The sequence below is a fragment of the Chenopodium quinoa genome, unplaced genomic scaffold (genome assembly GCF_001683475.1).
Source record: "Chenopodium quinoa cultivar QQ74 unplaced genomic scaffold, ASM168347v1, whole genome shotgun sequence".
Lineage (NCBI taxonomy): Eukaryota > Viridiplantae > Streptophyta > Magnoliopsida > Caryophyllales > Amaranthaceae > Chenopodium > Chenopodium quinoa.
The window spans coordinates 600,430-719,355 of NW_018743136.1; the positions used below are offsets into that span (position 1 = coordinate 600,430).

At 38.2% G+C, this 118,926-nt stretch overlaps 5 protein-coding genes and 1 long non-coding RNA gene across 8 annotated transcripts; 1 reads left to right on the forward strand and 5 right to left on the reverse strand.

Annotated features, from left to right (window-relative positions):
- Positions 1 to 25,138: 25,138 nt before the first annotated feature.
- On the reverse strand, positions 25,139 to 26,005 carry LOC110732077 (protein FAR1-RELATED SEQUENCE 5-like). Its single transcript, XM_021911990.1, has 3 exons — positions 25,571 to 26,005; positions 25,181 to 25,247; positions 25,139 to 25,146 (listed from the first exon to the last, which is right to left on the reverse strand). Exons 1-3 carry the CDS (start codon positions 25,994 to 25,996, stop codon positions 25,139 to 25,141), a joined length of 501 nt encoding a protein of 166 aa, XP_021767682.1. The 5' UTR covers positions 25,997 to 26,005.
- A 15,861-nt stretch (positions 26,006 to 41,866) lies between these two features.
- Positions 41,867 to 43,222, reverse strand: LOC110732017. The gene is made up of 2 exons (XR_002513412.1): positions 42,633 to 43,222; positions 41,867 to 42,218 (listed from the first exon to the last, which is right to left on the reverse strand). It is a non-coding gene; the product is annotated as an uncharacterized LOC110732017 (long non-coding RNA).
- Positions 43,223 to 50,043: 6,821 nt separating this feature from the next.
- LOC110732047 (nodulation protein H-like) lies at positions 50,044 to 52,728 on the forward strand. 2 transcript variants are annotated; one of them, XM_021911958.1, is made up of 6 exons: positions 50,044 to 50,118; positions 50,301 to 50,551; positions 51,131 to 51,389; positions 51,565 to 51,744; positions 52,138 to 52,293; positions 52,390 to 52,728. In XM_021911958.1, exons 1-6 carry the CDS (start codon positions 50,083 to 50,085, stop codon positions 52,561 to 52,563), a joined length of 1,056 nt encoding a protein of 351 aa, XP_021767650.1. In that variant the 5' UTR covers positions 50,044 to 50,082; the 3' UTR covers positions 52,564 to 52,728. The 2 variants fall into 2 exon arrangements, with proteins under 2 accessions (XP_021767650.1, XP_021767651.1); XM_021911959.1 differs by having other exon boundaries at positions 52,393 to 52,728.
- Positions 52,729 to 52,767: 39 nt separating this feature from the next.
- Positions 52,768 to 67,363, reverse strand: LOC110732045. Its single transcript, XM_021911957.1, has 17 exons — positions 66,796 to 67,363; positions 66,338 to 66,501; positions 64,668 to 65,040; positions 64,350 to 64,575; positions 64,047 to 64,280; positions 63,851 to 63,966; positions 62,782 to 62,880; positions 62,585 to 62,672; positions 59,032 to 59,258; positions 57,760 to 57,944; positions 57,397 to 57,596; positions 56,236 to 56,568; positions 56,049 to 56,150; positions 54,632 to 54,929; positions 54,246 to 54,394; positions 53,859 to 54,143; positions 52,768 to 53,226 (listed from the first exon to the last, which is right to left on the reverse strand). The coding sequence occupies exons 3-17, from the start codon at positions 64,964 to 64,966 to the stop codon at positions 53,011 to 53,013; spliced, it is 3,057 nt and encodes a 1,018-aa protein (XP_021767649.1). The 5' UTR covers positions 64,967 to 65,040; positions 66,338 to 66,501; positions 66,796 to 67,363; the 3' UTR covers positions 52,768 to 53,010.
- Positions 67,364 to 70,348: 2,985 nt separating this feature from the next.
- On the reverse strand, positions 70,349 to 88,569 carry LOC110732048 (ARF guanine-nucleotide exchange factor GNOM-like). Of its 2 annotated transcripts, none has more exons than XM_021911962.1 (3): positions 88,069 to 88,569; positions 86,389 to 87,176; positions 70,349 to 74,461 (listed from the first exon to the last, which is right to left on the reverse strand). In XM_021911962.1, the coding sequence occupies exons 2-3, from the start codon at positions 87,118 to 87,120 to the stop codon at positions 70,904 to 70,906; spliced, it is 4,290 nt and encodes a 1,429-aa protein (XP_021767654.1). In that variant the 5' UTR covers positions 87,121 to 87,176; positions 88,069 to 88,569; the 3' UTR covers positions 70,349 to 70,903. The 2 variants fall into 2 exon arrangements, with proteins under 2 accessions (XP_021767654.1, XP_021767652.1); XM_021911960.1 differs by having other exon boundaries at positions 70,349 to 74,503.
- Positions 88,570 to 90,761: 2,192 nt separating this feature from the next.
- LOC110732078 lies at positions 90,762 to 91,932 on the reverse strand. Its single transcript, XM_021911991.1, has 2 exons — positions 91,525 to 91,932; positions 90,762 to 91,343 (listed from the first exon to the last, which is right to left on the reverse strand). Exons 1-2 carry the CDS (start codon positions 91,930 to 91,932, stop codon positions 90,762 to 90,764), a joined length of 990 nt encoding a protein of 329 aa, XP_021767683.1.
- Positions 91,933 to 118,926: the final 26,994 nt, after the last annotated feature.

Genomic DNA, 118,926 nt, shown 5'->3' on the forward strand with positions numbered 1-118,926 from the left:
CATCACAGTTAGGAGTTGTTGGTGGTGACGAAGATGCAGCAGGGCCAGCACAATTAGGAGTTGTTGGTCGTTCTACACAGCCACAATATAAAGGAATGAGTTTCAAGACAGGATCTTCTAATGACAAAGGAAAAATGGTTTTAAAGGACACATTAAAGAAAGAAAAACAGATGATTAAGGTAGTGGAGATGAAATCCAGCAATGAATTGCAAGGTTTGAAGTCAGGAAATGAAGTGGAAGGTTTGAAGTCTCACATTCATGGGACATTGCATAGTCGGATGTCACCCTCATCCATTGTTCAAGTTATGGAATCAGTTTTACTTTCACAAAATCAGTTGAAAGCAGTTAGAGATATAGGATTTGGGTCGATGGAGTTTTTGAAGGTGACCCAACTGCCTTTGCGGTTGGGTTTATGGTTGGTGCATCACTTTGATGCTAAGACGTGCTCATTAAATATTCCTGATTCTGATCCTTTTCGTATTACTGAAGACCATGTGCATGAAGTTCTTGGGTTGCCAATAGGGGGCATAGAGATTGATAAAAATAATTTTTCCAGAAATAAAAAAGTCATTCAGCAATGGAAAAAGCAATTCCAAAGCAACTCACTCTTTATCAAAATAGGGGAGCTTAAAGAGTTTTTGAAGGAGCATAAATAAGCTGGTGCTATGTTCAAACGGAACTTTGTAGTTCTTTGTGTGTCTACACTGATGGATGATAGTCTTCTTATTTTTGTTATGCTCATTTTACTTTCAATTTGCTCATTTTCAATTTAGTTTGCTCATTTCTATTTTATTTTGCTCACTTAAATTTCTATTTGCTCATTGCTCTTTTGTTTTGCTCATTTTTTTGTCAGGGAAACAAAACATGAATATTAATTATGATATTCTTACATTTCTTTCTGATGTTGATAAAATCAAGGACTTGAATTGGTCAAAGTATATCCTTGATTCTCTCGTGAAGGGCAAGCTTTTATGGGAAGAACGTCCAACTCGTTCTTCTCCTGGATCTTTATTGTTTCTTATGGTATTACTATAATTTTTGTTTATTTTTAATGTAGTATTTCTTACTTATTTGTTGATTTTTAATTTACTAATTTTTCTTTTCTTACTTGTTTGTAGTTATTATATGTTGATCAATTTGTACTTGAGGAAGTTCGAGCTGCACGTGAAATTCCAATCTTGAAAGGGTGGACAACAACTATGTTGTCAACACGTGAGAAATTGGAACTCTTTAAAGGGAGGCTTGGAAATATTCGTGCTAAAAAGCTTGATGCTGGTTCTTCTAGCATGACACAGCCTAAAATGGTGTTTAACTATAATTTTCTGTTTTATTCTTTTCCTTTTTATCCTACTTTTTTAACTTTTTTTTTTATTTAGGAAAAATTCATTCCTTTTGAAGTGGAAACTCAAGTAGTTGCCAATAAGGTAACCATATATACTGTAATATTCTTTGTTCTTTTTGGAAATGACCAACTAATTTTTGCTCATTTGTCTAATGAGTAAGCAATTACTTGCTCATATTTGAAATGAGCAAATAATTTTTTGCTCATTTGACAGATGAGCAAATTATGCAATTGGTTATGTGTTATAAGTAAGCTTGGTTTATATTTGTTAGGATATTTGCTTTCAACTTGTTCTAACTTTCTTTTTCTTTTTTTTGTTTTGTTTTTGTTTGACTTTAGGAACAATCTGATCTAATTCGTACAAAAAATGAAGAAAGTGAACAAGATCCAAAGAAGGTATTTATATGAGTTTTCTGGAAACCAATATTAATTTTTTGTTCATTTTTAGACATTGTTTGAACAAGAGTATTGATCCCTTCTAATTCTGCACTCCCCCCCTCCTCCATCCCTTAAACACACACACAAACACACACAATTATTCTTGTTTATTTGTCATTTTTCAATCATAATCTGAATCAATTTTTTGCTCATTTGTGAAATGAGCAATTAATTTTTTGCTCTAGAACCGGCCGTGGAATGTGAAGAGCACATAAAGCCTGAGAATAAAAAAATAGAATTGAAAAATTAAATTTTAAAGAAAAAAAGAAGCCAGATCTAATAAAAAGGGAACATATTATATTCTTGAAATTACCATCAACAACAGAACGAAGCAAGTGAGAAAAAAAAAAATGAAAAAGTGGAAGGATTAATACTTTTTTTTGCTCTAGTACTATTGCTTCTAGTTATTTTGTATCAGATTTACTGTCTTCTTAGATCTTAGTGCATGGTCATCAGTTTGCAAGACTCATTAATTGAAGTGGAGTTGTAGTATGTTGAGAAGATCTTTGTTTCAAGTTTTGGGAAAAGGAATGGGGTGACCTGGCATTGTAGTTTGTAGAGTTCTTCTCAGTATGATGCATAGAGGCAAGTGGCCATATGTGTGCTTTTTCATTACTCATATGCATCTCATGAATATAGAAAAAGTATTTTATGTAAATGTTGGTCTTTGGTTACTGCAATCTTGTGAAACTCATATATGATAAATATGTGGATATTTCTTGTGAGCAGGAGCATTATAGTTCTTAATTTTTTGCTCATTTGTCAAATGATCAATTAATTTTTTGCTCATTTGTCAAATGAGCAAAAACTTCAATGCTCATATAAAGTTCAATTTGCTCAGTTTTATATGACTTTGCTCATTCCATATCCACTTTGCTCATTTCATATCCACTTTGCTCATTTCATATTTACTCTTCTCATTTATATTTATCTTATTTATGTATTTTTTTTTTTTTTACAGAAATTCCTTATGGAGCTTGCAACAACATCTACAAACCTGGTCTTGGCATACATGTATTTCAGTAAAAAACATGAAACTGCCATCAAGTATTTTCCAAACAACGAGAAGATACAAAAGTTGAAGGAAGATGCCATGGGCATTTATGATGAGCATAAGATGAGCTCCAAAACTTTGACTGAAGATAATACTCTTTCATTTAGCCAAGATGAAGAGTATTGACTAGATCCAGCAGTAATTGAAGCTTGGGATAGGTTTTCTGAGATTTCAAGCAACAAAAAGCATGTTGAATCTTCAATCAATGCAATGGTTGTTCATCCAAATAAATCGGAACCCATTGATGTTACTAAGATTGCTTCCGAAAGTATTCAGATAGCAAGTTGTATCCCTGATGTTGGATGTTCAGATAGGGCTGCTAAAAATGTGTTCAAAAAAATTGGAGATTCAAGTTTCAAATCTGCTTCAGGACGTTCACTTGCCAAAGGATCTGGAACTCCTACATTCAGTTTAAGAGTCTTTTTTCAAGAAACTGATTCTCCCCCTAGCAATGCGCCTACTGAACCTATAGTTGTGCACAAGTTGGTGCTTCTGTTGCTGATGCATCTCAAGCTGTTGGTGATGCTCTGAATGCTAATCCTCAAGATCTCATTTCTGATGCTCAAGAAGCTTTAATTGTGCATAAGAGAAAAGGTGATACTGAAAAGAAGAGTTCTATTCCAAAGAAACGCAAACCTCAGCCATCAGTGCTTCTTAGATCACCTTTTAAGTCCCACATTATGATAATTTACAATCCATTATCACCAGTTCAGATGAGCGTCTTGAGAGCAATGTTTGCTGATGATAAAAATTGTTTGTAAGTATTTTTTTTATCTATAGAATTTATTATCTTGTACATTAACTTCCATTTGTTTTAGTCATACTAACTTTATTTATTCATTTTATGCAGTGAACCAGTATTTAATGGAGAGAATGGTCTTGAAATTTTGAGATTACATCTTGAGAAGCTTTATAATAAATATAACGTTGATACAAAGATCATTAATGCTTGGAATAAGATGTTTAACATGTAGGACTGTCTTATTCACTATGAGATAGATTCTATTTCCCATCGGAATAAGATGTTTTTTGAGGTTGTTGAGAATTTGTACATGAAATCAGTTGTACCACACAAGGACATTCAACTATTTTTCTTCCCAGTTTATGAAGAAGATAATTACTATTTGGCATGTTTTAACACTACCACATTGAATGGTAATATCGAGCTTTTTTATTATAACGAAGATGCTGGAGATCATAAACAGCTTTTAAAACATTTGGCATGGCTTAAAAGTTAATCTCTATTCACATTATTGACAGGGTAAAGTCGTACCCCCTAATCAAAAATAATTCCTAAGTCCTCTAACTAAAGTAAATAGGGAAGTAGGGTCGATCTCCACAGGGAAACAAGTCTTTTTACTCCTAATTAATTATTATAATCTAAATTATCTAAGTAACCAATATTTATATTCGAATAAGAAACTAAACTACTAAGATTGGGAATAGAGAGGAAACAATATATGAAAGGATCTAGGGTATAGGTTCACCAATAAATAATACTCCAGGGTAAAACATAGTAATCAATCATTGACATTGCATAAATAACACGATTAACAGGCTCTCGCAATTTATTAACTGCCCCAAGCCAAACCTTTGCTAGTCCCTAAGCAAAGATCTCATCAATGAATCAATAAATATGCTGCACCCCAAAAAGTGAAAATCAAGCACAAACGATTCAGGGTAAATCAAATAAACATGCTTCAAAGTCAACCAATCAAATCCATCCAATTACCTTTCTTCCCTAACAATTGTCAAATAGAGCAAACCACAAGAGCATATAGAATTCGATACTAGTGCTCACACACTCAACTCTCATTTATGTGGCGAGTAAAAGATGTACTCGATTGCTCTCCATCCAACCCCCTTTATGTGAACAATGCCCTCCCAACTCACACTCTCGTGTGTATAAAACAATGAACGCTCAATCCTACTAGTCGACTCGAAATATGCCAAATCATAACTTGCATTGATAAACTACACTTTCACATTCATACAATTCTATGCACAAAAGTCAGAAGGTCTTTAAAGCTTGTAATGTAAGGCTAGGGTAAAGGGTAGGATAAATTTGGGAATAAGTGAGAGAAAAGCTATGCTTAAAGGAGCCATATCCTAATAAAACCCATGATCAAAATAACTAATGATCATACATCTCCTACATAACCAATTCCAACATCAACCAAATATACTCCAATCATAATAAATAATCCCAACTCTTACAATTTCACTCATAAAAATATAATAATGAAGAAGTAGAGTGAATAAACAAACTTTATTTTCCAAACTTGAATATTTTTTCATTGAAGCTCTATTATTTTTCTTTTGATCAACCTCCAACTAAAACATTTGAACACTTTTTTCTTTCGAAGTTCACTTATTTTTTCACACATTTTTTTTCTTGAACTTCTCTTTTTTTTTCATAATATCATGCTTAATTTTTCAAGAAAATATAACTCTCAAACTCATCAAAAATAAACATGAATAACAACAAAACAACTTCTCAAAGTCCCACCCAAATCGTGCAAATAATAAGCACACTACAAACTCCCTCACCTCACTCACTAATAGCTCCCCCAAGCCAAGCTTGGGACTAGTAACCAATGGGGCAAAATAGGCTTGTAATGCGGTTAATAAACAACAAAAGGTCAAGGCAACAACATGGGTAGCAAGAAGGGAACAAATGTATCTACAATTTCTGGAGGCTACCTAAAAGAATAAATGCCTTCGTCCTCCTCAATGTGCATAATAATGAATCATATAAACATTACTTATATTGCAAACCAATACTCAAATTCATTGACATACCAGGAATTATGGAACTATCACACATACCTTACCAAGTCAACTAGTCAAACACTATATTCACAAGTAGTTGGACAAAATTGACGCATGTAAAGGTTTCAAGGCAATCAAACATCAAATCATGATCAACTAATCCACAATGCCTATCATCAAATACCAAGAATCAAAACAATTTTCTCAAGTAAGGGGCACAGGGAAGCATAATTTACAATTCATTGGAACGTATTTTTGAATTTTTTTTATTTTTTAATTTTTTTTGTATTTTTATATATATAAGAAAGCAATAAAACTAACCTAGAAAGCAAGAAATCTAACCTAAGAAAACACACCAAAAATAAAAGAAAGGAGAAAAAGAAAAATACCAAACCAAAATCTCCCCCAAGCCAGAATCAGACAATGTCCTCATTGGCTCGGGAAACTAGCCCAGCATAGCTAGTCCTGATCATCCTCATCCATCGAGCCGAAACCTGCATCTCCACTGCCACCTGCACCACCTGCACCAGAAGAGCTACCACTAAAATAATCAGCGTGAAAACTCCCTCCCCCCGCCGGTCCCCCGAAAGGAATGTCCTGGCCGTACCCGAAGAAAGAAGAATAGTCAGTGTAAATACCTCGGGAAGTGGGATCCTTATCGTATCCCTGGGGTGGAGGCTGAAACCAGTCAGGGTGAATAGCGTCGTCGGGAATATTGCCCCGATGAGCATAATCATCGTACATAGGGTCGAGAGCTCTACCCTGGTTCCTCTCTAGGTACCCTAACCTCTGGTCTAAGGAGCCTACCATCCTCCTAAGGTCAGTATGGGAATGCTCGATACGTCCTAGTTACTGACCTATACTCTAAAGATCCCAAACTGGGTCAGATTCATCATGAGGGACGGAGTGAGACATACGAGGTGGAGAGAATGCCACCTCGGGCTGAGGCTGGGGTGGTGAAACTGGTGGTGGTGGTGCCTGCCCCCTAGCATTGGCAACTAAAACATCATAAGTGTAAGAAGGTTTCCCTGGGGGAAAGGCGGTCAAGTCAGGACTGAGTAGGGGGAAATGGGCAAAGGTTGCTCGCTCCCAGTCCGAATACACCAAAATGGTGTCTGCTCGCTATCCGGTCTAACCCACCCCAACTCCTCAAAATACCTAGCAGTCATATAGGTATCTGATCCACAGTTGTTCAGCTAGTGGGGTCTGTCCACTACAAAACCGGCCTTTTTCACTGATATTCGAGTGATAAGGCCACCTAAACGGATAGGGGTCTTGGATGTGGTGCTGGCCGTGGCATGCCTACTCAAATGGTGAACTATAAACCTACCTATGTTCAATTTCCCATACCCGTACACATAGTGTCCTATGACAGCTAGTTCGTTAGATTGGGCATTATGGGGCTCGGCCCTACCTAAAAAACACAAACCCGTAAATCTTTGCCAGATTTTTGGGACAGGGTGGTGAATAGGTTTGGTACTAGCATGTTGGGGGTCGGGGGTAGGAAAACCAGTCAAAGCATTATATATGTCACCCATTTTATAGTCCGCATGCCATTGGTGAGATAGTTCAGAATTTAATTCAAAAATTTTACAAAATTCTACAAAAGTTAAACTAATATTTTTATTGTTTAACCTGAAAAATAAATTTGGCCCATTTCTACTACTAACAACATGGAAAGTGGATAGGAATTCACAAGTAAGTTCTCGGTATGTAGGATAGTGCATATCAATAAATTTTCTCATGCCAATGTCATTCAAAAATCGTTTTACAAAATCATACAAACCAAATGATTCTAGGGTAGGGCGGTGTAACCACCGAGAAGGAATTACCTCACGACCGATTAAGTGCTCTAGCCGTTCCTTTTGCTCTCGGCTCACAATCCGGATCGTCGGCCAGTACGGGAGTTGCAAGTCCGGGTCGTATTCCTCCCTCGAACTGGAGCTCCTACAAAAAATGGACCTAGCCCTCTTTGAAGCCATGTTAGGAAATGGGTTTGAAAATTTATTGAATTAAATCTGAAGAATTTATATATGAAAGTGTAGAGGATGAAGAGAGGATCACAAATATGTAAAGAGTTTTGAATTTGGGTAAGAAATGGAGAAGAAATCTTAGAGAGAAGGTAGAGAGAATTTGAGTTTTAGAGAGAGAAAGTTATGAAAGTAAGAAGAAATGAAGGAAGAAAGAAGGAAGAGAGGAAGAAAATGACGCGGACGCCACTCGCGCCCGATTGGGCGGTATCTGGGGTATTTTTACATGCTGATTCTCGCGCCCGGTCGGGCGATCTAATTTACCCAGAATTTGTATCCTTTCGTGCCTAGTCGGGCGAGGCTTGCCCGATCGGGCGGACATTCAAGTCCATAAACGACAAGTTTCGCGCCCGATCGGGCTCCACTCGCCCGGTCGGGCGAAATTGCTCTATTTTTAGACCTTGCTCTCGCGCCCGATCAGGCGAGCTTCGCTCGGTCGGGCCCGAGACTAAATCGGCGAAATATTATTTTTCCTCTTTTCTCCAAAATTTGGCTAACTTTTTTTTTTTCTTCAAACCTGTACAAACACTCATAAAACTCGTTAAATTCCCTCATCTCTCCTCTCATAAGAAAAAGAAAAGAAAAACTAGTCTAAAAAGCATTAAAAATACGGGTTGCCTCTCGCAAAGCGCTGGTTTATCTAGGTCCCGCACGACCTTCTTACCAAGTACAATATCTAGGACCCTTAACCTAACGCTTGATCGGGTGGTTTCTCACCCGGTCTAGCGGTGTTCAGGCTGCGATGCGGCTTCCTGACATACCCTGTGGGACGCCAAATCACCTTATCTGGTGGATCCTCCTTGACTTGGAATGGGGGATTCTTCAATGCTACGCACTAAAAATCCTCTTTCGATCAAAGGTTGCTTCAAATTGTCATTGCGTTCAACACTTGCAACTCGATCTGGCGGAACACTTACCGTAGGCTCGATTTGCACAACTTGCTCGATCGGTTCCACTTGTTCATCCTCGAAACCAAGACCAACATTGTAGAGTGATCTTTCTATTGCATCGACTTCCTTCTGCCATTTGCCTATCTCATCTGAAAAGGATGCAACACAAGATACCGCCTCCAAGGGATCTTTTTCAAGAGATTGGGGCTTGTTATAATAATTTACAACCACATTAACACTGAAACATTTCTCCTCAGTCATGGAGCTTTTAGGGGCATTATTCAAATTAAAAACAACTTGGTCATCCCCTACTGATAATGTTAACTTACCACTTCTTACATCTATGACTGCTCCTGCAGTGTTAAGAAATGGTCTACCCAAAATAATTGGGGTTTGCATATCCTCAGTCATATCAAGAACAACAAAATCTACAGGTATGTAAAATTTACCTACTCTAACGGGGACATCCTCTAAAACACCTAAGGGGTATTTGAAAGAACGGTCGGCCATTTGTAGAGTTATGTTGGTAGCTTTTAATTTACCCATATTAAACTTAGAACACACAATAATGGCATGACGCTAACACTAGCACCAAATCACATAATGCATTGTCAATAAAGAGATTGTCAATATGACAAGGGATAGAAAAACTACCCGGATCTTTTAATTTAGGTGGAGACTTATTTTGAAGTATGACACTACACTCTACATTGAAAGCTACCGTCTCTACCTCACTAATAGACCTTTTCCTCGTCAATATTTCTTTCATAAATTTTGCATACGAGGGAATTTGTGTGATCAATTCAGTAAAGGAAACTGTTACCTTCAAATCTTTTACCACCTCCAGGAACTTACCAAACTGCTTATCCAAATTTGTCTTCAATTGACGATTGGGGAATGGGAGTTTGATAATTGGCTTTGGAGCATTATTACTCTTGTCTGGAGTAGCCACCTTCTCTGGAGTTGTACCCTGCAATGTAGAATTAGATATGTTAGTACTATCCTTTAGCCCTGCAGGGCTATCAACTACATTGTTTGGTTTAACGGAATTAAGATTAGCGTTATTTAACAAAACAGGTTCATCAATTCTGGGCATAGAGGGCCCTTCGTAGTTTGAACCACTCCTTAGAGTAATTGCAAATGCTTGATCTGTAGGCCTAGTCGGCTGTGCCGGCAGAGCTCCCTGTTGGCGGGCTTGTAGGGTAGCGGAGAGTTGCGCAATTTGATTATCTACAATTTTATTATGTGCTAGAATTTGATCAATTGTCGCATCTCTACTCTCCATGTGCTTTTGCATATTAACCAACATTGCTTTAATTTCCACCAGAGAAGGGTCAGAAGATGAGGAGGTTTGTTGTGGTTGGTTCTTCTGGCTAGCATTGGGATGATAATATTTCTGCTGCTGTTGCTGCGGCGCCTGTGGTTCTTGTGGTGGTGGATTTTGAACATTAGTGCTTCGGTAGGAAAGGTACGGATGATTCCGATACCCAGGATTGTAGGTGTTGGAGTATGGGTTATTCTGCCTATAAGCTTGGAAGGCATTAACTTGCTCCACGGAACTCCTGTAATCTTACTCCCAATGACCTACAATACCACAATTTTCATAGAAAGCCTCATTAGAATTATTATTAATCGCATACATTAGCAGTGCTCAGATTATCTAATTTTTGGCAAATAGAGGTCAGTTGAGCTTGCAAAAAGGATACAGAGTCAGCACTAAGTTTCCCTCTGTTCGCAAATCCTCTAGGATTCCCATATTGGGAATTGTGTATCGTCATGTCTTCAATAACCTGACCTGCATCATCGACATCAAGATTTATAAACCTCCCACTAGCCGCAGAGTCTAAAATTATTCAAGAAGAATTTCCAAGGCCATTATAAAAGGCTTGGATTAACTGCCATTGCGCTAAATTATGGTGGGGGCAATCTCTTTGTAAATCCTTGAACCTCTCCCAAGCCTCATATAAAGATTCATCGGCTTCTTGGGAAAAGTTCTGGATCGCACTCCGTAGTACTGTTGTTCTCTCTGCAGGATAATACTTGTTACAGAAATTCAAAACAAGAGTTTCCCAGTCAGTTATACCAAGTGTAGTTCTATTTAAGCCATTAAACCACAATTTAGCTTTTCCAGTTAAAGAGAAGAGAAAAAGAATCTCCCTGATTTGGTCTTGAGTGACCTCGGCTTGCCTGATGGTGTTACAATATTGACAATAGTCGGCAATGTGAAGATTCGGGTCTTCACCCATGGCTCCACTGAATTGCTTCCTCTCTATCATCGTAATAAATTGAGGTTTAATTTCAAATTGAACCCCATCAAGAGCCGGAGTAGGGGTGAGATGTGGAAAATCCGTAAGCTTTAGCTGTGAATAATCACTAAGCTTCTTAGGAGCCGTCTGAAGGAGTTTATAGGTACTACGCAGCGGAAAAACATGAATCATATTCAATCTAGTACCAATCCCAAGAATCACATGCATAACACACAAGACACATAATCATACCTTTGACGCGTGAATTCCACGAAGCTATTCGACAGGCAAGTCAGGGAGAGAATAGAGCCCCAAGCGTTGCTCCTCTACTTAGTCCACGAGATTCGAACGAGCCGTCCACCAATACTAGATTGGTCGAGTGATTGAGGAAAACCGCGATCACCACCTTTACGGACAACCGACCACCGCACGAACCACCACCACCACGACACACCACCAGCGCCTAGGAGGAGGAGAGAGCCGTGAGAGAGAGAGGACTATGAGAGGGGTTGGGTTTCGTGTTTGCTAATTAGGGTTTGATCACACTGATCAGTCAATTGCTTACTTGCTGCAAACCTAGGCACCTAGTCTATTTATAATCTCATTATAATTAGACTAGGGCACGAAGCCCAAAACTCCCTTGTCCACTCCATATGGCCGGCCACCTAGAGTGATGAGGCCCATGATGGGCCTCATCCTCTAATGCTCGATCTAGCCCCTTTGTGTGACCTTATAGGATCCGTCCAATTGGGCTTTGGGCTATTTTACTAGTCCAAAGATCGTTAGTACCTCTAGCTATGGAAAAACGACGACCCAAAAGTACGAACTTAATTATCTCCATAATTTGATCCAATTATATATCTAGTAATTGCACACGACGAAGACATAACTCCTTCAATCTCCCACTTGTCTGAGACAAGGGTGCAATAATCAAATTCCTTAAGTCAATATATATGTCGATTTGATAATATGATTGCATCACATGTCGAGATAATATTAATCTACAAATCGTTTCTTGAAATCTGAGTTAGAATTACAAAACCAAATGATTACTGTGTAATACATTTGAACGCGGCCACGTATTTTCTGAATTCTCCCTCTTCAAGCGGCCATGACACATTTCCTAATTTAATAGGTAGACTACATCCAATCTTGTGGTAACATGACTCCCACTCAACTTCTGAAATAACTGGGAAACACCCTTTATAATCTCCAGTTACGGCTAGACATTTGAGTGTACCACAGTCACAACATCCATTGAATGAAATCAATGTTCCACTCATGTCAAAGGAATCCACTAATATATATACAGAAGCTCTATACTTGAACTTCAAAGTAGGTCAATAGTTCGATCATGCATCATTCATGCATATCCAAGTGATTGACCGAGCATCACTATGCCCCTATAGCCTATGAAACTGCGCTATCCAATCAATCTTACATGCTAGTCCATTTATTGAAATCATTTATGTCCACTTTAATGATCTCGAACTAGGAACTTTAAATAATATATGAATTTTGTTCACCTGTGGGGTTTCAATTCACCAGGTCATCAACCTGATGAGCCCATCAATTCATAATTATTTTGGACATTTTATTTAATTTCCAAAACCATAATTAAATAAGAGAAATAGTAATTTCTATTTTAAACATAATTCTGCAAATTGATGCATTTCTCATGTAATATGTTTTCTCAAAACATATACAACTTAAATTACACAACTTGCTTCAATCCTAGGACTTTAATATGACTCTCATATCTTAGTCCATGAAAGGGGTTTAGTGATTTCTCACTCATAATAAAACTTTGCAGAACACAACCTTCCGCTGGTCAATGATCTCATAATTGAGGTGATATCTCATATCCTTTTGTTTAGATTTGTGATGTGACTCTGGCTCCTTTGTTTTTGGGCAAAGGTGACCTGTTAGTCACATGACATTCTAATCCGAACTTCCTCTGTAACTATCTGACTATAGTTTAATACACATATTCTGACATTGAGTATGCAACAGTGCTCTGCTTTGAACTCTTCAAGCTCAATGTCCTTTTCCATCCAGACATAAATATGCATTTAGATCACCATCTAGAATCATCTTGCCTGTTTGAAAAAAATAGCATTTGTGTAACCTTTTGAAAATTTGCTTAAATTACCATTTAACACAATAGCTAGAAAAAATTCCTTTTAGTGCTTCTCAAGTACTCAAGGACTTTTCTTGGTAATTCTCCGTATGCTTATTCTGAATTTGCTTGAAACCTGCTACATATGTACAAGTCATATGCAACATCTTTCTTTGTACATTTAATGGCACATATAATGAACCTTTTGCAAAAGCATAAGGTACACTATCCATAAAACTCAACTCTGCTAGCTTTTGAAGGCACTGAGTCTTACTGAGTGTATTACCATGAAACATGGGAAGACATCCTCTCTTAGAGTCTTGCTTCATGAACTTGTCAAGATCCTTATCAACATAAGTATCTCGATTCATTCCAATCATTCTCCAAGATTCACTTCATGGATTTTAATTCCCAATATGTACTCAGCATCTTCTAAGTCTATCATATTGAAACAATCTTTCTAATCATTGCTTGACTCATTCAAGCATTGATATATCATTTCATATGAACTGTATGTCAACTACATACTAGACTAAAAAGACCAATTGCTCCCACTAAACTTCTTGTCTCTACAAGAATTCTTTCGTTCTACTAAGGAAATCAAACTGTTTGATTGCCTAATCAAAACGAATGTTCCAACTCCCTGATGCTTACTTCAATCCATAAATGAATTTCTGAAGTTTGCAAAACTTTCTAGGAATTTCTGGATTTCAAAACTCTTAGGATGTATCATATACATTCTCACCATCAAGAAAATTTCATGAAAGTGATTTTGATATCCATAACTAGAATAATCCAAATAGGCTTACCCAAATAATAGGTTTGACCCTATTTGTAAGACTATTATGGACTAACACATTTTTACAAACATGGAGTCCATACTTGATTTCATGGCTTTAAGCCATTTCCTGAGTTGGCACTTATCCAAAGCTTGCTTGTAGGCCATGGATTCTAACCATTCTAATAAGAAAATTTTAGAATCCACCTTTTCTCAGAATTTTAACAAACTGTTTGTTTTGATCCTAAGTCACCTACGATAGGTATGAGCGACAATAGAATTATTCTCTTCAACTCTTTGAAGTCTTTCATTCTAGTGGGACGATAGAAGCCTTGCTAGTTGAATTAGCTTGCTTCGACACATGTTTTATCAAATTAGCTGATTTCATATGCCTTCGTCTCTGATGTAGTGTTATCCACATCCATTTGTTGCTCGTCTCGAATCTCATCGAGATCTAACTTTACGCCCACTTGGCTTTGTAGGAAGAAATTCTTTCTATAAAGACACTATCGTGAGCAACAAAAATTTGTTTCTACGCGATTTGTAGGAATAATACCTCTTAGTTTCCATGAGAAAACCCATGAAGAACTACTTTTCTGATTTAGGGTGCATTATGTCATCTTAGTAAACATTTTACATTGATTTCATAACCTTAATCCTATTTAGAAAAGATAACTTTTGGAACATTTCCAAATCATAACTCTTATGCCATCTTTTCTACTGCTTTGGTTAAGTTTCTTGTTTAATATATTCGCAATTGTTGTTACTCTAATGCATATCCTCAAAACGATATTTGTAAATCATTAAATCTTGGATTGAACAATGGCAAGCAAAGTTTGATTCCTTCTTCATAAACATACAATTTAATTGTAATGTTTCTGGATTGTGAATTAATTCAAAAATTTTCTTTAGATGATCATTTCTTTTGAGTTAAATATTTATCACAACAATCATATTGTGGTGTTAAATTGTATTATCTCAAACTGATTTTACATTTCATTTTTGGAATTTTGAACTTTTCAATGTTTCCAAGCTTTACTTCATTAAGTAATTATCAATATATTTACTTAAATCGTTAGTAAAAGCAATGAAATATTGAAATCTCTTTGCTAATTTTAAACTTCTTGGTTCACATACATCATATGTATGAGTTCCAAAAGGTCATTTTTTCTTCTTTTACCCTTTCTACTAAAAGGCAACTTGGTCATCTTAACTTATCAAGCATGACTTCTAATTCTCAAGTGATTCATAATCATATAAGAATATGAGTCCATCCAAAACTTTGGATGTGCAAATGGTTAATGTGACCTAACTTTACTTGTTATAAGTAAGTGTACTTTGAATCATCTAAATTTACTTTTGTGATCTACTTATATCAATGTCATAAAACAAAATTAACTCATATCTAGCAAAATGAAAACAATTTATTACCTTGGTCATGGATCAACACTTGTCCAAACCAAGTAAACCAAATTCAGTATTCAAAACAAGAAAACCGAAATATTGTCTCATCAAAATTGGAAATTGTTCTAAAATCATGATAAACTTATCAAAATTTAAAATTTTGAAGCTATCTCTGGCCACTAAAATACTTCTAGTGCACCTTCAAGCTCCATTTCCATGCTAGCTTCACTTATTTGCAGTTCCTGCGCAACATCACTATGTTAAGCACTGCAACTTGGTATCATATACCTAAGTGAAAGTTAAAAAGTTTATAACATTATACCTGAGGTTGATGCTCCGTTCTTCTTGAGGAAGTCATGGTATTTCTGGCAATTTCGCTTCCAATGCCCCTTCTTCTTGCAGTAAAAGCATTCACTTTCACTTGCAGCCTTGGGCTTTGGAGTTGTCTTAGGCTTCTAAGGAGCCTTGGCAACTTGCTTGCCCTTGCTCTTGGCACTAGCCTTTTGCCCCTTCTTCTTGAACCCCTTTCCCTTTTGAATCATAAGAACTTCCTTCTTAGGTTCCTTAGGGATTTTTTTCTCAGCACTAACCAGCATTGCATGCAATTGATTCATAGTCTTTGCAGTGGCAGTCATGTTAAAATTCATGATAAACTGGTTAAAACTTTCTGGTAGTGAATGGAGAATGATGTATGTTGCCAAATCATCACTATATGGGTGCCCCAGTTTTTCCATACTTTGAATTAGGCCGATCATTTTAAAAACATGATCATGAACTGTGGCTCCCTTCTCCATCTTACAATCCAGAATCTCACGATGGAGCTCATACCTTTCAACTCTAGCTTGTTTCTTAAACAAAGCTTTGAATTCTTGCATTATTGAATAGGCATCCTTGTCCTCAAAACGCTTTTGAAGACTAGGCTCCATGGTAGCAATCATTAAGCAAGTGATAGGTATAGCTCTGTCATGAGCTTCCTGGTGCTTCTTGATCTCTGCCACAGTTGGATTTTCTGGCAGAGGTCCTGGTAATGGGGTATCAATGATATCCTCTTTACCCTCAAATTTCAAAACAAGTCTTAGCATTCTTTCCCAAGTGGAAAAGTTCTCCCCTGTGAACCTATCCTTCTCAAGGAATGGTCGAAGGTTGTAAACGTTGTTGTCATTGTGATTACGGCTACCCATCTATGTCAAAATAAGGCAAAGTTCAATAATTATGTTTAATTTAAAATTAAAGTACCATAAACGCATTCATTTGGTAACTTTAAAACACTTTATTCAATAATTAATTGATCCCAATTGAATTTAAGTGACTCCAAGATCCTTTATTTGTGCAATAATTGACCGGACTTTGGCCCTACCATCAACCATTACATTTTCAAGGTGAGTAAATTCTTTACTGATTACAACTCTTGTAACTCTTGGTTGAATAATTAATCATCACATGCTTAATTATTTCCCTTTGCTTCAAGGTTCTACACTCTTTAGGTAACCTTGTTGAGCATAACAAATTAAAAGTGTAAAATTTGTTTTACCCTCACTCCCCTAAGATATAATATGACACCCAACTTTGGCATGACCCATCATAAATATCAAAGGTTTCATCGGGTTTTTAATTGGAAAAACAATCTCAATATTATTGGGACCTAGATTTATTATGTTGTGATAATTTAGTGAACTTTAGCGCATCATCAATCAACATAAATAAAATCTAACATGCATAATCTACTAATGCAATAAATCATGACATAGTATGGCCCCTTAGTCCTAAGAAAACTAGAAATGAAAAAGCTCCCACTTGAATCATCATGGATCTCCATTAACCTTGCTCCTTTGGGCCTTCACTTCATGGGCTTCTTTGGACTAACACTATTTAAATAACTATTCTATTTACTTTAAATAAAAGTTACAAAAATACTTAACGGTACGCAGACCGTATTTAGATTACAAAAATACTTCACGATGCGCATATCATATTTAAGAATCTATGGGCCATACTAGTCTATATATAGCAACATAATATCATATATTATAAAAGTGCCATATAATAAATCACTCAACATGCTTGTCTAAACTACAACATCGAATGTTCATAATAAAGTCAATGCATTTCCTAAAATATCTCATATTTTAATCAAAATTAGATAATATCATATATTATTCATGACCGTTTATAAAATATCATATATTTAATTTAGTCATGAGATAAAATCAAATCATATTTTAATCTAGAAAGATAAATCATATTTAATCTTTCATGATTATCCTAACATATTTAGGAGATTCTATCCTAATTACTAGCCAATCAAATAATTTTAAAATCAATTATATCCTAATCTAATTATGGGATAATCACATTATTTAAATTAATTATTATCCTTTTGGAATATGCTCAGAATATCCTAATCAATCTTATCCAAAATTAACCACTTTAACTAGGATAATTACCAATTTAACAACTTTAAATATGGATAATATCAAATATAACAACTTTTGAATATTAGATTTTATCCTAAAATAAAAGATTTTATCCAAATAAAACCAACTTTATCTTTTAAAATAAAAGATCATATTTTCAAAATATTTTATCTTATCCAAAATAAAACTGATTTTATCCCAAAATAATTCATAATTATCTTGAAATAATTTTTAAAATAAGTTTTTTTTTTTTTTTGAAAAAACCCGTGACTGCACGGTTGCTGGCCACCGTGGTTGGCTAGCCGGGGCTAGCCACGGTGGCTGGCTGCTTTGCAGCAGCCACTGCCGCAAGGCAGCAGCAGTGGCAGCCACGGCAGCAACGTGCAACGCTTGCATAGCTGCTGCCTCAGCCACCAAGACCGTCGCCCTCCCCTTCTCCTCCCTCTTGGACCGCCACCTAGTCGGCAGCCGCCGTGGCTGCGTCACCCAGTCGCGGTTGCCGGCCACCAAAACAGAATTTTTTTTTGTGTTTTAATTTAATTAAAATAACACTTATCATAATTAAATTAAATCAGTCCATAAGATTAAAATTAAATCACATTCAACTTTAAAATTAGGGTTCTTCATAAAATTAATCCCAATTTAATTCTAACTTTTAAAATTAAATTGATGATCATACACAAAACACTTTTATGCATAAATCAATCCGATTAAAATTATGAATCATAAAATAAATCGAATTAAATCAAAATCAAGCACAAAAATCATATTTAAGGGCTAGGATTTTTGAAAAATTCGAAATTTAGGGTGAGGGGGTTCGAAAATTTCGAACAATTTAGGGCTTAAATTCGGTCTCTTCATGGCTATTTTGAGCATAATTAATTCACATTTAATCAATTCCAAAAGTTTAATCGCATTAAATATAATAATTGAACCATAATTAAATTAATTTCTCCCTCTTAATTGATTATAAAATTAACGTGGACATCAAATAATCGTATTATTATGATCTAGCGCGTTCATGCAAGAGGCTAACTGATACCACTGAAGGAGTTTATAGGTACTACGCAGCGGAAAAACATGAATCATATTCAATCTAGTACCAATCCCAAGAATCACATGCATAACACACAAGACACATAATCATACCTTTGACGCGTGAATTCCACGAAGCTATTCGACAGGCAAATCAGGGAGAGAATAGAGCCCCAAGCGTTGCTCCTCTACTTAGTCCACGAGATTCGAACGAGCCGTCCACCAATACTAGATTGGTCTAGTGATTGAGGAAAACCGCGATCACCACCTTTACGGACAACCGACCACCGCACGAACCACCACCACCACGACACACCACCGGCGCCTAGGAGGAGGAGAGAGTCGTGAGAGAGAGAGGACTATGAGAGGGGTTGGGTTTCGTGTTTGCTAATTAGGGTTTGATCACACTGATCAGTCAATTGCTTACTTGCTGCAAACCTAGGCACCTAGTCTATTTATAATCTCATTATAATTAGACTAGGGCACGAAGCCCAAAACTCCCTTGTCCACTCCATATGGCCGGCCACCTAGAGTGATGAGGCCCATGATGGGCCTCATCCTCTAATGCTCGATCTAGCCCCTTTGTGTGACCTTATAGGATCCGTCCAATTGGGCTTTGGGCTATTTTACTAGTCCAAAGATCGTTAGTACCTCTAGCTATGGCAAAACGACGACCCAAAAGTACGAACTTAATTATCTCCATAATTTGATCCAATTATATATCTAGTAATTGCACATGACGAAGACATAACTCCTTCACCGTCATCTCTGATTCTGCGTCTGATGATGTCTCTGAATCGCTAGAACCAGTTGGAGGATCGCGGTGATTATTGTTATTATCACCAGAATCCGCCAGGATTTGCTTGTAGAAATTTTTCTGTCTATGGAAGGAACGTTCGATCTCAGGATCGAAAGGGATGTACCCCGATCTGGAACACCTGGGCATAAACAAAAACTAGAAGAAAATATGAGATTTGTCTCAGAGAACTAACGCTCTTCGAGACAAAAGGGGAATAATCTAGACTACAAAATTAAACAGAAATAAAAATAAAATCGTTTCCCCGGCAACGGCACCAAATTTTGACAGGGTAAAGTCGTATCCCCTAATCAAAAATAATTCCTAAGTCCTCTAACTAAAGTAGATAGGGAAGTAGGGTCGATCTCCACAGGGAAACAAGTCTTTTTACTCCTAATTAATTATTATAATCTAAATTATCTAAGAAACCAATATTTATATTCGAATAAGAAACTAAACTACTAAGATTTAGAATAGAGAGGAAACAATATATGAAAGGATCTGGGGTATAGGTTCACCAATAAATAATACTCTAGGGTAAAACATAGTAATTAATCATTGACATTGCATAAATAACACGATTAACAGGCTCTCGCAATTTATTAACCAACATAGATCTAACAGGCTCTCGCATTTACTAGATCTAAGTTCCTATTGAAAATAGCCTTTAATATCAAATTAACATCTGCTCGATTCATTAATTCAATATTGCTATACTTTTACAAGCCGCAATTGTAAAGCGTTAAAACAATTCAATAAGAAATTATCATGCAATACCAATAATCAATAATAGTCAATCATCAATGCATCAATTAACCAGATTGTAAAGGGCTTTCGCTACGTATTACAATCACAGAATTAATCTACCGGTATTAAATCTCATCTCTCGAATCTCGACTTAACCATTTATAAATTAACCTGCCTATTGAAACTAGACCTAAACATCAACTCTCATCTCTCGAATCTCGAATCAATGTTGTCAAACTCATGCATAAAAGATAGGCCTAATCTAGTCACAGATCATTAAATCAATCAATAGGAAATTAATCTAGCATTGACAATCAACAACAACAAATTACCCCTTCATATTATTTATGGATCCCCTTAAACCCTAGAATTAAAACTACTCACACATATTAAAAACTAAACTAATCAAAGCAATAAAGCAAGACATGATAAAAAGAATAAAGTAAATTAACTGAGATTAAGAGAAGAGAAATCGTTACCAAAATAAATCTGGAATTAAGAGTAGAATCAAGAACAAAGGTTCAAGAGAAAAGAAATCTAAGAGAATAATTAAGAGAGTAAAGAAAGTGTAAAAGGGAAAAAGAAGAGATCCTAAAATCGTATTACGGAGGAGTATTTATACTCCGTACAAAAATCCTAAACTAAAACAAATTAAAACGACGTCAAGCGTCCACTAATAAATACACGCGCCCGATCAGGCTCGCCTTTTTTGCTCATAATAATAATCTCGCACCCGGCCGGGCGCGTCACCGGGCGCCAGCCTCTTTGGCCGGGCGGCTCCTTTGGGCCACTTTTTGGACTACGATTGGGCTCAAATTCTTCAAGCCAATCTGGGTTTCCTCTTCCGCTCTTAAATACTCGGTCCAAATGCCTCGGTATCACCTATACCGAGCCCTTAATCTCCGGTTCGATGGCTCTAACCGACCTTGAGCTATAAAATCTGGTCGTGCTTCTCCAATGTTCGTGATTGCTCCAAAATATCTTGGGAAAATACTCCAAAAGCATAAATCCCTGCAAAAGTCAACCAAATCTACGAAAACACTAGAAAACACCAATTAGTAATAAAAGTGGCTCTAAAGAGCCAAAAACACTAATAATTATGACCAAGGGACGGGGGTAAAATACTATATAAAATAGACAAATCAATTATGTTTGTTTCTTTTACTTGAATGATCAAATTTTATTATGTTTGCTTATTTGATGTTTTTATTTTCAGAGAACTTCTTTTTCAAACTTTATTCAATGCGAAGGAAATGTACAGAGTTCTATTTTGGCAAATGATATCAAGCAGATGGAAATTTCTGTGATTAATGGTTCATGAAAGTTTTTGGATAAAAATCATTTGCATTGTGGAGTTGCAGTGATGAGACTCATGGAAACATACATGGGTTGTGCAAAGTGGGATCCTGGTTTGAAAAAAAATAATGTAAGTCTTTTAGATTAGTCTCATTAACAATAAGATGTTTTGGTCTATTTGCTTACTTGTTCATTTCATAAATGAACAAAGAAATGTTTGCTCATTTCACAAATGAGCAACTAATTCTTTGCTCATTTAAGAAATGAGCAATTAACTTTTTGATTATTTGCTAAATGAGCAAGAAATTACTTGCTCATTTATCAAATGAGCAAAGAAATGTTTGCTCATTTGACAAATGAGCAAGGATTTACTTGTTCATTTCATAAATGAGCAAGGATTCCTATCAAATGTTTACTTTAATTTTGAGGTCTATGGTCCATTAATCTAGCAATACCGTAGGCCATTGCCTTACAAGTTACAACTGCAACTTGTGGTGTTACTTTTACATGTTTGCTCATGTTATTGAAATCTCCTTAATTATATAGGGTTTGATTATGTTATTTGTTTTGCAGCTGATAATCTTGACTAAACTTCGTGAAAAGTACACCCTAGGAATAATTACAAGTAAAGTGAACACTATTCAATCTGTTAAAGAAATTGATCAGAAGAAGAAAAAGCAAAGTAAAGTTTTTGTTGCTGACAAAGAAGAAAATGCTGAAAAAGAAGAGCCTGAAGAAGAAAAAGTTCAAGGAAGAAAGAGCAAAAGACTGAAGAAAGTTGAATGTTAGGGAATTAAATAGTTAGTAGTGATGTTTTGTCTTTTTTGGTTTAGGGAATTGGGTAAATTAATATTTTATCTACTTTTAAGTAGTCTTTGAATGACGTAAAACTGATTTATAAACAGATTTTACCAATAGAAGCCTACCCTTTTTTTACTATAGTGATGATTATATTTGAATTAAAATTCAATATTTTATTTGTTTTTACTTCACATACCTTGTTATATATAGCCAGTGTTCATTTGAAATATTCGTTCATTTGTTAAATGAGCAAACAGATGTTTGCTCATTAAATGATAGATCAATGAATTCTTCCTCATTTGATAAATGTTCAAAGAATTTCTTGCTTATTTGATAAATGAATAAAGAAATGTTTGCTCATTTCACAAATGAGCAACTATTTTTGCTCATTTAAGAAATGAGCTTTTACCTTTTTGATTATTTGCTAAGTGAGCAAGGAATTACTTGCTCATTTGATGATTGAGAAAAGATATGTTTGCTCATTTGACCCGAGGAGAGCTGATTTTAGACTGGGAGATGAAACAAGAGTGCAATTGTTCCAAGTTCATATAATAGCTAATTTGCTCACTTGCCAAATGAGCAAATAATTATTTGCTCATTTGACAAAATGAGTAGTTAATTATTTGCTCATTTGATTAATGAGCAAGGAATTATTGCTCATTTGAGAAATGAACAAATATTTAGTCACTCATTTGAATATGTTCTATTTTCAATTCAACAATATTGCAAAGCATTAAACTATGATTAGTACAAAATTAATAATATATTATTAAATATAAAAATTCAACAAAATCTTATATGTATATAAAAGTACCATTACACTTTTTTTGGACAATTTCTAATATCATGATGACTCAATTCACCACAACCTCTACATAATCTCTTCTTTTTTTGGTTTTGTTCTACAACCTTTTCTTTTTCTCCCTTAAGCCTTTTTGCACTTCTACCTCTTGTTTCAACATTTGACACATCAATCTCAGTCGCTTTCTTTTTTGAAGTCTCTTCATTTGATACATGAACTCCATTCCCTTTATTCTTTGAAACTTTTGGAGGTTTGACAATTATTTCAGTTGGCACACTAGCTCTAATCAATAGCTCAATGTCTTGCTCTTTGTTTTTTGCACTTCCAGCTGTTGTTTCATTATTTCTTGCAATCCTCTTTGCTTCCAAATCCTTTCTTATTCCTTGAAGATTTATCACAAGGTCTTGAATATCTTCATCTTTGCTTTCTGCCAAACTTACACAAGTGTGTATCTCTGACCATAAATCATTATTTAACAATTTTTTCTTGTCTATTATATTAGCACATTGCTCCAACAGGTTTCCTCCCAAGTCAAAAATTGGTTTCTTTAATGCCATAGTAGTCCACCTGTGTAGCTTATACTGCTTGGGAATGGTTTCAAACCTTTTTTCTTTCCAAACCCAAATCATATGTCTACATGGAATTCCTTGCCTATAAAATAGCTTGCAAGAACATGTGGTGTCATAGTTAGTTGGATTAAACACAACATCAAATGTTCTAGTCCGATTTCCTTCACTTACTGTTGCAACTTCCAATTCATTTTCTCTCTTCAATTCATCAATACCACAAGAAAAACAAGCAATTTCAACCTCGTATTGAAATTCCATAAAAGACAGAATTAGTATATAAATGTGAGGCATGCTTTTCTATCCCTAGTGGTGTTTTGCACTCAGCATATTTGTGCTTTGAATCATTATCATTCTGACCTTGAGTGTGTCTCTGGGCATCAATTGCAGCTTCATATCTCAAGTAAAACTTAACAAGTGACACATGAGGATTGATAAAGGAGCAGAAAAAGTTGTTTTCACTTTCGGATCTTGATGTTGTACGCATTATTCCTCCAAGGAACACATCTCTGAAATAGGCCGGAATCCACTTGTCTCTTATCTTGTACATATAACCTAACCACTCATGTTGTTCCAAGTGGTATTCAATAATCACCTTGTTCCACCTTTCTTCAAACTCAGCGGGTTCAATTTCAAGGTGCCAAACGCAAGCACATAAATTTTTTAGGAAACCAGTTTCTTCTTGCATGATTGATTTCTCCACCTTATCTGGTAACTTTTTCATTATGTGCCACATACAGAACCGATGTTTAGTCTTCTTAAACACACTTCTAACAACAATTTTCATTGCTGGATCCTGATCTGTGATCATAGAATTAGGTTCATTCCCACCCATTGCCTTGAGGAATGATCTGAACAGCCATTCAAATGACACGATATCTTCCTTCGCTATGAAACCAGCAGCAAAATTAATGCAATTCTTATGATGGTCAACACCTGTAAATGGAGTAAACACCATGTTGTACCTGTTTACACATACAAAATAAAGTTTAAATGAGCAAATAATTTAATACTCATTTGAAAAATTATCAAATAATCGATTGTCATTTGTCAAATGAGCAAATAACTCAATGCTTATTTGTGAAATAAGCAAACAATTCTTTGCTCTTTTGTCAAATGTGCAAATAATTGAATGCTCATTTGTCATATGAGCAAATAACTCAATGCTCATTTGTGAAATGAGCAAACAATTCAATGCTCATTTGTCAAATGAGCAAATAATTCAATGCTCATTTGTCAAATGAACATGCAATTCAATGCCCATATACGTACTCTTATCAAAGAATATTAGACTTATGGGGATATTCAATTTTCACATATAAGTAATGAGCAATTAAACTAATTTTATTTAAAACAAAGTCATTAACTTCAGCCATAGCTAGTAATAACACATAAATGAATTACCTATTGGTTTGGTATGTGGTATCAAAGGATACCATATCACCAAATAGAGCATAACTCTTTTTACAAAGGGGGTCTGCCCACAATGCTCTACAAAAGCAATAATCTTCATCCATCTCAAATCAAAGAAAAAAGCGCTCCACATTAGCTTTTTGTTGGTAAAGTTATCCACGAACATTTGAGCATCACTTCCTTGAATGTATGCTTTTAAATATCTATGAAATTTTTTGAAATCTTCCTTAGATGTACCAATGTTTTCATATCCTCCAACAATTTCCTTCATCATTAGAAAAGTTGTAACGGGACCAATATTCACCTATTTAAAGAGCAAAACAGTTTGTCACATGAGCAAATAAATCAATGCTCATTTTTAAAATGAGCAAACAATTCAATGATCATTTGTCAAATGAGAAAAAAAATTATTTGCCCATTTGTCAAATGAGCAAACATCTTTTATTAGAACATACAGAGAATTCATGAAACATAAGAGAATTTGGAACATAAGAGAATTCATGAAACAATTCAATGCTCATTTGGCAAATGAGCAAAAAATTTTTTGCTCATTTGTCAAATGAGCAAAAAACTTTTATTAGAACATACATAGAATTCATGAAACATAAGAGAATTTGAAAGTGTTACCTTAGAATTATTCACAATTATTTTTTTGTGTAAAATGTTCATTTTCCTTCCTTCTTTTTGGAATAGATTGCAGCTAGGTGTATAAAGTGCATGAGTATGTCCCTCATGAAATTTTGTCACTATGAATATGTTATCATCACAATGCTTTAGGACAATATGTGCCTTGCACCCAACACGAGTAACGAGTCTCTTCCTTTTGATTGAAGCTTTTTCTTCATTGTTTTCCCCTTCCTTGTTATTTAAATCTTTTTCTACAGTAGTCTTTCTTTTCTCTTTGTATCCTTCCTTATTGCACAAGATATACTGATATTTTAATTCTTTGCTTCTTCTTTGTCTTTTAGTTGTAGACTTCCTTGTATTGAAACCAGAAGCAAATGCATAGCCTTTATAAAATTCAAGGCCCTCTTCAAGATTATTAAACTTCATCCCTATAGCTGGTTTTAACTCATTGGGGCATATTGGATGCCATTCTTTTGATCCTCCAGGAGTGATCAAAGGTGCTACTTTAGGAGAAACTACTATTGTAGGAGTTGATTAGGGGATTTTTATCCACCAATCACCGTCTGACAAGTGGACCAACCAGGTTCCGCCACGTGTCCTTCACGCAGGCCAATAGGAGCCTGCCACGTGTCAATCACAGATACGTCCTCTACGGACCAATCGAGACACGCCACGTGTCCACCCATGCCAAATGGGAAAACCGGCCAACAAGGCCCAATCCTGTCTAGAGGCCCGGTCAGCCCTAGGTTTACCCTAAACCTAGAGAGTGGCACGCTTCTCAAGACTATAAATACTTAATTAATCCTCATTAATTAGAAAATCAAGAAAACATCAGGCAATCAAGCAATTGAGAGAGCAACTGATCAAGCAGTTAATCTCACCTGAAGAACATAGAAGAACAGAAACATTACGGAACACTAATAACCGGCTAATCTCGCTAACAAAGCAGATTACCAACATTAAACACTCTCACCTAGAGAGATCTTATTGCTTTAATTTCCGTATTAATTATTCCTTAATCAGGTACTAACTTGATCGTTGGAGGCGGAGCTCTCAGGAGTCTCCGTTATTTTGCAGGTACAGGCGTCCGGTTCCAGTCTCGGAATTGTAACTCTCCCGCAGGACATCAGAAAACCCCGAAACATTTGGCGCCGTCTGTGGGGAGAGTACTTCAGAGATGGCATCCAAGTCTGTACCGACTCCTGAAGAGAGGCGTCCCCTAAACGACCCTCAAGTTCAGTCGGACCATGACACCGAAAGTGAATTTGAAGTTGAAACTCATACAGCTCCAGACGGGACCCTAAGGGCCCGACGTACCCGTCATACCGAAAGGAGGGAACGGGAGCATCTTCAAACAGGAAGCGAGCCAGCAGGCGCACCGCCTGCTCGGCAACAGCCGACTGATGGGTCTGCTCCCATCACAAGGAACGAACTCATGACCTTCATGAGGGACTTCAAGGGAGAGATCCAAGAGTTGATCAACAAAAAGCCGCCTGCTTCAGTCAAAGAGCAGTCGGCCAAGAAACCTTCCACTTCACTGAAGAGGAAGCCAGTTCAAGGGCGAGAGGCGACTCCTCATCCTAAATCCAAGAAGCGGGAGCCACCTGCTCTTGATTTCACAAAATTCCGTTATCCTACGGGAAATAGGAAACCGGTTCGTCATATTCAGGCGGACGGGTCAAAGCAAACATTCACAGATGCTCGGCTACTGCTAGAGCAGAAGAAGAGTGACCGATTGTCCGAGTCGGCCTCTACTTCAGACTTTCAAGACAGTTTGCGAAATGCCTCGATGAGGCATACTCAGTCGTACCATGAGAGTCAGTCAGGCGGCACCTCCCGTCAGTCCGGCTTTCATAGTGCCCAGGCGGTACCAAACTTACCATTTGTGCCGCAACAATAGTATTTTATGCAGCCACCTCCATTTGGTGGACCTGCAGCAAAAAACGTCCAACCTATGGAATGGCAGCTACGGTTGCTTAGACTTGGTGAACAGCCGACGGCCTTCTCCAAGGAAATTACTGAAGCCGCTCAGCCGGCCAAAGTAAAAAATGTACTAGTAGGCGCCTATGACGGCACTACTAACCCAGAAGACCATCTGATGGCATTCACCAACCTGATGTATCTTCAAGGGTTGGATGATCCCACTTGGTGCAAGTGTTTCCCAGCGACTCTCAAGGGAATCGCACAGCAATGGTTCGGCAACCTGCCGACTGGTTGTGTAAACAGCTTCAGGACGCTTGCTTACTTATTTGCCTCCAACTTCGCCATGAACATCCCTGCGAAGAAAACGACCCTTGATTTGGGAACAATTCAGCAGGGCGAGAAGGAGGGGCTTCGTTCTTACATCAGGCGGTTCAACCTGATGAGAATACAGATTCAAGGGTTACCGGATGAGGTAGCTTATACTGACTTTTTTAAAGGTCTCAAAGACGGGTCTACCTTCAAATTTGATTTAGTTCGAAAAAGGGTGGCGACTCTTCAAGAGGCCTTGATTGAAGCAGAAGCCTATATACAGGCGACTGATCTGTGTACAATAAAACAGTCGGATGGGAAAAGGTTCGACAAAAGAGAAGGACGACAGAAACAGTCGTCTAACAAAGATGAGAAAAGAAAAGAGGTCTGGGCGGCTGATTCCTCTAAACAGCCGGCCCAGAAAAAGAAAAAAGAATTCAAACCATACTCCCCAAAGTATGTGTTTAACAAGGATAACCAGTTTATCCTAAAAGAAATAAAGGGACGGTTCTCAATTGAGAAGCCGGTCCCCATGAAGGGTTCTGCAAACAACCGGAACCAAGATAAAATCTGTGCTTATCATGATGACGTTGGTCATCACACCAATGACTGCATCAGTCTCATGCGGTACCTAGACCGCTTGGCTGAGCAAGGTGATCTTGACACTTATGTCAAGAAATCTACGGGGAATACTTCCTCAAAAAAGCAGTCAGCCAAAAAGAATCAACAGGCCGACAGCTCCGATACAGATGATGCAGTCGTCTACACCATTGCAGGCGGCTTCTCAGGAGGCGGCCCCACTATTAGGGCAACAAAGATAACATAAGGCGGTTAGATGTAAATTCCGTTCACCAAGAACGGCCGTCCAAATATACATTTCCTGAGATTGTCATCACTGAAGAGGATCTAGGAGGAATAAGGGGGCCGCATGACGACCCTCTTGTTATTGAATGTAAAGTGGCCAACCAGAGAGTTGGCCGAATCCTCATAGATACCGGGAGCTCCTCAGATCTCATCAGCAGCAAATGTCTGTCAAAACTGAAATATCAGACGGACTGCATACATCCGGCCTCCCACCCTTTAATAGGGTTTGGAGGAGGAGTCGTCCACCCACTAGGTCGAGTAGATTTGCCCATTCGCCTTGGCGAAAAAGGGGAAGGACGACACATGGTAGTCCGGTTCCTAGTAGTAGAGGAACTCTCGGCCTACAACATGATTCTGGGTCGACCAACCCTGAATAATTCCAAGGCTGTTATAATCCCGTCTCTTATGCTGCTTAAGTTTGAGAGGGATAATGGAACAGTCGGCTCCCTAAGGGGAGATCAGAGGATGGCCCGAGAGTGCTATCTCTCGGATGTCAAGCCCACTGTTATGGCCACTGGGTCAAGTGGAGAAAAAACAGACCTTGACAATGTCAAGGAGAGTGCGCCTGTTCAAGAAACAGGCGACAAAAAGAGAAAGGCGTCCCAGACAGAGTCCGCAAGAAAAGCAAGAAAATAGCAATCATTGGCAGAGAAGCGGCCGGATGAGTTCCGCCCTCAGCCGGCTGGTGAGCATGCGGACCTGATCTTAGACGACTCACGTCCTGACCGAACAGTCAAAGTTGGGACGACTGCTCTGAGAAACCTTGGTGACGACTTTCACAACCTATTGAAAGAATACAAGGACATCTTTGCATTTGAAGTCCATGAAATGCCAGGAATTAGTCCTGATCTGGCAGTACATAAACTCGCTGTGGATCCGAAAAAGAAGCCGGTACGGCAAAAGAAGCGGAACCATGGCGAAGAAAGAAGTCAGGCGGCAGCCGCCGAAGTTAAAAAATTACTTGATGCAGGGTTCATTCGGCAATGTTACTTCCCAGACTGGGTTGCAAATGTGGTGCTTGTTAAAAAGCCGAATGGCACCTGGCGAATGTGTGTAGACTACACAGACTTAAACAAGGCGTGCCCCAAAGACAGTTACCCTCTGCCTAAAATTGATAATCTGGTCGACTCAACAGCCGGCCATGCCTTGATGAGTTTCATGGACGCCTATTCTGGTTTCCATCAAATACCCTTATGGAAGAAAGATCAGGAGAAGACGGCCTTCGTCACTGATCAGGGGTTATACTGTTACACGGTCATGCCGTTTGGTCTTAAGAATGCCCCGGCTACCTTCCAACGAATGATAAACACTGTGTTCTTTGATCAGATTGGGAGAAACGTCAAGGCATATATTGATGATATGATTGTTAAGACTAAACTTCAGAAAGATCATCTGATGGACCTCCGAGAAACTTTCGCCACACTCAGGCGGCACCATGTCATGCTCAATCCCAAGAAATGTGTCTTTGGAGTTGAGTCTGGGAAATTTCTCGGATTCCTTATCAATCAGAGAGGAATAGAAGCGAACCCTGAGAAGGTGCAGGCGGTCATTGACATGCAGTCGCCTCGTACCATCCGAGAGGTTCAGAAGTTAACAGGTTGTCTGGCGGCCTTGGGGAGATTCCTAAGCCGATCAGGCGACAAATGCCTATACTTTTTCCAGGCAATTAAGAAAAAGGCAAGGTTTGAATGGGGGCCGGATGCTGAGGCCGCCTTCCAGAAATTAAAAGTTCACTTGCATTCCTTGCCGAGGCTGGTCAGCCCTTTGCCCAAGGAGGATCTCTACATGTACCTGGCCGTCTCTGATCATGCGTTAAGCGCTGTGCTCCTTGCTGAAAGGGACGGATGTCAGCTCCCGGTCTACTTTGTCAGTCACGTACTGAAAAATGCCGAGTTGAGGTATCCCCTAGTGGAGAAATTTGGTCTTGCACTCTTCATGGCTGTTAAAAAATTGAAGCCCTACTTTTTGGCACATGCAGTCGTCGTGTATACCGACCAACCAATCAAGCGGCCCCTTACCATCATGGAGTCGTCAGGACGAATGATCAAATGGGCCATAGAAATACAGAGCCTCGAAGTTACTTTCGAGCCTAGAAAAGCAGTGAAGGGGCAAGCCTTTGCTGACTTTATTGTAGAGATGACTCGTCCTCCTGACTCTCAAGTTCCAGACCAAGTATGGAAGGTATATGTGGACGGAAGCTCTACTTCAAATGGTTGTGGAGCAGGCGTCGTATGTCAATCTCCAGAGGGCGACAGGTTCGAGTATGCTCTACGCTTCAGTTTTCAGGCTTCAAACAATGAGGCAGAATATGAAGCTTTACTAGCCGGGATCCGCATGTGCAAGGCGGCAGGGGCAAGAAAAATAGACGCCTGTTCTGATTCACAATTGATAGTGAGTCAGTACAATGGCGAATACGAAGCAACCCATCCGGCCATGATCAAGTATTTACAGGCGGTCCGACAAGCAGTCGGCTCCCTTGAGGATTTCCATCTGATCCAAGTGCCGAGATCAGAAAACAACCAGGCGGATGCACTATCAAAATTAGCATCATCCGCCTCCTCCGATACTCCTCGAACTGTTTTTTGGGAAGTAATGGAGAAGAGAAGCATCGAGGAAAACCCTATTGGAATCCTAGACAGAAGCTCAACCTGGATGGATTCAATCAAGGCATATCTGACAAACGGTACACTGCCGGATGATCCTCAACAGGCGGCAGCACTGAAAAAACGAGCCTCCTGTTTTGAAATGATACAGGGAGAACTTCACAAGAGGGGGTACCTTCAACCCTTCTTAAAGTGTGTTACTCCTGAAAAGGGACGAGAGATACTAGATGATCTTCACTCTAGTTACTGTGCTTCTCATATAGGTGGTAGGACGCTTGCTCAAAGGGCAAGGCGGCAGGGCTACTTTTGGCCTACTTTGGAAGCAGATGCAATGGAGATGGTGAAAAAATGTGACAAGTGCCAAAGGTTTGGCAAACTAATTCACCGTCCGGCTACTGACCTCACTACCATTCACAGCCCACTACCGTTTGCTAAGTGGGGCATGGACATTCTGGGTCCATATACGCCTGCTACAGGCGGCAGAAGGTACATACTTGTTGCCGTTGACTACTTCACTAAATGGGTAGAGGCGGAGGCGGTAAAGGGAATCAAGACGAAAGATGTAATTTCATTCATTTGGAAAAATGTCATCACTCGGTTCGGGGTTCCCATGTCTATGGTTTTTGATAATGGTCCCCAATTTGAGACGCCTGTTCTCAAAAGCTGGTTGGGAGACCAAGGAATAGCAAACTACTTTGCATCTGTCGGCCGTCCACAAGCAAACGGCCAGGTAGAAGCCTTTAATAAAATCATCTCAGACGGTCTCAAGAAAAAGATTGAACGAGCAGGCGGCCTATGGGCGGATGAACTACCACATGTTCTCTGGGCCATTAGGACGACTGAAAAAGGGGCGACTGGAGAAACTCCATTCCTCCTAACTTATGGTGCGGAAGCTGTTCTTCCAATAGAACACTACGAGCCGACTCTTCGAGTAATGCTATATGACGAAGAGGCAAACTGGGAAGCCATGCGCCTGTCATTAGACTCACTTCCTGAAAAGAGGGGCAATGCTGTTTTGCGCCATGAGATCTATCGCCTGAGAATGACTAGATCATACAACAAAAAAGTACACAGGCGTCCACTCAAAGTAGGGGACTTTGTACTTAGAAAAATGGAAGCAGTTGGTAGGGCTAATGAGTCTGGCAAACTAACTCCCAACTGGGAAGGACCCTACCGAATCTATGAGGAAGTCAGGGACGGTACCTACCGTCTGGAAACACCAGACGGACAACCGTTGCCTCGAACTTGGAATGTAGATAACCTTAAAAAATATTTCTTCTGAATGATGTAAAGTAAAGAGCTACTTAATAAAGTTTGCACTTACTATTCAATTTTGTATTACGAGGGGCATGCCGTCTGTACCTTTACAGTCGGCTACTCTCCATTGAGTTTTTTCACTCTATCTTCAGAGGGGCATGCCGTCTGTACCTTTACAGTCGGCTACTCTCCATTGAGTTTTTCACTCTATCTTCAGAGGGGCATGCCGTCTGTTCCTTTACAGTCGGCTACTCTCCATTGAGTATTTTACTCACAATACTTAGCTAAAAAGATTAGGGCCTGGCCGACCCTGTGCCTAACAGGCGGCTACCGTTCTTTTACTTAGCACCTACGTTCACCAAGAACTTACCAAGGCCATCGGCCGAATGATCAGACCAGGCGCCAAGCCACCTGATCAAATCTACAAAACTAATACGACCTGTCCCAACATCATAGCAGGCGTCCGACGGCATCCCTCCGGATGAAATTCGTCGCAGAGAGCAGCTCCCTTTTGGGTGGAACATTGTTCTATAAACTAATTACACGGCACCTATACGACTGTCCCCAAGGGCAACCACGTAGCCGTTTTTGAGACAAGGATAACTCTTATCACTAACCAAACCAGTGGTAGCAGTTGACATCTGAGTCAGATGACCGCCTGTATTACTTGGGATAAATGCAGGGGGTACCTATTGAGTTAATAGCCAACAAAATTGGCGAATCAAGGGGTCTAGCCGGCCTACGCCGCCTGGTACCTCTACTTCTCAAACAAAAGTGACGGCGACTGAGTAACTCCAACGTTAACTCATAGTCACTCCTTCAAATTTGGTATGGAACCTAAAAGGTTTGAGTCGTCCGCCTGTTTTAAACAAACAAGGGCACTCAAACCCCTATTCCTACTAGGTAACCTATTGAGTTAATAGCCAACAAACATTGGCAAATCAAAAGGATCAGCCGGCCTTTGCCGCCTGGTACCTCTACTATTCAATCTAGAGTGTGACTAAGACTAAGTAACTCCTATGTTAACTTAATAGTCACTCAAACTTAGTATGGAGCCTAAAAGGTATGAGTCGTCCGCCTGTTTTTAATAAACAGGGACTCTCAACCACTACTCTTGCTAGGTTAACAAATTACGAGTTAAAAGCCAACATTGGCAATAAAGGGAAACAACCGGTACCCGCCGCTTGTTATCCTACTTAATTCCTTGGCGACTAGGTAATACTATTTACTTGGTCAGACCGATTGAATAAATAGTTCGAATACCGATTGAATAAATGGCCGACTGATCGTCTATCCTGGAAACAGACAACCAGTCGTCCAGGGGCATAGGCGGCGTACTTACTCTTTGTACCTGTCGGCAACGTTCGGCCATGTACAACAGCCGGTCTAGTGAACAATGGGATATTAGATATGGAATACTTAGACAAATTTGAATCAAAACAAAAATTTGATTAAAAATAAGCCGGTCATTAAAGACCAGCAAAATATTCAAAACCCCGGCCCCCTGGCCGGGTAAATACAAAGCAAACGGCACGCAGGCCGTGGAAAATATACTTTAAGCTTAAGAAGGGGGCAGTTCAGTATTAGCAGCTGCCGCCTGGTCAGCACTCTTCTTGCTGGACTCGGCTTCAGCTGCACCCTCTTTTGATGCCTTACCCCCAAGTGGCACAAGCGCCACAACCGGCTCTTCCTCCTCCTCCAACGTATCTCCCAACGCCTCTTCTTCAGCAGCCGCCAGGATCTCTTGATTATATGTTTCCGAACACTGGCGGTACGTTCTTTCCCATGAGGCAAAGTCGGCATTGGGGAACAGGCGGCCCCAGGTCATGCGCTGGATTTGAGCGGAGTCTTCCACCATCTCCCGGACGAGCTCTTTCTTCTCTTGCTCGGCCTTTTCCGAGAGCTCTTGGGTAAGACTCTTCTCTTGGCTCACCAGGCGTTCTTTTACGTTGGCCAAAGATTTCTCCATGGCTTCGTAAGAGTGCATTTTTTGGCGAAGAGGTTTCAGCTCGGCCTTAAGATTTGTGACGGTCGCCTCCAGCTCGTCATTCTTCTTCTAGGCCGCCTCTAACTGAGCCCGAACAGCGGCGGTAGCCTGCGCCTGATAATAAAGAATATCAATGGTCAGTACTTCATTTTGGGCAATTTGAAACATTGCCTTATCACAGTTGGAGGCGGCCATAGCTTTTGCGGCCTTTACCTCTTTGTTTTTCCGATCAATCGGCTTGCGAAGGCTGTTAACTCGGAGCAGGGCCTAAGTACAAAAAGAAAACAGGCGTCAGTTTCCAAACAAAAAAGATAACAGGCGTCCTGGAATTCAAATACTCAAAAAAAAAAAAAAAAAAAAAAAAAAAAAAGTATACCTCAGCAAGGACCCCTGCAATCCCATCAAGGTCAATGGTGCCGGCACCCCTGACCGCCTCCCTTTCAGATGGAGGAACTACTTTGATCATGGACTTGGCTACCTCAACCAAGTCAAGCCCCTGAGGGCCGGCTGCATCAAGCGTAAAAAAGCAAGTTAGATCTAGTCAAGAAGGAAGCAAGTGTGAAAGTTTTTACAAGTAATTGTCCATACTTCTAGGCGGCCCCGCCGGGGTTTTAGAAGAAGTTGCCGGCTGCTTCTCAGCCGCCACTGTTTTCCTGGAAGACCCAGGAGAGCTTGCAACAGTCGTCCTCCGGACCTTGGGGTCCGGCTGTTGCGAGGAAGAAGCTCTTGGAGTGCCCGACTGAAAATAAAAAGAGTTAGTATATGCATAAGACAACTCCTAAAAGCAGAAGAGTTTTCGAAGCCTACCAAGGGTGCCCCCTTGTTGGGGGAGTCGGTACAAGACTGTTGCATGAGAGAGGCCCGCAACATGGCCGCCGCAGTCTTGGATGCTGTGATTTTGCTCATGGCGTCAGCTGCAAAAAAATAAACAGCAAAGTTAGTAAAATCCCAAGTAAACAAAGCGTGAAAAAACAGAGTATTTGACAGGCCGGCTACCTCTAGAGCACCGACTGCTGAGGCCACAGGCGGCCAAAAAGTACTCGTCATAGAGCCACTTGAAGCTCGGGACGCAGTTTAGGGGTACTTGCTCTCGTACCCCTGAAGTAGAGTTCACCCTAGTCTCTACTTTGAAGAGTCCTTTGTCTAGGATCTCTCTTTTAGCCTTTGGGGGAACAGGCGGCATGCTGCGGCCGCCTGCGAGAAGAGGCGGATCCCTATTCCACTTGTTAAAACGTTGGTTCAGCTCCGTGTCTGAACCCTCAATGATAAGGAAGGTGTTCCGCCAATCCTTCCATTTGTTCGCCTTACCTCTCGTCATGAGGTAACCCCTATGGCTTGTTAATTGATACCAGCCGGTACCTCCCGACTTAGGGGTCCGGCTGAGATAGTTCATATGGGCGAAAGCCTCAAAGCTTGGCTCCACCCCGTACATTTCGCACCTGGCCACATAGCCGAGTACGTTTACCCAAGAGTTGGGGGCTAACTGCCATAACCCCAAATCATACCCATCTAAAATCCGCTGAACAGCCGGATGTAATGGGAAGCGCAGTCCAGCTTTGATGGCCGCCACATAGCAGCCAAAGCAGCCGTCATCATAGCTGGTACCAGCCGGCCAGACGACAGTGTCTTCTGGATCCGGCACGAACAGTAAAAATTTCGGGCCCATTCTGTGGTTAGCAATAAAGCTCTCCACTTTGTCTTGCATGGTTGCGATCCGGCCCCGGGGTACCATGCAGTAGTAGGGGGCGTTTTACTCTCTGTAAGAGGCGGACGGCTCCGCCCAATTGTCCCCCTTCTCAACTGCATGAGAAAGTCTCGCCTCTTGTAGGCGGCCGTTTCTTTCTTCTGAGCCTGGAGAACTGTGGCCAGAAGAGCTGGACTCGGACTCGTCCTCTGACGAGTCCGAAGAGGACGACTCCTCCCCTCTCCCAGAGGGGAGGAAAATTAGACATATCAACGGTAAATTGGGAAGGGACCACCTTGGCCCCTCTCTCAGAACTGTCGGCTTGGCAGTCGCCTCGTTTCACTTCTACATCTGGCGCCTGGTCAGATGTTTCACTAATGAGCACCCTTTGGGAGGAGCCGTCCGAGTTTGAGATCATAGAAGTCTTTTTTGTTCTGGCCATCACGTTCTGCATAGACACAGATACAGTCGGACTTTGTATAAAGGGCAAAGATGGGTCCAGAAAAGGGCAGGCGGCACTCCTAGTCCTAGATTCAGCCGTCCCCGGTGACCGGCTGATCACTAACTTAGGTCGTGTCGTGTGCTTCCGTGGTGCCATTTCAAAAAATAAAAAGAAAATTAAGAGTAAGAGAACTGAGTTACCTGAACGAGTGACGGTTGATGAAGTTCTGGAAATCCGGTGCAGTCGGCTTGTCCGAACAGGCGGTAGGCAGAAAAGGTCCGAAATGTCAGAGCAAGTTCAGGGGTCCGAATGTTCTCGCAAAGTTCTCAAATGTGAAAATGACCGAAGTCAGCACTTCCTTATATAGGCAAAGTGAGAAGGCGAAGGGTCGCTTCCAAATTCAAAATTTGGGCGGGAAATCTCTCGGCCATTTGCAAGGTGACACCTGTAGCAGGCCGTCGCCTGTCACCGTGCGACACCTGTCACAGGCGACACGTGACCAGTCACGTGCCACCTGTGAGGGGCAAATGATTAGGGGATTTTTATCCACCAATCACCGTCTGACAAGTGGACCAACCAGGTTCCGCCACGTGTCCTTCACGTAGGCCAATAGGAGTCTGCCACGTGTCAATCACAGATACGTCCTCTACGGACCAATCAAGACACGCCACGTGTCCACCCATGCCAAATGGGAAAACCGGCCAACAAGGCCCAATCCTGTCTAGAGGCCCGGTCAGCCCTAGGTTTACCCTAAACCTAGAGAGTGGCACGCTTCTCAAGACTATAAATACTTAATTAATCCTCATTAATTAGAAAATCAAGAAAACATCAGGCAATCAAGCAATTGAGAGAGCAACTGATCAAGCAGTTAATCTCACCTGAAGAACAGAGAAGAACAGAAACATTACGGAACACTAATAACCGGCTAATCTCGCTAACAAAGCAGATTACCAACATTAAACACTCTCACCTAGAGAGATCTTATTGCTTTAATTTCCGTATTAATTACTCCTTAATCAGGTAATAACTTGATCGTTGGAGGCGGAGCTCTCAGGAGTCTCCGTTATTTTGCAGGTACAGGCGTCCGGTTCCAGTCTCGGAATTGTAACTCTCCCGCAGGACATCAGAAAACCCCGAAACAGGAGTAGTTGGCACATTTGTGATGGTACTTTATTGACTCTCAACTTGTTCGTTGTTGCTCATCATTTGTGAATATGCACCTCCTTAAACACACTTAAACACACACACACTCTCAATAATTAGAACTGAAATCAAATTCTTAAACAAACTTACACACACAGAGACATAGATACACACTTACACACACACACACACACAATAATTTCATAATCTATAATTATAACTGAAATCAGTTTCTGAAACCAGAATTGCAAGCAGAAAGAGGAGGGGGGCAGGGGGATAGGTTTGCTCATTTGTCAAATGAACATGCAATTCAATGCCCACATATATAAACTCTTACACTCAATCATACTCACACTCACACTCACACACAGACACACTGTTACGCTCACTCGCACACACACACACACATACATACATACATACACAATTCTGTATACTTAGTGTTTTTACCCGAAACGCTGAGTACTTATAGATCCTTGATTACTTATGAATGTCATTAATATTTGCTCATTTTAATTGTAGTTACCTCAATTTAAATGTTCTATTATACATATTTAGGTTTGCTCATTTTAATTTATTTGCTCATTTTGAATTTGATTGAAAATAAGAACATAATAACAGCATTCAATTGAAAATAAAAACCTACTAACAACATAAATAATTGATTCAATCACTATCAAGTTTAATATGATATTATTAAAATCTCTATAAAATTAATCAAACCTAAATAATTGATTCAATTCAATCAAATAATTGATGCAATTAAACATTCAATTCGATTAATGTAATTCGAAAATTAACATGTAATTCAATTCGAAAATTAACATGCAATTCCAAATTTTTCAAAGATGTAAAATCAAAATATTTTGAACATTCAGATTAACATGCAATTCAAAATTAAAATTACGAACAAACCTCAATGATGGATGAAATTGCGACCGTTGAAATTTGCAAAAAGAAACCGTTGAAAATTGCAGAAAGAAACCGTTGAAATTTGCTGAAAGAAGAGCATACTCAGTGAATCGCCATTGATAAGTAAATCGTCATTGATGAGCTTTGATTTGCAGACTGAATAGAGGGGAGAGATAAATTAGATGCTGAAAGTTAGTTTGTTAGGCAGGCTTATAATCTCAGCAGTTGGATTTCATCTAATCTAGTGGCTGAGATTTGTTCTCACATAAGGTGTGGGTTCTCACATAAAGGGTGGTTCTCACCGGATCCCGACCCTATATATATATATAAACAAATTGTCCATGAGTACATAAGGAGAATTCCATGAGCGCAATAATTAACCCATACTTGTTCTACCCCCAATGAGATTATCCTAGATAAATGATTGAGCTTAAAAAATGTCTTCCCTTTTCACATGAGACATCTGAATTGAAACTGGGTACACGGTTAAGATATCCTCCAGCAAAGTGTCATATCTGTGACGTACATTGCGCCCTTTAACAAGTGATTGGTTATCATTTGATGTCCCTATAAGGCCATATCCATGCTGCTTCCCAGTCGAATAACCACTGCTATTGCTTTGCCTTCTGCACATCTGCAATTGTAGCAGGCCACTACGTCTCAACCATACTTGTTGCTTCAAAGAGTCTTTTACTTCATAATCTGGAGCAATGTTCTATCCATCTATCCTTTCTACTCAAGGGAGGCATATGCATTTGATTCATTGACATTTTTAGGCAGAGTTGTCCATCTCCTTTGACACAGCTGCTGCTTCTGTTGTGCCTGCCCATAGACATGCCTGCAGTATTTGCCCTGCTATTAGTTCATTACCCAGTTTTGCTAGCCTGCAGTCAAATGTGCTCTTGTTCTCAGATTCAGTGGTTCCGGTACCCCAGTATACACCAATCTAATTTGCAATACATTGTTTCAAGCCCACATTCGACCTCGCCCATCTTTCAATCATTGTTCTGGCAAGTTGGATCAAAGTGGCATAGCCTATCTCGTCCATAATGCTTGTACTCTGAGCCTCTGGAGCATTTAAAAATTGTGTGGCTACACCAGGAACATCTAGCATCATCGGATATATGTTTCTCTTTCAAGAAAGCTTTAACAAGTTAGAGTTTGCATCTCCATACAAAGAAAAGTGATGCATCTTTTTTTTAATGAAAAAGTAGTAGCACAAAATGTACTTATCATTATATGCAAAAAAGAATTTCATTTTCCATTAATTTCCAAGCAAAGTGGAAAGGAAAAAATGGGAAGTTGTTTTTAAACCAGATAACATTTTTTTGTTATTCCTACATATTACAATTACAACCTTTTGTGGGGTGTTAATTTTAAACAAGACAAGACCTGATATAGCCTATTGAGCAAGCTATCCATGACACGTATTGCTCCATGATTGGTTTAATTGTTTTTTTTCTTTTCTCTATCCTCCCATCCAACACCACCATTGCTTTGCCTCCACACCATGAAATTTTAATGGTACACCCGGGTACACCATGCACTTGGTGGACTTGGAAAGAACATTATGCATATTTTAAAGAATATGGACGAAAAAAAAAATATTTATAAAGAACACAAGCATAATATATTATTTATGTTTGATCATTATGTTCTTTGAGTTTGAGTTGTTTGTTCTTTACATTATACAATATGCTCTTAAATGTATGTACATAAAAACATTAAAAAAAATAAAAAATATATAAAAATAAAAATTAAAAAAACCGTTAAATTCAACCACATGAGTACCTATGAAAAAGAACATGTTCTTTAATATATTATCATGTATCATGTTCTTTGTACTCCCTCCGTTTTTAAATACTTGCTCCATTTCTATTTTTTGCACTATTTATTTGTCCTACTTTGACTAATGTTTGTAATTTATTCATAAGAAAAAAATATAGTCTTGTGGGTACTTGTTGAAATCATCTCGATGAATAGATTATTAATTTTCAATTGTTAGAATTTATACTTATTGACAATTAAAGATATTAGTGATAAAAGATTAGCATCAACATATGTGTCCAAGAGAAATGGAGCAAGTATTTAAAAACGAAGGGAGTAATACGAAGTATTATTTTCTTTGTCAAACAAAAATATGTTCTTTTGTCAAACACATGTATGTTCTTTTTTCAAACACTAGTATGTTTTTTTTTCAAACACTTGAATATTCTTTCCGCTTTTTTTAGTTTCACTAGGTGCACCATGCGCATGGTGCATGCGAGAGCACAGATCAAACACTCTCCACACCACCATAGCTTCACTTCCGACAATCCCTTACCCAAGCCCCACCACCGAAAACTCATCTCCTCACCTTCCCCCTTTCCCGCTAATTGCCCCGTCCCGGCCCCTTCCAAAGCAACCGCGATAAGCACCCCTCCCTAGCCCCTCGAAAAACCATCTTGCCCTCTCCCAACCCCTAATAATTGTCTCTAGCCCCCATTAACAACCCCCTTCCCTTCTCTAGCTCAAAAAATTGTCGTCATACCCAATCCTTACCCCAGACCCAAACAAGACCCCTTTTCTTTCATGTTGTTGTCGTGGTGTTCACCAGGGGGAGGGGTTGGGTGTGTGTTGTTCGAGGGGGGGGGGGGGGGGGGTTGCGCACTAGGGGAGAGGGTTGGGCATGGCTATTGGTTGGGAGTCAGGAAATTTTTTTAAATTAAAAATTGTTTATTTAAAAAAATATATTAATTTTGGTCAATCATACAATGACACGTATCATAGTCAACTTGTTGGTGAGAAGGTTTTGCGTAGAACAGACTCACGTGAGTCCTGTTTATAATGCACACATTCATCCCTCATTCACATGAAAATCGATAATATTGTCTTATTCCTGATAAAAATTATCTTATTTATGACTAAAATAGTCTTATTAAATTATCTTATTCCTGACTAAAATAGTCTTAATCGTGATAAAAATTATCTCAAATCATACGCCCACATCAAGTTCTTGAGCAGCAGCAACCATTCTTCCACATATACCCAAAGTTGTTAGGATCGGGATCCTACTTTGGATCGATAAGGGGGGTAGGATCGGATCGTAGAATCGTAAGATCCTACAAATTTGAGGAAATAAGCAACCAAATTGGTTAACTGTGCCTAGTACATGTTTCTTAAGTAAAAATAATTGTTAGAAAACACACTTTTGCTCATATATGATCGTTGTTACATAATTAAGATGATTTTACAAATATTTTAAAGCGTACATAGTCCAAATAGTATAAGAAAAACATAGTTCAAACATCATAAAAGCTAAAAAACTGAATAATCAACAAACTAACAACAACTACTCTTCATTATAACCAAAATTCTTATCATTGGCATCATCGAAGCTCTCTGTTCCGGATGTTCCTGTTCCTGTTCCTGTTTCCGTTCCCGTTGCATACCCATCAAGATCACAAAAGTCTGTTTCTAAATTTCTAGAATCATCAACCTCATTTGAACATTAATTCTTATGACTTTAAAAACCCATTAATTCTCTGTTAATCACAACAATCAACAAGAAAATAAGTTTTTAAGAAAAGCAAACTAACAAAGTAACAATAATATGTCACTAAATTAAGAATGTAAAAAAAAAAAAAAAAAGTCACGAAATTAATATGGAGTATGAAAAAAATGCAACTGCAGCAACATGTAATTGGGCATTTGAGCTGATCAACTTACCCACCAAATTTGCCTCAAAATTAATCGAATATACAAAAATTGAATAAGTAAAAAACTAAAGTACAACAAATTACTTCACCAAATCTCATCAATCTCATGAATTTCTAATTTCTATTGAAAAAAAAAATCGACAAGTAGTGAAGTAGTATTATTTACCTTGTATATAATTGATAATAGCATGCAATTTGACTACTAAAAAAATCGACAAGTAGTGAAGTAGTATTATTTACCTTCAATTTTGAGCTTTGATTCGAGCAAAGTTCTATCAAGAGCTGCGTTTCAGTGAGTGTTAGGGCTTCAAACAGAGAAATGAGAAACGTTTAATCTTTTGAGGTAATTATTTTGGGCCTTAAATTAAAATAAAGATGGGAAATTTCCAACGGTAACCCTCTACTTTTTAAATTTCTCAATCATAACTTCCAATTTTCAAAATTATCAAATATAACCCCAAATTAATAATTAATCATTAAATGTGACATTAGTAGGTTATTTGCATGTTTAATGAACCTTTTTCTGTTAAATAGTCCTAACCTTGGTTAATTATTATAGTTAATCTAATTTCCTCCATGATAATTGACCAACTAACCAGAAACTATCTTACGTTCATGATAATTGATTATGCTTTGCCTTCCATGAAATGAAAGAAAAAGTGGCGGCTACTAGCAAGTAGCAATAGGCTCCTAAAAGGCAAATAAAAATATTGTAGTATATTTAGAATTTCAATCAAGTTCCCGTCAAAAAAATTAAAAAAAAAAAATCAATCAAGTTGGAGTACTATGTGAGTAAGTGGAAAACCTGCTTCCCCATATTTTTACATACATTTTGTCTTAGTATATTAAAAAATAGTACTCCAACTTATAATAGTACGAAGTAGAATATGATGTAAGACATATGATAATAATAAACAGTAAAAAAAAATGTAAATGGTGATATATAACATGTCAGGTCCACTTAAATAAATAATTTAAACTAAACTACTTAAATTAAGATTAAAGCTAAATCTAAGCTTAGACACAAAAGTAGTCCAATAATAAACTAGCGGAAACTAACGCAATAGTATAATGAAAACTAATGTTCTTATTTAATGGGACAATCAACAATGCTCTACATTGCATTCTTCTTCTTGCTTTGTGCCTTTTTTTGCTTTTGTGTTGGGGCTCTCTGACAAGTCAAAATATTGTGGCCAAAATCACCACAATTACCACACCGTAAAGTCTTAGATCTTTTCCCTTTTCTCTGCTCTTCCTCACCTCTTTTTCTATTTTTCACTGGTCTTCCAACTCCTCTTTTCATCACGGGAGGTTGAATGACTAGCACATCGGTTTGAGGCCACTGCTCTCTATCCGGCACTGATTTTATACCATTAGCATATGCCATCTTATACCTCTTTACAGAGTACCACTCGTGCACAAATCTTAAGGGGTCCAAACCTGCATGTAATATGGTCCTCATGCCATGCTTGCATGGTATTCCAGTCAATTGCCAAGCATTGCAAAGGCATGTGTGGTTGTTAAGACTCACCGAAAGAGATGACTTCCCATCCACAATTTCATACTCCCCTTGACTTGATAAGTATGCCCTACAAGTTCTTGAATCACTACAAAGTACTTGAACCCTCTTAACAATGTTTGGACATACATCACGCCTATCCCATTTTTCACACATTTCTCTTCTTGTAGCCAGCCTAACCATAGTGACCCTCCTTATACCTATTCAAAATTCAAAAACAAAAGCATACAATTTTAAGTATCAAGTCAACAGTAGTTTAATAAATTTATAATTTTTAATAACATATACATGGTTTTACTATTATTTACCTTCAAGTAAGGTTAAAACAGGTCTACACCTATCAATCCCAAGAGTGGCATTGAAGCTTTTAACAAAATTTGTCTTGTTAACATCACATTTTAGTGTTGGATTGAATTTGTGCTTTGTCCATCACTCTTGGTCACCTAAATTGGCCAACCAAATTCTTGCAGCAGGTTTAACCTTCTGAATTTGTGTCATTGCCTTTTTGAAGGTGAATTCTGAATATGCACCACAAGCTAACCAGAATAGTTGCAACATCTTTGGTCCTGAGAAGGGTTTCTTCCAATTAACACTTAGATGCTTACAACAATACCTTCTTCCAAATTTTGGCCATAATTCTGCACAAGCCTTTTCAATGGCCTTTTTAAAAAAAAAATCAAATAATAAAACAAGTTAGTGTAACAAAAGCAAGTAGTTATAAACAATTTTCATTAATAGATATTAATTAGTATATAATATTACCTTGTGCCTATCAGAAATTATACACCAGTCATCACCTCTATCACCTAGATGTAGAGCGTTTTTCAAGTGCCACACAAAAAATTTCCATGTTTCCTCATCTTCTACTGACACTATAGCCCAAGCAACTGGAAACATCTCATTATTCCCATCAAGTGCCACAGCTGAGAGCAACACACCTCCATAGTTACCCTTCAAATGTTCCATCAACACCAATTAGGCCCCTACATCTAGCAAACAACCCATCCAATGTAGCCTTAAAGCATATGAAGATACTAGTAAATGCAAGAGGCTTTTCAGGGTGATTTGGGGGGTTCCAAGCACAGTTAGCTAACGAATTTGGATTAGTTTCTTTTATAACTTCACAATAATTTGGTAAGTAACTATATGAAACGTCATGCCCCCCATGAATCTCAGTTAATGCCATAGTTCTCATTCTGTAAAGCGAACTTTGTGCCATTTGAACCCTATATCTTGACCATAGAAGCTTGTTAAGGGCCTTGGCTGGAATGTCATTGTTGGCCCTAATGTCTTCTAACAACACTTTGCAGGCCCATTTTGTTGTCACCATTGGGTTCCTAGTTTCTAAGCCCATGCAAGTGTGTTCAGATCCTTGAATTGACTTAATAGCCCATGTCACACCATCAACAAGTCTTGATGCATGCAATCTCCAAAGACACCTCTCATCACTACACCTCACAGTGTAAGTAAAGTTGCTGGCCTTCTCTACAATCACAGAGAATCCATTTTGAATGCAATAATTCCTTACAACATCTCTGAGGTGTTGTTTTTCTGTGTAAAGTTACCATGGTTTAACAACAATTTTACCAAAGTCCTCGTCTTTGTAAAACTCACCATTTTTATAAAGCCTTTGGAGATAATTATCCAAGTCATCACAGTCATCTTCCCAAACAGGGCCTTCATATGGGTCAAAGTTATCATGAATCATGGGAATAAGCCAATCATCTTGTCCCTCACCTTCGTCATCATCATCTGATAGAGCACTCTCATTGTCATCGTCATTAAGTCCACTAGAAGAGTATATTTCAATATCATCCAAGTCCAAGTCCATCTCAGCTGCTGTGTCAAGGCTAGCTGTCAAGTCAAAAGCAACATGCCTTCTATTGTTACCTTGTTCAACACTCCCTCTCCCCACATTAGTGGTTGTGATTAAGCCCCTCCTCTTTGTTGTAGTTCTAGGAATTCTCTTCTTCAGCAACGGTGAAAATTTAACATATTTTGATGACTGTCCCTCCTGAAATGCACTACTTGTTTGGGTCGGGTGGTTTCTAGGACTTCTTCTTATCTGAACTGCTTGAGTAGGGTCGGGTATGGGTTCAACAATTGGTGTGCTAGTCACTCTTCCTCTTCCTTTTCCCCCATACCTGCCCCCACCCTTTACTTTTCCATTTCCTCTCCCTCTCCCTCTATTAGGCTCAACTGCAGTGATCTCAATGTTGTTCCAATATTCCATGTTATCAACAATCAACTCATTTATGTTAATAGGAGAGCGAGGAGGAGCCATGTCAAATGTAACCTCGGCTTGCTTTAAAGTTTCAATTTCTTATTTTTAATGAGGCGAGGTTCATTAGATTGGTCTAGAGTGGGCTGAGGTTGAATATGATCACTACTTTCAGTGGCATTCATTCTTCTTGATGCTTTAAGTGATTGTGCAATTTCAACTATTGGAGTTGATTTTTGAAGCTCCCCCACCCATATGTAAATCAAATCCCTCCCAGGTAAGTCAACAAACATCTTCATTAGCGCCATGTCATTTTTGAGCTCAACATGTTTCATTTTGTGAATGTATGTAAACTCAGGATGCTTAGGCATTGGGGTTTGTTCTCGCTCAGGTATTTCCCAATACTCGATAATGAGGTCAACTAAATTGACCTTGTCAACATCTTGCACAACGATGTCAGTGTCTTTACCAGAGTATTGAAACCTCAAAACTACATTATCACCCATATTTTAGACTAAATTATCTGTAGAAACGAAGAATGAAACCCAATAAATATTTTAGCAAAGTAGCAATTCATTGTAGTAGAATGAAAACCAATATATATTAAAGTAGCAACATAAAAAGTAGAAATTTTTTGCAATCTACTTGTTAGTTGTTAGCCTAATTAGCATCTGTTGCATCATATATATACTTGTATTAGTTAGCTTGCCATTTGTCCATTCAATATATACTTCTACAATTTAGCTTGCCATTTTTCCATTGATTACTCCAAAGATATGACTATTTTGTATATAAGACACTACACATATCAATCAGAGAATACCTATGCCAACACATTTTTTTCCTTTTCTATTCAATTGTATTTTCCATTCACTACCTTTTGTTTTATGTCAAAGTTTACTAATATTATCTAGCCTCGTCTTCTACTGCAATTAGTCAATGACTCTACACTAGTTGGTTAGGCAGTGTAAATTGATTACCAGCATGTCGTTAGTTCTTCAATTGGGTCCAACAAGTTATCAATTTTCAAGTAAGGTCACAAATTTGACCAAAAGAGTACTCTGATATAAAAATTATAAATAAAAACTAATAGCTAATTACAAGAATTTTCTCACAATTCTGTCAATTTCTATTGTCATAATCCACCCACTAATTTCTATATATTTAATCAAATAAATTTTCAGCAAAATTGACACAAATTATACAAACCCAACCTAGAATTCTACCAAAATTTTTGACACTTTAACCTAAAATTGAGAGAATGCACTTACTTGTAATCTGGAGCCCTAAACAATTTGAAGGTAAAAATTTGGAATGAAAACACCAAGACCCAAAAAAACCCTTTGAATATGTTGTGTCCCTCGTTTTCAATCGTTTTCCACAAAAGCTTGAATGGAGAATTTGCTAGTTTTTTTTTACGGAGAGAAGAATGTCTATAGCAGGAAATTGGTTGGCGGCACTAGCAGTAAGTCAATATAGTAGTAGTAATACATATATGATAATTTAACTTTTAACCATGGTTAGCAAAATAACTCATTCACCCACAACTTAACGGAAAATATTGTAATTTCCCTTTTTTTTTAACCCACTAATGTCACATTTAATGATTAATTATTAATTTGGGGTTACATTTGATAATTTTGAAAATTGGAAGTTACCATTGAGAAATTAAAAAAATAGAGGGTTACCATAAGGAATTTCCCAATAAAGATTGTATGTTTTGGGCTCTATTTAAGAGTCTTTACTTAGGATCGGTAGGATCCTATTGGGATCGCAATCCCATCGATTCCACACGATCCTACTACGATCCTGGCTCATTTACGACTTTAGCTTCGATCCGGATCGATTTGTAATATCCGGATCGTACGATCCTACGATCCGGATCGCGATTCTAACAACTATGCATATACCCTTGGAGGATTGATTGATTCTGATTCTCTCTCTACATCAAGCAACTATCATGAAAATACAATTTCCAGCAAAGAATATTCGCAATCCCCTTAAGATCGGAAACATCACCAGAAGAAGTAAAGAAGATGATGGAAGAGATGGACAAAGACAGTGACGGTTACAAAATTCTATGAGTTTCATGGCAGATTTGGGGGCAATAAAAAAGAGGAGAGAGAAAGAAGTGGAGTGGAAGATCTGGTCATCCTTCATATCATCTTCATCTTCATCACAGCTAGTTAAGAGGTGCGGGAGAGGAGGTGAGAGTGGTGGAGGATATGGCCGCCATTGATGGGCGGGAGGAGAGAGAAAGGGGAAGGAGAATGAAGATGGTGGACTTACGTGAGTCGGTCTCACCCAAAACTTTACATTTGTGTAAGTAGTCAGTTACCAAGGTTTTTTTTTCTTTTTTTTTTATTTTTCTCTTTATTTTTTTATTTATCTTGCTTAAAATTGAGACCCTTAAGGTTGTAAAATTCAAGAATAAACAAAAGATTGTCTTGTTTAAAAACAATCGCCCAAATTTAGTATTATTAACAACAATTTTTCTAAATGAAAAACTAGCATATTGTTGTATATATTGCACCATTTCCATTTTGATACTCATGCAATCTAAAAAGGCCAATTTATGATTTGAATTTCAAATTTCTTTTTACTTTTTTATAATGTGATTCTATATGACCCGCTATGCAAACCAATCCTATTGCTAAAAGTGCGGGTGTATATAGGCTCCACACAAACCACACCTATATACAACCTTTTTGCTTTATTACGAGATGAATAGTGTAATAACTAATACGACGTGTAGCGGTAATTTCTATATATTACAAAAGTAAAGGAAATAAATTTAGAAAAAAATACAAGTTGATCTTCTTGATAAACAATTTTTTTTTCTAGTGATATTTCTGTAAATAAGTCGTCAATTTTTATTAAATGCGGGTTCCACAAATGTTGTTTTATTTATGAAAATGCCATTATTACGAGCTATTTTGTTAATTTATTTCATTAGTTAAAGAAATGTCCCTAAATAAACGATTTTGGTTATCATAAAAATTAACCGGGGCCCTTATAAATTTCCTCGTTTGCTTGTTTTCGAAATGCTCAATACGTTGCTTGGTTTGGTCGAAAGACGAGACAATTTAGGGTCTTGTTGTAGCTTAGGCCTTGGTTGGATAACTTGAATTCCGGAAACAATGTTCAAGGAAAATAGTCATGTGGTTTCATGTATCAAAGCTTCTTGTCAGTAACAAATTTAGTACATTAAAACATCTTTTAAATCGTAATGAGTACATATTTTCGTTTGTCTTATTCTTAATATGATTCATCACTGACGCAATTTAACCTTAAAAGAAGTACGAGCCTATGTCATTTTCTATAACCCTTAAAAGATTCGTTTTACAAGTTATTCATTTTTTATGTTAAAAATATGTGATTTCATCTATTTGATGTTTGAAAATTAAGGAGTATAAAATTAATTTTTCCATAGGACTATTCAAATTAAGGAGTATTAAAGATAAATTGAAAGCTAACTCAACAATTTGTAATGATTCTTATTTTTCAACCTCTATCTTTAACAATAGATTATCCAATGGGAAAGTGTAGCATGATCCAATATAAGATTAGATCGATGAAAGTCATAAACTTGGTGGCTAATCATTATCTTTAAGAAACTGATTAATCCTAATTGATTTTTTATTTAGCACAATCCTAATTGATTTAATACCCAATAACTTCAGTTTGTTTGAGTCAGAGTTGACCATGTCTAAGCAAAGTAGGCAGATGTAGGGATCACAGATGCTTAGTTGATTAATTTAATGCAAAAATACTAAAAAAAATGGCAAAAAACAGAAAAGCTGACTACAATTATAAAAGAAAGCGTGCAATTGCCGGCGCTTTTTTTAAACACTTTTATCCAAAATTAAAAGCTTATATAATAGCTTTCATTCTTCTTTTAATTCATTTTTTGATAACATAATTACATTAGTCTTAATATCTTCATTCAAATGAAGAGGGCTCAAGAGAATGGCATCTTTGACAAGGTAATTAAATTTTTGAACTTGTTAATGTTACATTTTTTGCTATCATGTAATGAAATAGCTACTTTCTGTCTGTCTAGATTTAAATGTCACGTTGACGGTATAAATTTACACGACCAACATGCACGACTTTTGAATTAGGATAGTTATGTGTTTTGTTCTAATGTATGTGATGTATATGACAGGAAAAATGGGTGATAAAAGGAGGGAAAAGATCACCATTACTAATGAGAATGGGAGTGTTAGTGATTATTATGGTTTGTGGGGTATACATTTGTTTAACAGGTTGTTTTAATGTAGTAAAAACTCCTACCATAATAACCACAACCTCCAAATTCATCAAAAGTAACAATTTTCAAGTCAACTTTCTGCAATGTCAAAGTAATTCATCAGAATTTCACTACATACATTACCCTAAGCCTCTTACTTTTAGCAGGTGATTTCACAATTTCTCTTCTTACAATAAAGTTTATATTCTTTTTTTAAATTTTTTTTATTTTACCCCTTTTTTTGGGATTTTTTTTAAGCGTGTTTATTGGTTCCTCAACCTCCAATATGATTTTTAAACGTACTCGTATTATTTTTCTTTAAAAGTGTCTCGTAAAGTCGTATTTAGATTACAAATAGCTTGATGTGATAGAGGATAAATATAATTCTGGGACCTCAACCATCAAGTTAAACTTTTGGTTGAATTGGTTCCTTGATAAGATAATTTATTACTGCTAGCTTCTAATGAGCAATAATGGTAAGGAACAATTGGTAATAACAATTCAAAAAATCTCTAACGTGCTTCAAACTAACTACTTCAAATTAAGTACATTCAACTAGATTTGTCAATTAAGTAAAAAGGTTTGAACAAGTCAGTACTTTGATGTAAGCCTTAATACCACTTTAATTATATGTGCATATCTTTTTTATGGTTAAACCAAGAAAACTATTCATTTTTTTGAGATTTAAGCTACATAATTATGCTCTGCAATGTCTTTATGATAGTGATTCAAATGTGATACAACAGGGAAGAATGTGAATGCAATCCAGTCCGGCCATTCGCAATCTTATCAATGCAGAGATCAGGTAGCGGATGGTTTGAGACAATGTTGAACAGCCACATAAACGTAAGCTCGAATGGTGAAATATTTTCAGTAAAAGAGAGAAGAAACAATGTGTCAATGATACTGAAAACTTTAGATCAAGTCTACAATTTGGATTGGTTCAATAGTGCTTCAAAGAATGAGTGCTCAGCTGCTGTTGGACTTAAGTGGATGCTCAATCAGGTAATATTGAGAAAAATGATATGAAAATTAATACTCGAAGTCACGTTGATAGGGTAGTTTTGAACTTTGCAACATGACAACTAAAACCCGACTGTGGTAGCAATTTTTCGGCTTGGGAGTTGGTATATGTTTCATGGTTGCTTTTATTTACAACATCATTTGGCTTTGGTTTCAGGGTTTGATGGAGAACCAAGAAGAAATAGTGAAGTATTTCAACCAGAAAGGTGTTTCTGCAATATTTTTGTTCAGAAGAAATTTACTGAGAAGAATGATATCAGTATTGGCAAATTCTTATGACAAAAGTACTAAGCTGCTGAATGGAACTCATAAATCTCATGTTCATTCGTCTGTTGAGGTCCTTATTTCATTACTCTATTTTCATTTTGTTGCAAAAAGAAAGATTTTGGTGCTTGAGACTATTTGTTTTAACTTATTTTGTCTGAAATTATATTATTGTACCTTATTTTAGATTGTCTGAATGCATTTTGTCTATATTAAGTTTAAATAAATAAAATTAAAACATACCCTTGATCACTAAAGCAAATAGTATGTGTATGTTGCAATAAAACAGGGAAAGTAGCATACCAGTATACCACAACTGTGTTAAATCAATAAGGGATTAAGGGCTCTTTTTAAGCAAGTTTAAATATTTTGTAAAATCCTAAAAATCATCTTTAAAAAGGGTTTACATTACCCAAATTACTGACTCATATTTTCTTTTCTCCTCTTTGGTTCAATGATATCACAGGCTCAAGTATTGGCAAGTTACAAGCCGAAAATAAATGCCACAGAAATTGAACTTAAACTAAAACAGGAAGAAGCAATCATAGATCAGGCTTTGGAGTCCTTCAACAGCACACGACACATCGTGCTCTACTATGAAGATCTAATATCCAACCGTATAGTGAGTTTCTCTTCAAAACCATGAGAATTTCATCCAGAGATATATATTTCAGATCAAATGTATTAACTGATTTCTCAATCCAAACATAAATTACAGCAGAAATTGCAGGAAGTCCAAGAGTTTCTCAGCGTACCTTACAGAAACCTGACAAGCCGACAAGTGAAAATACACGGAGGGCCATTGGCAAACCAAGTCGAGAACTGGGATGAGTTAGAAAGCATACTTAAGAAGACATCATATGAGAGGTTCCTTCATGCTGATTATAGATAAAGATAAGTTAAAATGTATTTGCTGATAATGTATATTCACCCTTTTGCCATATTTTGTCCACAAAAGGAAATAGGTGCAAGTTTTTTACAATCTCTGAAGGGAGAGCAATTGTAATTAGCTACCTGATACATTATATATAGCATCCTTATTACATTCTGCTACAAATTTTGCAGTTTTACTTTGAAATGACAGAGTAACAAGCAGTTCAAACAAGACAATGATTTCATTTCTAGCAAAACTACATCTGATAATCGTGTAAATACAGTAGTTGATATTTTCGAGCTTTCAAATTAACCAGAAAACATATATATACAAAAAGGGTGGGGGGAGGGGGGAGAATCATCTATTTCTGACACCCTCCCCCACCTCCTAACTATTTACCTGGAAATTATGCTAACCTGCTAAGCAACTATCTAAGCATAAAATCTACATATGTTACTATTTGTCCTACAGGTCTTGGATCTGTACTGGTCCATTACTGAGCATGTCACTGTTTTCAGTCTTGCGGATAACAAATTGGTCTACAATCCTAACCGTGGATAATGGATCCTGGTGTTTAATAGTGGCAGTCCATTTGCTGGGATGCTTTCTATAGTGGTTTAGCTGCTGGGGTTGTTTTGGCTCCCCATCCCATTTCGGATCCAGCTTCCATGTCTTTGGAACCTGTATAATGAAAGCAAAGAACAATTCTTAGGTCTAAACTGTCTAGGTTAGCAAAAGACTGAAAGTATATAATTGAATGGAAGTAAAAAGCATGCCTCCAATGACAACTTTAAGACCTTATGTGACAAACTACATTCTGGACAAGATTAGAAGATTCTACGTACATTAAGATATTTGGCCAGATAAATTTCAAGGAAAAAAAAAAAAAAAAGATATTTGGCTAGATAATTTTCTATTGTGAAGTGTAACATAGAAAATTTAGATTGCACTTGCAGGAGGAGAAAATCAGGTTTTATAAGTTGAAAGGTGGGGTTGTCTAGAGTTGAAGCAAGGATTTACCTGACAGAAGTTTCAACAAAATTACAAATACATGTAAATTTTACGATGACCTTTTATACACCTCTCTATGACAACTGGCTTAGCAACATATCATACTAACCACCAATTTTCTGCTTATCAATTCAGCAGAAACAATATTTACTAATGCTACGTTTTCTATATGCCTATATGACCTGTTTGTATACAGTAGCTTATAATTAGGCATCTAAAAGTAATCTCTCACAAGCCACAAAGCAGTAAAATTACAGGCAAAAATATAAGTTGAAAATAGGATGAAACATTACGCTGCATACCTTATCAACAGCTAGGGTAAAGACTTCCAAGTCACCATTACGGTCGATGTGGAAGCGAGTGAATGACTTGTAGTTTGCAATACGCAAGGAGGAGAAGGCTTCATCAAAATGGATGTGAAGCCAATTGATGCAAACATACAAGTAACTTCCAAATACCAAAGACACAATTGGGGTTGAGAATACCCAGTAATAGAGGAAAACAGAGGCATAATATATTACAGCATAGCCTCTAGACAGTGACTGCATCCCAATCTTGCAGATGTTGCTCCTTGTGACAGCCATGACCTATTTTTTTTCCCACAGTTTTAGACTAGATATATAAAATAAAAAAGAATAAAATAAAAGAAAGAGAGTAACATTTGTATTTAATTATTCAAAACTATGTACCTCAGGGACATCAAAGGCAAACATTAAATACTTGATGCATGCAGGATAAAGCCCAAAAGTCCACTGTTCAATACGTGCTCGAAGGCCAGTTGGGTCAGGAAAGTGCTCTCTCTCCATTTGTCTATACCACTCGTATAAAGTGTGATAGCCTGTAAGGAATGCAGTTTAATGCATAAAACATAACCAGGCTTTTGAAAATCAGCACAGGAGTGCCAATTGTGGCATATTAACCACACCACAGCTGAGCAAAAAAAGGTCCCCCTACTGAACAACTTATATTATTGTGCATTTCAAAAAAGTAGCTTAGAAAAAAAATTAACTAGGAACATTTTACTTTACATTACAATTACAAATTTATCATAGGAACCAATAAGAATAAACCCTACCAGAGGTTGCCAGCAGCTGATGCCGAATACACATCTCAACACCCAGCTCCAGCAGCAACATTAAAATCAGAGCAGAAAACACATGTGCTGATACATGGAGGATTCCTATGACTACCCGCCTCTTACGTGAGAATTTAGTTGGGACAAAAGATATTGCTGTTATTAACAGCAGCATAGTCCCTATGAAAGACACGTACGAGTGTTCCAGCACATACGATAATAAATCCAGCACAGTGGAAAAGAAACTTCTCAGATGACCAGAATAGGAATCTTCTCGCAAGATATGATTAAGCTGACACTATATAAGAATAATACAGTATCAGAAGATTCAGAACCAAGATTCTAGAAGTTGGCTAGACAAATTTATACAATATGGAAAGCAGACAGCCTAGTTATACAAATTTATACAATGGGAAAGTTTAGGGGCCGTTTGGTTGGGGGTAATCAGGAAAGGGAATGGGAATCATCTGGCTCGATTCCCTTTGTTGATGTTTGTTTAGCACTTTTAATCATTCCCTTTACCCTCCTCATTACCCCAAATCCTTCCAACTCCATTCCCCACCCCCCCCCCCCAAAGACTTTCCCATCCCTACCCACCTTCACACCACCACATCACCACCTTCACACCTACAAACACCACCGGAAAACCAGCCCCAGACCAGCGCCGCCCCTACCCTGACCACCGCCAAGCCTCCCCTGACCACCGCTGCACCTCCCCGACCACCGCTGCACCCACCGCCCCCGCAAAAACCACCCCTAGCCCCGATCTCCCTCTCCCCCGAAACCGTCATCCCCACCCCAAACCACCCCCAAAAAATCGACCCCCCTGCTCGGAAATTGCTCCCTCCCCTTTTTTCCGGCCCCCCAATTTTAATCCCCCACCCAAAAACCCGTTAACCCAAAAAACCCGTTTTTTAGGGTTTCAGATTTTTTGGGTTTTATGGGTTTTTGGGTGCGAAATTAGGGCTAGGGGTGCCGGAAAACGGGGGAAGGGGTAATTCCAAGGAGGGGGCTGGTTTTGGGGGGTTGTTTGAGGTGGGAGTCGAGGTGGGGTTAAGTGTAGGAGTCGGGGTGGGACTGAGTGTAATGAAAGCTGGGTGGGGGTGGCCGGTGCTGACAAGGGGGGGGGGGGGGGAACCGGTAGGGGTGGGGGTGAGGGGTGGTCGAGGCTCACGCAGCTGAGAAAGATGAAATGTGTGGTGGTGGGAATGATTCCTTTGTTTTAAAAGCAAACAACAAAGCAAAAATAGGGTATTTTCATTCCATTCTTCTCCTTTCCCTTTGTTCATTCCATTCCGATTCCCTCGAACCAAACGGCCCCTTGTAGGAGAATTCAACCCAAAAAACTTGAAATATAGAGGTAGGATTATTCAATACATCATCATGTCGTGTGTAAGTAATAGAAGGTGATAGTTACCTGTGGGAACATAGAAAAGGCTAGAACAAAATAGATGATTCCACCAATGAAGTCAAATTGCCAATTCTTCTTTCTGAACTTCAATATATTTCCTAAAGCTATCTGCCAATTTGTACCAAGTAGACAGCTTAGAGTAGTTATAAGTCAATTAACAAGGAATAAACGGACTCTGGAAGTTTAGTCTTACCTTGCTTGAATCTTCATATGAAGGATATGCAGCTTTCATTTCATACAGGGTACCATAAAATTTTCTAAAATTACTGAAGGTGTGGGTGGGATGCAAAAAAGCCCCACCACAGCCATTTACTAGGAGGTGATGCACATAAACTGGTTTATCAGATGGGACATAGGAATGACGCATATAATGATGCAAATCACCAGCCATACGGAGCTTGCACCTTCCTTTTAGATGGTCACGGATTAGGTGTGCCACATTCTTTCCAGAAGAATGATTCCAATACCAATCCAGAAGCCAATTTGGTTCATGTGTCATGATAATTACATTATCATTTTCTTCGACCTAAACCAAATGCAGCAAGGAGAGAAAATTTAGTCAGCAATTAGGTAAAGAGACTCAAGAAGGGTAGTACTAGATACTTTCTATCAAAATCAAAGAATGAAAAATATTAATAATAATTATGGGCAATTATAGTGCCAAAAACTAATTGGCTTCCTATAATTAGTTATGCACTCAACTTAAAGCTCAATCTCTATAGCTTGCAGAAAAAAGCACCAGTAAAGATATCATGTAAGAATACAAGCAGGCCCTGCACTGGGCCGGGAGTTCAACTGCCTAGAGCTAAACTGGAAGGGGGGCCAAGTTGAAATAAATCAGTATAAGGCTTATGTGAGCGTGTTAAAGACATGTCACTTATGTTGTACGAAAGCAGCTCAAGTAATGTGTCATCCACTAGTTGCGCTCACAAGAGGCCTTAAGCGCCATAACAAGAGTGTTTTTTGCTTTAATGAAGAAGTTTGTCATGTGCTAGCCTAGACCAAGCCTCAAAGAGTTAAGCATCACACGTGGAATATGTGCTCATCTCATGACACACAGGCAAACAGCCTTATATAGCTATCTAGAAAGCAACTCACTACTCAACCCTTTCTTATTTACAACAAACTCATTTAGGAACCACATATAAATGAGGATGGCAGCGATAAACGTGAATCAAATGCTCTATATTAAAGAATCTCAGCCATTTGAAGTCATCAACGAAAACATGCATATTAAAGAAGTCACATAAATAATTCCATGAATTCCATCATGTACATGAAAAGTAATTCAAAGCATCAGAGTTGCAAACTAAAAGGTCCCAGATAAGATACACATAAAATAGGAGATAGGTACCTTTTCCTTTATTAGTTCTGAAAAGAACTTAAACTGATAAACATCAATATCACCATGGAGTGCTAAATCAAGACCAAATACCCACCATCCTTTAGGAAGCTGCAAAGCAAAGTAACTCTTCTTCTGAGGCATAAGCCAACCACCAAACCAACTCTTATGGCATATGTATCTCATAAAGGTGTTGAGGCCATCAAACCAATCTGTGAGTGATAAAAAAGGACAAAATCATCCTACTTGCCATAGCCATTGATTAATATCAGAATGTGAAGAAGACTTGGAATGATATTGCACCATAAAAACTACAAGGAATCTAGATATATATAAACATATAATACGTAGTTTCTAAGAGAAGTCAGCACAAACCATGATTTCCAGGGATAATGAAACATTGAGGTCCATCGTAATGTTTCAAATCAGACACACCACTGGGTAGTTCTGGCTTCTTTACAGCTATATGCTCTGCTTTATACCAGGAAGGAGGCTGGAGCGCGTATTCAAAGGGGCGAAAGAAGCGGCTCTCATATGTGAATTCAGATGGGTTGGGGTACCTACAACAAACAAGTTAGAAACTTAGAATTATAGTTAACATCCGTTAGTTATATCAAATTGCACCAAATTACACATAAAAAGAATAATTAGATGTGGATCTGTCTAGAAAAGGTATACTCATGGTGATAAAGAGGTTTGAGTGAAAAGCAGGAAGAGAGAATGAATGTAGAAAGTGCTCAGCATCTTGCCAAATATGGAATGACTACCACTGCAGTAAATCAGTTCATAAGCAAAGAATGTAAAAAAAGAAAAAGGCCATCGGATCAAAAATGATGATAACAAACTATGCATGAACTTTCTGCAAATGAGCAGATGTGCGTATGTAGTCCAATCACAATAAAAATTCAATTTGCACCAATAATGCAGACTAAAAGGATTTAGTAGCAGGCATTGAATGAATAAGTCAGCTACATTCCAGATAATACACTCTAATCTGATAAGATGTGCTAGTTTTTCTCAGAAACATCGCAGATCAAGCCAAAATGAGCAGAATAAGATCATCTCTGGCTCTCTGCTATGGGTCATTGCTGTATGACTATATGAGAACAAGAACAACTCATCTAGTCAAGTTCAAGTCAGGCAAGCTACAGTTCAAGTCATTATCATGTTGGTTTTTGTAGGTATTAGTTAAGAAAAGCTAGGGTTGGGCCAATGGCAAGAGTCAACTACACAGAATACAATACACTCTACTTGCTGTATTCACTAATCAGATAAGTTAGGCTACTTTCACTCAAAAACTAAGGATAATGAAAAAAGAATTGAACACTTGAACCAGGTCATTACTGCTTTGGATTACTGCTAAATGAGAAGAAGATCAAGTTAGAAGTAATTATCTCCAAGTTCACTCATATGAATTTTCTCATCTCACCACATTTTGTACTCTCATTTAAAATGTTCTCACACAATATATTTCTTATATTAAATGAAACAATGACAAAAACACCCTTTAGGCCTTTACCACCATATATGTTTATATAGCTTGTAGTCACATATACCAATAACATATGAGGGAAGTACAAGAGCCAATTTTGTATAGCTTACTACATGGACAGACATCAAACAACACATGCAGAGACATGATCTTACGCGAGATCTCCTCCAATGAGGAGTAGATTTCCACGTGGAAGAGGTCGTACAGAGTCGCCATCTTTCAGATATAAATTAGGTTGAGCAAGTAATCGTGCAACAGAATATGAAGAGTTCCCCCCATCACCAGTATCTGCCATGAAATCGAACCAAAAGTCATCCTTTTCTTTGAAATGATCATAAAAAGGATCCCCTTGCTCTGTCTCTTGAGCAGTGTTCATTGCAGCCTGATCATTGAAACTAAAGATCAGCAACAAAAATAATTATAATAACTTTGTCATATACAAGTATAATAAATAAATAATTAGCATATTTAGAACTTTAGATTATAAAAGGCAACACTTTTCTATTGTCCACAACCAAAAGAGAATTAAGTGGGAGCTCAATAGTAGAGCTCCCACCTCCCAACCGTGAGGTAGGACTGTAGGAGTATGATTCTTATCATCCCAACTTTGTAGGTATGGATATGTGGTGGTTACTTTGTGGGAATGTGTTCTAGTTTGAACGGTGAGTGATCCTTGATTTTGGGCTTCCCTATCTCCTCCCAGATAACAAAAATGTGGCAGACTGCAAGTTGTGGCCATTATAAATACCCATTTTTTTCTTTTGAAAAAAAAGGCCATATAGCAAAGTACAACATGCACGCCAACCTCCATAACTTACATTTCTTTATCTTCCACAAACTTATATATAATCACACAATGTAATAAATCCATTCTCCAAAATTCCCTAAAAAAGAAACAAAAAAATATTTTGCTCCAACAACAAAAGGTCAGCTCAAATGCAAGCCTCTCATCACACAAGTTAGAACTTTGATGCAAACATAAGCACTTGTAAATAAAAAAAAATGAAAAAAAAAAAAAAAAATCTTATCATGGTGCAACTCTTCACTAGTGCAAAACCAAACTAATTTAATTGTCCAAGCAAAGCTTTTGACTTCTTAAAAATTTGAATTTTTAAATGGAGGGAATAAGGAAAAGGGTTACAAGAAGAGATACAAGCTGGGATTTTTATAAGTGATTGGAAAAGAGCTAAAAGATATAAGGTTGGATTCATTCCTCAACTAAATACATCTTATAATTAATACTTTGAATTTTTAAATGAAGGTGGGAATAAGGAAAAGGGTTACAAGAAGGGATACAAACTGGGATTTTTATAAGTGATTGGCAAAGAGCTAAAAGATATAAGGTTGGATTCATTCCTCAACTAAATACATCTTATAATTCCTATCTATTTGAAAAAATAAAAATAAAGTTTTTAAAAAAAATAGTTTTAAAAAAAAAGAAAAGAAAAGAAAAGTGCATAACAGCTCCACCAAGAAAATCTGAGATATTTTAGAAAGACAACTATTAGAAATCGACTATTCTTCAAGCATGCAAAGGTCAAAGATGAGCAGCAAAACTATCCTTGGTCAAACTATCTCACGATTGTTTAAATTGCTCAAACCAACATTCTTTCATGACTTGCACAGATTTTTTTCTCTAGGATCATCCCTAAAATATCCTTTTAGATCCCTAATCTCTCCTTTCTCCCCCCGTCCCCCCCCCCCCTCTTGAATTTTAATACTCCTTTTGTCCTTAAATTAAAAGTCTCTTTAGCCACTTTCATACGATTTTAGGAGAGCAAAATTATGATTAATTTGATTAATTAAAGGTGAATCAGAAACGTAGTGGTTTTTTTTTTTTTTTTAACGTTTTTAACAGAGCTAAGAAAAAGTGAAGACCAATCCACTTGAGAGAAGTATCACATTGGTGAGAGAAAGGAAGAATAAATGTTATTGATAAGGAGAAAGGGAGAAGTTCATGCATCTTGAAAAGAAATTGTTCTGTGGTTAATGTTCATCATAATGTAAGTCGAAGTAATTTCCTACGATTCTTGAATTTCATTCTAAAGACTTTTGATTGCTTCAGTCTTAATGACAAAAGTATCTATAATTGAATTTATTTAGGTATGTTAAATTTCACAAGAATTACAAGGTTAGATACAAATCTATCTTCTATCTATAATTTATCTAAAATCTATCTATAAAATCATTAAAACCCAAGGCACTACAAGCTACAATGACATGTGGCATCCTTATATCGGCATGACATGGAGGCTAGTAATATTTAACCTACTTGAAAACTTTTCATATGTGTAACCTCTCTACAATAATGTTTAGTCTAATAGAAAACATTTCATATGTGTAACCTCTCTATAATTATGTTTAGTCTAATAGAAAACTCTTCATATTTATATAACATCCAATTTTTTTTAACTCCTTGGTAATTGCACAATAAAATAAAATCTATTTAGTAAGAAATTAATCATGCTAGTGGTGATTCATTAAATATTAATATTCAAGATTCAATAAATATTAATATTCAAGATTCAATAACTATCAAGATTCAATAACTATAGAGCAATATTTCATCATTTATTATTTGGTTTCATAATGTAAAATTCTCATTATACTTTTATAATTTTATATACTATAAAGATAGTAAGTTTTGATTATTCTCGGCTCTTACAATGAAGGTAATATTTCTTAGGTGGTACATTGCACATTTAACTAAATTTTCATTATAACATACTACATATACTCCCTTTGTAGTTTTTTTTTTTTTTTTTACTAGCCTTATATGGTTATTGTTTTAATAGCATCACTTCTATATATAGTACCTTTATCTATATTTTATCATTTCTCTTTCTTACTTTAAACCTCACTCAAATAAATTTATCATTTCTCTTTCTTACTTTAAACCTCACTCAAATAAATTTATCATTTCTCTTTCTTACTTTAAACCTCACTCAAATAAATTTATCATTTCTCTTTCTTACTTTAAACCTCACTCAAATAAATTTATCATTTCTCTCTCATGGTCCCCACTATTCTCTCATACTTTCACTTTCATGATCCCCACATTAGTTCTACTATAATAAATTATTCATCCACTCACATATTATTATATTATAGCAAATTCACTCTCCTAAAACTCCGCACATCCTCAAGTGATGCAAATAAATAAAATAAAAACTAAAAAAAAACGGAGGGAGTAATATTCACTCATTATCTTTTACCAAAAATTTAAGTCAATTTTATTTGTACATTTAATCACATGTAATATAACTATAGTTATAGAGTATTATTTAGTAGCATAATTATTAAATTAATATTGATATGATTCAGCCTATTGTTGGGGAAAAAAAAATTATAGTAACAATTGTTGAACATTAATCTGTTTCAATTTCATTTTGATCAAAATTCAAAATTGTACTGATCTGGGGCATGGCCATTACCTAGTTTTTCTTGCCAAAACAGAATATAATTGTTTCACACACGCGCGCGCACACAAATGAATATAAAGGCATGCCAAAAATGAAATAAAGTCAAGTGAGTAGAACAAAAAAAAAAAACAAAAAAATCCAACCATAAACGGAAAGTGAGCAGGGTAAAAAAAAAGGTAGTATTATCAAGAAAAAGGAAAGTATAAATTTCCCAAATGACTTTGCACAATTATAAATTAAGTTATAACATAAATTTAAGGAATCATGTTTTGGATATAATATATACCTGCATCATACGCATGTCAAATCGCCCAAGAAACACCGTTACAGAAACCAGAAGGTCAAATACAGTTTTAAATAAATCAGCTGATGTCCTGAAATATTGAAATTATAATTTCTGTCAAATAAAATTCACAAAATCCCCAAGAGAGAGAGAGAGAGTTCAACAAACTGTGACACATAAAATGAGGCAAGGACTAATACCCAGAATACCAAGGAACCATATCCAGGAACTCAGGCTTCATCTGCTTCTTCTTCAATTTCTCGTATTCTTTCAATGACAAAGGGTGAGTAAGAGCCCATCTGTTTGTAGTCAATAGAATAGGAAGAAATATTGAAGAATGAATTAATCAGAGATCCTCAAATACCAAACATTAGCAAAGAAATATATGTATCAGCATCCATTTTTGGCTACTGTGATGCATTTCTCATACTATAATGTATTCGTATATAATATCTGATATTTTCAGTGGATATAAACTTTCAATGAAAGCACCACAAAGTAAGAAGATTGATGCAAACTGTTAGATCATTGGATACCAATCACTATTCCAGATAGGGGTATTTTTCATATGCCTTTTTAGTTTGGAAAATTTATTAATTACTTTGTGACTTGTAGTCTTTTTTGCAGATAACCTCTTAAGTCTTAAGTCAGCGAATCTACCTTTGGCCAACTTTTCATGGTTATTTTCATCACAAACATTTCAAATTCAGGAACCTGGAAATTTAATGATTTCACAGATCTAACCAGACAAAAGCCAATAAGAGTAGCATTATCAATGTAAATAATAAGAAAAGGTTGTAATTTTTATTTTCATATCCTAAAAAGGTAATAAGTGGCAAAAATGGTTTTTCCCAAAGGCAAAAAATTGGCAAAGTTCCCCTTCTGGTTTTCTCTTTAAAAAAAAAATAATAATAATAATAATAATAATAATAAAGGAAAAAAGAAAAACACACAGACACACACAAATGGCTACAGCCAATTCATTAGAGGTATCGCATATTACAAAGGGAATTTAAAGCTTTGAATGAAACCCTTGTTAGATTCTTAATACTGGTATAGCATATGACACTAAACAATGCTTCTAATTAAAAATAAATGTTTCTCCAAATTAAGAGCACGCAGCACTAAATCCAAGTTTCACATATATATTTGAAAAAAAAAAAAAATTCAGACATTATGTGATGAAATTCACAATTAACAATAATACAAATGGGACAGGCAAAACGAAGTCTTAGCAACAAAAACGGGAATGAGAGAGTAGTAACTCACCCTGTTGACCTTTCAACTACATAATTAGCTATGTATAGACCTATAAATGTTGCCCATAAGGAATATATAGGGGAAATTTCATCAGGTGACTCTGCGCATGTGCCACTGCAGGCTAGCTGCCACAAACAAAAGATTACGCCAAAAATTATTGTATTTTACAGATAAATTCACCAAGTTAAAAACATTGATCACATACCTCACCATAAATCACCCACTTTGACAATAAAGGATAGTCACTTGCAGAGCCTACAGGAGCAAACCAAGAAGAGCACACTTGGTCTTTGAATTCATTCATTTGCAAAAACTTTGCAAGCCACGTATTCCTTTCCTCCTTCTTCCAAAAGGGAAACCAGCTGAAGTTCTTTCTCTCTTTCACGATAGCTTGATTTCCACAGTGACTATAGAATACACAGCAAGCAACACTAATTACCTGCAAATCATCAGAATTATAAAAAGAACCAAAGGGACACAATGTACTCAAGGAGTGTGTCAAACTTACAGCACAATTTTGAAGGATGGTCCAGAACTCCGGCCTCTTTCCAGCCACACGGGCAACAAGACCAAGGTACCAAAGCACACAGAAAATAAGATGGAAAACAAGAAGAAACAAAATTGAGGATATATATATTGTGATGAATAAAGAAAGGTTCATCCTCAAATCAACTCCCATTGATTGAAAACTTGGGAGATGATATACAGCTGCCACAAAAATCCAGGCAATATACCTATATAGTCATACAATGAACTAAATATTAGTTATGGACACAAAAAAACAAACACCTCAAAAAGATAACTGCAGAATGTACACACTACTTACCATTTACTAAAATTTGAATAACTTGGTTTAATTGTCTTCCCAATAAACGGTGATGAGAAAAAATAGAAAAATCCAAACAAACAAAGATACATAGACCACCACTTAATGTTGTTATCAAACCCTTGTATGAAAGTATTCATATTGTCAAATGATATGAAAAAAAGGCATCCCAGGACAACTGCAATGATGGCATGACGGGAATGTTCATGTGGATAAGGATAACTATGAGGCAGTATAGTCCTGAAGTTTTCCATTCTAATTGTATCCAGTAATCCAGCAGCCGACCTGTTAGAGCCCATCTGCAATAGAAACCAGCACTTGTTTGTACAATAGCTTCAGCTTCTTTCTCGTGAAACCAACTTTCTCAAATGACCTATTCAAATTGAGGTATCAAAATCAAAGATTTCAAAAATAAAAAAGATAATGAGCCGAGTAATGAGTTAATCATAAGAAGTATGTCCACAAATGCTTGAACACAGCTGAGAAGAAAAAATAATAATAATAAAAAAAATAATAATAATAATGAATGTTTAAGCCATTAAAAGAAAACTACACTGTAAATGAAAAGAAAACAACCATTAAATTGCCGATTTTTATATTTCGATTCCAGGTGTCATATTGTCATGCCATGGCCGTCCACAAGTTGTTACCAATACACACTATCATCAATTAAAAGTGATAAACCACAAGTCCACAACTATCTTCAAATGTCAAGACTAGCTAATGTTAAGTTACAAAAAATTGCAATATGTATATTGCTACTTATTATAGATAAAAGTAAATCATGTGAGATCAATGTTTCAGTTTTTACAGAGACATAGTGATACAAAGTAATCTTCAGTAAACAAACTTTTATCACAATATTAAATTACGGTCTATTAAAGCGAGAGAATGAGAGGATTTAAGCTTTGGCCATCAGAGAGAGTCTTGATGATGGATTTCCATTATTACTAAAATAGGACAACTCAGGTGAAGGCATCACTACTGTCACATATGACAGTTAAACGCTGCATCTAAAAACAATGCTTGACCCTATAAAATACTTTTGTCCCAAGATTGAAGTAAATTATTCCATTTTAAAATAATACAAAAAAGTTTAAATCTATTTTTATGCAAATTTTCCTGTAAGTTGGTCTACACCCACCTGCCAATTTTTCCACTCTACTTCTTCACTCTTTAAAAATACCGTGCAAATAGTGCAATTATTAAAAACTAACTTAAATTGGAACGGAGGGGGGTACATAACACCCAAATGCAGCAAACAAATCCATAAAAGTAAAGCTTATCAAAGGAATCTATTTGTTTTTAAGCTCAGCAACAAAGTGAATGCATATTCCACTTCTAATACCTGTCAAGCCAGAGAGCAGAAGGGACGGTCATTCTAGGCCCAGGGAGAAAATTTTCATTTTCATAATTCTGTTCTAACAATCAAAGGTTTATATAAACAAAAGACTACAACACATTAGCAACAAAATTTCACTCAATTACCAGAATAGGCTCAAAAAATCACATTAAATTACTAATAGTTCAACAAAATTTCTCATTATAATCTTTTAATTATCATAATCAATAGTTCAGTAATTCACCTAAGAAATTCCGTAAATTGACTATACAAATAATTATATTAACAAATTGATAACGGACGATTTAAAAAATAAAAAACATCTTACCTTAGAAGCTGCTTCAGTGGTAAAGAGAAAGCTCACAGGCCGCTTCAATGGCGAATTCGGAGTACGCTTCAATGGAGGAGGGAGGGGAACGTAGCGCACAAGTGAAAAACCTCTAAAGCAATAGATTCAGCTTCTTTGTTGTGTAACAAACACTCTCTGATGACCTATTCCAATTGAGATACCAAAGTTCAATCCCAATTTCAACACAAATTAGGGTTACAAAACGCAAACCAAATCAAAATTAAAATACCCAGATTCATGATCATACTCCCAAATCAAAATTAAACAAAAGGGTACCCACCAAATTTTTCATACACACCAATAAAACAGCAAAAACCCAAAATCACATAACAAAAAAGATACTTCAAAAATGAATAACAAATAACGCAATTATCATATGAAATGATCAAATTCTTAACCCAATATAAAAACAACAAGATTACAGGAGAGATGATTACCTAAATGCAGAGAGAAACACTTGGAATTGGATGAAGAAAAAGTATATAAAACAGAAAAGAAAAAAAAATGGCGGTGGGTGTTCTTGATTTTTTTTAAAATGTTTTTGAATAAATCAAAGAAAAGAAACCAACTTGGTATTTGAGAATGTCTGCAAAAAACAAGAAAAGAGCATATTCTGTTTTTACTCAAAATCCCAAATCAAAAATGCTTTTTTTTTCCATGTGAAAAGAGAGTAGAAGAAGGAAGGAGGACAAAGGAAGAAGTAGTTTAGTTAGATTTGCATGTGAGATTTTTGGGTAAATTTTAGCATATTTTACATATTTTAGCATATTATAGCATATTTTACACACAGTATTTTATGAATTGGAATATTGGATTTCTTGCCTAAGTTGATTTCCTTTATAATACTTTTTTTTTTTAATTTCTGGACAATTTCTAAACTAGCAATAGTTGAATTTTATAATTTTATTTTTATTTTTGAATGATATCTTCTAATTTATTTATTTTTTTAAATGTAACTAGTCAGCATTTTTGAAGGCTTGAATTATGATCTACAACATATTTTAGCATTGAATTGCTCTAGAAAAGATCACTTAATGAAGAAGAAATGATTTTCTTGTGGGACTTGTATTGTGATGAGTTGAAAATGTTATTCTTGTAGTTTTTAAAGACATGGGTATTGTAAGGGTTAATAAAAAAATTCTTTGGGGTTCAATTTATTTATGCGAAATACTTACGCTATTGTTTTATTTTATATCATAAAATCTAAGTTGGAGACTTTTTTATTTGAAAACAAACTAATTATTGGTCCGGATACTGCCTCAAATCATTATAAGTTAGTACGTTTGTTAAGATATTTAGATGGTTTAGGTTTAATTGGATTTTCGGTTTTAATTCTAATTATGGGCGCCCCTACTACAAGGAGAAAACAAGTATCAAAAACAAACTTTGAGCATGCACTTGCTCTAGGGATGGCAATTCTAAATGGATATCCGCAAATCCGATCCACCCGAAATAAATAAATGGACGAAAATCCGCATTAAATGGATGAAGGGTGGGTGACGGATGAAGCGGGTGACGAATCGGGTCGGATTCGGGTGGGGCTCCGTTTCATCCGTCATCCGTTTATCACCCGATCTGCAGTCCATCCGTATATATATAAAAAAAAATCCCAATTTTCTTATATACTAGTATACTACACTATGTATGTACTGTATATTTCTAAAAAAAAAAATTCTAAAAATTCTAAAAATTCTTTAATTTTATTTTAAAAAATATAAAACCTCCCTCAATTCCTAATTATGTAGTACCGAAATAAGTTCATGATTCCGTTCAAAAAAAAGAAAAAGTAAGTTCATGATTATTTTTATTGCTATAGTTTGGAATAAAAATTTAATTAATGGTTTACTTTTTAAGTTTAAAATTGGCTAAAAGTTTTTTGTTTGTTTTTTTTTTTATTCTAACGTATTAGATTTTATAGTTAGAGTAGGATTATAATTATCACCCGTTAAGTATCCGATCCACCCGTTTCATCCGCGGATGGATCGGATGCGGGTGATGGGTGATGGGTTTTGCGGGTGACGGGTGGATCGGGTGGAGCGGATGATTAATTCGGGTGGATGCGGGTGGAGCTCCATCCGATCCGAATCTGATCCGTTGTCATTCCTAATTTGCTTTGAATTGACATATGAGTAGGATCTGTTCACTTCAACTTAATTTCAATTCATTTCACTTCAGCTCCAATCAGTTTAATTCAGTTCAGTATAGCTCCTAATTTCCATCTCTCATAAAATATTCATTTCAACTCTATTCAATTCAGTTCAGTTCAGCTCCAATCATTTCTATTCAGTTCAAATCTGTAAAGGTGAACAGGCCCTTAGAGAAACAAAAGGATAAGATTAATGAATGTTGGTTTTTTTTTCGTTTTACTTTATAAAATAGTAACTAGCTTTCTGGCCCGTGCAATGTACGGGTTATTCATATAAAATTGTATTGAGAGATAAGTGAGGAAATATCAATAAGTCATTACAGGGTATAATATGTAATCGGAGACATAATTAAAAAAATTAAAATTTTGGAACTTTAATCGAAAAAGAGGCTTAAATAGAAGGTGGAAGGGCTAAAATTAAAGAGGGAATAGGAAAATGTTGAATTAAAGGGGAGAGATGAAGTGTGTATGAAAGATGAAGTATAAATATAATGAAAGAATTAAAAAAAATGGTGTAATAAAAAATTAATAGTGTAAGATGACATGTGGTACTATAGTTAGAGAAATGTAATAGAATGAATAGGGACATGTGTCTTTCTTAGTTTCTTGGTTATAGTTTTTAAATACTAAGTATAGATATAAATATAGATATAGATAAATATAGATATAGATATAGATTGGTGTAAATATTACTATTAACATGTACAATTATTGCTTAATTAGTATTGAATCTAGAAAATTATTCCTCAGTCCCATAATTACAGGCAAATAACTCTAAAAAGCACGGTTTTAAAGGACGATGGAAAAAGCATAGGAATATCGTATGAAAAAGATAAAAAGTGAAGAATGTATAAAAAATATAGAATATTGTATAGAAAAGTTAAAAAGTAAGTAATGATTGTTTGAGTATGTGTGTACTTTGTATGAAAAAGAGAAAAAATAAGTAATGATTTTTTAGGCGTATGTGTAATTTGTATGGAAAAACTAAAAAGTAAGTAATGATTAGGTGTTATTTTTAGTAATAGGAGGAACATTTTGGAACACCCAAAATAGTATATGTGCCTTAATTATGGAACGGAGTGAATAGTATTTAACAAATAAACAAACATGTTCTCGTATATGTATATAATTACTGTGTAATGTAAACTGTACATTACTGTCTTACTGTCTTGAGCAATTACATAGAGTTTAAAATGGTTAATGCACTCGATATATAACATATATCTAAATTATTATGTTTGCAAATTTATCACCATTATAATATTAAAAATTTTCCAACCAAAAATTTACTTTATCGAACAAATTTTCTTATCAAATATTTAGGGTCTATTCTCATTAATTGAATTGAACTGAACTAAACCGAACTGAAATGAATATTTTATAAGAGAAGGAAATTAAGAGTTGAGCTAAGCTGAACTAAACTTTTTTTTTTTTTTTTTTTTTTTTTTGAGCAGAGCTGAAATAATCGTATGAGAACAAACCCTTAATCCATTATTATATCTTCCTACTTTACGGTATGTTTCTTCAATATATATTAAATTAAAAAATAATTTCAAATCTTTTGTATCTTACACATTAAGAAAAAAAATACTTTGCATGTAATGCAATATTTACCAAGCAAATCAATATGGAGTAAAGAATTTTGCAGCTACCATGGGACAGCGTACTCCATGGCCAGGCTGCAGCTTGCCTTTGTAGCCGCGGGTTAGTCATGGTCAACTCTTGCAGTTCTTCAACATCTTCCAAAATCCCTGTTCCTCCAGCATAAACTCATACCAACGGGCCAACATGAATTGCATAGGTGCTATATTAGTCAGATATTACAGCAATTTTTAACACTAATCTGACTCCTATAAACAGAAATTTTATCAATAACTTAAAATCAAGCTTTACAGTAAAATTGCTACAGATTATACTGTAAGCTTCAGGTAAATAACTCAGCTAATACAATAATACACAAAAAATCCAGAGTTACCTTGTTAACATAGTAGCTAATTTACCAAACCATTTTACCAATGCAAGATGGTAATTTGACCTTTAAGGGTTAGATACTGTAAGGTGATTATCTATCTGCACATCAGTAACACGGATATAAAGCTCCAAGTCTCACTGAGGACTCGGCTAATAGTCTAATACAGATACCATAAATACACTTGTATGTTGTATATAGACTTGCTGATAGTCTGATATGCCTAGAAAAACTGCAGAAATAAAAGAAAATCCCATCTTTAATACACGACAAAACTACGTACCGTGTTTTCTCACTCTCCCCAACACATCAACCATCCTCCCTTATCTAAACCAGCAATTACCATACACTTCAGTAGTTAGATAGTACTTCACTACTTCAGCTACTCATTCAATGCATGAAGATACGCTTGAGAGCATATATCATGATATCAACCTTCGGAGACCACAGGTTCGAAAGGGGTTGCATTAATATTCCCATCAACTTCTGCACTTGGGTATACTTCAGACTGCAACGATGGAGAGATATTTTTCACATGTAGCCATGTCAATTCCCATAAGCTATCTCCACCTAAAGCACTCCTTTGAACAAGAACTCCCCTGTTCTTCATTTCTACTAGTGTTTTCTTCAAGAGTTCTAACACTAGATTCTGGAGCTTCTCACTTCTCTTCCCTCGAATTTTGACCTTCATGTACTTTTCCATCCGACTAAGAACACCCAACCACAGTTTGCAGAATGTTGTCAATTGAGAAAGTTCAGGGAGTAATTGCAAAAATACCTTGGGTAGAAGCTTCACGGCAAATGTAAGTGTCCCTTCCATATTACGATAGTCCTTCTGAGAATGCCCCTGGGCAATTTCAAGCAAATCATCAAGCATTGTAAATATGACCATGTCAAAACACTGCAACCAGAGTGTGTGTGTATGATAGACTTCATCTACTTCGGTCAAGCACTTTTGCAAAGACGAAACAGCATGGTTTCTGACCTCTTCCCTCTGGTCCAAACAAACCTTTCTTAGGGCCTGCACAAGTCTCAGCCACATCTCCCCAATATCTTGAGACGTCTTTACAGCATCCTCCCCAGCTTCCTTAGTCTGATGAACCCACTTCACCAGACAACCCACAGAACCAGCCATAAGATCCAAAGCACGTATGGATCGGTCCGATTGTCCAACTCGAGACTCAGCAAATTGTCTAGCAGCATCTATACAGAGAATGAAATTAGAAGGCTGCATATGGGCCCCTTCAGACATTATAAAAACCAGAGCATCAAATCCTGGTTCAGAAGCTTCTGGGTGTCGGGCTGTGACAGAAAGAAGAGAAGTAATGGTGCGCCAACCCATTTGTGATCGGATGTGAGTGGAATTTGCTTTGACCAAACGAGTCACTTCTTGGGTGACTTGCTCACAGTAAGCATCAGCAACTCGAGCATCAAGCTTTAGCACCAACTGCAAAGATTTAAGAAGCTCATCAGCTAAGTTCTCTTTATACGGAAGCAGCCGCTGGCAAATTCGAAGAAGTCCAAAGACAGCCTTCTCCACCAAGGCACAAGGCATCACAGTGGACTGTACAATATTTGCAATATGCTCATAGACACCCTGCCAAAGAAGAACAATCCTATCCCGATTGTTTAATGTAATTGCAATCAATAATTCAAGGCAGAAAACTGCAGTGTCTTCATCCTCTGGCGATCCAGCCCCTTTCTGAGGCCTACCAGCAGCCCATATAAGTGCTCGAGCAAGCTGCAATAAAGATTCAGCTTGAAGAAACTTGCTCTCTGTAAAGATAGTGTCAATGTGACACTTTTGAATTGTCTGTAGTGTACGCTGATGAGCAGCAAGTTGTTGCTCAGTGGGCTGTGACCTTGGCTCCTCTGTCTCTAGAGATAAGAGTTGGCTGAACCGTCCCATCAGTCCAGAAGACCTTCTAGGAGTCCCCATGGATGGTAAATGAGATGCAGATAATGAATTTGTAAGGGGCTTCCCTTGCCCAGGATCAGAAGTTAATTCTGAGTCATCTGCAGCGTCACTGGCCACACGAGCAGGAAGAAGACCAAGCTTGTGCAGCCTTAAGATACAGTCCAAGATATTTCTCCATCCTGCACGAATATAGTTACCATATCGATTTGCAATGGTGAAAACCGTAACAGTGGCCATCCTCGCTTTCATGTCATCACCGAAAGCCAAAACAGGTTCTTCAATAGAAGATGGATTCAAAAGAGTAGTGAACTTGCAAAGAGAAACAACCAGATCATCAAGAACATCTTCAAGATGGTGGCAGGCTGATATTTTTGCGACAGCTAAGAAACCATCAATGCAAGTTCGGTAGACGTCTTCCTGTTCTGCATGATCAAATACCACAGAAATGGCAGCAATCGTTGGACCAGACATTATGGCGAACATATCATGATCAAGGTAAGCCCTAGAATCCGTCACGATATAAGGGGCAGTCTTCTTGCATTTGTGCATTAGATCAATCCACCGGCTGGGATTCATCTCCGCAAAACCAGCACCCTGTTCAGGTATCGTGCGAATCTCATTTTTGCAGATAGAATGGTATAATTCCAACAGATATTCACGTGGGAGATCCTCGCCTCCATTAATGCGCCTATTATTGCGAATAAAGTCATCTTCAGTCATCTTTTTCTTAACTTGTACATTGTGCAAATCTGTGTTCAGCATTATAAGGGAATATGATAGTATAAAGGCAACATCCTTGTTGGCAAGAATAAGAGAAGATTGCTCGTAGTATCTCTCTGCGAAAGCCTCGAGTACCCTTTGTATCTTTTGTGATTCTCCAGGAAGTCTGAAAGTTTCCAAAAAAAGCCTCAGAGCTATGTCTAGATTCATGTCTTGGAAATCAAAAGTCTGAGCAAACTCATGAAGAACTTGAACACAAAATTCATCATGATTCCCTAGAAAGTCACCCACAAGATTCTTATCTAACCCAGCAGTATATCTGAAGAAGCAAGCCACACTTTGTGGATCAAGTTTATCAGGCAACAAGTGTGTCCCTTGAAGAAATTCTAACCCTTTTTTTGGATCCCGATTGAAATGATCAGCACCAATCATCAATCTTCTCTTAATATATTTCCTACGACGAACATATGGAACCCAATGATTAGGATCACCATAATTGTCACATTTGACCATCCAGAATGGAGCATACTCCTCAAGACTGACAGGGGCCTGTTCTAAACCATGAGATCCGTTGCCAATCCTTTCAGCCATCCCCTGGATAACAGCTATCAGCCCATCAAGAGCAAGAATGTGCATAGAAGACAATGGAGAGTTAACAGGAAAAGCACTCTTTGACAATAAGTTAGCAAGATCTTCAAAAACATTGCTGTATGTTATGTCACAATCTAGGTTAGCATACATCTCTACCATAAATGTTTTTTGTCGGCAGAAATCAACAAGGGCCTCCATTGCAGCCTCTTGCTGCTGATAAGAAGCACCATATCTGCTCTGTGCAAGTCTTAATATCACGCAAGAAAAGAAAGCCTCAAGTTGTAGTTTTAGCTCCATTCGTAAATGATGATATAGATTCAGAGCTATACTACATACCATAGAGAGAATCAGAGGACTTGGTGACAGACCAAAAAGCATTAAATTGCGGAAGAGCTCATCCTGTATCAAATTTAGTAAGCTGTGATGCCTAAGAAAAGAAGCCCCACCTAACTCAATAGCTGAATTTATAAGACCCAAGGCAAAGAGAGGTGCATCCTCATCAATTGCCATGCCATTAGATCTAGGACTGATTCCAATGTGGTCGACAACCAGCAATGAACACAGGAAATGAAATATCTCAAACATGGAGGCTACTCCATATGGCTCTGTCATCACATGCAAATCATATGGCCTTGACTCCTTCCCACTCCCACCATTTTCATCCACCACATCAGCATTCATACCCGTAGGAGCAGTCGTGCCAAAATTACCAGAAGGCAACTGACCATCATATTCGGAATTACTGTTTCCATTATTGAGCTGCTTCACAGAGAAATTGAATTCATTATCAAGGCTACCGATCTGCATCAGGAAAGAAGTTCAATTTGCAATGACTTACTAGCAAAAATTGGAAATAGTTACAATATGGGTAGATTCAATTTATGAAAAGTGATATCGTCTGCTATCCACCTTAAATAATCATTTGGAACATAAATAAATTGCAGCACCCTTTTTGTATTAAAAATTTTAAACGCAACAAGTCATATGATTGAAATTTCATCTAGATTAAAATTTCATCCAAATTCCAAAACGATATATGTAACATGAAAAATTCCAATCAAAAAGTTAATTGACACCTGAGCAGAGCAGGTGTTAAAGAGAGTACATTACCCACCATGCCTCTCTAACAGAACTAAAGAACCTTACAGCAACTTCAAAGGGTCAAGAGTATATTACACATGCATTGATTACTAAACTCTAGTATTAGAGCTTATTTTAGTTGTATATTATACTTGGGTAGCCCAGATTAACCATTATCATAAGTTTAAACTTATTTTTCATGAACTTATTTTCTGAAATAAGTGGAACTAAGGTGAACAGCACATAGCCTAAATAGGACCAACTCTCAACACTTACTGAAAATCTTTAACCACCCCAATTGACATCTTGGATCCCAACTTAATTGTGTAAAAATTAATTAATTAGGTAAATTGTGTTAGAGAACAAAAAGTGTGAAGCCAACTTCATGCTGTTCATGCTAATGGTTTAATGAGTATCCTTAAAGCCTGGATTTTTTTCAATCTTTATTCTTAACAACACAGAACCTGTGCATTCTTTGCCCTGGTATAACCCTATTTCTTTTGAGGTATGGCATTAATGGGAAAGGACAAATGTCCGGGTCTTTAGCAGGGGAAACATTGCTGCGGAGAGTAATCCGGGGACTTATTTGAAAAAGTCAAACTTTGCAGCCTGGGAAGGGGTCTAATCAGCTTTGCTCCAATGTAAATCTAAGAGCCAGCAATGATGCCTATTGTCCTCCCTCCCCCTCCATTCCCTGATGCCTCATATTATAAGAAATCTTGAATTGCAGGCACAGCAAGTGTTGCTTGGATGATATCTTATTGTAAAGAAGTGGAATTATTTTATGAAGATTTTCAACAGGGACTGATCTTATTAATATGATCATGGACAGCAGGGAACACAAAGCTCTCTTCACAGAGATTCAACTGCAATTTGAGGGTAGGAGTTCAAATATGGCAACAGATACTTTGCCAAGAAGAGAAGAAAAGGAATCTGACATCATACACATTCTTTTCCATAGCCCTAACTTTGTTTGTGCTAGTTTATATTTAGTTGAGCCTCATAGATGTATGAATTCAAAAGGATATACAGTATAATTAGGTACTAGTGTACTATTATGTCCCATCACTAGAAACTCTTGTAACTCATTTTCTAAAGCAATTAATTTAACTCTTGCCTTCCAGCAGAAGTATATATATATATATATATATACATATATATTGATGAGTGTCATTATGGCACTCATAGGGTAGTCTTCTAGGATGTTTTCACCCTATTTTCATAACTTTCTTTTATTATTTTGGTATTTTCTCCTTTAGTTTCTCTATTTCTTTCTTTCTTCGTGTTTTACTTTTCTTTATGTGGTTTTCTTCGTGTTTCCCCTTTAATTGGCTCTTTTTCTCTTCTATTATCTCTCTTTGTTTACTTTTGTAGGTGCTTAAGGAGTTGGCTTTGCAAAGGGATCAAGAAGAGCCAAAAAGGGCAAAGCAAAGAAGAAGCAAGCTTCTTGGAGAGGGCACACAACCTTTGCCAAAGGCCGCGGGCGCGGAAAAAGTGCAAGAAAATGGAGATTTTTGGCAGGAACTCTCCGCGCCCTGGCCACGGGCGCGGAGGTTTTGGAGAGACCGCGGGCCCCTGATTTCACTTGGGAGCAGAGCTTTTGCCGCGCCTTTAGCCGCGGGAGCGGGTTACAGTACCCGCGAGCGCGGGTGTTGCCCAGATTGCCCGCGTAGTTAGTTATGGGTTCCGTACCCATTTTTCTACGCCCGCGGGATATTCTTGGAGAAGGTGCGGCCGATCAGATTTTTTTTCTTTGTCTGTAAATACTCTTGTAATTCCTTTTCAAAACTAACTTTTAGATAATTTTTCATTTGCTTAGTTTTTAGAGAGAGAAACTAGAGAGAAGTTAGAGAGAAAGTAGAGATAGAAATTCTTGGATTTTGAATTTGTATTACAACATTGCTTCAATCAAGTTTGGATTTCTTCTTCATATCAATGAAAGTTTGTGAGATATCTTTCCTTTGAATTTACTTTTATTGCAATTTCCTTTAATGCTTGAATGTTTGATTTGAATTTTGGTTTAGGTTTGAGAAATTGTTAAATGATTGAATTCCTTCTTAATTAAAGTTGAAATGAATATATTTGTGATTGAATTTGTTTTGTCTTTCAATATCACCATGATTAGTGAGTAGATTAGTTGCTAGGGAGAAGGGGAAGCATGCTTGATTGATGATTTTTGCTAGTTGATGATCATTGATTGATTGAATTGTTGCAATTAAATTTGTTGACATAGTTGTGCATGTGATTAATTAGACTAGGAGTGATCAACCTATAAGATTAATCTAGATTGCATTGCAAATTTCAATGACATGAACCCTTGATTTGAGAATTGCTTTAATTGGTTGAATTTGATTGTGATTTTCCTTCTTAGCCATTCATAGTGAACCCTATCTTGGCTTATAGGAGATAGCTTTTGGATTCCTTTGATTGCAACTATTGTTTGTCCCTTGTAATGTTTGAATCGGTTGAGTGATCTATCAATTAGCATAATTATTGAGCTTTGCATGTGGAACTTATATCCCTAGTGTTTACCATATAGAATTTCTCGATTTATCTAGTTTCTTGATACCTTAGTTACTAACGACAACCATTTATATTATTTGAATTAGCTTGACATAGGCTATAGCTTGCACCCACTCATTCCTTTGGGTTCGACCCTTGACTTACCATATACTCATATTAGGTTGGTCGAGTGTTTACAAATTAGGTTTAGCTCTAGGGAGAAGTAGATAACGACCTACATTTTCCTCTTGTCAAAATGGCGCCGTTGCTGGGGAAAACTAGGTCGTTATCTAATATTCCCTCGGTCAAACTAAATTTATAAACACTTAACAAACCTAAATACGAGTATAGAGGCAAGTCAAGGGTCGAACCCAAAGGAACGGTAATGTTCCAATGCTTTCGATTTGGGTGGGTCAGCTAGGTCGAAGGCGGAGGTAAGAGAGAATACTAACAATTAACAAAACAAATAACCAAAGAAATAAAACACTAGGAACGGGGATCAACAAGTAATCATGTCAATTGCAATAACTTGGGAAGATCATGCCAATAAAAGGTTGTGAAGACTAATGATAAGAGCAATCAATTGGAATCAAAGAGCTATCTCCTAATTGTTAAGCTAGGGTTCACTATGAATAACAAAGTAAGAAAATCACAATCAAAACCAATCGATAATTGCAATTCCTAAATTAATTGTTCGTGTCATTAACAATTACAATGCAATCTAGCATAATTCTCAAGGCCTAATCGAATTACACACATGCAAACCTTCATTAATCACTTTAATCTCAACAATCAATCAACACAATTCCCAAATTAATCAATCATACAAGTTTCACCCAATTCCTAGCCAACAACTACTCAAGTATCATCATCTAAATCAAAACAACATAACAAACAACATACCAACTAGACTACCAAAAGCAAAGCAAGAAAACCCACCAAAACCTTTTCAAACATATCCCCATAAGTCCAAGGTGCCTTCCCTTAAAACACCCTTTTCGACTCCCCCCCTCACAAAATAAGTGCATCTACCGCGATGCATACAAGCAAGGGAAACTTAGGGGAGGTATCAAAAAGGGGAAATAAACAACCCAAGGGGGACTAATGGCCACTAGGGCCGGCACCACCATCACCCGCATCCCCATCATAAGAGAAGCCCGATGGGGGGCCATAGGGATCCCAACCGTCGGTATAACCGGGTGGTCACCCATAATGACCTTTGAAAAGGTCAAGTTGGGATGCGGTCAACTGGTCATATGGCTCGGGTTGAACGCAAAGCTCGGGGTGAGTGGGATGAACATAGGGGTAGTTGGGACACCCCTATAGTCACTCCCTCTTGAAACCCGGTAGTCATAATGACCGGACTCGTCGGGGAAATCGCGCCTAAGCTCATCGGGGTTTGAGACCCCTTGCCAATAAGGGTACGAAGGGAGGTTGTCACCACCCCAATATGGCACGGGCCCTAATTGGACCGGCACATACGGGTAGTTAACCGGAGGAGTGACCTCCCCCCTACGTACACTAGCATCGTACAAGGCGCTAGTTTGAAAAGCTAAGTTTTGGTTTCCGGCATACATACCTTGCATGCTTAATTACATACGCTCCATTTTCTCTCGCATGGCCGTCATCTCTCGAAGATAGGGATCTTGTTGGTAATCATGTTGTTGTCTTCTTCCTCGTCATTGTTGATTGAATTATTGTTGTTCTTCTCCACCACCATTATCAGCATCACCATCCTCATCCTCCTCCATATCAACTATCACTTGCCCCCTATCATTAGGGATAATCCAAACATTCCTAGCCTCCCGACTAATAGAAGTTGCGGTCGGGTTAGGAAGCAAGAAATAGTGCTCATTTCGCACTAACCAAGAATATACATTGGTGTTCCTCGTACTAGTGATGAAGCGTAATGTGTTGAGTTGCTTCAAATCTAGTAACACGTCTTCACTCCCTCCAACCGGAGTGCAAGACCTCAAGAACCCCTTTTGTTTGAAATGAGTAACCAATCCTCCACAATGAATCTCTCCGGTTTTGGACCCACTAATTATCGCCCTGCAACACTCCATAAAAATGTACCCAACATTCACCCTAGGCCCAAAATCCGACTTGGTAGCCATCCAAAGAACCATAATCTCTTCCCTTGAAAGTTTCCCAAGGTCTTGCTTGTTAAAAACGGCATAACCAAGAACCCTATGAAGAATCCTAAGGGTCGGGTGAATAATTTCACTAGCAAGCAAACTCTTGGAGTCAAACGTTCTCTTATTAGCAATGGTTCTCCACCAAACAACCTCATTATAAGCAGCCGGGTCGGAAAGGATTGGCTCAAAAATATCGGCATGAGGATTGAAACCAAGGGCTTCATTGAATTTGTGGAGGGTTAATGTACGCTTGACATTGAACAATTGGAAAGAGATGAGAAAATCAGTATCCCCCACCCTATTGTATTCAAATGTAGAGAAAAACTCAATGGTTGGTTCCAACTATGTTCTAGGAGAAGATTTAACAAACCCGTCCAAATGGAGGTTGCGGAGAAGGATGTCAAGATCGGAATCGATTCCTAACTTGACCATGTCGGAATGATGATAATTTCGGGTTGGCCTAAACTTTCGGGTTTTTATTTTGTAACCATTGAGTTTTTCTCTACATTTGAATACAATAGGGTGGGGGATACTGATTTTCTCATCTCTTTCCGATTGTTCAATGTCAAGCGTACATTAACCCTCCACGAATTCAATGAAGCCCTTGGTTTCAATCCTCATGCCAATATTTTTGAGCCAATCCTTTCCAACCCGGCTGCTTATAATGAGGTTGCTTGGTGAAGAACCATTGCTAATAAGAGAATGTTTGACTCCAAGAGTTCACTTGCTAGTGAAATTATTCACCCGGCCCTTAGGATTCTTCATAGGGTTCTTGGTTATGCCGTTTTTAACAAGACCTTGGGAAACTTTCAAGGGAAGAGATTATGGTTCTTTGGATGGCTACCAAGTCGGATTTTGGGCCTAGGGTGAATTTTGGGTACATTTTTATGGAGTGTTGCAGGGCGATAATTAGTGGCTCCAAAACCAGAGAGATTCATTGTGGAGGATTGGTTATGAGGTTGGTTACTCATTTCAAACAAGAGGGGTTCTTGAGGTTTTGCACTCCGAGGGAGTGAAGACGTGTTACTAGATTTGAAGCAACTCAACACATTACACTTCATCACTAGTACGAGGAACGCCAATGTATATTCTTGGTTAGTGCGAAATGAGCACTATTGCTTGCTTCTAAACCCGGCCGCAACTTCTATTAGTCAAGAGGCTAGGAATGTTTGGATTATCCCTAAGGATAGGGGGCAAGTGATAGTTGATATGGAGGAGGATGAGGATGTGAATGAGGATGGTGATGCTGATAATGATGGTGGAGAAGAACAACAAGAACAACAACAATTCAATCAACAATGATGAGGAAGAAGACAACAACGACAACAACATGATTACCAACAAGATCCCTATCTTCGGGAGATGACGGCCATGCGAGAGCAAATGGAGCGCATGCAATTAAGCATGCAAGGTATGTATGCCAGAAACCAAAACTTAGCTTTTCAAACTAGCGCCTTGTACGATGCTAGTGTACGTAGGGGGGAGGTCACTCTTCCGGTGAACTACCCGTATGTGTCGGCCCAATTAGGGCCCGTGCCATCTTGGGGTGGTGACAACCTCCCTACGTACCCTTATTGGCAAGGGGTCTCAAACCCCGATGAGCTTAGGCGCGATTTCTCCTACGAGTCCGGTCAATATGACTACTAGGTTTCGGGAGGGAGTTACTATAGGGGTGATCCCAACTACCCCTATGTTCATCCCACTCACCCTGAGCTTTGCGTTCAACCCGAGCCATATGACTAGTTGACCGCATCCCAACTTGACCTTTTCAAAGGTCATTATGGGTGGCCACCCGGTTATACCTGGGATCCCTATGGCCCCTCATCGGGCTTCTCTTATGATGGGGATGCGGGTGATGGTGGTGCCGGCCCTAGTGGCCATTAGTTTCCCTTGGGTTGTTTATTTCCCCTTTTTGATACCTCCCCTATAGCTTCCCTTGCTTGTATGCATCGCTGTAGATGCACTTATTTTGTGAGGGGGGGAGTCGAAAAGGGTGTTTTAGGGTAGGTTTAAGGGGAGGCACCTTGGACTTATGGGGATATGTTTGAAAAGGTTTTGGTGGGTTTTCTTGCTTCGCTTTTGGTAGTCTAGTTGGTATGTTGTTTGTTATGTTGTCTTGATTTTGATGATGATGTTTTGGGATTTTTAACAATGATAATGATGATGGTTTTTCTAGGTTTTTGTACATAGTTTTCCAGTAAGTTTTCTCTTGTTTGCTTTTGTTTGGAAGTTACTAACAATTTCATTTTTGTATATAGTCTTTCTCTCTTTCTCACCTTGTTTTGCTCGTGCTACAGTTTTTGGAGCATCATGAAGGTGGTTATTCTTTCACCTTGGTTATTATAGCATAGCTTGGACGCTCGGTGAGACCCTACTTATTTTATCTTTTTACCTTTACTTCTTTACTTTTCTTGGATGCTTAGATTAGGATTAGTTTTAGGATGATTTGATCATTCGAGGATGTTTGCCTTGTAACACCTAGCGTGTTTGGGTTCATTGGCGTTGTTGCTGAATGACCGCTTGTTTGACGATTGGGTTTTACTTGTGATTGTTCTCATTCTTGTGCTTTTCTCTCTAAGTTTCCTTTTCTTTCTTTGATTAAAAAAAAATGATAAAAAAATAAAATTTTTTTTGCACTTTTAAGGCTATACTTTTTTTTTTTGCTTGTTTAGCTCTTATCTTTGGACATTCTACAATTCGGAATTTTGCCTTTGAATGTATGCTTTCCTATGTTTTATCGGTGTGCATGCTTTAAGAGTATTCACGATTGACTCTAGGATAGGGTATGCTAAGGTAGCGGTTTAGACCTTTTGGGGCCTTGAAGCTGAATTCTTTTGGTTTGTGGTAAGACGAAGTTGCTTCCTTTGGTGGGTTTGACAACTTTAGTAAGTTTTTGCTACAACCGTGTGAGGAATTTTCTTTTTCAAGCCTTCATCATATTTTGATTATGCGGCATGGATCCTTGACCTTTGCATACCTAATCTTGAATCTTGACTTATAATTCTCAAACACGAGACCGAACCAACCAGGAAGGACAAAGGCACCTTTTCGGGGTGGTAATTTTTCATTTCTAGGATTTTCTTCTTTCTTTTTAGTTCATTGGGTTTACATTTGCTTTCTTGCTAACCATTTGAGCCTTTCCCCTTCTTTTCAAGCCACACCTTTAGGACTTTGAGCCTTATGTTTGAAGCAAATGGTCATGTTTTTGGAGTTTGTGGTCTAAAAGATTGGATATTGGTTTTATTTGTAAGCAAGCTCGTCTTTTGTATATATTATGAATAATGGCAAGTGAATAAATGAAAAAGTCGTCCAAAGTTAAAAAAAAGGCAAGGACATAATAATTGCAAAATTGAAAAAGTCATTCAAAGTTAAAAGAGGCGAGAACAATTGCTTTGAAAAAATGAAAATTACAAAGAAAAAAAAAAGAGTGAAAATGAGAAAATTCAAAAATATTTTGATGTGATTCTTTTCCCTTTTCAAGCATCGAGGACAATGCTTCCTTTTAGCCTGGAGGAGAAGCGTTTACGCTTTTTGTATATATGCTTGTGGATATAGCTTTGAATAAGCTTGGGGGTATTAGTTTGTTTTTGTTTGGTGACTTCTTGGTTTTGATGTCGAGGTTTGGCCAATCTTTGCTTCATAACCTAGGTGTACCACCAAATTCTAAATTTTAGGCCTACCCCTAACCTTTTGCCCTTACGTTACAACCTTTGGGAAAGTCCTTTCGACCTAGTGGTTGAGTCATATACCGAGGGAGGGCATTATGAGTTAAAGCCTAAGGAAAAGGGATGCAAGGTCAAGATGTCGAGAACCCTCAAATTTTTATTCTTTTCCGTTTCCTTCGAGAAACTATAGAGACGCTCACTAAGGGAAGATTTGAAGCCATTGGGAGAACGCGGTTAGATTGGTTGGGATGAAAGTGGATTGCGCCTCATTAGTTCTCTACGCTTAGCATACCTTATGTTTCAATCAACCATGGATATCTTGAATCATGCAAACCCCTATCATATAGAAAAGTGTTCATTCACTTGCATTTGACCGTTTGTGAAGGTCCTTATCAAGAGCTATTTGTTTGAATTTTTGATTTACCACCTTTTCTTTTAAATGATTTTACCTCGTTTTATTTCAAAGAGTTATGGGTTAAGCTCTTAGGAAACCTTTACGAGACCTCACTCGTCCTCATAGGCGACTTTGGGGTTTAAAGGACTTGTTGTAGCTAAAAACAACCGTGATTCCTACGTTAGTGAGTCTTAGTGTATATTCTTTTTCTCTCTTTATCCTTTTCTTTTCTAAATAAGCCCTTCTTATTCCTTTTTAGCTTTTTTTTTGCTCGGGACGAACAAAAGTCTAGCTTGGGGGAATTTGATGAGAGTCATTTATGGCACTCATGGGGTAGTCTTTTAGGATGTTTTCACCCTATTTTCATAGCTTTCTTTTATTATTTTGGTCTTTTCTCCTTTAGTTTCTCTATTTCTTTCTTTCTTCGTGTTTCCTTTTTATTTGGCTCTTTTTCTCTTCTATTTTCTCTCTTTGTTTACTTTTGTAGGTGCTTAAGGAGTTGGCTTTGCAAAGGGGTCAAGAAGAGCCAAGAAGGGCTAAGCAAAGAAGAAGCAAGCTTCTTGGAGAGGGCACACATCCTTTGCCAAAGGCCGCGAGCGCGGAAAAAGTGCAAGAAAATGGAGATTTTTTACAGGAACTCTCCGCGCCCTGGCCGCGATCTAGCTTTGGGCGCGGAGGTTTTGGAGAGACCGCTCCTATTGGAGAGACCGCGGGCCCCAGATTTCACTAGGGAGCAGAGCTTTTACCGCGCCTTTAGCCGCGGGCGCGGGCTATAGTATCCGCGGGCGCGGGGGTCTTCTCCGCGGGCGTGGGCGTCTTCTTCGCGGGCGCGGGTGTTGCCCAGATTGCCCGCATAGTTAGTTATGGGTTCCGTACCCATTTTTCCGCGCCCACGGGATATTCTTGGAGAGGGCGCGGCCGATCAGATTTTCTTCTTTGTCTGTAAATACTCTTGTAATTCCTTTTCAAAACTAACTTTTAGATAATTTTTCATTTGCTTAGTTTTTAGAGAGAGAAACTAGAGAGAAGTTAGAGAGAAAGTAGAGATAGAAATTCTTGGATTTTGATTTGTATTACAACATTGCTTCAATCAAGTTTGGATTTCTTCTTCATATCAATGAAAGTTTGTGAGATTAATTTCCTTTGAATTTACTTTTATTGCAATTTCCTTTAATGTTTGAATGTTTGATTTAAATTTTGGTTTAGGTTTGAGAAATTGTTAAATGATTGAATTCCTTCTTGATTAAAGTTGAAATGAATATTTTTTGTGATTGAATTTGTTTTGTCTTTCAATTTCACCATGATTAGTGAGTAGATTAGTTGCTAGGGAGAAGGGGAAGCATACTTGATTGATGATTTTTGCTAGTTGATGATCATTGATTGATTGAATTGTTGCAATTAAATTGGTTGACATAGTTGTGCATGTGATTAATTAGACTAGGAGTGAACAACCTATAAGATTAATCTAGATTGTATTGCAAAATTCAATGACATTAACCCTTGATTTGAGAATTGCTTTAATTGATTGAATTTGATTGTGATTTTCCTTGTTAGCCATTCATAGTGAACCCTAGCTTGGCTTATAGGAGATAGCTTTTGGATTCCTTTGATTGCAACTATTGTTTGTCCCTTGTAATGTTTGAATTGGTTCAGTGATCTATCAATTAGCATAATCATTGAGCTTGCATGTGGAACCTATATCCCTAATGTTTATCATATTGAATTTCTTGATTTATCTTGATACCTTAGTTACCAATCACAACCATTTATATTCTTCGAATTAGCTTGACGTAGGCTATAGCTTGCACCTACTCATTCCTTTGGGTTCGACCCTTGACTTATACTCGTATTAGGTTAGTCGAGTGTTTACAAATTAGGTTTGGCTCTAGGGAGAAGTAGATAACGACCTACATTTTCCTCTTGTCACATGTATATATATATATATATATATATATATATATATATATATATATATATATATATATATATATATATATATATATATATATATATCTTTGTAGACTAAGCTTCAATCTAAGCTACTGAAATCAGATTTGATAATCTCGAGCAACTCAACTAACGGAGGGAAGGAGATAGACGGAGGAAGGGACAATAGTTCTGTACTTCTATTGATACCCTTTTAAATGTGAATTAAAGATTGCTAACTGTGAGCTACAACAAAACTGAATAGAACTAACAGCTTACAGCTTTTTCCTGCCAAATTCTGTATTTATAGAATTTCTAACATAATTACTAATTTTAGTCTAACAGACTTAACAGCTCCCTATAATAGATGATTGTACTTTTGGGTTTACTTTTCATTTTTTTAATGTATATTAGTAATGAAAAATGCTTCCTGTGTCATTTTGTGGAGCATGGTGTACCCCATTTTACTAGCTTCTAGTGAGACCTATCCGTATCTTTATCTTATAGAATAGTGTTCAGATTAAATTCTGTTCCAGTAAAATTTAGTAGACCACTAGACCTTTCCTAAAATTTTGTACAAACTAATCCATAAGCTTTCAAAAACCATTGTTGTACATTTTGAACCATAGCATTGAAACAAAAAGATTAGAAACAAGTGAAAATCACAAAAATACAAAAATGTCATTAATGACATGGGGTAGCACCAAGATTGTCCAATTACAAAGATCTTAGGGCCTATGTTTCTTAAAGAAAAGGATTGTTGTGCAACTTTTTAAGAATAGGCATATTTTTCACTTGAATGTGGATATTTGATTTCTGAGTTGATAATAAATTCAATTTTATAGAAAATGAATACATGCACATTATGTTCAACAAAATAACACTCGTAATATTTTTGAGTTTAAATAAAAAAAACCCTTTCCTATTAAAAGCAATTAGGTTAGCAAGATAGTGAATAAAAGTTGGGCTATACGGCTATACCTCTGATTTTACTGAGACTCTGTTGGCCACAAAATCCTCCAAGCCCTCAACTTCAGGAAGATGTGAGAAGATACACCTGACAAGTTCACGCATTGTGTGCACTGCCATTCTATACAGCAATTCACCTTTTGTTGTGGCTTGATGAACAATCCGGAAACAAGTATTAACTATAGTGCAGACATGTTGATTACTCAATACAACAGATGCTTTACTTTCCATACAAGCCAGTTGAACCTGAAGAATCTTTGTCAGTACCACCTCTTCTGATGCAGGATCAGTCACCTCAAACCGGCAGCTGGTGACAGCATCAACGACAGAATGCATCGCATCTTCAATATTTTCAGTGTTTATATCAAGCACATCAAGTACTAAAATCTTATAAACAGATGACAAGGCAACACTAGTAATGGAGGCACCAGTTTCATCAGACCGAATAACATCTAAAAATGGCTGGAGGTACATAATAGGACTAATGTTATGCCACTGCTGCTGCCACATAAAGACTTGCTTTCGTAACGCTTTCATAGACTGGATAAGAGAATGTTCTAATTGGTCATCCCCCGACATATATCGACCACCCCATCTCACATTTCTTCTCATGATTGCCAATACAGCACCAATCTCTGAGTTGATCATACATGATATAGCAGCTTTGTTTGATGATGTAACTTCAGGCTCTTCAGGTTCTTCTTCAATTGTCTTCACAAAAGATTGCAGCTTAAGACGACCCATATTTATTACGAAAGTACTTTTGCAAGCCCAGAGTCTCAGCAATTAACAACTAATATCTGAAATGAGCACCACACGCCAAGTCATATCACTAGCAGCTAAGGGCTTGATTGTTATAGTAGAAAATTTCGAGCTAACCATATATTTATAATAAAACATTTAAAAATAAATTATATCATGCAAATTATTTTTGGATTTGTCACAATGTATATTTTTATTATAGGTAGTTGAAGTCATTTCTCTGTTTTTATTTACTTGTATCATTTCTGTTTTTATGATTGAGAGTCCATTATTTCAATCATTAATATCTAAAATTATCAATAATTATTCTAAAAAGTTGAATCAATGAAAGTACCACTTAGACAAAGCTAACATAATCCCACATATTTATAAAATTTTCAATAAATCATCAAATTTAGTCGACGAAAGCGATGCAAGTAAAAACAAGATCTATCTAAATGTGTAATTTCAAAATATCAAACTTTTTATAACTCTTATTTACATGTATTGCTAATCAGAATATATACGGTTGATTGACAAACGGGATGAAAGAAACGTGTCAACTAGTTTGAAACGAAAAACATATAATAATTTAAGAAATAAGTTCTCAACTCCAAACCATAATCCTTCATAACTTTCTTTTACAAGATTTAACATACGTAGTAAAATAAAAACCCACTTTCCATAACTTTCACATTTGATCAACAGTATAACAAGTATCCTAAACTATTTTAAGAAAACAGGCTATAATTTTATAACAATTAATATTAAAAAAAAAATGTAGCCGATTATTCAGGAAGTAATAATTTATTGAATTCAATAAAAAAAAATCAAAAACATTTTATCCTTCCTTACCCTCTATACTACTCCAAAATTCCAAATAATAACAAAACAAGTAGAAGAATTAAAATTGAGAGAAATAAAGTATTTAGGTTTAAAAAATTGACATACATTATACATCACGAACACGGGTGCTAGTGTTGAAAACTCGGAAATGAATGACGGCTAAGAGCAACCTTGGATCCGTTGGTTAGTAAGTTGCGACGGGCGTAGAAGAGAATGGCAGTCAGATTCAGAGGAGCTGCACAGGGGTCGAGGTGGGAATTGTGGAGTTTGTAGGAGTGAGTTGTGAGTAAGATCAAAGAAAGAGAATATTTGCAGAGCTTTGATTCATACGGAGTTTTGAAATGAGTGATTTAATAAGTGTGAAATTACATAGGAAGACATTTTAGATTTTTTTTTTTTATTAGATACTAGTACTATAAATTTTCAATTTGGAATTTTTTTTTTTTTTTTTTGAGGTATTGCTTTGGGTTTTTCATTTGGCACCCTAGTTATTTTTTATTTTTCATTAGCATAGTGTCCGTGTAATGCACGATTTATAAATTAAATTACTAATTCGTAAGGAACAAAAAAAAAACAAATATAATTCAATTAGTAATAGGAAAATTTGATTCTAATAATCCCACCTTTGCCCGGTTCGCTTTTAATAATCCCACCTTTCGATTATTATTTAATAATCCCACCTTTTACACATTTTTCTTTTGTTGGTCCTAACAGGTCAGTTTACCGGATGTAACAGGTTACATGTCCTACGTGGCGTATGACCGTTATTTATTAAAAAAAAAAAAAAACTTTAAATACCCCCATTCTCTTAAAATCTCCCCTGTTCCTCGTAATACTCTCTTCTTCCTCCCAATTAGTTTATGCTCTGTTATTTTCTGTCAATTGGAAAACTAATTCCTTTTATTTTTTTTAAATCCTCCCAATTAAATTATGGCTGGGGGGACTGCTGCGTCTTTTGGATCTGGTTCTTCGTCCAGTTCAAGGGGGGGTTTGAATCAAAGGGTGAAGTGTAATTGTGGGAGAGATGCTATTGTTCGAACTGTTAGGAATGGGCCGAATGTTGGGATGCGATTTCATGGCTGCCCTTTATGGCCTGTATGTGGTTTGATTTCCCCTAATTTTTTTGTAAAATTTAAAAAGTTAGGGTTTCTGTTACAATATAATTAAATTGTTGATTTAAGTTTGGAATTGGAAAAATACAGGAGAGAGGATGCGTGTTTTTCAAGTGGGTTGCTGGGAGCAATGAAATTGATGACCTTCGTTACCAGGTGCTTGAGAAAGATACTACCTTAGCTGAGAAGGAATTTGAGAAGAAGCTAATGGAAGAGAAGATTAAGAAATTACAAGTAAAAAGGGAGAATCTTGAGGAAGAAATTCAGGATATGAAGCTTGAAATTTCACAAATACGCATTGAATTGATGAAGAGTTCTAGGAACGAGAAGAATTTTTCAATGTCTCTGTTTTTTTCATGGGTTTTCTTTGCTTGTTTATTGTTCTATTTGAAGTAGTGGTGGGTGTAGCAATGTACTGTAGTTGAAGATTTGTATTGTAAGGGCAGGTTTTTATTTGATATAATGTTGAAGAACTGATGAATAAGATGAGCATATTTCAGATTTTGTTTGACATTTCCAAGTACATTAACATTGCAAACAAAACGAAGTCATAACATTTGAAACAGCATGTTCATATTACAAGAGTAAGTTCAGTGCATTATCATATATAATGCCAAAAGATAACAACGTCCAGAGTTTACCCAAAAAATTAGTACCATTGTTTATAATAACAACCCCAAAATAACCTAGCTACTCCAACTGATGCAAATGAACTTGAATATCAGGAAAAAAAAAAGAAGAGTAGCAGTAGTAGAAGTCATCCAACTTGACTTGATTGTGTTCCAGGAACGGACTGACTATGCAAAGTTGTTGGTGTACCAGAAGCCTGTACAAGGAAAAAAAACAAGAACAATAATTAGCATACATTGATACAACAAGTTCTAATACAAGAGGGTTACTAATTGACTCACTGTTGTGACTGCAGTGCCATCAGATGCAAATAAGACTCCAACCCCTACAGGCATCCTACCTCTTGATCCACCCCTCCTCCCCCTTGCTCTTGATCCTCCACTCCTACCTCTTGTTCCACTAGTGTTATCCATAGAACCAGAAATAGATCCACCTCTACCTCCCCTTCTACCTCTAGCTCCTATTCCACCCTTAATCATTCTCCCACCCCTACCCAATTGACTTGGATGGGCAGTGGCATTATGGTGTCCAGAGTTGGTGGTTTGTGCAGAAGCCATAGTTGGAGCAGATGTGGTTGTCACTTGTGTGGGCTGTTGGGTTGCTTGTTGAGCAAAGCTGGAAGATGGTTGTGCAGTGGACCTAGGCTTAGGGGGTTGACCATCATTCCTTGGTCTTCCCCTTGGTCTTTTAGGAGTCGGTTCCCTTACAGTAGCAGTGTCTTTGTTGGGACACCTTCTTTTATTATGTCCTCTGACTTGACAGATAGAACAAGTCATTTCCATCCCTGTCTTGCTTAATGTTCCCGGTTTTTTTGGCAGCTCAAATGGATCCTTGATCCTATTTTTTCTCGGCCTTCTGGGCCCTATCTTAATTGGGGGTGGATCAATGGCAAATTCAGTCCTCGGCCAATGTCTTTCCCCCTCACATGGGGGAATAGAACCTGCAGCAGAACATATAAGAGTTAGAAGATAGACATCTAAAATAGGAACTTTACATGTGCGCACTGAATTACAAAAAAGACTCACCTGCATAAGCTGATAAGTACACATCCTTCTTCTAGCTTTCATGAACAAAGTCTTCTGCTTCCTTATGCAAGAAGAATATGCAGGCAACAGCATGGCAGCAGGGTATGCCAAGCATATCCCACTTCCTGCATGTGCATGTTCTTGCTTCCAAGTTAACCACCAGTTGATCCAAGCAATAGTTCACATTGAATAAGGTTTCAGTTGATGGTGTGACATCGCAATTGGCAGCTTTTTCCTTTTCTGTCTCAAGTTTCATCTGGATCTTGGGGCATAAGGTTGAAGTGCACTTCTGCATATCAAGTCTTTTCAACATTAACCTTTGCATAAGGTTAGCCCTGATATCTTCAAGCATGTAGAGGATATGTTTTGTCCTTGCATTTATTATGTAGCCGTTGAAGGTTTCCACCATGTTACTTGTGATGGCATCAGTCCTGAATGATGGGTCTAAGAAAGCTCTGCAGAAGCATTCAGGTTTATATCCCTTAAAAGCAGTAGCAGCATCAGGGTTCATGGTATTCAACTCATCCATTGCATCAGTGTAATCTGCTTTGTTATAAGATTTTGCAATTTTCCAAAATTGTAGCTTCATTTCTTCTCCTCTGTGTGCCTTATGCTAGTTAGCAAAAAACATGTCTGGCACAGTGCCTATGTTTAGATTTTGGGAGAATTGTAGCCACAGCATTCAATATTGCCTTCAAGAAAAATTAATATTCAACATTCAGTTGTGTACATAAAGAAAACAATATATAAACTAAAAACAAAATTAGCTGAAACACATTTGTAATAGGACTTACTTGGTGCTCATTAGATATTATGCATATGCCGTCCCCTTCTCCTAGATATAAGCACATTTGAAGCTGAACAAAGAACCATTCCCAGGACAGGTTATTTTCCCCCTCTACCACAGCCCATGCTAGTGGAAATATCTGGTCATTACCATCTCTGCCCACAACAGATAGTAATTGACCACCTAGGAAGGTCTTGAGGAAACAACCATCCACACATAGGACCTTTCGGCATCCCTCTTTCCACCCCTTTTGTAAAGCTTCAAAGCAAATAAAGAGCCTCTTGAATACAGGTGGGTTTTGGTGTGTACTAATATCAGTGACTAGCTCAATGGTTGAACCAGGGCTACTTCTTTTCAGTGCTGCTATGTACCCACCAATCTTGTTGTAGTGCTCATACATTGAGCCATGCAACATTTTGTGGGCCGCATACTTCACTTTGTAAGAAAAGTTTTTTTTGACCACAACCTTGAAAGCCCTCCTAATAGTTTATGTAATTTCTTTGGCTGGCCAATGAGGCCTTGTTTTGAAAACCTCTAAGAATTGTTTAGCCACCCAAACAGACTTCAATTGCTTATTCTTCTTCATATTCCTGTGACATGTATGTTCATTTACCACTCTTTTAACAACCAATGTTGCCCTCCTTGAGTCCCATGAAGCATACAAGTAGAATGGACAGTTATCAACACACTTAACTCCTATTCTTTGTTGTCTCTTCTTGTTGCTAGCAATTATACTAACATTTCTGCCCTGTAGTATACCATACTTTGCCAAAGCTTCCTTAAATACATCTCTACTGGCAAATCTTTGACCCACAGCAAAACTGAACTTAGAAAAGTCAGTGTTCAAGTTAACAAGAATACCTGACCTTTTCTTTTTCACTGCATGCCCCTCATCACCACTTGTTTCTGGTGTGTGGATATCATTTTCACTATCCTCATACTCAGATAGTTGACCATCTTCATTTGTCTCACTAGCTGCAGGTTCACCACCTTGATTTGATGTACCCTCCCCTAACTTCCCTTCATCTGCATCCCTTTGAAGTTGCTGGACTAGATGGACTAGCTTGGTGTTGTAATTCTCAACCCTTTCCCTTGCTATAACAGCCTCTTCATCACTGAAATCTGATTCATCTTGCACAGGCTCAGTCAAAGCTTCTTCAACTTCTTCTTCCCAATCTACACCACCTTCCTCATCTAACTCTATATCCTCTAAACGTAAATCTGAATTAACCTCCCCTTCTTCACTGCACTCAGGCTTATATAATGGATCTGTACTGTCACTACTATGACTAATGGAGGGCAACAAGTCATTCAAGTTCACTGGACTATTAGGCCTATTATCTATCCACTCATAAGAATCAGAAGTGTTTTCATTCTCAGGAAGGACAATGTCAGTGTTTTGCTCTACTACAATGGGTTCAATATGAGGAGAAACAGGTATGGTGTTTTTGGGTTGAGCAGATGTGGTTTCTGTTAGGGGTAGTTTAGAAGCTTATTTTTTTGGGGTTAGTTTCTTTTTCCCTTCAGGGTTTGAAATTAAAGGCTTATCTGGTGTTTGAGTTGTTGTGGAAGTGAGATTCTTTAATGGTAAGGTTGAATAGGTGGGAGCATCTTTTGGTGGTGGGGTCCTCTCTATTTCTATATTAGATGATGTAGCAGCATCCTTATCTAAGGGTTGGGATTGAGTCAACTGCTTTGCTTGCTGGTCAAGCTCTAGACCTTGACTCTCATGCATTACATACACTTCTATACTCCTAAATTTGTCAACCAATTCAGTCAAGTTCCTAACATCATCATCATTTCCTACCTTCCTTAATCCATTATCTAAAGTCAGCCCTGGGACCAAGTAATAAAGCCCTTGTACTTCATCATCCTTGCTACACTTTTGGGCTAGCAAAAACATGTCCCAGCAAGACATTTCATCAAGGTCCACTGCAAAGGTCTTCCTACGCCCACTTACATATTGTAAATTCCCATTTCCTACAGTTTTAAACACCCCTCCATAACAATACTTCAATGTCACAGTAGCAAATGGATCACCCATCTAAGAAAGAACAACACAGTACAATCAATTCAACACTATAACCACATCCACAATATATAACAACACAAACAATCAAAAAAACAACCAACAAACAACAGTAAACAATCCAATTAAGGTTATCTAAATCAAAACCTATGAAGTACAACCACCAGTTCATCCAATTTACAAAAACTCAAATTTAACCAATTTCACAATTCAAACAACATTTTCAGCGAAAAAGATAGGAACTTGTAATGTAAAGCATATTCAATTACTTAAATTAACAACAAATTCATAAGGTTCGGTTGAGAATTGCAAACCTGCTAAAATTGGTTCGAATTTAATGCTTAACAGAGAAGTACACACAGCAACCCGTACTTTTTCGTCCTTTTGACGCAAAAATCTTGATGCTTTTAGGAGGTATAAATGTTGTAGGATGGTTGGTGGTTCAATTATGGCGTTGAAATTAGCTAATTAGAGGAGGGAGACTACTTTAATTGAGTAGAAATGGAAGAGAAAGATGAACAGTGATGTTACATAAGTAGTTGGGTGTAATTAATAACCCACCAAAAACTTTACGAGGGAAACAAAAGGAAACCAACAGCCTTAGGTAATATTTAGTTAAAAAAATAAAAAAGATAAAAAAAAAAATTATGTAGACTTTAGTACCCGGTTTCCAGTCATATAGGACCAACAAAAGAAAAATGTGTAAAAGGTGGGATTATTAAATAATAATTGAAAGGTGGGATTATTAAAAGCGAACTGGGCAAAGGTGGGATTATTAGAATCAAATTTTCCTTAGTAATAAAGGGCTAATTTACTAATGGTCGATATAAAAATAAAGGAACGTAATTTGAATAGTATTTTAAGTTATTTGTATATTTTTTATTAATTCATTTTTTTAATTGAAAATTAAATGAATATTGCTCCACATAACTAAGTAAGAGAAGTTGGCTTATTCATCTTTCTCTCTTAGAGAAAAAACTAAAATTTCTTGTCATATCTTCCACTTCACTAGCTACAATCTAATATAAAGTACATGTTTTACCTATCGTATTCACAAAAATCTTTAATTATTATTATTATTATTATTATTAATTTAGCATAAATTTTCCTTGGAAAATATTTTTTTTAACATTTAGATGTATATTTTTTATCTAAATTAATTTAATTTTACGTTAGGTTTGTATAGTAAAAATTTGGACATTGTACTATATTTATTTAATATTGTATTACATTAAATGTGTAGTCTAAAATTACATGGAATGAAAAATATAAATTACAGAATCGGAAAGTATATGAATCAATATAATCACAAATATATTATATGATTTGGTGAATATTTTGTATTTAACTTATAGTAGGTAATTAATGTCATTGGCTAAAAAATGAAAAACATGGGAGAGGATTTTGGAGGGAAAAAATAGCACCAGAAAATGACACGTGTCATTCCTGGTGTACGTCTGTTTAGGTATTATGTATATTGATGATTGATATTGATGATACCATTATACTTGTAAGTTAATCTCTATCGTCATAAATTTTGTTTTGATTTCTTTGATCTGGGTGCTATTAGTGCTATTAAAATTGCTCGATTAAAATTTTAAGGGATGTTGAAGCCCTTAAGGATCAATTTGAAGTCAAAATCAACAATTAAATTATGGAGATAATTAAGTTCGTCCATTTGGCTCGTCGTTATATCATAGCTAGAGGTACTAATGATCTTTGGGCTAGTAAAATAGGCCAAACCTCAATTGGACGGATCCTATAAGGTCACACAAAGGGCCTAGATTGTCACTCTAGGTGGCCAGCCATAAGAGTAGGTTTGTAGGGTTTTGGGCTTTGTAACCTAGTCTAATTATAATATGATTATAAGTAGACTAGGTCCCTAGGTTTTTCTACAGAACAATTTTACTATTAAGTTGAAACCCTAATTAGCAAACACGAAACCAAGCCTCTCAAACTCTTTCTTTCACTCATGGCTCTCTCTCCTCCTTCACGGCCCGGTGGTGTGCTCGTGGTGGTGTCCGGTTGTCCTCAAAGGTGGTGATTGGGGTTTTCCTCCTTCACTCAACCAATCTAGTATTAGTGGATGGCTCGTTCAAATCTCGTGGACTAAGTAGAGGAGTGACGCTTGGGGCTCTATTCTCTCCCTAATTTGTCGATCGAATAGCAATGTGGAGATCACGCTTCAAAGGTATAATTATGTGATTCTTGTGTGTTATGCATGTGTTCTTGGTTTAGGTGCTTATGAATATGTTCATGAAATTCCTCTTATAGTACCTATAAAGTCCTACAGGGCTTCTGATGGGGTTGTGGATAGAGATTCCAATGGTGCGGTACTCTTTTCAGCTACTAGGAGGGTCCGTAGCTATTGGAATCCAATTGTGGCAGAAGGGAAAGCTTTGCTCATGGTTGCTAGGCTGGTTCGAAGGTTAAGCTACAGAAACATGATTTTTGAATCGGATAATCTCACCATTATAACAAAGCTGTCGAAGGCCTCTATCTATTTTATAGATCTTGACTCCATCTTGGAAGATATCTTTTCTCTTACCTCCTCTTTTTATCATGTTAAGTGGACTCATGTAAAAAAAAAGGACGACAACTATGTTGCACATCACCTAGCTAAATTAATTTCGTTTGGTGTGGAGCAAGTTTGGGTTAATCACTGTCCTTGTGAGATTAATCTGTATATACTGTCGAACTTTTTGACCATTAATTAATCTTATTGCTCCGTTTGTTTAAAAAAAAATCGTTTAAAGTTTTGGGGGGTGATTACAAACTTAAAGATCAAACTTGAAGTCGGAACTTATAAATAAATAATAAAAAAACCTTATGAATGCCCTAAACTAATATTTTATTTAACAAAATGTTATGGTAGAGAATCAGTCAAAATTACAATGTCGCCATGTGGATAAAAACAAAAATCTATACTAATATATTAAAAGGCATTTCTAAAAACGTCTATGTGCCACTTAGACTCCTCATTGCGCCACGTCATATACTCAATTTCTTAATATGCCATGTAATCAACTCAATTCTCCTTCAATATGCGGCGTCACCCATGTAACCAATAATAACACTATATAATACACCAACTTATTTATTTAAAAAAAAATAATTATGTGGATGAAGAGGTTCGACACTCAACCAGATCCAAGAATAAAAGTCATTGTTTAACCATCTAGCTAATTCTCACTTATGTTACAATTTTGCACACAAATTTATGTTATCTATAACTCTTAAAAGTGAAATTGGGTATGAAAATTTCTACTTTTTGCTATTTCCTTATGAATAGTGTGACCCCAATTTTGCCCCTTAGTTTTGCTCATACTTTGCCCTTTTCTGTCGTTTTGCTTTTTTTTTAAAAAAAAAAAAGAAAAAGAAAAAGAAAAATGTTGTTTACATCCTTACTGCTCTGTTGGCAAGTTTTGCACATGGACACCTCAGCTTAGGGAGTGAAGCTTAAGCATGCCCATTGATGGATACCTCAACATATCATTTCTACCTTCAAAATTAATCTATGTTCATGGCTTCCAATAGAGTCATTTCTAGCTTCAAAATTAATCTATGTTCATGGCTTCCAATAGAATTATCGTGCTGAACATAATTAAAATTATGCAGCTGTGTAATTGTATTTTAGTCATGGAATGATTTGTAGGCTGCTATGCTTGTAATCTCTAGCATTCAAATTAATTTTTCCCATGGCTTCCAACAAATTTATTGTGCTGACATAATCAAAATTATGTAGCTTATGTAATTTGTTGTAATTACAGAATGATTTGTAGGTTGTTATGCTTGTAATTTAGAGATTGTATTACACATTGTGGTTTCTTTTTGTTATAATTGATAGGGATTCTATTTTATTTATGATTATATTGCTAAATTATTGATTTGTTTATTGCTAATCTTTTAATTTAAATCATTTCAAGTTTATTTTGTCTTATATTTGGCTGGTTTTGATATTGTATTTTGGGTTGGAAATTACACATGTAGGGGAGCTTAATCACTTAAGTAAAGTTACTTTGTGTCAAATATGTTGTTCCATTTGCTTTACTAAATAACAGTCTATCATTGGGAGTTCCAATTGATATGCTGCTGATTGTCTGATGGAGAAAGGCTTGCTACTTGGATATTAAGGTGAATCATGCAGGGCATGTGCATGCCACTAAACCATGTACTTTCTGATTTGGCTGTGATGGTTATGTGTATAAAAGGTAGGGCTGGTTTGGTGTTCCATTATCAAAACAAATGCAGCAGAGAAAAAAAAAGGAAGAGTGAAATAGTAATAGGTAAGAAGCCTTCCATTTGAGGCATTTTTTAATGAATTTCTGGTTTAGATTGAAAATATTTGCAATACTTTGTCCATAATCGATCTCCATTGTATTAACACATCATTGTATTCAATGTTGATATACTATACTTGAACATTAAACTTTTAAATAGATGTTATATATGGATAGCAGACAAATTGTACTAAATTGGACATACATCATGGACTCTTTGTTTGTATTATTTGAGACATCGATCTGAGTGTTTATATTGTTGCAAAGTATGGTTGTTGTTAATTTTGCTAAATTGTTAACTGTGCAACCTTTAGGATCTTAGAGTTTATATAAAATTTGATTTGATATTTGGTTTACAAGGGTTTCTTTGAGTTGCACACGGTCATTTTTGGGTTTATTATAAAAATTGTGTTTTACTTTGATTGAACTCTAAAGGCTATGGATGAACAGTTAAAAAAAGTAAGGAAAATTTGTTAATTACTACCTCAAAAAAGGGTCTTTGTGAATTACTACCCCTAAAAAAAAGTTGTTAATTACTACCTTAAAACTGATTAATTCTATAGATTGCTACCCTTTTCCCTAATTAGCCCCTAATTAGGTGATTTAATCTATTAATGATATCATTATCTGGCTAATTTGTAATTAGTTATTTTTTAAGGCATGATTAAATAAATAAACCCTAACACCACACACCTCCAGCAGCCCCCTTACCCCATCCCACCATCTCCGGCAGCCTACCCCCGCCCCGGCATCCACCCCACCTCTAAACCACCCATTGCACCACCTCTAAACACCCCAACAATCCCTCCAACCCTCTAAAAAATCCCTCCTCCCCACCACCGACGACCCTAGCCCCCTCCCCCTTGCCAGAGAACCCTATTAGGCCCTCCCTAAGCCTCCTCCACCCCTTACCCCCTTTAATCACCACCCTAATGTTCCAAAATTAAAACCCTAAAGCCCTAAAATTGAAACCCTAGGGTGGTGATTAGGGGGAAGGGGATAATAAAGGAAGATTGGGGATGGTCGAGCAAGGTTTTCTGGCGAGGGGTAGGGGGTCAGGGCCGCCGCGGGTAAGGGATGGGGGTATCGTGAAAGGAAGGGGGTTTTAGGGTGGGCAGATGGTGGTTTTAGGGTGGGGAGTTGTAGGAGGTAGGTTCGGTAGTGGGTGAAGGGTGGCTGGAGGTGGTGCAATGGTGGTGTGGAGGTGGTTCTAGGGTTTAATTAATTATTTAAGGTTTAAAAGCAACTAATTACAAATTAGCCGGATAATGATATCATTAATAGATTAAATCACCTAATTAGGGACTGATTAAGGAAAAGGGTAGAAATCTATAGAATTCATCAGTTTTAGGGTAGTAATTAACAACTTTTTTTTAGGGGTAGTAATTCACAAAGACCCCTTTTTTGAGGTAGTAATTAACAAATTTTCCAAAAAGTAATGTTATGGTTCTTTACTTCATGTTAAAATTTGTCACTTAATTGCTTAATTAAAGATTCATTAGTTGTTCAGATTAGAATTTGAGGATGCAGATTAGAAATGTAGGTATCTTTACTATATCTTTTAATCTATTTTGTAAAATAATAAGTGATTGTTAATCTTGGTTATAATATCAGATACAATGCTGTTTAGTGAGTGATTAACCTTTTGTGTCAGTTATGTTGGATTTTTAAAATTAATTCTAAATTTGTTTTTTCATGTTGGTGTAGGTTTCAGGCATCAAATCTTGTCATTCCCTGGTGTTGCAGAACCTATTGTATGTGTTTCTGGTTATTTTTTTAGTTTTATGTTATAGCTGGTCTCTTGTGGATCAGAAGCTATTGTATCTGTTTATGGTTGTTGCTTTAATTTCTTGTTATAACGAGTGTTCTTAGTTTGTAATGGTTGTGGTTTGTTTAGGTATGTATTGATGTGGCTGATTATGCTTGTCGCGTATGTAATTGCTGTTTAGTTGGGTATTTATATGGTGTGTGTGTTTGGTTTATTTGGATATGTAGTTGATATAGGTTAGAGTTTAGTGCCTTTAAGGCTGTAGGGTGGGTTCATTGTGTTTTCCTTAAATTTAGCATACATGTTGTTTGCCTTTATAGTTATATATAGTGTCACATGAGCAATTATTGTGTTCTGAGAGTGCTGGGAGGTAACTACTTTGTGGACATTGGTGTATTTGTAGGCTTTTTTAGGGTGCTGGCATTGTGAGTCAACTTCATCACTTGCTCTGATGATGCCTAAGTGACTTAGCTTCTGATAGTATATATTGATCATGCACACAAGTCATGGGGTTATAGCCATTGCAAAGTGACCATTTCTTTCCGGTGCTTGCTGAACCAGGTTATTGGTTTCCTGAAGTTAGCACCTCCAACTTATAGTTTGGCTGGTGAGTCTGGGAATGCTGTTGACCTTTCCCTTGTTACTGATTGCATTTTTTCCCCGTACATCTTTAAAGGTGGCCCTGCTGTGACTCTAGATGTCTCGCGTGAAAAAGTTGCTGAGAAAGCTATTCGTTTTTAACGTGTGGAATATGGATTGCAGATTGATGACCCGACTACTGAGACCATGTACAGGCTAGACATGTGTGCTTTCCTTTATGAGATGAAACACATAGTACTGGACTCATTGAATAAACCTGCAGCAAAGAGAGTGCCCAAGTGGCCTGTTCCACCAGTTAGGAAGCAGGGTGATAAATGCATATGTATTGATTACATTGATGTGTTACGTGTATTGGCAGTTGCAACTAAGGCCAGAGTTTCTGGAATTGAAGCTGCTGAGCTTGCTACAGGGAAATGGGTGTCTTGGTTGACAGTTTATCTTGTTGATAGTGTTGGAATGGAATGTGTGTATAGCTTTGTGACCAGCAACTGCAAACATGCAAAACAAGATGCTGCTAAACGAGATGTTAAGTTGCTGCGTGTCCGTTATAATGTGGATGTGGTTGATCTGAATCATGGAATGGGAGTGTATTATGGAATTAAGTATGCTTTAGCTAGGGAAAGCTACATGTCAGTCAGGGAACGTGTACTTGGAAAGCAAGGGGAATTACATCTGGCTCCTTATATTGGTGGGAGTGATTGCTTGACACCTTTATCTGGTTATCATAAGATCTCAATACCTGCACTCCCTCCTGCAGCCCCTCGTAAACCTAAGGCTTCTTCTTCATTTGGGGAGCATGCTGCTGATCGTTCTGCCTTAATTCCTGATGCCTTATTTGTTTTGGTTCCTGATAACCTGGAAACAGTGTTTAAACGTAGGAAAATGTAGTTTGAGTTGGTTGCAACTTTGCTGTTTGGATTTAGCCTTGTAGTACGTATTTAAGCTAAGGAATGAATGTAGTGTCAGTTAGTTTATTTAGTGCTTTGAGTATTTTGCTGCTGATGTAGTTTGACTTGCTTTTGAAATTCAGATTGTAATGGTACTATGTGGAATGTAATGTTTTAGTCCAATGCAATCCTACATCATGTAATGCACTGTTATCACTTTGAATTGAATGAAATATATGTTATTGGCTTATTTTGGTCTTGCTGTTATGTTTGTTTCCTATTGTAGACACCTAAAAATGTGTCCCCAAAACCAAACCCGATGATGAACAACCTTTCACCACCACTATTGGTCGGGTTCAATATTTAATCCCGAGAGTGCTTAAAAAAAATCATATTTAATTCAATTTTTGAATAGTCCATGGGTCAGTCTTGATGTTTGGTCAAAGCATTGTTTTAATTTCAGCCCAAACTTATTCTGGCCCAAACTTTTTATTTATTTTTATTTACTTAATTCTTATTTTGGCCCAAATAATAATAAATCAGAAAAAGGCTCGAAATTAGCAATCGGCATTTAAAATGCTGAACAAAATTAGGGTTAAAAATGAATAAAGACGGAAAAGCGGACTGAAAACTCCCGCGTCACGGCAACAGTCCACCGTGTCACGGGAAACTTTCCCATCTGACGGTGGGGTTCCCCGTGACACGGGACGCCTGCCGTGACACGGGGGTTTCCGTGTCCTTTCCGCGTAAACCCTTAACGCGTTTTCTTTCCCGTTCAGCATATATTTCCCGCGTCACACAAAAGTACACCGTGTCACGGGAATGTTTCCCTTCTGACGGTGGGATTTCCCGTGTCACTGTACACTTTGCCGTGTCACGGTATACTTTTTTAGGGTTTTTATCATTTTAGGGTTCCGTGTGTTCCCTCAGCACACTTTTTCTATAAATACCCCCTCATTTCTGATGTTTGGGGGCATCAATTAATTCTCTAGTTTTTTCTCTCTTCTATGCTCTAGCCTAAACACTAGCCTACCCTTCTTCTTTCAAAATTCCTTCTTCAAGCACTCCAAGGAGTCCATACTTTACTCGTGGTTCTGTCCTTAAGCCAAGGCGTGAAAGGTAGAACTATTTGAGGGTTTGGCCCCAAATCAACTCTACTTGATTTAATTTAATTTAATTATTGTTATATCATTATTTCCTTGAAGTTACTAACTCGTTTATTATTTTGTAGTTGCAAACAACAGAATCAAAGTAAGAATTATGTTCCTTTTATTTCTATTATTTTTCTAACAATTTTGTATTGTTAGAATTATTGTTAAATTGCTTCCAATATTAATGTTTATTCTATTATTTTTATGATCACCATATTGCATGTTAAAGGGAATATGTAATTGGAAATCACGCCTAATAAGATAATTTGGACAACCGGTTTAGGTTCCTTTTTAATCTTATTGTTTAATCAAGTGATCACAAATATTTTAGAATTATTTGTTGCATTAATATTAAACCAATTTAGCTTAATAATAGTTTGGAGCAAATTGAATATTTTGTTTGTATGCCTTTGAGATCGCAGGAATGCTTTTCACTATAAGAATCGAGTAGAGGCCAATACGGGCGAATGTGACTCCATGACTCACTTCGTACCATCATCCCCGATCCTCCTTTCGTGGTTCCGAACCATATGGAGTTAGTAATCTCATGGATTATGAATGGGGTGTAACCTTCACGGGTCAATCGTTGTTGCCTATCGTTGTCCCTTATTCGTGGTTGCCTTTTTATGATCCGTGAACGGTTTACAAGTTCCTTAAAAACTTGTTGGCGGCTCCCTACTTTCCTTGTTCCTAATCGTAATGTCAATTCCCACTTCCTATGAGTGCCAAGCATATTCACACATGCTTTAACGTAGGCGCACTTCAAACGACGCCTACACCTACTATACTTATTTCACTGAAATTGGCCTGTTCTTATTATATATTCTAATAATTATCAGGTTTATATTGATTAAAGCATACAAGTTATAACCAAATTATTACATTCCAGCTTGTTAGCTCAAGCTGCTTTAGAATGGGTATGTATTTAGCACATATCTAAGTGGGACAAACAAAATAATATATTAGAAACAGCCAAATATAGTGTATATCATTTACTTTAATTTTTATTAGTGTTCATTTTAGATAAGAAAATATAAAGTGTAAATAATGTTAAACAGTGGACTAGCAAACGATCACGTGCAATTGTTGCTTGTGTAGAACCAGATAAAATCAGGTTTGGCTTAGGTATTAAATCTGTTTTTTTTATTGTTAGGTGTGTGCATGTTGGAATTGCTTTTATGTATATCAGTTGTTTTGATTGTATTAAAGTGGTTGATGTTGGTGTAAATAAGACGCATAAGAGCAATGGGAATAAGAAGGCAACAATAGCGAAAAACAGTAAGTTTGTCCTTCTAATCGTGTTTTTAAAATTCCAATAAAATTATAGTTTGTATGATGGTATTTAATTTTCTTTTCTTAATAGAGGGAACAATTGTTGCTGCTACTTATTTAGAGCGCATAGATGGAATTACAAAAACAACTTCAGTAAGGTGGTAACACTTCTATCAATTGTGCCTGTAGCTTTGAATTTAAAGTGTGCTTTGCTTATTGTTTTGTTCTTGTTTGTGCCCTTAGTGAACCTGGTGAAAGCAGTGCGCAAGGTGCACGTAGGAATTATAAATTATCAGCTCAGTCCAATGAAAAGAAAAAACAACTACCTGTTTCAAAGCAGCCTAAAAAAACAACAAACAAACGCCTGCTCCAAAAAAGAAATGTATGTGTGTTTGATTGAATACTCCTTATGTTGTTTTGTGTGTAATAGACATTAAACTGTATTAATTTTTGTGCTTGACAGATGAACCAGCTGCTCTTATTGGCCAGTCACTTCCATCAGCTTCTCTTTAAATGGAGGCTCCTCGCTACTGTGCTAAGTGTGGTGCTAAAACGTTTCAGTATGAGTGGCTTCATTTTTGTTGTGGAAATGGAAGTATTAAGATTGCTACAAATGAGTTGCCTGCTGAACTTTATCGCCTCTTTACCTCTCAAGATGAGGATGCATTGCATTTTAGACTATATGTTCGCATGTACAATAACTTATTTGCATTTTGTTCACTTGGAGGTGACTATAATGCTAAAACTGAAAAGGGAATTTATGTTTTCTTATTACATGGGCAGATGTATCACAATGTGCCTGATTTGCTGCCTGAAGAGGGAATGCCAAAGTACTTGCAACTTTATTTTTATGATGCACATTTTGAGGATGTACATAGAACATGTACTTTTCCCGAGGTTAGAGGAGACATAGTAGACATTCTGATGCGGGTTACAAGTGCAAACCCATATGCTTGTTTCTTTAGATCATTACGAGAGCTAACTATAACTGAGACCACACAAATTGTTATTAATTAAAGCACAGTGTTAGACAAGCGAGTGTATAATGCACTTTCAACTGATGAAGTTGCTGCAATCTGGCCAGATAGCATGTCTTCCATTGATTATAATGGTCCACATATAGTTGTATTAGGCAAGTCTACTAGAAAGCATCGTATATGTCATTATTATGGATGCTATTATCCACTACAATATCCTCTTCTTTTCCCATATGGTGAATGTGGGTGGACTCAAGATATTCGAAAGATTTATGGGAGTTCGCATCAGGAGGCTTTAATGGATGTTAGTCCTATTTATTCGTGTGTTGTTCATACAGAAGAGGATTTATTAGAGGAAGAGGCAAAACGTAAGACTTTATAAGCAATCAAACAGACTTCTTATTTTAATATACACATATGTGTTTGTGTATTCCTTCACTTATTTGGTGCTTTTTTTTGCATATAGGTTCAACAAACTCAAGGAATTTTAAAAGGCATGTTTATCCAAGAGAGTACTATACTTACAAGTTACAAATTAGGCCAGGGAACATGCTGCTTCGTGCAGGCCGTTGCTTTCAGCAATACATAGTTGATATGTATGCCAAGATTGAAAATACCAGGCTTGATTTTTCTTAGGAGAAATCAACAAAAAATTAGAGTAGATTTGTATCAGGGGATTTTAGATACCATTGATGATGGGGAGAAGAGTGCAAATAATATTGGCCGACGAGTTATCTTACCCCCAACCTTTATAGGCGGACCTCGTGATATGAAAAGGCGCTATTTAAATGTTATGGCTCTTATTCAGCGCTTTGGTAAACCAGACCTCTTTGTTACTATGACATGCAATGCTAAATGGCCAGAAATAGTTGTTGATCTTGTTGAGGGTGAAGTTGTAGCTGATCGACCAAATGTTGTTTCTCGTGTTTTTAGAAGCAAGTTAATTGCTCTGAAAAAACAAATCATGGAAGATCAGGTGTTTGGAAAGGTAGCAGTTATGGTGTATGTTGTAGAGTTTAGAAAACGAGGTCTTCTGCATGCTCACTTTCTTATAATCTTAGAGCATGGATATAAACTTAGAGGGCCTTCAGATTATGATAAATTTATCAGTGCAGAAATTCCTTCTACTGATTCTCCTCGGCTACGTGCAATCATATTGAAGCACATGATGCATGGTCTTTGTGGCAGTTTAAATCTTCGTTATGCATGCATGAAAAAACAGATTGGGGATTGTAGGGAATATTTCAAGCATTATCCCTAGCTTGAACCCCACCGTGACCATACACTAAAGTATGGTGGCGTCCAAAGGGAAAGAAGATAGATCAAAAAGGGTGCCAACAAGTTTTAGGAACTTGTAAACCGTTCACGAGGTGAAGGTTACACCCCTTAACGATCCAAGAGATCGTCAACTCCAATAGGTCCTGAACCATGGCTGGTAGTTCGGGGATGAAGGTACAAATCCAACCTAAAAGAGATTGAACCTTCCCTAATAATAGGCCTTTACTTTAATCTGATCGTATTCATGTGCGCTTTCTGACTAACATGCAATCAATAGGTTTACCAAAAACCTGTTTATCTATGTTGGTTGAATATTAATGCTCAAATAAGTCTATTATTGGCGATCACTTGAATATAATCGAATTAACCCTAAACAAGATTATTAATTATCTTATTAAGCGTGATTACAAGTACCAATTCCCTTTAAACATGCATAAAAAGGTGTGATCAAGCAATAAATAATAAAATATCAAGCAACATAATAACAATGAATTATAATTATAATCATAATCATAATTATAATAATCATGTTAAAGCATAATATTAATAGCAAGATCCTAGGCATGATACTAACAAGATTAATAACAAACCCTAGCATGTCACTAAGCAATAAAAATCAAAACTTTAACCCTAACATGATACTAACAATCATAAATATTAGGAAGAACATAAAAGGCATCATACTTTTAATCATACTTGATATTAAAGTTACCCTAGACATGATACTAGGAATCATAATAACAACCTAAGCATGATTTCTATATAATAACATCAATAAAAACCATTAAAGTACTTACTTGGATGCCTCGTACCTCTTTCTAATAACAAAATACACGCGTTAATAACTTCAAGGAAAATAAAATCAGCAATTAAATTAAATAATTGAAATAGGGATTTGGGACCAAACCCTCAGAAATTAAAACCTTTCACGTCTAGGGCGAAGGCAACTTCAAATATGGCTAGGTGTATCTAAGTCTTGCGAATGCGAAATTTTGTATTTTGAGAAAAGTTAGTTTAGAAAAGTGAGAAAAGAAAGTAATCAAGAGATTCTTGATGAGAGTTGGTGAAAATTGGTGAATGAAAACGGAGTTTTTAGGAGGCTATTTATAGAGAAAATCAGCCAAAAGGATAAAAAATCAAAACATAGTTCTGACGCGTAAAAACGAGGTTAGCGCCAAGCGCCAAGCTTAGCGTCAGGCGCTAATGCTGGCGTTTGGCGCTAACTTAATTATTGACGCGTTTTCTAAAATCACATAGAAATTTCCGTACAGGAGGATAAAATCGTATTTTCCTCAAAAACATTCTTTTATTCTGATTAAAACTCTAAAAAGTCAATTTATCAATGCTAATTGAATTAGGAATGAAAAGAACCTTCTAGAAGAATCTAGAAGACTAAAACCATTCCTAATTGCATTAGGAATGATAAATCTATATTAGGCCCTCCTCTAGATCATTGGGCCGCATATGAGGCTCAAACCGGGCCCAGTTCAGTAAATTGGCCATAACTTCCTCAATATTCATCGGAATTGGGCTTATAATATATCATTGGAAAGCTCTTTTCAAGCCCTATCCAACTACACTACTATTGGACCCATATCATGGACCAACCAAATTGGATTGGCTGTTTTCTTAAAATAGGTTTTCAAAAACAGAGAGAAGAGAAAAGAAATTAAAACTATCCGCAACACTAAACTTTCCACACTTTCACTTCGTTCGATTATGATTCGACGTGAAAGGTGTTTCGGGGTTTTCTGATGTCCTGCGGGAGAGTTACAATTCCGAGACTGGAACCGGACGCCTGTACCTGCAAAATAATGGAGACTCCTGGGAGCTCTGCCTCCAACGGTCAAGTTAGTACTTGATTAAGGAGTAATTAATGCGGAAATTAAAGTGATTGGGTCTCTCTAGGTGAGAGTGATTAATGTAGGTAATCTGCTTTGTTAGCGAGATCAGCCGGTTATTACTGTGTGTAATTAATGTGTTATTTCTGTAATGTGTTTCGTTATCCCCCTTAATGAAGATTAAGGGAGGTATTTATAACCTTGGGAAACGTGCCCATCCTAGGTTTAGGTTAACCTAGGGCCGGTTGGGCTTCCCTAGGAAGTTGGGCCTGGGTGGCCGGTTTCTCCATTAGGCATGGAGTATGCCACATGTCATGATATAATAGGTCCAAGGTGGATTAATAAGAGTGTGCCACGTGGCAAGCCCTGACAGTTCCAACTGGGAGACACTCCTGATTGACCCACGTGGCGCAATCCGATTGGTGGGAGCAAAATCCCCTAATCATTTGCCCCTCACAGGTGGCACGTGATTGGTCACGTGTTACCTGTGACAGGTGTCGCACTGTAACAGGCGACGACCTGCTACAGGTGTCAGTCGGCGAAAGGACGAGAGATTTTCCCGCCCAAATTTTGAATTCTGAAAGTGACCCTTCGCCTTCCCACTTCGCTTATATAAGGGAGGATTGTCTTGAGTCATTTTCACACTTTGAGAACTTTTTGAGAACATTCGGACCCCTGAACTTGCTCTGACATTTCGGACCTTTTCTGCCTACCGCCTGTTCTGACAAGCCGACTGCACAGGATTTTCAGAACTTCATCAACCGTCACTCCTTCAGGTAACTCAGTTCTCTTACTCTTAATTTTCTTTTTATTTTTTGAAATGGCACCACGGAAGCACACGACACGACCTAGGTTAGTGATCAGCCGGTCACCGGGGACGGCTGAATCTAGGACTAGGAGTGCCGCCTGCCCTTTTCCGGACCCATCTTTGCCCTTTATACAAAGTCCGACTGTATCTGTGTCTATGCAGAGCAGGATGGCCAGAACGAAAAAGACAGCTAGGATCTCAAATTCAGACGGCTCCTCCCACAGGGTGCCGCTTAGTGAAACATCTGACGAGGCGCCAGATGTGGAAGTGAAACAAGGCGGCCTGGATGCCGGCAATTCTGTGGGGGGAGTCATAGTGACCCCTTCCCATTTAACAGTTAACAAATCTGCTCCTTTTCAAAGAGAGGAGGCGGGCCCCTCCGGGAGAGGGGAGGAGTCGTCCTCTTCGGACTCGTCAGAGGACGATTCCGAGTCAAGCTCTTCTGGACATACTTCTTTGGGCACAGAAGAGAAAAACAGCCGCCTGCAAGAGGCGAGACTTTCTCACGCAGTTGAGAAGGGGGACAATTGGGCGGAGCCATCCGCCTCTTACCGAGAGCTAAATACCCCTTACTACTGCACGGTACCTCGGGGCCGGATCACAGCCATGCAAGAGAAAGTGGAGAGCTTTATTGCAAACCACACCATGGGCCCCGACTTTCTAGTGTTTGTGACGGATCCAGAAGACACAGTCGTCTGGCCGGCTGGTTCCAGTTATGATAGCGCCTGCTTTGGCTGCTACGAGGCGGCCATCAAGGCAGGGCTTCGCTTCCCATTACATCCGGCTGTTCAGCGGATTTTTTGGATGGGTATGAGTTGGGGTTATGGCAGTTAGCCCCAAACTCCTAGGTCAACGTACTCGGCTATGTGGCCGGGTGCGAACTGCACGGGGTGGAGCCGAGCTTCGAGGCTTTCGCCCATATGAACTATCTCAGCCGGACCCCTAAGTCAGGCGGTACCGGCTGGTATCAATTGACAAGCCACAGGGGCTACCTCATGACGAGAGGTAAAGCAAACAAGTGGAAGGACTGGCGGAGCACCTTCCTCATCATTGAGAGTTCAGACATTGAGCTGAACAAGCGCTTCAATAGGTGGAACAGGAATCCGCCTCTTCTTGCAGGCGGCCGTAGCATGCCGCCTGTTCCCCCCAAGGCTAAGAAAGAGATCCTTGATAAAGGACTCTTTAAAGTAGAGTCGAGGGTCGACTCTACTTCAGGGGTACGAGAGCAAGTACCCCTGCACTGCGTCCCGAGCTTCAAGTGGCTCTATGACGAGTACTTTTTGGCCGCCTGTGGCCTCAACAGTCGGTGCTCAAGAGGTAGTCGGCCTGTCGAATACTCTGTTGTTCCATACATTTCTTGTTATGATTTATTAACTTTGCTGTTTGTTTTTGCAGCTGACGCCATGAGCAAGATCACTGCCTCCAAGACTGCGGCGGCCATGTTGCGGGCCTCTATCATGCAACAAGCTTCAACCGACTCCCCCAAGAAGGGGGCACCCTTGGTGAGCTCCGAACCTTTCACCCTCTTTTTGGAGTGTTTATGCATATACTGACTTTTTTCTTCTTTTTTAGACGGATGCTCCAAGAGCTTCATCTTCCCAACAGCCGGACCCCAAGGCCCGGAAGACGACTGTTGGGAGCTCTCCTGGTTCTGCCAGGAAACATGTGGTGGCTGAGAAACAGCCGGCCACTTCTTCTAAAACTCCAACTGGGCCGCCTAGAGGTATGAAGTTGTCCTTGTAAATTTTAGACTTGCTCCTTTTTTTACTAAGTCTAATCCGTTTGTTTATGCTTGATGCAGCCGGCCCTCAGGAGCCTGACTTGGTAGAGATGGACAAGTCTATGATTAGGGCAGTTCCTCCAGCTGAAAGGAAGGCGGTCAGGGGTGTCGGCACCCTTGACCTTGACGGGATTGCAGGGGTCCTTGCTGAGGTATACTTAGCATATTTTTGAGTATTTGAATTTCTGGACGCCTGTTTTATTTTTTGTTTGGAAAACTGACGCCTGTTTCTTTGTACTTAGGCCCTGCTCCGAGTGAACGGCCTTCGCAAGCCGCTTGATCGGAAGAACAAAGAGGTAAAGGCTGCAAAAGCTATGGCCGCCTCTGACTGTGATAAGGCAATGTTTCAAATTGCCCAAAATGAAGTTCTGACCATTGATATTCTTTATTATCAGGCGCAGGCTACCGCCGCTGTTCGGGCTCAGTTAGAGGCGGCCCAGAAGAAGAATGACGAGCTGGAGGCGACCATCACAAATCTCAAGGCCGAGCTGAAACCTCTTCGCCTGAAAATGTACTCTTACGAAGCCTTGGAGAAATCCTTGGCCAACGTAAAGGAACACCTGGTGACCCAGGAGAAGAGTCTTACTCAAGAGCTCTCGGAAAAGGCCGAGCAAGAGAAGAAAGAGCTGGTCCAGGAGATGATGGAAGACTCCGCTCAAATCCAGCGCATGACCTGGGGCCGCCTCTTCCCCAATGCCGACTTTGCCTCTTGGGAAAGAATGTACCGCCAGTGTTCTAATACATATAATCAAGAGATCCTGGCGGCTGCTGAGGAAGAGGCGTTGGAGGAAGCGTTGGAGGAGGAGGAGCCGGTAGTGGCGTTTGTGCCGCTTGGGGGTAAGGCATCAAAAAGGGATGCAGCTGAAGCCGAGTCCAGCAAGAAGAGTGCTGACCAGGCGGCAGCTGCTAATACTGAAGATCTGCCCCCTTCTTAAGCTTTATGTATTCTTTCCACGGCCTGCGTGCCGTTTGTTTTGTATTTACCCGGCCAGGGGGCCGGGGCTTTGAATATTTTGCTGGTCTTTAATGACCGGCTTATTTTTAATGAATTTTTGTTTTGCCTCAAATTTGTCTAAGTATTCCATATTCTAATATCCAATTGTTCACTAGACCGACTGTTTTGCATGGCTGATAGTTGCAGACAGGTACGGATAGTTAGTCACGCCGCCTATGCCCCTGGACGACTGGTTGACTGTTTCCAGGATAGACGATCAGTCGGCCATTTATCCAATCGGTATTCGAACTATTTTAAAGACTGGATCCTTTTTAGGCAGGCGGTCCTGTCATTTGTAAATTTAACCAAGTAGGAAAGTGGTCTGACCAAGTAAACATGAGTATTACCTAGTCGCCAAGGAACTGAGTAGTAGAGATAACAAGCGGCGGGTACCGGTTGTTTCCCTTTATTCGCCAATATTTGTTGGCTTTTAACTCGTAATTTGTTAACTTAGCAGGAGTAGTGGTTGAGAGCCCCTGTTTGCTAAAAACAAGCGGACGACTCATACCTTTTAGGCTCCATACTAAGTTTGAGGGAGTGACTAAGTTAACATAGGAGTTACTTAGTCTCCGTCACACTAGATTGAGTAGTAGAGGTACCAGGCGGCGGAGGCCGGCTGGTCCCCTTGATTCGCCAATGTTTGTTGGCTATTAACTCAATATGTTACCTAGTAGGAATAGGGGTTTGAGTGCCCCTGTTTGCCAAAAAACAGGCGGTCTACTAAAACCTTTTAGGTTCCATACCAAATTTGAGGGAGTGACTATGAGTTAACGTTGGAGTTACTCAGTCGCCGTCACTCTTGCTTGAGAAGTAGAGGTACCAGGCGGCGGATGCCGGCTAGACCCCTTGATTCGCCAATGTTTGTTGGCTATTAACTCAAGAGGTACCCCCTGCATTTATCCCAAGTAATACAGGCGGTTATCTGACTCAGATGTCAACTGCTACCACTGGTTTGGTTAGTGATAGAGTTATCCTTGTCTCAAAAACGGCTACGTGGTTGCCCTTGGGGACAGTCGTATAGGTGCCGTGTAATTAGTTTATAGAACAATGTTCCACCCAAAAGGGAGCTGCTCTCTGCGACGAATTTCATCCGGAGGGATGCCGCCGGACGCCTGCTATGATGTTGGGATAGGTCGTATTAGTTTTGTATATTTGATTAGTTGGCTTGGCGCCTGGTCTGATCATTCGGCCTGTGGCCTTAGTAAGTTCTTGGTGAACGTAGGTGCTAAGTAAAAGGAGGGTAGCCGCCTGTTAGGCACAGGGTCGGCCAGGCCCTAATCTTTTTAGCTAAGTATTAGGGGGGTGGCTATGTGTTTGGAACCAGTCGGCCATCTTCTTATGGAGAGTAACCGACTATATGTCCAGACGACATGCCCCTATTGTGAGTAAAATACTCAAATGGAGAGTAGCCGACTGTAAAGGTACAGACGGCATGTCCCTCTGAAGATAGAGTGAAAAACTCAATGGAGAGTAGCCGACTGTAAAGGTACAGACGGCATGCCCCTCTGAAAATAGAGTAAAATACTCAATGGAGAGTAGCCGACTGTAAAGGTACAGACGGCATGCCCCTCTTAAGTAAAAGTTAAACATGGAGAGTAGCCGACTATTTGTTAGTAGGCGTGCCCCTCTTAGTACAAAATGGAATAGTAAGTGCAAACTTTTATTAAGTAGCTCTTGACTATTTACATCATTCAAAAGAAATATTTCTTAAGATTATCTACATTCCAAGTTCGAGGCAACGGTTGTCCGTCTGGTGTTTCCAGACGGTAGGTACCGTCCCTGACTTCCTCATAGATTTGGTAGGGTCCTTCCCAGTTGGGAGTTAGTTTGCCAGACTCATTAGCCCTACCAACTGCTTCCATTTTTCTAAGTACAAAGTCCCCTACTTTGAGTGGACGCCTGTGTACTTTTTTGTTGCATGATCTAGTCATTCTCAGGCGATAGATTTCATGGCGCAAGACAGCATTGCCCCTCTTTTCAGGAAGTGAGTCTAATGCCAGGCGCATGGCTTCCCAGTTTGCCTCTTCGTCATATAGCATTACTCGAAGAGTCGGCTCGTAGTGTTCTATTGGAAGAACAGCTTCCGCACCGTAAGTTAGGTGGAATGGAATTTCTCCAGTCGCCCCTTTTTCAGTCGTCCTAATGGCCCAGAGAACATGTGGTAGTTCATCCGCCCATAGGCCGCCTGCTCGTTCAATCTTTTTCTTGAGACCGTCTGAGATGATTTTATTAAAGGCTTCTACCTGACCATTTGCTTGTGGACGGCCGACAGATGCAAAGTAGTTTGCAATTCCTTGGTCACCCAACCAGCTTTTGAGAACAGGCGTCTCAAATTGGGGACCATTATCAAAAACCATAGACATGGGAACCCCGAACCGAGTGATGAAATTTTTCCAAATGAATGAAATTACATCTTTCGTCTTGATTCCCTTTACAGCCTCCGCCTCTACCCATTTAGTGAAGTAGTCAACGGCAACAAGTATGTACCTCCTGCCGCCTGTAGCAGGCGTATATGGACCCAGAATGTCCATGCCCCACTTAGCAAACGGTAGTGGGCTATGAATGGTAGTGAGGTCAGTAGCCGGACGGTGAATTAGTTTGCCAAACCTTTGGCACTTGTCACATTTTTTCACCATCTCCATTGCATCTGCTTCCAAAGTAGGCCAAAAGTAGCCCTGCCGCCTTGCCCTTTGAGCAAGCGTCCTACCGCCTATATGAGAAGCACAGTAACCAGAGTGAAGATCGTCTAGTGTCTCTCGTCCCTTTTCTGGAGTAACACACTTTAAGAAGGGTTGAAGGTACCCCCTTTTGTGAAGTTATCCCTTTATTATTTCAAAACAGGTGGCTCGTTTTTTCAGTGCCGCTGCCTGTTGATGATCATCCGGCAGTGTACCGTTTGTCAGATATGCCCTGATTGAATCCATCCAGGTTGAGCTTCTGTCTAGGATTCCAATAGGGTTTTCCTCGATGCTTCTCTTCTCCATTACTTCCCAAAAAACAGTTCGAGGAGTATCAGAGGAGGCGGATGATGCTAATTTTGACAGTGAATCCGCCTGGTTGTTTTCTGATCTCGGCACTTGGATTAGATGGAAATCCTCAAGGGATCCGACTGCTTGTCGGACCGCCTGTAAATACTTGATCATGGCCGGATGGGTTGCTTCGTATTCGCCATTGTACTGACTCACTATCAATTGTGAATCGGAACAGGCGTCTATTTTTCTTGCCCCTGCCGCCTTGCACATGCGGATCCCGGCTAGTAAAGCTTCATATTCTGCCTCATTGTTTGAAGCCTGAAAACTGAAGCGTAGAGCATACTCGTACCTGTCGCCCTCTGGCGACTGACATATGACGCCTGCTCCACAACCATTTGAAGTAGAGCTTCCGTCCACATATACCTTCCATACTTGGTCTGGAACTTGAGAGTCAGGAGGACGAGTCATCTCTACAATAAAGTCAGCAAAGGCTTGCCCCTTCACTGCTTTTCTAGGCTCGAAAGTAACTTTGAGGCTCTGTATTTCTATGGCCCATTTGATCATTCGGCCTGACGACTCCATGATGGTAAGTGGCCGCTTGATAGGTTGGTCTGTATACACGACGACTGCATGTGCCAAAAAGTAGGGCTTCAATTTTTAACAGCCATGAAGAGTGCAAGACCAAATTTCTCCACTAAGGGATACCTCAACTCGGCATTTTTCAGTACGTGACTGACAAAGTAGACCGGGAGCTGACAGCCGTCTCTTTCAGCAAGGAGAACAGCGCTTAACGCATGATTAGAGACTGCCAGGTACATGTAGAGTACTTCTTTGGGCAAAGGGCTGACCAGCCTCGGCAAGGAATGCAAGTGAACTTTCAATTTCTGGAAGGCGGCCTCAGCATCCGGCCCCCATTCAAACCTTGCCTTTTTCTTAATTGCCTGGAAAAAGTATAGGCATTTGTCGCCTGATCGGCTTAGAAATCTTCCCAAGGCCGCCAGACAACCTGTTAACTTCTGAACCTCTCGGATGGTACGAGGCGATTGCATGTCAATGACCGCCTGCACCTTCTCAAGGTTCGCCTCTATTCCTCTCTGATTGATAAGGAATCCGAGAAATTTCCCAGACTCAACTCCAAATACACATTTCTTGGGATTGAGCATGACATGGTGCCGCCTGAGTGTGGCGAAAGTTTCTCGGAGGTCCGACAGATGATCTTTCTGAAGTTTAGTCTTGACAATCATATCATCAATGTATGCCTCGACGTTTCTCCCAATCTGATCAAAGAACACAGTGTTTATCATTCGCTGGAAGGTAGCCGGGCATTCTTAAGACCAAACGGCATGACCGTGTAACAGTATAACCCCTGATCAGTGACGAAGGTCGTCTTCTCCTGATCTTTCTTCCATAAAGGAATTTGATGGAAACCAGAATAGGCGTCCATAAAGCTCATCAAAGCATGGCCGGCTGTTGAGTCGACCAGGTTATCAATTTTAGGCAGAGGGTAACTGTCTTTGGGGCACACCTTGTTTAAGTCTGTGTAGTCTACACACATTCGCCAGGTGCCATTCGGCTTTTTAACAAGCACCACATTTGCAACCCAGTCTGGGAAGTAACATTGCCGAATGAACCCTGCATCAAGTAATTTTTTCACCTCGGCGGCTGCCGCCTGACTTCTTTCTTTGCCATGGTTCCGTTTCTTCTGCCGTACCGGCTTCTTATTTGGATCCACAGCCAGTTTATGTACCGCCAGATCAGGACTAATGCCTGTCATTTCATGGACTTCGAATGCAAAAATATCCTTGTATTCTTTCAATAATTTGTGAAAGTCGTCACCAAGGCCTCTCAGAGCAGTCGTCCCAACTTTGACTGTTCGGTCAGGACGTGAGTCGTCTAAGATCAGGTCCGCATGCTCACCAGCCGGCTGAGGGCGGAACTCATCCGGCCGCTCCTCTGCCACTGATTGCTATTTCCTTTCTTTTCTTGCGGCCCTGTCTGGATGCCTTTCTCTTCTTGCCGCCTGCTTCTTGAACAGGCGCACTGTCCTTGACTTTGTCAAGGCCTGTTTTTTCACCGCTTGACCCAGTGGCCATAACAGTGGGCTTGACATCCGAGAGATAGCACTCTCGGGCCATCCTCTGATCTCCCCTTAGGGAGCCGACTGTTCCATTATCCCTCTCAAACTTGAGCAACATAAGAGATGGGATTATAACAGCCTTGAATTATTCAGGGTTGGTCGACCCAGAATCATGTTGTAGGCCGAGAGTTCTTCCACTACCAGGAACCGGACTACCATGTGTCGACCTTCCCCTTTTTCGCCCAGGCGGATGGGTAAATCCACTCATCCCAGTGGGTGGACTCCTCCTCCTCCAAACCCTACTAAAGGGTGGGAGGCCGGATGTATGCAATCAGTCTGATATTTTAGTTTTGACAGACATTTGCTACTGATGAGATCTGAGGAGCTTCCGGTATCTATGAGGATTCGGCCAACTCTCTGGTTGGCCACTTTACATTCAATAACGATAGGGTCGTCATGCGGCCCTCTTACCCCTCCTAGATCTTCTTCAGTGATGACAATCTCAGGAAATGAATATTTGGACGGCCGTTCTTGGTGAACGGAATTTACATCTAACCGCCTGATATGGTCTTTGTTGCCCCTAATAGTGGGGCCGCCTCCTGAGAAGCCGCCTGCAATGGTGTAGACGACTGCATCATCTGTATCGGAGCTGTCGGCCTGTTGATTCTTTTTGGCCGACTGCTTTTTTGAGGAAGTGTTCCCGTAGATTTCTTGACATAAGTGGCAAGATCACCTTGCTCAGCCAGGCGGTCCAGATACCGCATGAGACTGATGCAGTCATTGGTGTGATGACCAACATCATCATGATAAGCACAGAATTTATCTTGGTTCCGGTTGTTTGCAGAACCCTTCATGGGACCGGCTTCTCAATTGAGATCCGTCCCTTGATTTCTTTTAGGATAAACTGGTTATCCTTGTTAAACGCATACTTTGGGGAGTATGGTTTGAATTCTTTTTTCTTTTTTCTGGGCCGGCTGTTTAGAGGAATCAGCCGCCCAGACCTCTTTCTCTTCTCATCTTTGTTTGACGACTGTTTCTGTCGTCCTTCTCTTTTGTCGAACCTTTTACCGTCCGACTGTTTACCGTACAAAGATCAGTCGCCTGTATATAGGCTTCTGCTTCAATCAAGGCCTCTTGAAGAGTCGCCACCCTCTTTCGAACCAAATCAAATTTGAAGGTAGACCCGTCTTTGAGACCTCTGAAAAAGTCAGTATAGGCTACCTCATCCGGTAACCCTTGAATCTGTATTCTCATCAGGTTAAACCGCCTGATGTAAGAACGAAGCCCCTCCTTCTCGCCCTGCTGAATTGTTCCCAAATCAAGGGTCGTTTTCTTCGCAGGATGTTCATGGCGAAGTTGGAGGTTAATAAGTAAGCAAGCGTCCTGAAGCTATTTACACAACCAGTCGGCAGGTTGCCGAACCATTGCTGTGCGATTCCTTTGAGAGTCGCTGGGAAACACTTGCACCAAGTGGGATCATCCAACCCTTGAAGGTACATCAGGTTGGTGAATGCCATCAGATGGTCTTCTGGGTTAGTAGTGCCGTCATAGCGCCTACTAGTACATTTTTCACTTTGGCCGCTGAGCGGCTTCAGTAATTTCCTTGGAGAAGGCCGACGGCTGTTCACCAAGTCTAAGCAACTGTAGCTGCCAGTCCATAGGTTTGGACGTTTTTTGCTGCAGGTCCACCAAACGGAGGTGGCTGCAAAAAATACTGTTGTTGCGGCACAAACGGTAAGTTTGGTACCGCCTGGTCGCTATGAAAGTCGGACTGACGGGAGGTGCCGCCTGACTGACTCTCATGATACGACTGAGTATGCCTCATAGAGGCATTTCGCAGACTATCTTGAAAGTTTGAAGTAGAGGCCGACTCTGACAATCGGTCACTCTTCTTCTGCTCTAGCAGTAGCCGAGCGTCTGTGAATGTTTGCTTCGACCCGTCCGCCTGAATATGACGAACATGTTTCCTATTTCTGTAGGATAACGGAATTTGTTGAAATCAAGGGCAGGTGGCTCCCGCTTCCTAGATTTAGGATGAGGAGTCGCCTCTCGCCCTTGAACTGGCTTCCTCTTCAGTGAAGTGGAGGGTTTCTTGGCCGACTGCTCCTTGACTGGAGCGGGCGGCTTCTTGTTGATCAACTCTTGAATCTCTCCCTTGAAGTCCCTCATGAAGGTCATGAGTTCGTTCCTTGTGATGGGAGCAGACCCATCAGTCGCTGTTGCCGAACAGCGGTGCGCCTGCTGCTCACTTCCTGTTTGAAGATGTTCTCGTTCCTTCCTTTCGTATGACGACTACGTCGGGCCCTTAGGGTCCGTCTGAAGCTGTGTGAGCTTCAACTTCAAATTCACTCTCGGTATCATGGTCCGACTGAACTTGAGGGTCGTCTAGGGGACGCCTCTCTTCAGGAGTCGGTACAGAGTTGGATGCCATCTCAGAAGTACTCTCCCCACAGACGGCGCCAAATGTTTCGGGGTTTTCTGATGTCCTGCGGGAGAGTTACAATTCCGAGACTGGAACCGGACGCTGTACCTGCAAAATAACGAGACTCCTGGGAGCTCCGCCTCCAACGGTCAAGTTAGTACTTGATTAAGGAGTAATTAATGCGGAAATTAAAGTGATTGGGTCTCTCTAGGTGAGAGTGATTAATGTAGATAATCTGCTTTGTTAGCGAGATCAGCCGGTTATTACTGTGTG

Excerpts from the sequence above, each read along its gene's own strand:
- LOC110732077 (XM_021911990.1), bottom strand. The coding sequence starts at position 25,996 with ATGAAGTTTAATAATCTTGAAGAGGGCCTTGAATTTTATAAAGGCTAT. Across the intron at positions 25,248-25,570 it reads TAATTGTGAATAATTCTAAG|GTGAATATTGGTCCCGTTAC; the intron begins GTAACACTTTCA and ends CTCTTTAAATAG.
- LOC110732048 (XM_021911960.1), bottom strand. The coding sequence starts at position 87,120 with ATGGGTCGTCTTAAGCTGCAATCTTTTGTGAAGACAATTGAAGAAGAA. Across the intron at positions 74,504-86,388 it reads GAGTCTCAGTAAAATCAGAG|ATCGGTAGCCTTGATAATGA; the intron begins GTATAGCCGTAT and ends TTCCTGATGCAG.
- LOC110732045 (XM_021911957.1), bottom strand. The coding sequence starts at position 64,966 with ATGGGCTCTAACAGGTCGGCTGCTGGATTACTGGATACAATTAGAATG. Across the intron at positions 62,881-63,850 it reads GTAGTTGAAAGGTCAACAGG|ATGGGCTCTTACTCACCCTT; the intron begins GTGAGTTACTAC and ends GACTACAAACAG. Across the intron at positions 53,227-53,858 it reads TTACCCTAGCTGTTGATAAG|GTTCCAAAGACATGGAAGCT; the intron begins GTATGCAGCGTA and ends TTCATTATACAG.
- LOC110732047 (XM_021911958.1), top strand. The coding sequence starts at position 50,083 with ATGAAGAGGGCTCAAGAGAATGGCATCTTTGACAAG. Across the intron at positions 50,119-50,300 it reads AGAATGGCATCTTTGACAAG|GAAAAATGGGTGATAAAAGG; the intron begins GTAATTAAATTT and ends TGTATATGACAG. Across the intron at positions 51,390-51,564 it reads TTAAGTGGATGCTCAATCAG|GGTTTGATGGAGAACCAAGA; the intron begins GTAATATTGAGA and ends CTTTGGTTTCAG.
- LOC110732078 (XM_021911991.1), bottom strand. The coding sequence starts at position 91,932 with ATGTTGCATGGCTCAATGTATGAGCACTACAACAAGATTGGTGGGTAC. Across the intron at positions 91,344-91,524 it reads TAATATCTAATGAGCACCAA|CATAAGGCACACAGAGGAGA; the intron begins GTAAGTCCTATT and ends TTTGCTAACTAG.